This window comes from Dipodomys merriami, unplaced genomic scaffold (genome assembly GCF_024711535.1).
Source record: "Dipodomys merriami isolate MVZ:Mamm:240054 unplaced genomic scaffold, mDipMer1.0.p SCAF_721, whole genome shotgun sequence".
Taxonomy (NCBI): domain Eukaryota; kingdom Metazoa; phylum Chordata; class Mammalia; order Rodentia; family Heteromyidae; genus Dipodomys; species Dipodomys merriami.
This window is the reverse complement of record NW_027206315.1, coordinates 212,841-357,019: the sequence shown is the minus strand read 5'-3', so window position 1 is coordinate 357,019 and position 144,179 is coordinate 212,841. Positions and strand designations below refer to the sequence as shown.

At 37.9% G+C, this 144,179-nt stretch overlaps 1 long non-coding RNA gene across 1 annotated transcript; it reads left to right on the top strand.

Moving 5' to 3' along the window:
• The first annotated feature begins 30,594 nt into the window (after positions 1 to 30,594).
• LOC138818250 (uncharacterized) lies at positions 30,595 to 92,636 on the top strand. The gene is made up of 3 exons (XR_011369022.1): positions 30,595 to 30,834; positions 31,846 to 31,965; positions 92,533 to 92,636. It is a non-coding gene; the product is annotated as an uncharacterized lncRNA (long non-coding RNA).
• The last annotated feature ends 51,543 nt before the right edge of the window (positions 92,637 to 144,179 follow it).

The window sequence follows — 144,179 nt, the reverse complement described above, 5'->3', positions numbered from 1 at the left end:
CTGTGAAGGACTCAGCACATTCCTGTATGTCACAAGTTCAGGCGTCATTAGAATTAGGGTGCTTTGTTCAGTATCATCATTCTTCAGAAACACTTCACAAATCCTACTAGTTCACATTTAGCTAATGTGTGTTTTATGGGGGAAGGTCAGCTGGGGGTCTTGAACTCAAAGCTTGTGGCCCCTGTCCCTGAGCTCTTTGGTTCAATGCTAGAACGCTACCACTTTGATTCACAGATCCAATTTTGGTTTGTTTTTTTGGCGTTGTTCTTTGACAGGCCTTATGGTGATCAGGAAGGCCAAGTTGGGGTGTCCATGGGCAAAGGCTCTTAGCTGGGCCTGGAGCTGACTTCTCACTTCCTTGTGCCCCTGGGATCAGGGCCTCCTGGAGCTCTCTTGGCCTAGGGTGGAACAGATCTACTCTGGAATCATCACTCAGGGTGAGCAAAAGTCAGGTTGGCCCCGGTCACTTCCCCAAATTGAACTCTAGAGGACTATAGTCCCCATGATGGCACAGGGACGCATGTTCCACCTCTGGCCACCAGGAGGCAGGAGTTGTCCACCTTGGGGCTCCCATCATGCTTTGAAGCCACCATGGACAGGAAAGTCCTTGAGACTTCCCTACAAATAACCATCGAAAAGCAAGTGGGGCTGTGGTTCAAGTGGCAGAACACTAGCCTTGAGCAAGAAAACTCAGGGATAGAGCCTTGGCCCTGAGTTCTCTCTCTCTCTCTCTCTCTCTCTCTCTCTCTCTCTCTCTCTCTCTCTCACACACACACACACACACACACACACACACACCCCACATGCATGCAAAATCAAAGAATTCTACACTGCAATCTTTGGGTATTCTTTACCTTTTCCCCACTGAGTCTGGTGGCTGTTGGCCTAGATGTTTGATGCATCCAACACCACCTGGCATCTTTAATTTTGGGGAACAGAATGGCTAGAAAGTCAGCCTTTCCCCATACCAGCTCCTTGATTGGTTCAAGGTCTATCCAGGCCCTTTAGGTCTCATTTTAAAGACTCGCCAAGATGCCTTCAAAAGGTATCAAATGCTGGGCACTGGTGGCTCATGCCTGTCATCCTAGCTACTCTGGAAGCTGAGATCTGGAGGGTCATGGTTCAAAGCCAGCCTGGGAAGGAAAGTGTGTGAGACTCTTATCATTGATGAACCATCAGCAAACAAGAAGTGGCCCTGTGGTAGAGTGCTAGCCATGAAAGAAAGAGCCCCAGGACTGGAAGAACAAATCTTTATTGGGCTTATTTTCCCTTTGAAAACAATTTATTCTTTGTGATAAGCATAACATGGGTCTCTTCCCTGGCCACCAATAGGCCATTAGATGTCCCTTGAATATGGGCCACCTTTGCCCTAACCGACCCGCAGTTTACCCTTCCCATGACCAGCAGATGGAGGCCTGAGAGAAGGCCACCTGGCCACCTACTTATGGTGGCTGCTGAGGCTTTGGAGAGTCATTATGTCACAAAGCCATCATCTGCATCAGTCTAGAGAAGAAAAGGAGCGCTCCTCACCTGAGCCCGTGAGTTGTGGGTGGCTCTGGATGTAGGGCAGCTGTGGCAGGATGTGCTTTGTGGGGGAGGCCTCTATGGGGTTGGGAATATCGATCTCTCCTCTGGCAGTTTCCACACTGCGTTGAAGTGGCAATTCTTCAAAACCTTTCTGCTCCTCCCTCATTGCTCCCTCCCTGGAGCCTGGAGGCATCCAAAGCGGCAGCAGTGACAGGAGGCTCAGCCTGTGCTGGCATCTGGAGCCCGTTGTCCATTTCTTCCCCTGTGAGGAGTGACAGCGGCTCCCGCAGCTCTCTCCTCTTCTCCCTCTTCTCCTAGGACAGCTGGTACACACGCTCAGGTTTCTTCTGACACAGCTCAGCCAGAATGAACATCTGCTCTTTACATGCCATGAGGGAATCCTCAACAGTGCGATGTGTGCCGACAGCTGGGTGCATCTATGTTGAAGATCACCCGCTGTACTATGGAAGTCCATCTCATCAGGCAGTTCATGGACATAGTATATTTTCTTCTCGGACGCCCACATGTCCTGATTCCCATCCCCACACAGGCTGTGGTGCCAGCTCATGGGATGGAGGGCCTTTGACTCAAGCTTTCTCTGGCACTGAGCTGCCAGGTGAACTGGGTGCCCGCATCAGGCCTGCCACTCCTGTTGCAGGAGTTTCCCTCTGTGGATTTCATCCACTAAGAGTGCTCACAAATCCACGTCCTTCTCAGTTTGGGGAATGTCTCCATCCTCTGAAATGGTCATGTGTAGGGGGGAGAGTCGACTCCTCACCTTTTGCTTCTCCGGGGTTTTCGACTTCCCCTTCCCCAGGGAAAGTCAGGAAGGTCAGCTGGGACTGCAGCCGCTCTTCCTGTGGTCTGATTGCTTTCAGGCACTTGAGAGTGTCCTGCCACTTTGGGAGCACCACCTGGTCTCCCCAGTTGGTCGGGCCATGCACTTGCTTCAGCTACTCCAGGAGTTGGGTCTGCCTCTCCTGGTGCTGCTGCAGGGCCTCCTTCTTGGAGCTCAGCCACTAATTGGAGGTGATGTGCTGCTCACAGGTGGCTCTGAGCTCCTGTGGCTGGGCCAGGGACTGCTCCTGCTGGTCTTGAGATGCTTGGCTTTCTTTCTATGTCAGCCACTTCTTTCCATTCCTCTATCTTCGCCTCTGTGTGGACCAGCTGTTCCCGCAGGTGTTTCTTCACCTGCTGCTCTGTGTCTAGGATGCTGGAGAGCTCCTCCTTCTCACCGCTCACCATGTGGAGCGCGTCCCAAAGCAGGGCCAGATGCTCCTCCAGCTGTCCTTCACACACATATGCGCATCATGGGGTCTCAGGGATCTCCTGCCAATCCTTGGCCTTCTCCTCCAGTCTCCAACATTGCTCCTGCTTCTCCGGGTTCTGGAGATGTAGCCTCTTTTTTTCCTGGACCTGGATGTGAAGTTATTCCTTCCGGTTTTTCAACACTATCTGTGTGCAGTACGTCTGGGCCTGGAACTGCCACTTGGCCTGAGATGGGCCATGGTTCCTCCAGCCTGTTCTCTAGGCTGTTCTCTTGCCCCTTGGTCCTTCTCCTCTGTCAGTTGGTTCACCCAACTGACAGCTGCCGGGCCTCCTCCTTTCCTGTGGACCTCTCAATGCTCAGGTCTTCTGTGAAGGTATCTCTCTCTAGATTCGCTGTGTTCACTAGTCAGCTCACATTGTCCAGTAGTCTCTTCAGTAATTCATGCCCCACCAGTGCTTGTTGGAACTTGCAGATTCCTCTCTTCCTGTTGTCCAGAGCACTTCAAGCTTCTCCTATAATTTTGAGTTCACTTGCTCCAGGTCATCGAAGCTTCTGGCCATTTCCTTGAGCAGAAGGGTCACATCATGCAGCTGTTCAAAGAACATTTCAGTCGCATTCAGTGATCAGTGACCACAGAAGCTGACATCTCCAGCTCGGCCATGCACTGCTCTGTGGCCTGCCGGCAACTGGTGAGAGCTTCGTGCTCCCTTTCTGTATCATCGGCCGCCTGCTGCATGCAGGCGGGATTGTAAATTGCTTTCTGCCAAAACCAACCTCTGTATAGGTGCCTTGTGGCTCTCTAGCTCTATTTTAAGTGCTGCATGCACCTGTGCTATCTTCTCCCTCTCTTTCTCCCGTTGATCCTGAAGGTCTGTCTTTTCCTGCTTCAGTGATTGGATCTTGGCATAGAGTGCCTGGTTTCTTCTTTTCTGGGGTCCAGGGTGGGCACCACGTGTCGGTAGCACCTCTGCAGATCCTTGGTGGTATCAGGACCATTGACAATCTAGAACCTCATGGCTGTGACTGTGTCCAAAGGCATTCGAAGCCCATGGAGGGCATCACTTTTGGCCGGACCCTCCATTGAATCACGCTCCCCTGTGGTGTGTCTTGGGGATCCTTCCCTTTTTCATGTTCTTTGTTTTCTTGAATGCTACAGGTCTGTCAGGAGGATTCTTCTACCGGTGTTCTGGCGGCAGTTTCATGCCCGTAGCTTTCTCATGGAGTCTTGTTGTTTCAGACATCTGAGCGCTGAGATGGGAAAGATGGGCTGGCCATGTTCCCAGGCTCTGGGAAATCCTCTCTTCTCCGACTCACTGATTAGAACGTCAATTTCGTACTCTATTCCAAAGTCGCATGGAGTCTCTTGATCACCACTTAGCCACCACTACCTTCCTCAACTGCTGGTAGTGGTGTCAACCAACAGAGGGAATCCTGGTGCTTCCGGGCAGCATGGAATGTGGGTGTGGCCGCCATTCTTGTATCCCATTGGTCAGAAAGAACCGTGAAAGAATGGAGGTGTGACCAGAATACTGTGATGCAGGCAGAATGGGCGGAGTCAAGATGAGAACAGCCACTTTCCCAGGAAACTGTCCAATCCAGTTGGGGACAAGAAGGTGACCTGCTTTAGCTGGATGGCTGCACAGATTGTTCTGTATGTCTGTTTGTTGCCAGTCCCAGACCTTTAACTCAGGATCTGGGCACAGTCCGTGAGTTGCTTTTGCTCAAGGCTAGCCCTCAACCTCTGGAGCCACACGGCTCTACTTCTGGCTTTGTTGGCACTGAAGTTGGACAGAGGTCTCAAGGATTTTCCTGCCTAAGGTGACTTTGACCATGATCCTCCTATCACAGACTTGTAAGTATTAAGGAGGACTGCTGAGAGCCACGGGTGCCTGCCTAATCATTGGTCTTGCTGATGTTTTTGGACAGACCTGTGAGTTCCCTATCCTGGGGATTAAAAGGTGGAAGCTGGAGCCCAGAGTTTGAATCCTGTTCCTGCCACCTCCAAATGGCAGGAGATTCTAAGAAACTCATTCTTATCCATATGAATACCAATGGAATGTGATATATGTCATGATTGAATGGGCACTTCTTGAATGATTCTAGGATAAAATTATACACAATTATATCCTAGGACTCTGATCAATTTTAACTAACATTTCATGAAACTACTGCTTGAGTCACAGTGCTACTTCCGGGTTTCTAGTGGTTTATTGGAGATAAGATTCTCACGGACTTTCCTGCCTGGGCTGGTTTTCAACTGAGATCTTCAGATCTCAGCCTCCTGTGTAGCTTGGATTACAGTTGTGAGCCACAGGTGCCTGGCTTTGCCACTTTTTTTATGTGCATATTTTTCCCACTTGCAAGGCTTGGGGATCTAGGATCCCAGGATTGGCTGTGGCTCCAGTGGCTGCACCCCAGCCTAAGACAATGAAAGCTGAGGCAGAGTTGTCATGACCTGAGTTCAAGAAATTGCTTCGCAAAAAAAAAAAATAAAAAAAAAATTGCTCCCTGGCTTGCAATTCAAGCTGTTTTTTTTTTTTCTACCAGGCTTTGGATTTGAACTCAGGGTCTGGGTAACTCTGTAGCACTGTGGACGAAGGGGAAGCTCACCATGCTTGAAGACAAGAAAGTCCCGCCTGGTCACTAGGCCTGAATTCAAAAGCCCCAGCCCTGGAAACCATACTATTTATATTCATTGTAAAGATAGAATTTGTATTTACCTATAGATGTTCAGTCCATATCCTGTTTGTTGTGGTTATTGATTGTATTTTTGTTTTATTCAATTATTTACCATTTATTGACTGTGATGATATGCATTCCATTTATTATACTGATGACATCCCATCACATAGTATCTAAATTTGTAGACATGATGTCCATCATGTCTGACACCCAGGACTCTCAGAGAAAAGGAAAACAGGTGTCACACTTGGCTTCTTATTCCACAATCCAATTGTTTGCAGTGAACTCAGGGCCTAGCAGACCCAATTCATGAATGAATGTGTCAACACGGCAACCTCTAGCCAAGGAAGCTGCCAGGCAGTTCCCAGACCCTGACATTGAGCCACAGGGGTGGACAAAATAACCATACATGGATAGGCAGGTGGTAGTATACCAATAAATATATATTTGTATAGAATTCCACAGACATCTACTTAGGATTCAATGACATCAACTACATTCCTACCAACTCTTAGGTATTTATTATGCTGCTATTGAAGGAATAGTATTGTTTTCATGCTTAATAAACCATTCATTAAGATCAATCAGCGTCCTAGGATCATTGCATCCCATTTTAGATTAGACCGATGCCCGCAGAAACTTATTCAGTCATGAGTTTCCAAACATTCCATCATTATTCCCGTGCATAGGAACAAGTCTCTTGGGAAGTCTCCCCACTGATAGGTGTCAGGACCAGGATTCAGTATCAGGGCCTTCGATGACATATGGGCCTGTGGCTTCTGCGATAGCCCTCTAGCCTTGGCCAATGCAAAGTGAAGTAAACTTGTATCCATGTCATTCAGATCCAGGTTGGTCACCATGCAAAGGAATAAAATGTAAAAAATCCATACGGTGGCTATTTCTCAGTGAGGGTTTTTTTTTTTCTCCTGCAAGGCTTCAGGGTCTAGGATCACAGGATCGGCTATGTGCCCATGGCAACTCTGCCTCAGCTTCTGCCTCAAATCTCTTGGTTGGAAAAAAATATAATAAAATAAAAAATAATAAACCACCCTAGCTCAGAATTTGCACCATTTTTTCTGCCATAGCTGGGATTCCAACTCAGATCTGGATAACACTATAGCACTGTGGGTGAAGGGGAAGATCACCGTCCTTGAAAACTACAAGGTCAGGTCTGCTCCCAGGGCCTGAATGGAAGCCCCCACACTGGCAAAAATCATATGCCCACCTATTTCAAACACAGGATCTCTATTTAAATACATGTGTGGAATGCATCATGTGTTTAATGTAGTTATTCTTTTTATTGTGTCTTAGTAAGGGATACATTTTGTATTTTATTGATTATGATGACAGATATAACTGTGCTGGCAGGGATGAGAACTAAATCCCATGTCTATAGCATTGCTTGAGCCTTCTCCATCCTAGCTGAGACTCAATTTTCACAGGGCAGTAAAACAAGTGGACATCTTAGATTCTCACATCTGCATTCCTCTTTTGGCAGTGTTGGGGTTGGAACTTAGATCTTAGCAAACCCAACAGGAGAAAGGGTCAAGGTGAGGATACCATGCTGAGAGCTAATAAGGAACTAAGCTGTTCCCAGGACCTGAGATTGAGCCCCGGAAGTGAAAGGGGGAGAGCACAATACTCATCTATTCATAAGCTGAAGGTAGTCTGCATATTTGTATACAGTAGGAGAGATGGCGACCTGTGATGGAATCCAATTTACCCCATGACTACCGATTCTTGGAGCTTTCCCGATGCCTCCATTTCATGACTGTGATGATTATGGTCAAGCTTCATCAACTCGTCATTGAAAATAATCGATACACAATGAGTCTTGCCTATCATTTCCTACGTGCATCTTGCAGGATGTACTCAAAGATGAGATTGATCGAATTCCACGACCCTTCCAAGTGCCGGAAAAGAGTATCTCAGGATTGCCCGCCATTCCCTCATTGGATGGTGTCTGACCTGGATTCGACCTTGAGGTCTCTGATATCCCGAGGCCCTTGGGCTTCAGCGAGAGCCAGCAGACCTTAAGTCAGTCCAGGTCACCTTCACTCTGTAGGCCGCCAAGTTCGGACCCAGCATGGTCACCAGGCAAAGGAAAATGAACATAAAAGCGCTAGGTGGAACTTCCTGCAACTTTTTTTCCCCTTCACGGCTATTTCTTTTTTCCTGCAAGCCCTGGGGTCCTAGGATCCGATGATGGATTGTAGGTCCAGAGGCTACAGCCTAAGATTATCGGAACTAAAGCAGAGTTACCAAGACTTGAGTTCAACCTCTGACTCTGTTGAAAAAAAAATATGAAGGAATTTGCCTAGCTCCGAATACGCCCCATATTACTGCCAGAGCTGGGATTTGAACTCAGGTCTGGGTAACTCTGTTGCACTGTGGGAGAAGGGGAAGATCACCATACTTGAAGACTACATGTTCAGGCCTGCTCCCAGTGCTTGAATTGAAGCCCAACACTGGCAAAAATCATATGCCCACCTATTTTACACATAGGATCTCTATTTACATACATATGTGGAATTCATCACGCTTTCAGTTTAGTTATTTATTTTATTGTGTCTTAGTCAGAGATGCATTTTGTATTTTATTGAATATGATGATAGATATAAATGTGCTGACATGCATGACAACCTATTCCTATGTCTATAGAGTTCCCTATGCCTTGTCCATCTTAGATGAGACCCAGGACTTTCACGGGACTGGAAAGCAGGTGAACTGATGTACTGCTCACATGAGGATTCATGTTTCGACAGTGTTGTGATTTGAATTCAGAACCTAGCAGGGCCAATTGGTTAAAGGGTCAAGGTGAGGACACTGGCCTGTGAGCAACTGAGGAGCTAGACCATTTCCAGGACCTGACATTGAGCACCAGGGAGGGCCAGGATGGGCATAAATTCATAATTTAAACATAGGATCTCTATTGATATACATGTGTGGACAGCATCTTTCATTCAGTACACTTCTCCTTAATTTGTGTCTAATTCATGGAAATATTGTGTATTTTACTGAATATGGTGACAGGTATAACTGTGCTGACATGGATGTCAACCTGTTCCCATGGCTATAGAGTTGCCTATATAGCATGTACCATTCCTAGCTGAGAAGCAGGACTTTCACAGTACAGGAAAAGAGGAGCATCACTTGGCTTCTCACATCAGTATTCATCTTTTAACAGTGCTGGGATTTGAACTCAAGGCCTAGCAAACCCAAGTGATGAATAGTTCGTGGTGAGTACACCAGCCTGTGAGCCAAAAGAGGGTTAGGTCCATCCCGGGACCTAAGATCGAGCCCTGCCCGGGCTGGCTTTGAACCGTGATCCTCAGATCTCAGCCTCCCGAGTAGATAGGATTACAGGTATGAGCCACTGGCCCCCAGCACTAATATGATTTCTGTGTACTCCTTTTTATGCGCCTGACACAAGTCTGTTTCATGTACTCATCACTGGTCACCTAGTCTTAAATACCTTTTTACAAAGTATGTTTTTTCCCCATAGTGTTTTCATATTGGTCCTCTCCATCAACAAATTACTGTTCCTTGTAAGTGTGCAGAGGGAAGAGCTCAGACACAAATTCTAGTATCATTATTTACTCACTACATTTACTTTTGGCTTTACATTTCTCATCTATAAATGGATGTAATCTACCAGAAATATTGAAGAATACTTTGCTTACTCCTAGAGCAATTAAAAAGAAAAGTGCAGAGTCCTTACATTTCCACCTTAGCTTACAAATAAGGATAGAGTCAAATTCAGATTGTTGGTATAAAGTCACAAATTGCTTCATGCAAAAATAAAAATAAAGTTTACCTCCTGGCTCTAAGGGTTGTGTCCTTTTAAGGCAACTACAGATATGTAAGTGGTATTATGTAAATTGGGTCATGTGTCCACATTTGTATTTAAGAACATACTCAACATATCATTGGAAAACATTGGTTATTGAATAGTATCTATATGAGAATGTTACTTGAACTAATGACACTAAGTTGAAAACTAATCTTTTTCCATCAAAATTTTCTTATTGCTTTATGTGCTGCCAAGTGTTCTTCATAAATTTATACATAGATTTTCTTCAGTGAACTGGATAGAAATTAAAACTGATTAAGGATTTCTGCCTACTGAGTGAAGCAGGCTTGAGGCTTGTGTTGTTACCTTCTAGGTATGTATAACTAAGCTACTGGCTATGTCGGTGGTGAAAGGCTTTCTCCTAAGTTCCCAAGACTAGAACAAACAAGATCATTTGATAACAAAGCACAAATCTTATTATATTTTATCTATGTGGGATAATAAACATGTGAAAATAAACGATTTTATTTATAAGAAAACAATACCACCAAGAAAAGTGAGGATACATTAGAGAGACTGCAAGAACATTAGGGATTTACTGTCTCACCTGATTATGTGATTGTTATTTCTTGATATTGAAACTCTCCTTTTGTTATTCTTATTGTATGTAATCCAACACTGTTTATTATTATGTATTCAATGTGGGAAATCTAAATTCAAAGATGTCTAAAAATTTTTCTTTTTCAATCCTAACATTGCCATTATCAAGGTCACTCTGGTCATCATCATCTTCAAAAAATTACTATTAGCATCATAAATGCTAATTATTGAAAGTCTGGTATGTGTCTATGATTTTGTATTATTTGTATTTTGATTAATAATTTTAATATTATGACTGTGCATGCATCCGTGTTAAATTTTTGAATAAATAAACAAAAAAACTAAACCATAACAGGTAGCTTGATTATGTGATTATAACAAACTATTGAACAGATTTTTGAAGCATTGCCCATTTCTAACCAGTATGAATTAACTTCCCCTCTCTCTGTCATTACACACAAATATTAAAGGGTTTGAACAGAATTTTTTCAAGTAATATACTATAAATATTACTACTACATCATGTGTATATCTAAAATTCGTTTGAAAATAATATATTCTACTTTCAATTGAAATATTAGTCATTTTACTCTAGGAAACTTTTGGAAAAATAGACTATATCTTTGAAATGAAAAGCATAAAAGTTTTAGAGGGAATGTATATATTCAGAAATATATATATGTGTGTGTATAAATTTTATATGTAGAAGTCATACATTTTTAGAGGGAATTTGTCGTCATATATATATATATATATGCATAGAATTATGTGCATTATAGTGAAACAAACATCTTAAAACGTAATTAAAATAAAAAAAATCATCAAACCAAGTGCCGGTAACTCACACCTATAATTCTAGATCCTCTGGTGGCTGAGATCTAACAATTGTTTTCACATCTAGCCCAAACAGAAAAGTACATGTTAGAATCTTATTCTCCAATTAACCATTCAAAAACAGAAATTAGCCTTGTGCTTCAAGTTGTGCAGTGCTGGCCTTGAACACAAAAAAAGCTTAGGGACAATGCCCAAGACTTGTAAACAACAACAACAACAACAACAACAACAACAACAACAACAACAACAACCTGTCTCACATTAATTTCACAAAAGCATTTTTTAACTGCTGTGATCATTTCTTAGAAACATGAATATACGCCCTTGGAAATTTTTAAGTAAAAAGTATAGAATATTTATGTCTATGTTAAAAACATGACTATTTAGATTGTGTAAGATATTTAGGTAATGATTAGGAATTAAGTATAATGATAGGTAGGTAATAATTGGGACTGGTCTTTTATTCTATTTTATGATAGTGATAAAATGATACCTGTAATGATTATATAAAATTACTCTTGCTTGGTATTTGAATTATAATAAGTGATAAACATTTTCTGAAGTTTTTTATTGTGAAAATATTGTACCAAGGGGTTACGATTACATGGGCAAGGTAATGAGTATATTTCTTTTCAAGCATTGTTGTCTCCTCCTTTGTTTCCTCTTCCCATCCTTTTCACTCCCCCCCCCACTGATCCCCACGCCCTCCCTCCCCCATTCCCAGGCCAAAGTTGTAACATTCGTTTTTTAGACATAACAAAAAATAACTCCAGTTTTCACTGTGTTTTATGTTGGTATAATTTGTCGAGGGTTAGGGAAAAAACAAATCATTTAAATACGAATACAGGTGGAACCACTGCAACAATGAAATGTACAAGTCGTTATGTTGAAAAATGAACTTTACAACTTTGGTGGGGGGGGAGAGGATTGGGTAAAGGGAGTCTGGGAAGTGATGGGATGCGGAAACAAAGGAGGAGTCAACAATGCTTGATAAGAAATGTACTCATTATCTTGTCTATGTAATTGTAAACCAACTGTACTGCATTTTCACAATAAAAAAATACCTCTCAGTCCTATCTCTCAACATCACAGGATTTAATTCTCCAGTTAAGAGACATAGATTGTCTAGTTGGATTAAAAAGCAAAATCCTTCTATCTGCTGCCTTCATGAGTCACATCTTGCCCATAAAAACAAACACATTTTGAAAGTGAAATACTGGAACAAAATCTACCAAGTAAATGACCCCCATAAACAGGTGGCAGTTGCAATCCTAATATCAGATAAAATAGACTTCAAATTAAAATTCGTGAGAAGAGAAAAAGAATGTCGCTACATACTAATTAAGGGATCATGCCCTCAGGAAAACATTACAATTCTAAATATCTATTTGTCAAACAATGGAGCACGCAAATTTATCCTAGAAACACTACTTTCCCTCAAAGCTCACATAGATCCAAAGACATTAATTGTTGGGGACTCTAACACACCACTATCCCCACTAGATAGATCAACTCGGCAAAAACTCAATAAACTGCAGATCTAAACAACTGCAATCATAAACTAGATTTAACAGACATCTAACGAATATTTCACCCAGCAGTATCAGAATACACCTTTGTCTCAGCAGACTATAGAACATTTTCAAAAACTGACCACATTTTAGGTTACAAAACAAAAGTCCAAATTCAGAAACATTGAAGTTATACCTTGCATTCTCTCAGACCACAGGAAATAAAATTAGAATTCAGCGCCAAAAGCCACCAAAGAAATCCTGTAAGGCATGGATGCTGAACAACACACTGTTGAATCAGGAGTAAGTCATGTAAGAGATTAGAAAGGAAATTAAAGTGTTCATGATATTCAACAAAAATGAGCACACAAATTACCAGTTCATCTGGGACACAGAAAAGTCAGTACTCGTGGCAAGTTGGAGATATATGAAACCAACAATTTAATAAGATATCTGCACCTCCTTGAAAAAGAGCAGGAAGATAAACACCAACCCAGTAGATGGAAAGAAATAATTAAAATTAAATAAGAATTAAATGAATTAGATTCCAAAAAAAACATAGAAAGAATCAACAAAACAAGGAGTTGGTTCTTTGAAAACATTAAAAAAAATTGACAGATCCTTAACAAATCTTATCAGAAAAAGAAATAAATAAACTCAGAGATGAGAATGGAAACATCACCAGAGAAACAACCAAGATTCAGAACTTTATAAGGGAATATTTCTCAAAACTATGCTAATAAGTTTGAGAACTTGGCAAAAATGGACCTTTTCATAGCAAATATTGACATGCAGCTGAAACTAAACCAAGATGAGTTAAACGATTTTAACAGGCCCATATCAAGCATTAAGATAGAAAAGCAATAAGAGAAGTCCTATATAAAAAAGCCCAAGACCAGATAGATTTACATCAAAATTCTACAAGGCCTTCAACACAGAGCTCACACCAATACTACTCCAACTCTTCAATGAAATTGAAAGAGAAAGTTCACTACAGAACTTACTCAATGAGGCCATCAAAACCCTCATCCATAAACCAGGCAGCGACTCATCAAAAAAGAGAAGTTTAAACACATTTCTTTGATGAACATTGATGCAAAACTTCTCAAAAAAAATTTGGTCAATTGACTTCAACAATTCATCCAAAAAATAATACACCATGATCAAACAAGATTCATTTCAGGGATGCAAAGTTGGGTCAATATATGCAAATTAATTAATATAATACATTGCAACAAGAGCAAGGATAAGAACCACATGGTTATCTCCATTGCTTGAGAAAAAACATTTGACAACATACAACAATCCCTTTATGATGAAGGCTCTCGAAAAATTAGGAATCCAGGGAACATTCCCCAATAGAATAAAGGCTGTAAATGACAAACCTACAGCCAGAGTTATACTTAATGGAGAAAAACTAAAGTCATTTCCTCTTAAATCAAGAAGGGGACAACGGATTGCTGGGTCATAGGGAAGCTCTATGTGGAGTCTTTTGAGGAACCTGCATACTACTTTCCAAAGTGGTTGAAAAAATTTACACTCCCACCAACAATGCAGTAAGGTTCCCTTCTTTCCACATCCCCATCCAACATCTGTTGTTATTAGAGTTCTTGATTTTAGCCATTCTAACTGGAGTGAGGTGGTATCTCAATGTCGTTTTGATTTGCATTTTTTTTATGGCTAGGGAGGTTGAGCATTTATTAATGTAACTATTGGCCATCCTTCGTTCCTCTTCAGAGAAGTTTCTCTTTAAGGCTTTAGCCCAATTATTTATTGGGCCGTTATTTCTTTGAAGATTTGTTGTTGGGGGATATAATTTTTTGATTTCCAGGTATATTTTAAATATGAGACCATTGTCCATTGTATGGCTAGTGAAGATCTTCTCCCAATCCGTGGGCTTTCTATGGATCTTGCTAACTATGACCTTTGCCATGCACAAGCTCTGCAATTTCATGCAATCCCATTTGTCCAACCTTTCTTTGATTTGTCGTGTTTCTGGGTCTCCATTAAGAAAATTTTGGCCTGTGCGTCATTTACCCAAATGTTCACAAACAAGAACACACTGAAGCTACCAATAAGACTATGTTTATTGTAGCATTATTTACTATAGCTAAGATAAGGAAACAACCCAGATGCCCCTCAGTAGATGAATTGATCAAGAAAATGTTGTATATATACACAATGGAATTCTATGCCTCCATCAGAAAGAATGACATTGTCCCATTTGTTAGGAAATGGAAAGGCTTGGAAAAAATTATATTAAGTGAAGTAAGCCAGGCCAAAAGAAACATATGTCCCAGTATCTGGTATATGACTGTGTCAAGCGGAAAAGGTCAGATAATTTGATGTTAGGGAAATGAACCCTAAATATTTATTCAAATGTTATTTTTTCCTTCATGCGATTGTTTCTAACACAATTGTAAAATTATTTCTTTGTTGCTTTGTATGTCCCTCCCTCACAGTATAACCCCTGCTTTCACTGTATTTGATGTCGGTATAATTTGTAGAGGGGAAGGGAAAAACACATCGTTTAAATACGGATACAGGTGGACCCATTGCAACAATGAGATGTACAAGTCGTTATGTCGAAAACGAACTTTACAACTTTGGTGAGGGGGGGATTGGGTGGGGGCCTGGGGAGGATGTGAAGGGATGGGAAGGGGAAACAAAGGAGGAGATTACAAAACTTGATAAGGAATGTATTCATTATCGTGCCCACGTAATTGTAACCCCTCTGTAAATATTTTTACAATAAAAAAACAAAAGAAAGGGACAAGGATGTCCACTCTCTCCAGTTTTTTTCAATTTAGTATTAGAATGCCAAGCTACAACAATAAGACATGGTGCAAACATAAAATGTATCCAAATAGGGAAAGATTAAGTAAAACTAGCCCTCTTTGTAGATGGCATGATCGTGTATTTAAAGAATCCCATGGAATCCACTCCCAAATTAGTCATAGTGATTCAAAACATTGGCAAAGTTGCCGGTTATAAAATTAAACCTCAAAGACAACGGCTTTTCTCTAATCCAACAATAACAAAAGTGTGGCTGAAACCAGGAAAAAATTCCATTTATAATAGCCCCCCCCAAAAATAAAACACCTAGGAATTAATCAAAAATGAAGGACCCTTATGATGGAAACATTTTTGTTTTTGTCAGTCATGGGTCTTGAACTCTGGGCCCTGGTGCTGTCCCACAGGTCTTCAGCTCAAGGAGAGCTCTCTATCACTTGAGGCACAGCACCACTTCCGGTTTTCTAGTTGTTTATTGGAGATTAGAGTCTCACAGACTTAACTTCCCTGGCTAGCTTTGAACCATGATCGTCAGATCTCAGCCTCCTGAGTAGCTAGGATTACAGGCATAAGCCACCAGTGCCCGGCTGATGAAAACTTTAAAAACATAAAAAAGAAAATCAAAACAGTACTTAGAAAGTGGAAAAACCTCCCATGCTCCTGGATTGGAAGGATCCACATTGTGAAAATGGCAATACTTGCCAAGGCTATCTGTAGTGACCGTCCACTCGACCAGCGAGGAAAAACGACCACCACACCAGGAGTCTTCTCAGATCACACTTTATTGGAGAGCCTTTTAGTTGTAGGAGAGCTTGGGCGCGAGAGAGCGTGCACCCGAAACACAGCCGCTTATATAGGAGAATCGGAACGCGGGTCTTTCTATTGTTGGTCGCCTGCCTTTCACCATCACCAGGTGTCATGGGATTGGCTGGGGGCTCTACCTGGCTCGTGCACGCGCACAGCCCAGGCCTCCCACCAAGCACCGTCTGGGGTGGAAACCTCAAAGCTGCAAGGGAGTGGGCGGAGTCTCGCCTCGGCTCCCTACAGCTATCTACAAATTCAATGCGATACCTATCAATATTCCAACCTTATTCTTCAAGGAAGTAGAAGAGGCAATCCAAAAATTCATACAGAACAATAAAAGACCCCGAATAGGAAAAATGATCAAAAACAGAAAGAAAAGTGCTGGAGGAATATCCATACCAAATTTCAAACTCTATTACAACACCATTGTAATCAAAACACCTTGATACTGACACAAGAACAGATTGAAAATCCAAAAATGAACCTACAGACCTATAGCCATCTAATCTTCGATAATGGAGCTAAAAATTAGAATGGAAGAAAGTCAGCCTCTTCAGTAAATGGTGCTGGCAAAATTGGTTAATCACTTGTAGAAAACTAAAGCTAGATTCTTATATATCACCCTGCACCAGAATCAACTCCAAATGGATGAAAGCCTCCGGAGTCAAAGCAGACACTCTGAAAACATTACAGGATGGAATAGGAGAAACCCTAGGTCTCCTTGGCGCAGGCCGAAATTTTCTTAATAGAGACCCAGAAATAAAAGAAATCAAAGAAAGGTTGGACAAATGGGAATGCATGAAGTTGCAGAGCTTCTGCATGGCAAAGGACATAGCTAGCAAGAACAATAGAAAGCCCACGGATTGGGAGAAGATCTTCACTAGCCATACAATGGACAAGGGTCTCATATCTAAATTATACCTGGAAATCAAAAAATTAAATCCTCCAACAACAAATCTTCACACAAACAACTGCCCAATAAATAAGTGGGCTAAAGCCTTAAAGAGAAACTTTTCTGAAGAGGAAATAAAGATGGCCAGTAGATACATGAAGGAATGCTCAACCTCCCTAGCTATAAAATAAATGCAAATCAAAACAACATTTAGATTCCACCTCACTCCTCTTAATATGGCTATAATCAAGAACCCTAACCACAGATTCTGGATGGTATGTGGACAGAAGGGAACCCTACTTCATTGTTGTATGGCTTGTAAACTTGTTCAACCATTTTGGAATGTAGTATGGAGATTCCTCAAAAGATTATACATAGAGCTGCCCTATTTCCCCGCAATCCCACTTTTGAGCATTTATCCAAATGATACAAACATGATTATTTTAAAGCTGCCAACACGACTGTGTTTATTGCAGCATTATTTACCATAGATATAGATATAGAACCAACCCAGATGCCCTTCAGTAGATGAATGGATTAAGGAACTGTGGTATATATGCACAATGGAATTCTATGCCTCTATCAGAAAGAATGACATTGCCCCATTTCTTAGGAAATAGAAAGACTTGGAAAAAAATTAATTAAGTGAAGTAAGCCAGGCCCAATGAAACACAGGCCCCATGGTTTCCCTTATTTGCAATTATGTATATATGTGAGAGAAGCAGAAACGGTCAGATAAGTTGATATGAGGTGAAATGAACCCAAACATAAGTATTCAAATTTTTTTCTTTCTTGTGATTGTTTCTAACGTTTATAAGATGATTTCTTTGTTGCTTTGTATGTCCCTCCCACACAGTATAACCCCTGTTTTCAGTGTATTTGATGTTGGTATAATTTGTGGAGGGGAAGGGAAAAAAACAAATAGTTTAAATAGGGATACAGATGGACCCATTGCAACAATGAGCTATACAAGTCGTTATGTTGAAAAATGAACTTTACAACTTTGGCCTTGGTGGGGGAGTTAGGGAGCACATGGTGGGGGGATGAGAATGATGTGAAAGGGAAACAGAGGAGGAGGCAACAATGCTTGATAAGAAATGTACTCATTATTTTGCTGATGTAATTGAAACCCCTCTGTACAGTATTTTCACAATTGAAAAAGAAATATACTATTCAGGAAAAAATATATAGAATTAGGGGCTGGGAAGGTGGCTCAGTTGTAGAGCACTTGTGTTGCATATGCTTGAGGCCCTGGGTCCAATTCCTCGGCACCACATAAGCAAAAAGAAAAAATCAGCAAGTGGCGCTGTGGCTCAAATGGTAGAGCACTAGCCTTGAGCTGAAGAGCTGAAGGACAGCGCCCAGGCCCAGAGTTCAAGCCCCATGAGAGGGCCCCGAAAAATATATATCAGAGAGAATTATAAGATATAAAAATACTTAAGACTCAGGATCATTGTAGCATTAATATTGTAGCATTAACAAATATATGCCCTTTATCTGTTGCATGTATTTTCACTTCTGTTATAGTGTCCTTTGAATTATGAAAATTTATCATTTGATATTATCCGATTGATTCTTGCTTTTCTTTAGCCACGAATGAGCGTCCTGAGCATGTTGGATTACAGGCATAACATATTGGTGCATGTTTGTCTTTCAATATTTTAAGGGTTGTCTTCTTTCCTTTGAATTCAAACATTGTCCTGTCAGTAAATCTGCAAATTCTCCAACTGCTGTTCTCAAAATGATAAGCATCTGTTCGATGGGTAATTGTCCTGTTCATTGTGTTTGACATAGTTCTCATTTTTTCTATTGATTTGCCCTTCCTAATTATTTCATATGATGATTAGAATATTTAATATATAGACTTCGGTTTTGCCTCTATGGAGATTGTCAAAAGAATGTTTTAAAAGATTCTTATAGAGACAGAATTGTGAACTTTATACATAAAAACGAAAAAACTTTTAGTTGGTCATTGTTCCTATGAAGAAATTTTAAAAATAGGATTTAAATTATATAGTAATTATTTTTAAATGCCATATGAACCAAAAATATGATAATCAGCACAATTTTCCCTAGGTGACTGACCCATTTATTCCCCCACCCCACTTTTCCCTGTTCTGGAGCCTAGAAAGGAAAAGGAAAATTTGTGTTGATTATTAAACATTGTGAAATTCTCAAACTAGCTTTTTAGAAGCTGTAGAGGGTTGGGATGTAGAACTGTGTCAGAGACCAAGCCTTTTATATTCAACCCCCTGCGCTGGATCTTCAGCACTGAGAAAAGAGGAGGAGGAAGAAGAAGAGCAGAAGGAGGAGGAGGAAGAGGAGGAGGAGGAGGAGGAGGAGGAGGAGGAGGAGGAGGAGGAGGAGGAGGAGGAGGAGGAGGAGGAGGAGGAGGAGGAGGAAGAGGAGAAGGAGGAGGAGGAGGAGAAGAAGAAGAAGAAGAAGGAGGAGGAGGAGGAGGAGGAGGAGGAGGAGGAGGAGGAGGAGGAGGAGGAGGAGGAGAAGAAGAAGAAGGATGTCTGGGAAGATGGCTCAGTGGTAAAGTGCTTGCCTTGCATGCTCAAGGCCCTGGGTTCGATTCCTCAGCACCACATAAGCAAAAATAAAAAAGCCGGAAGTGGTGCTGTGGCTCAAGTGGTAGAGCACTAGCCTTTAGCTGAAGAGCTGAGGAACAGCACCCAGGCCCAGAGTTCAGGACCATGACCGGACCAAAAAAAAGAAAAAAGAAAAAGAAGAAGAGGAGGAGGAGGAGGAGGAGGAGGAGGAGGAGAAGGAGGAGGAAGAGGTACAGAATCAAATTTATCCACATTTTATTTAATGAATATTTATGGCAAAATAACAGGTTCAAGTTTCATTTTGATCTTTACAGTAGTTCCTATTTAGCCTTTGGATATACATTTCAAGTGGATACCTGAAATCCATGAAGTACTTTATATAGTTAACCCTCAGTATCCAGAATTTCCACATCTAGGTGTTCAATCAACCAGAAATTTAAAATATTCAGGAAAAAAATGATCCCCAAAGATTCAATATAGCAACTATTTACATACTGTTACATAACCTTGATGTAATTTAATGTGTAACTTACTTTGTATGATATACTATGCTATTTTTTATATGGGACTGGAACCTATCCTGATTTTAGTGTACTCAATCAGTTCTGGAAGCAACACTGTAAATACCGAGATGACCATTTTATGCTTTTACCCAACAAATATAATTACAATAAAGCTCCAGGTATAAATTAGGTACAGTAAGACAATTATAACAGTAACTAATAAAAATAGAAAAATTATAACAATATACTGTAAAAAAAAAAAGTAATGTGAAATGTATGTGGAAGTGCGTACCTGTAATTCCAGGAAACAGAAGCCTAGGGAGGAAAATAATCAAAGATATATACAGTGAAACTTTAGCTCCAAAAGAACCCAAAAAAACAAAATAAAGGTATTATGTGAATGTTGTCTCTTTCAAATTATGAGATGATTTTCCATTAATCTTTTCAGAGCACAGTTGAGCACAGGTAACTTTTTGGGTCTTTGTCCATCCCAGGAAACAAGAAAGACAGAGGGGTCTGAGGAAAGGTAAGTGCGGTGCTGGCCCATTCTCCAGCCTCCCTCAGCCCGGGAGACAATCAGATACAGCGAGGAGCCAAGTCAAGTAGGAAGAAAACACATTTATTAACAGAGAGCAGCCCTTTTTAAAGCCAAAAAATCGGGTGGCATGGCAGGCAGGGAAGAGGAACCAATCACTGTCAAGGTCACACCCTATCATGCGCCTAAGCTTTCACGGGCTGGTTAAGCACTGAACATAAGGTAAATTCGGCTCTGCCAACTCAACTCCCTCTCAGCGCCATCTTTGCTGCCCATGTGCTCTGCAGTAACTAACTACAGAAGGGGAAATTACAGTGAAGGGGACTACTGTATAATTGTTTTGTGAAGAGGAAAACTTATCTTATTAAAAGGTTATTCTCTGAGAAGAAAAAACATGCACAATTCTTTTGCCTTTTTCTGAAACTCTAAGACATTTCACCTCTCCCAACTAACCATCTTCCCACCTGGGTGCTGGAAAGGACAAGCACTCCCAAACTAGCTTAGCTCTGCCATCAAGTTTTTCCATAGCAACAATGTTTGATAAGAAATGTATTCATTACCTTTCTCAGGTAATTGTAACCTCTCTGTACGGTATTTTCACAATTAAAAAGAAAAAGCAGAAGTACAAACATGATTTATTCCTGAGCAATCAAGCTTCCTGTAGACTGTTTCACTCTTCCTATTTTGCTCCCAGATGCCCGGGAGACCTTGGTTTGAAGACATATTCTGTATAGTCAGGTGTGTGAGATAAATGACTTCCTTAGAAGAAAATGTGAGTTTGAGGATTGAAATTGAGAAGGGAAATCAAACTCTTCCATCATTTTTACTAATGACCAGAAAACAATGATAATGTGCTTACTTGGTGAGAGTAAGCAACTTTTGCCACCTGTGGTAATGAATTTAATTTTGATGCTGTTGTGAAATGTATCGGACATGTGTCTTGAACCCTAATTCCTTATTTTCTGAAAGCACCACCTATTCAGAAATTCTGATTTGTGCTGTGAATATTTACTTCCTGTAAAATGCAGTTGTTTGGATATTTTGATTTTGTGAAATCTTGGTTAGTTTGATATTGTTGTCTCATTTAAATTATAAGCAAGTAAAAATCAATTGAACCTGATTAAATGAAGTTCTTTCTACCCATTTACTCTGGTACAGATTTCTCTGATTTAGGAAATCTACATTTTAAGTCATTCTGGATGCCTAACTAGGTCTGTGTATGTGGATGAGTCAATAAGAATTGCAGACTTTGCCACATTGATTTTGGAGCAAAACCTTATAGCTGGTAACTGCGCAATGATTCAAAAGACAGCTGAGTCTGAAGCCACGAGCTCTCCTGCCTGTGTTCAGCTCCAAATCTCTTCTAAAACACCACTCACTTCCCATGCAGTGGTTTCTTTTGCTATCCAAAAAGGTTTATAGAGCTTAATCTTATGCTGGCCTCCTAGTATGCCAACATGAGGGGAGTCAGGAAAGCAAGGCTGATGTGGCAGAGGCATTTTTTTGGTCAGTTGTGGGGCCTGAACTCTGGGACTGGGCATTGTCCCTCAGCTCTTCAGCTCAAGTCTAAAACCGCTGATCTAAACAGCTGCATATATCAACTAGATTTAACAGACATCTATTGAATATTTCACCCAGCAGCATTAGAACACACGTTTTTCTCGGCAGCACATAGAACATTTTCCAAAATAGACCACATTTTAGGTCACAAAGCAATCTTGTCCAAATTCAGAAACATTGAAGTTATACCTTACATTTGCTCACACCACAGGGAATAAAATTAGAACTCAACACCAAAAACCACCAAAGAAAGTCCTATAACACATGGAGGCTGAACAACACACTGTTGAATCACCAGTGGGTCAGGGAAGAGATTAGAAAGGAAATTCAAATGCTCATGATATTCAACAAAAATGAGCACACAAATTACCAGCTCTTCTGGGACAGAGCAAAGGCAGTACTTAGAGGCGAGTTTATAGCTTTGAGTTCCTAATTGGAGAGATCTAAAACAAACAATATAATGAGACATCTGAACCTCCCTGAAAAAGAGCAGCAAGATAAACCCTAATCCAGGATATGGAAATAAATAATTAAAATTAAATCAGAATTAAACTAATTAGGATAGAAGAAAACAAAATTGACAGACTCTTAGCAAATCTTGAAAAGAAGAAAATTCACCCAAATAAATAAACTCAGAGATGAGAATGGAAACATCACCAGAGAACCAACCAAGATTCAGAACATTAAAAGGGAATACTTATCAAAACTGTGCTAATAAGATTGAGAACTTGGCAGAAATGGACCTTTTCATAGCAAATATTGACATACCAAAACTAAACCAAGATGAGTTAAAACATTTTAACAGGACCATATCAAACATTGAGATAGAAACAGCAATAAGAGAAGTCCCATCTAAGAAAAGCCCAGGACCAGAAAGATATGCAGCAGAATTCTACAAGGCCTTTAAAGCAGAGCTCACACCAGTAGCTCTTCAATGAAATTGAAAGAGAAAGTTCACTACTGAACTTATTCTATGAAGACATCATAACCCTTATCCCAAAAACAGTCAGGGACTCATCAAAAAAAGAGAACTATAGACCCTTTTCTTTGATGAACATCGATACTAAATTTTGGCCAATCAACTTGAACAATTCATGCAAAAAAACACCACGATCAAACAGGATTCATTTCAGATATGCAAAGCTGGGTCAATATATGCAAATCAATTAATATAATTCATCACATCAACAAGAGCAAGGATAAGAACCACATGGTTATCTCAATAGATGCAGAAAAGGCATTTGGCAAGATTCAACACCCATTGATAATGAAAACTCTGGAAAAAATAGGAATTCCGGGAACATTCCTCAATACAATAAAGGCTGTATATGACAAACCTACAGCCAGCATTATACTTAATGGTCAAAAACTAAAGCCATCTCCTCTTAAATCAGGAACGAGACAAGGATGTCCATTCTCGCCACTCCTCTTTAATCTAGTATTAGAATGCCTATCTACAGCAATAAGACATGATGCAAACATAAAATTGATCCAAATAAGGAAAGATGATGCAAAACTCTCCCTCTTTGCAGATGACATGATCTTGTAGTTAAAGAATCCCAGAGACTCCACTCCCAAATTATTCAAGCTTATTCAAACTTGGACAAAGTAACTGGGTATAAAGTTAACCCTCAAAAATCAATGGCTTTTCTGTATGCCAACAATGAGAAAAGTGTGGCTGAAATCAGGAAAGCAACTCCATTCATAATAGCTCCACATAAAATAAAATACCTAGGAATTAACTTAACCAAAGAAGTCAAGGACCTCTATGATGAAAACTTTAAAAACCTGAAAAAGGAAATGAAAACAGAACACAGAAAGTGGCAAAAACTCCCATGCTCCTGCATTGGAAAGATCAACATCATGAAAATGGCAATACTTCCCAAGGCTATCTACAAATTCAGTGCATTACCTATCAATATCCCAAATTCATTCTTCAAGGAATAGAAGAGACAATCCAAAAATTCATATGGAACAATAATAGACCCAGGATAGCATAAAAGATCATTAACAGAAAGAAAAGTGCTGGAGGAATATCAATACCAAATTTCAAACTCTACTACAACACCATAGTAATCAAAACAACTTGGTAATGGCAGAAGAACAGACCTCAGGACCAATGGAATAGAATTGAACCTACAGATATATAGCCATCTAATCTTCGATAAGGAAGCTAAATAATTAGAATGGAAGAAAGATAGCCTCTTCAGTAAATGGTGCTGACAAAATTGGTTAATCACTTGTAGAAAATTCAAGCTAGATTCTTATAAATCACCCTGCACAAGAATCAACTCCAAATGGATGAAAGCCTCCGGAGTCAAAGCAGACACTCCGAAAACAATAGAGGTCTCTTAGCACAGGCCAAAATTTTCTTTGTAGAGGCCCAGAAACACAACAAATCAAAGAAAATTTGGACAAATGGGATTGCATGAAATTGCACAACTTCTGCAAGGTAAGGAACATAGCTAGCAAGATGGATAGAAAGCCCACTGATTGGGAGACGATATTCAGTAGCCATACAATGGACAAGGGTCTCATATCTAAAATATACCTGGAATTCAAAAAATTAAATCCCCCAACAACAAATCCTCAGAAAAACAACTGCCCAATAAATAAGTTGTAAAGACTTAAAGGGAAACTTCTCTGAAGAGGAACAAAGGCTGGCCGGTAGACATATGAAGAAATGCTCAACCTCTCTAGCTATAAAATAAATGCAAATCAACCTAACATTGAGATACCACCTCAGCCCAGTTAGAATAGCTATAATCAAGAATTCTAATAACAACAGATACTGGAGGAGATGGGGACAGAAGGGAATCTTACTGCATAGTTGGTGGGAGGTTCCTCAAAAAGACTCCAGACAGAGCTCCCCTATCACCCACTTTTGGGCATTTACCCAAATGATCACAAACAAGATCATACGAAATCTACCAGCACAACTATTTTTATTGCAACATTATTTACCATAGATAAGTTATGGAACCAATCCAAATGCCCCTCATTAGATGAATGGATCTAGAAAATGTGGTATATTTACACAATGGAATTCTATGCCTCTATCAGAAAGAATGTAATTGCCCCATTTGTTAGGAAATGGAAAGACTTGGAAAAAATTAAGTGAAGTAAGCCAGGCCCAAAAATATAGGCCTCATGGTTTCCCTTATTTGCAATAACTAGTATATTTTTGACACAAGCAGAAAAGGTAAGATAAGTTCATGTTAGGTGAAATGAACCCCAAGATAAGTATTGAAATGTATTTTTTTCTTTCTTGAAATTGTTTCTAACATATTTATAAGATTATTTCTTTGTTGCTTTGGATGTCCCTCCCCCATGGTATAACCCCTGCTTCCATTTTATTTGATATTGGTATAATTTGTGGAGGGAATGGGCAAAGCCAACCTTTAAATAGGGATACATCGGACCCATTGCAACAATGAGCTATACAATTCATTATGTCCAATAACGAACTTTACAACTTTTGCCAGGGGCGGGGTGTTAGGGGGTTGTAGAGAGGAGATCAGAAAAGATGAGAAGTGGAAACAGGAGGAGGCAACAATGCTTGATAAAAAATGCACTCATTACCTTACCCATGTAATTGTAACCCCTCTGTACGGCATTTTGCGGAAAAAAAAATTTTAAAAACGTTTGGCAGAATAATGTCAAAAAGTTTTTGACAGAATAATCATTAGTGTATCACCTAGAATCTGGATATGGTTAGGAACTCTAGAGGATTTTCTCATACTTTCAGAATTTTCCTAAACATACATAATAAGTCAAATGAGGTGTTTTATACATATAATCCTAGCTACTCTGAAAATGGAAATGTCGATAGTTGCAGTTCAAGGTCAAGCTACAAGAGACCTCCAGCTCAATCAATAAAAGCTGGGTGTGCCAATGTGTGGCTGTCTTCCTACCTATGTTGGACATAAAACTATGAAGTTCACTATCCAGATAGCCTAGGAATAAACAAATACAAGATTCTATCTCAAACACAAACAAAGCAAACATTGCTGGATGTGGTATGGTGCAAGTGGTCAGATGCTTGCCTGGCAAATGCAAGGTTCTGAATTTGAATCCAAATACTTACCTCAAAAAATTAAAAATAAACAATATGAATTAATTCTCTAAATCACTTCTCAGTGCAATTATCTTATGTATTCTTCAAATAATCTTGTAGTGAAGGCAGAGAATTGATTAAACCAGATCAATATGATAGGTGAAATGAACCCAAGAATAAGTATTGAAATGTATTTTTTTCTTGCTTGCAATTGTTTCTAAAATATTTATAAGATTATTTCTTTGTACTGGGAATGCCTAGCTTCTTCATAGTTCACAGGCTGGTGTGCTCATGTGGACCCATTCACCAATTATGCCTGCTATGCCCCGAGTTCAGATTCCAGCCCTGCCAAAAGATTCATCTTGATGTCAGAAGCAAATCGTTGCCCTGTTTTCCTTTCCTGTGCAACTCCTGGGTTTCAGCTATGATGGAAAATGCATGGGCCATCCTGTGGTCATGGGAATAAGTTGCTATACATGTCAGCCGAGTTATACCTGTCTTCATATACTCAAGAAAATACACAATACATCCATGAATAGCATATAAAATAAAGACAATAACTACACTTAACATACCATGCAGTCCACACACGGATGTGAATATATATCTCATGTTTCAATGATGCATTGAGGACTATTTTGGCCTCCCTGGGGCTCAATCTCAGTTCCTGGGAACAGCCCAGCTCCTTACTGGCTCACAGTCTGGTGTGATCACTTGGACCCAATGGGCAGTTGGGCTTCCTAGGCCTCGATTTCAAATCCCAGCACAGCCTAAAATTCCCCCTGATGTGAGAAGCCAGTCATTGCACCTGTTTTCATGTGCTGTGCAAATTCTGGGTCTCAGCTAGGATAGAGACGGTATAGGCAACTCTATATTCATGGGAATAGGTTGTCATCCAGTTCACCACAGTTATATCTGTCAACCTATACTTAAGAAAATACACAATACATCAATGACTAAGACACAAAATAAAGAGAATGACTACACCAAAGGCAAGGTGTCGCCCACTCATGTTTGGAAATATAGATCCTTTGTTTAATTATGAATTTATGACTATATTGGCCCCCACCAGGACTCCATCACAGGTACCAGGAATGGCCTACCTCCTTAGTGGTTCACAAGCTGGTGTGCTCACCATGACCCATTCACCAGTTGGGCCTGCTAGGCCTTGAGTTCAAATTCCAGCACTGCCAAAAGATTCATTCTAATGTGAAATGCCCAGGGTTGCTAATGTTTTCCTGTTCTGTGAATGTCCTGAGTCTCATTGAGGATAGAAAATGCTATATAAGCAACTCAATAGCCATGGGAATAGGTGGTCATCAATGTAAGCACAGTTCTATCTGTGACCATATTCAATAAAATGCACAATACATCCATGAATAAGATAAATAAAAATGAATAAAAAGTGTAACTACACTGAATGCAAGATGCATACCACACCTGTAGGTAAAGAGAGATCTTATGTTTAAAAAAGGTGGGCTTGCTATTTTGTCCAGTGCTGGGGCTTCAAATCAGGCCCTAAACCAGGCCTGACATTCTAGTCTTCAAGGATGGTGAACTTCCCCATCCCTCTCAGTGCAACAGAGCTATCCAAACCTGAATTCAAATCCCAGCGCTCACAAAAGATTCTTCCTGATGTCAGAAGCCAGTTGTTGCACACGTTTTCTCCTCTCCTGTGAAAGTCCTGAGTCTCAACCAAGAAGAGGAATTCATAAGCAACCCTATAACCATAGAAACAGGTTGTCATCCATGTCAGCAAAGTTATACCTGTCACCATATTTAGTAAAATACAGAATACCTCCATGAAATAGAGACAAAATAAGAAGAAGTTCACACAAGATGCTGTACAAACATGTATGTCAATATAGATCGTATGTTTAAATTATGAATTCATGACTATAGTGGACCACCCTGGCAATCAATTTCAGATCCTGGGAATGGCCTAGCTCGTTAGTTGCTCACAGGTTAGTGTGTTCACCTTGACTTATTCGTCAATTGGTCCTACTAGGACCTGAGTTAAGATCCCAGCACTACCAACAAGTGGATCTTGTAGTAAGAAGCCAAGTGTGAAACTTATTTTCCTTTTCTCTGAATATCCTGGGTGATCCTGAGAATCCTGGCATGATGGAGAACATTTCTATAAATCTAGATGCTCTGTGATAGGATGTCATCAATGTAATAAAATTAAGGTGTTTCATCTTAGTACAGTCAATGGTAAATAAATGAATTAAACAAAAAATACAAGAACAACCACACCAAACATGTATGGACTGAACATCTATAGGTAAGTATAAATCCTATCTTTACAATGTATATAAATAGTATGTTTCCAGGGCTAGGGCTTGAATACAGGACTAGTGAACAGGCCTAACTTTCTTTTCTTCAAATACGGTGATCTTTCCCTTCATCCACATTGCTGCAGATTTACCCAGATCCTGAGTTCAAAGCCAAAGCCTGGAAGAATAAACAGCGTGAATTGCAAGCCAGGGAGCTAAATTTTTCTTAAATTTTACTTTCCTCAATATGGCGCTTGAACTCAGGTCGAGGCAACTCTGCCTCAGCTTTGATCACCCTAGGCTGGGTTGCAGCCACTAGATCTACAGCTCCTCCTGGGATCATAGACCCTCAGGCCTTGCAAAGAAAGCAATGCACAGAAAAAATATGGCCATTTTATGTTTTCTTCCTTTGCATGGTGACCCTCATAGGTCTGAATGACACTGTTGCAAAGGGTACTTCATCTTGCATTGCTGAAGGCTGCCAGACTATCAGGGATGCCATAGGCCCACGTGGTAACATAGGCCCTGATTTCGAATCCCTGTCCTGAGACCAACCAATGGCAGGAGCTACTAAGAAAATGGTTCCCATCCATAGGATTAACAATGGAATATTGTCAATGTCACGGTTGAATGAATTGATCATGAATGATGCTCCTATAAAATTAGACAGCATCATTTCAGGAGGTTGATGCATTTTATTTAATATTTATGAAGTATTGAAAGAATATTATTACTTAAAGGAATGCAATAATTAAAGGACACTGATTTCATTAACAGTTTAAGGATGAAAACAATTAATTACATTACCTTAATTACATTAATTACATGGAGGTATAATTAATACCCAGGAATTGGAAGGAATGTAGTCTATATAACTGAATACTGTATAGACTTCTCTGACACTCTATAAAGATTTATATTTATTAGCATACTGCCATCTGCATGTCAATCTTTTCTTATTTTGGTCACCCCTGGGCCTTGATCTGAGGACCTGGAAACAGCCTGTCAGCTCAATTTGCCCCAGGATGGCATGCTAACATTCACCCATTCATGAATTGGGCCTTGAAGGCTTGTAGGTCTTGAGTTCAGATGCCAGCACTCCCCAAAATTAATCATGGAGTAAGAAGATGATGGTGATACATGTTTTCCTTTTCTGTGAAAGTCATGGGTGTCAGGTATGAAGTGGAATACATATGCAGACCTATATCCTGTGTAATCAATGTAATCAATGTTTTATGTTCCATAATAGTCAATAAAATAAATGGTCAATACATGAATAAAACAACAAAATAAAATAACTACACTGAATGCAATATGGAGTCAACATATGTATATAAATAAAAATCATACATGTAAATTGTACATGAATAGGATGTTTTCTAGTGATGGAGATCTATTTTAGGCATAAGGAACAGACCTGAATTTCTTGACTTTAAGTTGGCCAGCTTCCCATTCCCACACAGTGCAACAGAGTTACCAAGACATTGAGTTTCAATCCCAGTGCTGGCAGAAAAATGGTACCTTTGCAGTATGTGAGGCCCAATTCTTAAGCATTTCATAATGTCTCCATTTTATGAATGTGATTGTTTAACTGCTTAATAAAGAATTAACTAAAATCAATCAGTGTCCTATAATATAATTGTTTATAATTATATCCTAGAATCATTCAAGAACTGCCCAACCATGACATACATCACATTCCATTGGTATTAATATGGATAGGAATGAGTTCCTTAGGATCTCCAGCCATTTGGAGGTGGCAGAACCAGGATTCCAACTGTGAGCTCCAGCTCCCACCACTTCAACCTGGAGATAGGGTACTCACCGGGCTGTCCAAGAATATCAGCAAGACCAATGATTAGACAGGCACCAGTGGCTCTCAGCAGTCCTCCTTGATACTTACAAGGCTGTGATGGGAGGATCATGGTCAAAGTCATCCTAGTCAGGAAAGTCCTTGACACCTCTGTCCAACTTCAGTGCCAACAAAGCCAGAAGCCCAGGGCTCCAGTGTGGAGGGCGAGCCTTGAACAAAAGCAGTGCTCAGACTGTGCCCAGATCCTGAGTTCAAGGTCCGGGTCTGGCAACAAACAGACATACAGAACAATCTGTGTAGTCATCCAGCTAAAGCAGGTCACCATCTCATCTCCAACTGAATTGGACATTGTTCAGTGGGAAAAGGGCTGGGGGAGCTGCTATCTTCTTGACTCCGCAAATGCTGCTTGCATCACAGAATTCTGGCCACACCCCCATTCTTTCATGATTATTTCTGACCAATGGGATATAAGAATGGTGACCACGCCCACATTCCATGCTGCCTAGTAGTACCCGGGATTCCCTCTGTTAGTTTACAACACTACCAGCAGTTGAGGAAGGTAGAGGTGGCTGAGTGGTGAGGAAGAGACTCAAACAACTTTGGAATATAGTAGAAAATTGAGATACCTGCCCACACCCTCGCTCCCTCCTCACCTTTCCAAGTTGCAGGATTTCAAACCTCAGGCAATGGTACACTGCCAGCCCGCCTAAAGACCTGACCTGGTCCCTGGCCCTGGTTCTCTGCTCTTGGCCCATGTGTTTGCAATGCCGCTGCCATTGCTGCTTGCCCCACCTGGAGCAGCCTCCAGCAGCTTTTCCCAGCAGCACAGGTGAGTGGCTGCTCCCAAATGACCACTACCTGGGATCAGACACGCCTCTGGGGGCACCATGACCCCTTTCTTGGATCTGAGGAGCCACCTTTCTGTCTTGGGCATTTCTGAAACAGAAACTCAATATATGCTCTAGTTGGATTGGATTGAGGTTCTCCTATCTGGGACAGGTATGCCCCACCAGGCCTGGTCCTCTGTAGTTGTAAACATGTAGCGCCATGCTCAGTCAGCGATTTAGATGGATTATCCCAAACTTTTAGTTCACAGCACCCGATTCTTGACCACAGGTGAAGCTCTGGGTAGGGCCACAACCATCAGACCTCATTCTCCTCACAGGACGGTTTTGAGGAAACAAGGGATTTATAGAGAGGGAATCTCTGGAGCATGGCTTGGCATGGAGTGAGTGGCATACAGAGAAGGTTCTCTGCAATTCTGTGAGCAAATGACAGGAAGATACCCACAAAGGACTCAGGTGGAGCAGTTATTAATCATGCAACAGCTGGGGATTTTGAAACAAACCATGGCTCTCTTTCATCATTACCCTATCCCCATGAGGAAGGGGATCCTTTACTGTGTTGAATTTTGCATCTGGGGAAACCGAGGCACAGAGAAGTCAGGTGACGTCCTTATGACTTCAACTTCACAGGAAGCTCGGCCTGACTTCACTACCATGCTCCCTAAGACAATGGGTGCAATTCAATTCACTTCTTGTGGTAGGAAGTCCACTTCTTGTCACTTGTGGGGTTTGAACCCTAGGCATGGGCACTGTTCCTGAGCTCCTCAGCAAAAGGCTAGTGCTCTATCACTTGAGCCCACAGCACCACTTGTGGTTTTCTGGTGGTTCTTTGGAAATAAAAGTCTCAAAGACCTTCCTGCGGGGGCTGGCTATGAACCATGATCCTCATATGTCAGCCTCCAGTGTAGTTAGGATTAGAGTTCTGAGCCACCGGCACTCAACTTAATTTTAATTCTGACTTCTCTCTCTCTCTTTTACAAAAACTGGTTGAATAGGTGCTGGAGGAGGGGGTCCAGCATCCCCATGTGGTTGGAATCCAAGGTGACCCTCTCATTCTGGAGGTGGGCTGTGGGACAGGAGCTGTCTTGCTCAGCCTGTTGAAACAGCTCCCTGAGGTAAGCCCCACTGTTCCCTGGCTAGACCATGAAATTCATTGTCCATCCAGCCTTACTGGACTTATTGAATTGTATTGCTTTCTACATCATTTTCTAGCACCTGGCCAAACTTATGATACATAGTTACGGAGTGAAAATGTAATGCCTTCTTAAGAAAGTCATTTAGGGCTCTGGGAATGTGGCTTCATGGTACGGTGATTGCCTAGCATGCATGAAGCCCTGGGTTCAATTCCTCGGTAACACAGAAAAAAGAAAAACACTAGAAGGAATGCTGTGCCTCAAGTGGTAGAGTGCTAGCCTTGAGAAAAAAAAGCTCAGGAATAATTCCCTACCCCTGAGTTTAAGCCCCAAGACTGGCAAAAAAAATGGAAAATAAAGAACCCATATTTGAAATACATAATTGCTACTTCCATACTGACACCTAATAATAGCCCGTAATTCATGTATTTTACTTATGTTAGGATACTGTGTTGAAAAAAGTTTTGTTCATTAAGTCACCGCAATTAATGCCAGGAATGTGCTTAGATGTGAGCTGAAGATTAATTCTGCAAATTCAAGGATTCAAGGATTTTGTGTCATCACTGCTCATCACAAAGTGAAAAGTAGTCTAAGTGTGATTTTGAATTCCTTTTGATAAGTTTTGGCATCAAAAAGGCAGAGGCTAATTAATAGTTGTGACAGAAAATAAGGAGTAACTCCAGATGGAAGGAAAAAAATGATAGTAAATAAGGTATACCAGAAACTGGTCTAGAGAACCATTTTTGGTTATTGAAGAAATAGTTGTAAACTAGGCTTTTGCTCATTGCCTTTATCATTCTAAATCTCTTAGGCTACTTCTTAATCTCTGCGTGATAAAAGTTTCTCTTTTTTTTTTTAACTTATGTGCATTTTTTCCTTTTTTCTTTTTAAATTTTTTTTAATTTTTTATTTTTTATTTTTATTTTTTGTGAACACACTGTACAGATGCGTTACAATTACATGGACAAGATAATGAGTACATTTATCAATCATTGCAGCCTCCTCCTTTGTTTACCCTTCATATCCCTTCCCAGCCTCTCCCAACGCCCCAACCCCAAAGGCCACACCCCGCACCAAAGTTGTAAAGTTCGTTTTTGACATGACAATTTGTACTTCTCATAGTTGCATCGGGTCCACCTGTATCCTTAAACGACTTGTTTTTCCACATCTCCTCCACAAATTATACCAACATCAAATATAGTGAAAGCAGGGGTTGTACTCTGGGGGTGGGACATACAAAGCAACAAAAATATAATCTTATAAATGAGTTAGAAACAAAGGCATGAAAGAATAAAACATTTAAAAACATATCAAGGGTTCATTTTCCTAACATCACATTATCTGACCTTTCCTGCTTTACTCAAACATATACTAAATATTGCAAATAAGGGAAACCATGGAACCTATGTTTCTTTGGGCTTGGCTTACTTCACTTAATATAATTTTTTCCAAGCCTTTCCATTTCCTAACAAATGGGGAAATGTCATTCTTTCTGATGGAGGCATAGAATTCCATTGTGTATATATACCACATTTTCATGATCCATTCATCTACTGAGGGGCATCTGGGTTGGTTCCAGATTTTAGCTATGGTAAATAAGGCTGCAATAAACATAGTTGTACAGGTAGCTTTAGTGTGGTCATGTTTGTGAAAATTTGGGTAAATGCTCAAATGTGGGATTGCTGGGTCATGGGGGAGCTCTATGTGAAGTCTTGAGGAACCTCCATACTGCTTTCCAAAGTGGTTGAAAAAGTTTACATTCCCACCAACAATGAAGTAAGGTTCCCTTCTGTCCACATCCCCTCCAGCATCTGTTGTTGATAGAGTTCTTGGTTATAGCCATTCTAACTGGTGTGAGGTGGTATCTCAATGCTGTTTTGATTTGCGTTTCTTTTATGGCTAGGGAGGTTGAACATTTGCTCATGTGTCTATTGGCCATCCTTGTTTCTTCTTCAGAGAAGTTTCTCTTTAAGTCTTTAGGCCACTTATTTATAGGGCAGTTGTTTCTTTGAGGATATGTTGTTGGGGGATTTGATTTTTTTGAGTTCCAAGTATATTTGAGATATGAGACCCTTATCCCTTATATTGCTAGTGAAGATCTTCTCCCAATCCGTGGGCTTTCTACTGATCTTGCTAGCTATGTCCTTTGCCATGCAGAAGCTCTGCAACTTCATGCAATCCCATTTGTCCAACCTTTCTTTAATTTGTTGTGTTTCCGGGTCTCTATTAAGAAAATTTGGACCAGAGCCAAGGAGACCTAGGGTTTCTCCTATTCCATCCTGTAACGTTTTCAGAGTGTCTGCTTTGTCTCCGAGGTCTTTGATCCATTTGGAGTTTATTCCGGTGTAGTGTGTTATATAAGGATCTAGTTATAGTTTTCTATAAGTAGTTAACCAATTTTGCCAGCACCGTTTACTGAAGAGGCTGTCTTTCTTCCATTCTATTATTTTAGCTCCCTTATCAAACATTAATTGGGTATGGGTCTATAGGTTCATTTCTGGGTTTTCAATTCTATTCCATTAGTCCTGAGGCATGTTCTTATGTCAGTACCAAGAAGTTTTGATTACCATAGCTTTATATTAGAGTTCGAAATTTGGTATTGATATTATACCAGCAGTGTTCTTTCCGTTGAGGAGCATTTTTGCTACTTGGGGTCTTTTATTGTTCCATATGAATTTTTGGATTGCCTCTTCTATTTCCTTGAGGAATGAGTTTGGAATTTTGATAGGTATCGCATTGAATTTGTAGATAGCCTTGGGAAGTATTACCATTTTCACAATGTTAATCTTTCCAATCCAGGAGCATGTGAGATTTTGCCATTTTGTAAGTTGTTTTGATTTCCTTTTTCAAGATTTTAAAATTTTCATCATAGAGGTCCTTCACTTCTTTGGTTAAGTTAATTCCTAGGTATTTTATTTTTTGAGGTGGGATTACAAATGGAGTTCCTTTCCTAATTTCATCCACACTTTTCTCATTGTTGGCATACAGAAAAGCCATTGACTTTTGGGGTTAATTTTATACCCTACTACTTAGTCAAAGTTTTGAATCAGCTTGAGTAATTTGGGAGTGGAGTCCATGGGATTCTTTAAATACAAGATCATGTCATCTGCAAAGAGGGAGAGTTTTATTTCTTCTTTCGTTATTTGGATCCCCTTTATGTTTTTTATCTTGTCTTATTGCTGTAGCTAGGCATTTTAATACTAGATTGAAGAGATGTGGAGAGAGTGGACATCCTTGTCTTGTTCCTGAGTTAAGAGGAAATGGCTTTAGTTTTTGACCATTAAGTATAATGCTGGCTGTAGGTTTGTCATATACAGCCTTTATTGTATTGAGGAATGTTCCATGGATTCCTAATTTTTCCAAAACCTTCATCATAAAGGGGTGTTGGATCTTGTCAAATGCTTTTTCTGCATCTACTGAGATAACCATATAGTTCTTATCCTTGCTCCTGTTTATGTTATGAATAATAATACTTGATTTGCGTATATTGAAACAGCTTGCATCCCTGAAATGAATCCTGTTTGATCTTGGTGTATGATTTTTTGGATGAATTGTTATAATCGTTTGGCCAAAATTTTGTTGAGAAATTTTGCATTAATGTTCATCAAAGAAATGGGTCTATAGTTCTCTTTCTTTGATGAGTCCTTGCCTGGTTTTGGTATGAGGGATATGATGGCTTCATTGAACGAGTTCAGTAGTGAACATTCTCTTTCAATTTCATTGAAGAGTTGGAGGAGTATTGGTGTGAGCTCTGCTTTGAAGGCCTTGTAGAATTCTGCTGTAAAACCATCTGGTCCTGGACTTTTCTTAGCTGGGATGTCTCTTATTGTTGTTTCTATTTCAATGCTTCATATGGGCCTGTTAAGCTGATTTAACTCATCTTGGTTTAGTTTTGGCATGCCAATATTTGCTAGGAAAAGGACTATTTCTGTCAAGTTCTCAAACTTATTAGCATAAAGTTTTGAGAAATATTCCCTTATAACGTTCTGAATCTTGGTTGTTTCCGTGGTGATGTTTCCATTCTCATCTCTGAGTTTATTTATTTGGGTGTGTTCTCTTCTTTTTCTGATAAGATTTGCTAAGGGTCTGGCAATTTTGTTGATTTTTTCGAAGATCCAACTCTTTGTTTTGTTGATACTTTGTATAGTTTTTTTTTGGATTCTTATTCATTTAATTCTGATTTAATTTTAATTATTTCTTTCCGTCTACCTGATTGGGGTTTATCTTGCTGCTCTTTTTCAAGGAGGTTCAGACGTCTCATTAATGTGTTGGTTTCAGATCTCTCCAATTAGTTGACTTGGGAACTCAGACCTATAACTTGCCTCTGAGTACTGCCTTTGCTATGTCGCAGAGGAGCTGGTAATTTGTGTGTACATCTTTGTTGAATATCATGAATACTTGAATTTCACATCTAATCACTTCCATGACCCACTGGGTGTCCAACACTGTTGTTCAGCCTCCATGTGTTACCGGAAATTCTTTGGTGGCTGTTAGTGTTGAGTTCTAATTTTATTCCCTTGTGGTCAGAGAGAATGCAAGGTATAACTTAAATGTTTCTGAATTTGGACAAGTTTGCTTTGTGGCCAAAAATGTAGTCTATTTTAGAAAATGTTCCATGTGCTGCTGAGAAAAACGTGTATTCTGATGCTGCTGGGTGAAATATTAGGTAGATGTCTTTTAAATCTAGTTGACCTATGCAGCTGTTTATTTCTGATGTTTCTCTGTTGAGTTTTGCCGAATTGATCTATCTAGTGTGGAGAGTGGTGTGTTAAAATCCCCAACAATTAATGTCTTTGGATCTATATGGGATTTGAGGGAAAGTAGTGTTTCTTGGATATATTTGGGTGCTACATTTTTTGGCGAATAGATATTTAGAATTGTAATATCCTCCTGAAAGAGAGATCCCTTAATTAGTATTTAGCTACCTTCTTTAACTCTTCTCACGAATTTTAATTTGAAATCTATTTTATCTGATATTAGGATTGCAACTCCCGCCTGTTTATGGGGGCCGTTTGCTTGGTAGATTTTGCTCCAGCCTTTAACATTGAAAATGTGTTTGTTTTTATGGGCAAGGTGTGACTCCTGAAGGCAGCAGATAGAAGGATCTTATTTTTTAATCCAACTAGACAGTCTATGTCGCTTAATTTTAAAGTTAAGTCCGTTAATGTTAAGAGTTAGGACTAAGAGGTATTTGGGAGTTCCTGCCATGTTATCCACCTTCTTGGGGTTGCGAAAACTGTGTTCTTCCTATGGTTCTTGGATTCTCACTTTTGGTGCAGTTTTTTGGCCTTTATAGTGGTCTTGTTGGTTTTCTCTGTGAAGGACATCCTTAAGAATCTTTTCTAGGGCTGGTTTGGTGGAGATGTATTGTTTCAATTTTTCTTTGCTATGGAATGTTTTTATTTGGCCTATAGTTATGAAGGAGAGTTTAGCTGGGTACAGTATTCTTGGTGGATACTTGTTTGTTTTTAGGGCTTGGCATACATCATTCCAGGCTCTTCTTGCTTTGATTGTCTCTGCTGAGAAATCTGAGGTGATTCTAAATGATTTCCCTTTATAGGTGATTAACCTTTTCTCCTTGACAGCTTTAAGGATCTTTTCCTTTGTCTGAGTTGATCCTGTGTGGATTATAATGTGACAGTGTGATGTTCTATTCTGATCTGGTCTATTTGGAGTTCTAAAAGGTTCTTGTATCTGAATAAGCCTATCTTTTTGCATGTTTGGGAAGTTCTCTGCTAGGATCCTGTTAAACAAATTTCCTAGACCATTAACTTCTGTTTCTAGGTACTCCTCTACACCCATTATCCTTAGATTAGGTCTTTTGATGGTGTCTTCCAAGTGTTGGATAGATCTATCATATTTTTTGGACTTGTCTTGGATGGTTGTATGTTCTTTCTCTATAATATCTAGGCTATCTTCAATCCCCGAGTTTCGATCTTCTGCATGGTCTAACCTGCTGTTAAGACTTTCTACTTTGTTTTTTATTTCTTTTCCTTCTAATTGGTCAGCTTTGATGTCTTCACATTCTTTGTTGAAGCCTTGTTTTAGATCTTGTATGGACTTCTTTACTTCCTTAATTTGGTGTTCAGTGTTTATTCTCAAATCGCTTAGTTAATTGGTTATGGTTTCCTTGGACTCCCATTCCTTCTGTTGGGTTCCATTCAGCATTCCCTTTGTGGTTTCCCTGACTTCCTTCAGCTCTTTGTTAATGGATCCCATGAATGCCTTTAGTGATCTTTGTGTATTCTCATCCTTCTCTCTCAATTTCTGTATTACTTTTTGCTTAGCTTCTTCCTGTTCATGCCATTCCTGCCTGTCTCTTTGAGTATTCTCAAGAAGCTGCACACGCAAATCCTGTATCAGTTTTTGAGTATCTTCCTCACCCTCATGATATTCCTGTATAGAACTTTTTATTGTCTCCTCTCTTTCCCTCTAATGCTCATACAGAATACTTTGTAAATTTTCAATCTTTTCCTGCATTGACCTTTTGTTTGTGTCCTCTCTCTTTCTATCATGCTCATACAGAGTTCTTTGTATGGTTTCAACCTTTTCATTTATCATGTTTGCCAGCAGTGTTTGTAGACCTATTTGGGAACTCTCCTCTGAATTATTCATTATCTGTTCTGTCCTCTGATTATCATGAATGGGAATGGAGATACCCGGACCTGCCATTTTTCCTGTGGTTTTCCGCCTTACTCTGCCCATTTGGAATGAAAGTAACACCAGTTTTGTCCAAGAACACTAACTTAAGGCAAGCATCAACCAAAGTCTGAGTTTGCATAGTCAATAGTCTGCAGACACAATCTAGTTCAACAGATACCTTTATTCAACCTCAAACAACTATATATTAATGGGCTATGAACCTCAAAGAAGAATTTAGTAAACCAGAAGTTATTAGGGTTAGGGAGAGGTGTGGGTAAAAAAATACTAATGGAGTGATGTGGGAAGATACAGGGAGAGTTAACTAAGTCCTCGTCTCAAAGCAGGAAATAGGTTGGATAGGATGGAAGTAGAGAGAGAAAAAACAAGAAGAAATTGAAAGGGAAAAAAGAGACCAGAAAAAAATAGAAAAATAAAAATTAGTAATATGCAGATTTGAGAACAAACTATTCAAAGAATGGGAATATATTCAGAGAAGGGGAGGGATATAACGGAGATGTGAAAATTTTAAAAATAAAAATACTTAAAATGTTATATAGGTATAAAGAGGTAGTACTGCTATTAAGGAATTTAAGTCTCAGAAGTTTTGAATTGAGTAATAAATTTGGATTAAGTGTGTACACAATGGGGGATAGAGCCTAATAGTTAACTACGGGTTTATCTGAGGATGTGCATAACAACAATTAAGTCCCATAAAGAGGAACAAAAGAGAGGAAAAGATGAGAAGGGTAAGGAAGAAAGAAAAAAAAAGATCAGAAATTCAGTCGAGCTAAGCAAAACACAAAAAGAAAAAAATTTTTAAAAGAAGAAAAAAAAAAGAAAGAAAAATGCACACACACATGTGTCCCTAAAATAAAGATTATAAGGGGGAAAAAAGTTACTAGAAAATATTTGTTTTTCAAAAAAGGTAAAAATTAAAGATTAAAAAAAGTTTTAGAAAAGAAAAAAAACTTTTTAAAGGTATAATAAAAAAGAAGAAGAGGAAAAAAAAGTTCTTTGATTTTTTGGGGAGGGTTGGGAAAAATCCTGTATCCTCCTTGTGTCTGTAATCAGCCTCTGGTTGTAGTCTCTGGTCTGCTTGTGGTCTTGTGGCTTGGTTGGTTTCTTAAGTCAGTTTGTTTGGACAGGCAGAAAAATTTTCTGCTTTACCCAGGATTTTTCGATCCTCCCCAAGTTAGTTCAATAGGAGGGGGGTGTGCTTTGATTATCACAAAAGAGGGAGATGGCTTTTTCCTCAAGTTTGGAGATGCTGTGATGAGGCGATGTTCTGAGTAGAGTTCAGGCCTTTCAGCAAAGAGTAGCTTTTCCCGGGGCCTAGTTTGTGAGAAACTCACAGAGGACAGCCTGGAGCCACTCTCAGGTTTTCTGTTTGCTGATGTCGAGGCTACTAAAGAGAGGGGCAGCCTGTGGCTCTGATTACCCAATGAAGAAAGCCAATCCTAGGGCTGTCGCCCGAACTGGGTGACTTTTCCCTGGGTGGAGCTGAGTCTGGCAGGTCACGCCATTAAGTTCTTGTGACCTGCTAAATGACCCTAGTTTTATTCCAAGGCCTGAGTTGGAGCTAGCAGCTCCGCCAAGCTTTGTCGGTATCCAAGATGCAGATCTCCGGTACTGGGGGGGGGAGGGGTGACCTTCCCTCCTCTGCTCCCTGAGAAGGAGTGAGCAAGTCAGGCTTCTACTCATACTGAGTCTTGGTTCCTGGGTCATCTCTGGTCTGCGAAATGCAGATGTCTGCTCCTTGTCGGTTCTTGCTGATGTTGAGTAGGATCTGCTTGCCCTCCGTGTCTGGCTCTTTTGTCCCCAGACTCTCTCTGTTTCAGGTATGTCGGTACCTCCCCCACTGCCACCACTGCCACAACAGCAGCAGCAGTTGCTGGCAAGAGCGCAGATCTGTCACCTTGCCTGGATTTTCCCTCTCTGGCCTCTCTGTCCTGTGATGGCACACTTGGTGTGATTCCTGGCTTAGGACTGTCGACTGGAACTCTATAACTGCTTTCTATGGAAGAGCTTTTTATTTCCCTCCAGCTTCTCCTCTGCCATCTTCCCAGAATTCCCGAAATATACCTCCTTCTATGCTGTTGTTTCATACCTTATTTCCTTTGTTTTCTAAAAATCTCAGTCTTTCTATATTTCTCTATGAACATTTCCTGATAGTAAATACACCTATACAGATGTCACAGGATGCTAATATAAGGGTCCCGTAACTCATGAGTCATTAATGTAACAAAATGGAAAAGAGGACATATTTACTGCTACCTCAATTTTTCTGAAAAGCTGCAATGTCATCATTTGGTTAAAATTCCATTCTTTGTCTACACAGTGTCATTCAGTCCACCTAAATGCAAATATGAAATGGGTGCTGTTGGTTTACAACTGTAATCCTAGCTACTCAGGAGGTTAAGATGAGAGGATTGTGGTTCAAAGCTAGCCTTGTCAGGAAAGTCCATGAGACCCTAATCTTCAATTAATCACCAAAAACCCGGAAGTGGTGCTGTAACTAAAGTGGTAGTGTGCTCAACTTGAAATGAAAAGCGGGATCCTGTGCCCAGGATCAGAATTCAAACCCCACAACCAACAAAACAGGTGAAATATGACTTTAAGGTTCCCCAGAAGGAACGGCAAGATCAATAATCTTCCCAAGCAAAAAAAATTAATTCCAAAATTATTCAGTGCACCTACTTTTGGTGAGTTATGTTATGGAATCTGTGCTGGACATATTCTCTAAAAACAAATTGTTTAGGGATTCAGGTGGACCCATTGCAACAATGAGATGTACAAGTCGTTATGTCAAAAAACGAACTTTACAACTATGGAGAGGGGGAGTATGGGAAGGAATGGGAAGGGGAAACAACGAAGAGGCAACAATGCTTGATAAGAAATGTACACGTTATCTTGCCCGTGTAATTGTTACTCCTCTCTATGGTATTCCCACAATAAAAAAAGAAAAAATGTCAAATATTAGCTTCACAATAAACATCTAATATTTCTTCTTTGAAGAGAGACGTCTATACAGTTGATGTCACTTGGCTTTCTTACTATCTTAGTTCGAATCCAACCCTGGGAGGAGAGTCTGTCAAACTCTTATCTGTAATTATACAGCAAACAAGCCACAAGTGGAGTTTTGGTTCAAGCAGTAGAGTACTAGCTTTGGGGGCAGATTAGCAGGAAAAAAAACTGTTCAGGGACAGGATCCAGCCTATGAGTTCAAGCCCCATAACCAACACAAACTAAAAAAAACAAGCAAACACAAAAAACCCAGATATTTCATTGGGACCCTCCTTAAAGGAGTACTGATCATACTCACTGGATGCTTTTTTGGAATCCTTATTGCTCTGGAGAATTCAAGACCAAACTAAAGGAATTGAAAACTGACTCCTGAAACAAGAGAATCATCTCAGGAGTGAAAATACCAGCGGTAAGACACTTTAAAACTTCCATGTCATTGTTTCTTGGCAGTTGAACTGTTTTGGGGGGTCCAGTCGTGGGCCTGAACTCTGGGCCTGAGCGCTGTCCCTCAGCTCTTCAACTCAAGGCTAGCGCTCTACAACTTCAGCCACAGCACCACTTCTGGCTTAAGTTTTGCTTATATAGTGCTGATGAATCGAACCTGGGCCTCATGCATGCAAGGCAAGCGCTCTACCACTGAGGCAACTTCCCAGTCCCTGCATTAGAATATGTTTAAAACAATTTTATTTCTTTTTGTTCTATGCTGGCCTTCAAATGGCACATTATATCTTTTTGTAATTCTCTCAATTAGAAGTTTACAGAAAAGTTATATATGAGTAAAAACACACACGAAAAAGTCGGGGACAGAGTTTGCTTCAAGCCTTGGGACTTTCTTGTACAGTAAAAAGGAAAGCACAAGTTAACTTGAACTTTGTCAATCCTCTATATTCCATTCATCTCCTGGGATCAGTTTCCACATCCAGTAGCAGTTATTTCCAGGAACAATCTACGGTGCTGCCTGAGATATAATGAATGTTTTCTTGCTTCACCGAAATAACACAAAGACACCCTGATCTGAGGTTACACGTGTTTCAGAGACAACTTAGTAAAGAGAAAATATGAAATTTATATTGCTCTTAAATACATTTTCCATTAGTATTTTGAGTTCAAACTTTGTAAGTTCTCTATAAATTAAGGCGAATTTTAAACGGGAAGAAGGTTCTCAGATCATTTTTTTGTAAGTGTATGTGCTGCGCATTATTTCCCAACTGTTCATGAGTTAACAGTAAGAAAACAATAGCAATAATAGGAGAAAGAGAAGTTTTGTGTTTAAGTATAAGGGTTCAATACACTATAGAAGATTCTACAAATAAGACCACATTGAAACAAAAAAACCAAGTCCAGTATGTAAATTTGAGAGTGATATAGAGAAAGCACTACTCCTACGTGGAACAGGAAGTATGAGGCCACTCCCTTTCTAAATCACGCTTGCTAATCACGCAACTTTGTAGACAGTAGAATGGAAGCATAATTCTCTTTCCAATGCAATTCAGATATAAGAGCATGGACTTAATTGGAAAAAAATTCCATCCTGAGAGAGCAGGGATTATACTAGCCGTGAACTGGTAGAAAAGATCACATTTATTTTCTTTCTTTTACTTATGTATTTTTTGTTGTTGGTGGTCTTGGCACTTGAACACTGGGCCTGGGAGCTTTCCCTCTGTTATTCAGCTCAAGTCTAATGCTCTATACTTGAGCCACAGTGCCACTTTCAGTTTTCTTGTAGTTAATTGGAAAAAGAGTCTCCGGGACTTTCCTGCCCGGCCTGGCTTTGAACCCTATCCGAATATCTCACCACCACCCAGCTTAGGATCACACTTCTAACAGTGTACACACAGCATATATAATGTGCATGTTCATCTATCTTTATATGAATTCGTAAGTTAAAAATCTAGGCTACAGCTTAGCCTTTACACTCACAAAAATGTTTGTAATTTAAAAGTTGATACTACTGGAGAAATAAAACCTAACAATGTAAAGGTGTATGGGAAGTTCAGTTTGCATCCAGCCAGGGCAGGACAGTCTTTGAGAAGCTATAATTAACCAACAAAAAGCTGGATTGGAAGCATGGCTCAAGTATTGCAATACCACTCATGAGCAAGATTGCTGAATAAGAACTTAACCCTGTTGTATACATGCATACAACCATACACATATATACAGAGACACTTATATGCACACACAAATACACATATGAAGCAACTCTCAGAATATGTGGAAAAGTTGGAAAACAATAGAAAATATGTCCTGAGTAAGACTAGAACCAAGTGATAATTTTTAATGTTAGAAACTCCTCAAGAGAACCTTCTTCAAAAAAGTTTATGAATATTACATAGATAGGGACCAGAGATAGTAAGAGAGTCAAGTAATTATTATTAATGAGAACGGGTCCATGGAGGAATTAATCAGAGACTCCTGCGGGTGCATCTGAAAATGTTCATATCCTGTGTCAAATGTTAGAACATCTTTGAAAAGAGTACATGAACACTTTGAGCAGTATTGTGGATAATATTACTGGAGAAATTCAGAATTGCTAGTCTGTATCTAGATTAAATAAACCAAGAAACTATGGAGGGGCAATGTGATACAAGGCTAGAATTCTAGCACTCAGACTAAGACAGGAGATTAGATAGTGGAATTATACAGTGATACCTTCCCTGGACCAGGTAGTATAATTTTGTCTTAATAAAACAAACCAAACAAGAAAGGAATACAAAGTTGGAAGTTTGGGCTAATTTTGCCATTATGTTTTGAGAAGTCAAGTTTCCTATTGAAATGCAACTCACATGTAATCCTCAGTTGTGTTTGAAATGTTCTCTTCATTACAGAACATTCTTAGATGCAAAATGGCTCATGATTCCCATCCAAAATTTGAAAAACTAAGTAATCATCATTTTGATATATTCCAAGGAAAGGATGAAGGATTACAAAAGCTTAAGCCTGGAAAAACTAAGTAATCATCATTTTGATATATTCCAAGGAAAGGATGAAGGATTACAAAAGCTTAAGCCTGGAAAAACAGCAAAGTTAATCTAATGTAGCACTATGTAGATCTTGCTAAATTAGAGTTTATATTTAAAATAAATATTTTGGTTTTGTTTGTAATTTCATATTCTATAGGATACTACAAAATTCTTTTTAAGTAGAGGTTTAATTGAAAAATTTACAAATGTTTCTTGCATTATATTTGCCTAGAATTTTCTTTCATGAGAGTAATAATTAGAACTCAGTTAATAGATAATACCAACACTTCATGTATAAAATGATAATGTGAATAATGAAGACAGAGTTGGCAACAAATGGATGATATTAATTTATACATTTAGAAAAAGGGCAATTTTTTGAGGCTTTGGTATAACATCGTATGAAGAGAATAATTGTGTGAAATCTTCTTTCTTCTACCTGTATGTAACACAGGAAGCAATTTCCTTAATTACGTGCCTCTGTATACAGTGAGAAAAATGCTAAGTTTGGGATTTGTTTTATTTTCGTTTTTGATTTATTGGTTTGTCCTAGTCTTGAACTTCGAGACTGGACACTGTCTCTGAGCCTGTTTATGCTCAAGGCCCGTGTCCTACCATTTCCAACCTCAGCTCACTTGTGTCTGGCTTTTGCTAAGAAGTTTATTGGAGATAAGAATCTAGAGAACCTTCCTGCCTGGGTGGGTTTTTCTCAACGTCTAGTGCGTTGGGGTCCCTGGGTAAGCGTAACGAAATCACAAGGACACTGTGGATGCAGAGTGCAAACAGCAATTGTCACTGCATGCTGTGCTTTATTGTTAGTGGTATTTAATGACAAGCAAGCATGATCTTTGCCAAGATTTGGTCAGAAGACATTGACACAAAAATTTCAAAAGATACATTTTTACTTGACCTGTGAGACAATGTCTTGGTATATTATTATCTAAACTATTTTAGAGCAAGCTCAAACCAATCAGGAAAATGCTTGACCAGCTGTTCATCTATGATTAAGCAAGAAGAAGGGCTACTTCCTCAGCCTTCAGGAGTCTGTGACATGTCTTTTGAGATAGGGAGAGAGAACATTTTCCCTCTCTAGCCCGGCATACCAAGAGCTTTCCTAATACTCAAATACAGTCTTCAGATAATCCTGAGGCGAAGCCTGCATCATTCTGCCCCCTAAACATAGACCCTGAGTCTTCACAATTTCCTTCTTTTTTCTTTTGTTTTAAAAGTAAAGCTTTCCACAGAGTTATCATAGATGATTGCATTGGTTTCATAAAAATCAAATATAACAGTACAAGTGCAAACAAAATAATAACAATCATAATTCCCATACCACTAGCAGTATGTGAAATGCTTTGTAGTATTTCTTTCGGATCCAACCCTTCCAAATGTTTAATGAATGCATTAGCAATATTAGAAGCATCATCATTTGTAAATTGTTTACCAAAAATCTTATGTACATTAAATTGTAACTGAGCAATCAATTGAGCAGCAGTAGAATTTCCAGAAAAATACTGCTGTATTACATTCTAATCATGTATGGATTTCTTATATTTTACATTAGTAATGCAAAAGGTAGTAAAATTCCAATTACATTTTAACAATAACTGTTTTTCTACAACCAATAACTTGTTTCCTAACCATTCCACTGTCTGTTTAAGAATATTAATGTGTTTGTAATAGAGCATCAATTTCTACCTGTGAGACCCACAATTCATGTGAATCCCGGTGCCATTCTTCCACAAAGTGCTAATTTGTAAGGAAGTGTGTAGGGCAATTCCAGACACCGCAGCAACAGTGGTAATAGCAATTAAGCTTAAGATCACAGCTACAATGGCTCCAATCATACGCTTTGCACGTTTTAGTAGTTTGGTAAAAAAATTCAATAACAACACTATCCACAGAATTTTGGGACTATTCTCTTCCTAATTTATCAGGCCAATATGAGTTCTTTCTTGTAATATCATAGTACGATCACTGTCATTAAAATTAAGAGAGGAATTATGCAAGAACACAGGTGACAATTAAAAAAATAAATAGTAGGAGAAAATGTAAAATTTCCCACTAAAAATGCATAAGGCAGAGGTACACAAGCTGTTGCATCATAAGATTTGTACAAAGTAAAATTATAAGTGGATGCAGAGTTCACCGTCCTTGAAAACGATCCATTTGATAGCATCACAGGTTTCAGCGCCGCTGCGACCTTCCAAAGATGAGTCTGAACAGCAGTGGGTGCAGGCATGAAAACCCATAGAGCATTGGCAATGCTTCCATCTCTGCAGGCCATCAATCGAGCTCCAGTAAGCGATCCATTAATGGCTTCCGGCATCCTAGTAACATTTGATAAATCATATATGGTAATATTCCATTCTGAACATGTGTTAATAAACTGTCCAAAAGGTCCTCAATTAATAAAATTATTGAACATTTTTCCAAATGTTCCTCTACACTCTTGCCACACAAAAGGCTGATATTTTAAATCAATATAAGTAAATCATTGCACATAGGTAAGGATAACTCTCCATCAGTGACATTTTCCCAGCTGCTATTAATGGCCAAGTAGTTAATCGCTGCAGCTGTGTTTTAGAATTGGAAGTGCATTTCCCAGGTAAAACCCAATGTTGCCAATTCATTACTAAACATGGAGGAGGCCCCAGACAAACAGGCAAGGAATGAGTATAGTAAGTAAAATTTTAAAAGCTACCATCATCCTTATTGCAAAATGTGAAATTATTCCAAGGAGGAGATAAAACAGCAGGAACAGTATAGATGGTTATATCCATGTCTACCCAAACAACAGGTTCCAATAAAGGAGGGTTAGGAATAAAGGCCCCAAAACTTACATTAGCATTAGCATGGACAGAGTTTACAGTAAGCAGGGCACACATGGCCAGGAACAAATTCTCAGCTGGGACAGGTTTACCATTGCATTGTAACATCTTTTGTCTTTCTCCAGGCAACTTTTTAACCTGTCCCTAGGTGGGCAGGGGGATTTCTTTTTCCTCAATTGGTGGCTGATTCCTTGAAGGATACAGGGCTGTCCTCACTGGGCCTCATCTGTATCCATCAGGCAGGAAGCTAGTATTGTTTGCCATCCTGTGTAGACACAAAATCTTATCCTCTCCCCTTATGTAATAATGTTCTTAGTTGCCATTCTGCATCCAATGCAATCTTAATCCATACCGAAGAATTTAAATAAGGTTTCTCTGATATATGTTCAAAATGGTGCTCAGCTCTAGTTAAAATATCTCCTTGTGGTAAGTTTGAAAAATTAAGAATATAAAGAGCTAGATGTAAAATTATTTTAAGATTTTGCATGGAAAACCACAAAATTTCCATACCCTCATCCAACCTTTTCCTCCTTTTTAATTTTTTAATTTGTTGTTGTAGTGTGCCATGAACTCGTTCAATAATGGCTTGTCCTTGGGGGTTATATTCTATTCCTGTAATATGTACCACATCATAAAGTTTACAAAATCTTTTAAATCTGATATTTTATAGGCTGGTCCATTGCCAGTCTTTATTTTAGCAGGCACTCCCATAATGGCAAAAGCTTCCAATAAGTGTTCTATTACATGGTTAACAGTTTCTCCCATAAGGGCAGAAGCCCAAACAAATTTGGAATACATATCTATTGTAACATGTAGAAAGGAAAAACGGCCAAAGGCTTATACATGGATTATATCCTTTTGCCAGAGCTCGTTCTGTTGTAATCCACGAGGATTTTCGCCAGCAGGTACAATTCTCAAATGCATTGGTCTGCATATAGGACACCTTTTTATAATTTGTTTAGTTTGAGAATAAGGTATTTTATAATGCATATGTAAATGGCTAGCATTTGTATGTAAATGAGCATGATCCTGTTTAGCAGAAGCAAAACTAACTAATTTATCAAACTGATTATTGCCATATACAAGGTACCCAAGTAACGAAGAGTGAGTTCTAATGTGAGTAACAAAACTTTGGCATTACGTTGTTGCAGTAATGCTTGTAATTTTTTAAATAGTTGGTTTAGCTGGGGTTTGGATGAATATGTAACTGCAGTGACTATATTAGTCACAACTCCTACAGCATAGGCAGAATCAGTAACAATATTAACATCTCCCACAAAATCTTGTAACATCTTATTAATAGCAAAATGTTCATTTTATTGAACTGATGCTTAAGTAGTTGTTTGTACCCAATATTTATTTGTTGTCCAATAGCACTTTTTGTTTTGGAGCCATCTGTAGAAATGGTAAGAGCAGTGGAAATAGGGGCCGTGGTAATTATATTGATAATGACAAGTTGTTGTTTATGCAAGCAATCCCACAATCTAACTTTGGGAAAATGATAGGAAAATTGCCCAGGAAAATTTACTAATGCTATTTGTAGCGTTTCAGACAGGTATAATAAATATTTTACTTGGACATTTGACAAAGGAAAGATAATTTCAAATAAATCATACACCGATAGGGTAAATACCCATTGCCTGGCCTGTTGAATAATTATTGACAACTGTTGTTTATAAGGCATAATATATTTTGTAAATCTATGCCTTGTATAAATCCATTCTAATGGTACCTCATTTTGTCGTATAATTCCTGTTGGGTATTTCCATGTATCTAAAATATATAAATTTATGAGTTGATTTAGCGTTACTCGATGTAAAAACATTTTTTTTATTCTCTGTTCTACAAATTGTACTTCTCTTTCAGCTTCCTTAGTTAAAGTTCTTTTGCTATGTAAATCAGGTTCCCTTGTAATAATGAAAAAAATTATATAATTGATAAGTAGGAATTTCTAAGGATGGTCGCATGGAAATAATATCTCCTAGTAACTATTGAAAATCATTTAACTTATGTAATTGATCACGTCGTAAAGATATTTTTGAGGTGTCACTGTTTGTCTACAAACAACATATCCTGATGGAGGCATAGAATTCCATTGTGTATATATACCATATTTTCTTGATCCATTCATCTACTGAGGGGCATCTGGGTTGGTTCCAGATCTTAGCTATGGTAAATAATGCTGCAATAAACATAGTTGTGCTGGTAGCTTTAGTGTGGTCTTGTTTCTAAACATTTGGGTAAATGGCCAAAAGTGGGAGTGCTGGGTCATAGGGGGGCTCTATGTAAAGTCTTTTGAGGAACCTCCATACTGCTTTCCAAAGTGGTTGAACAAGTTTACACTCCCACCAACAATGAAGTAAGGTTCCCTTCTGTCCACATCCCCTCCAGCATCTGTTTTTGTTAGAGTTCTTGATTTTAGCCATTCTAACTGGGGTGAGGTGCTATCTCAATGTTGTATGGATTTGCATTTCTTTTATGGCTAGGGAGGTTGAGCATTTCTTCATGTGTCTATTGGCCATCCTTCTTTCTTCTTCAGAGAAGTTTTTCTTTAAGTAATTAGCCCACTTATTTATTGGGTAGTTGTTTCTTTGAGGTTTTGTTGTTGGTGGATTTAATTTTTTGAGTTCCAAGTATATTTGAGATATGGGAACCTTGTCCGTTGTATGGCTAATGAAGATCTTCTCCCAATCCGTGGGCTTTCTATTGATCTTGCGAGCTATGTCCTTTGCCATGCAGAAGCTCTGCAACTTCATGCAATCCCATTTGTCCAACCTTTCTTTGATTTGTTGTGTTTCCGGGTCTCTAATAAGAAAATTTCGGCCTGTGCCAAGGAGGCCTAGGGTTTCTCTTATTCCATCCTGTAATGTTTTCAGAGTGTCTGCTTTGACTCCAAGGTCTTTGTTCCATTTGGAGTTGATTCTGGTTCAGGGTGGTATAAAAGGATCTAGCTTTTGTTTTCTACAAGTAGTTAACCAATTTTGCCAGCACCGTTTACTGAAGAGGCTTTCTTTCTTCCCTTCTATTATTTTAGCTACCTTATAAAAGAATAGATGGCTATAGGTCTGCAGGTTCATTTCTGAGTTTTCAATTCTATTCCATTGGGCCTGAGTTCTGTTCTTGTGCCAGTACCAAGCTGTTTCGATTACTATGGCTTTATAGTAGAGTTTGAAATTTGGTATTGATATTCCTCTAGCAGTGTTCTTTCCATTGAGGAGGGTTTTTGCTATTCGGGGTCTTTTATTGTTCCATATGAATTTTTGGATTGCCTGTTCTATTTCCTTGATGAATGAAGTTGGAATTTTGATAGGTATCGCATTGAATTTCCAGATAGCCTTGGGAAGTATTGCCATTTTCACGATGTTAATCTTTCCAATCCTGGAGCATGGAGGATGACATTGCCGCATTTGTTAGGAAATGGAAAGAAGTGGAAAAAATTATATTAATTGAAGTAAGCCAAGCCCAAAGAAACATAGTTCCCATGATTTCCATTATTTGCAATTTCTAGTATATGTATGATTCAAGCAGAAAACCATAAGATATGTATTTAAGTGCTTTTTTTTCTTTCATGCATTTGTTTCTAACGCAATTATAAGATTATTTCTTTGTTGCTTTGTATGTCCCTCCCCCACAGTATAACCCCTGCTTTCACTGTATTTGATGTCGGTATAATTTGTGGAGGGGAAGGGGAAAAACAAGTCATTTAAATAAGGATACAGGTGGACCTGTTGCAACAATGAGAATTACAAGTTGTCATGTCGAAAACAAACTTTACAACTTGTGGGGGGGATTGGGTTTGTGGGAGGGCAGATGGGAAGGAATGAGAAGGGTAAATAAAGGAGGAGGCTACAATGCTTGATAAGAAATGTACTCACTATCTTGCCCATGTAATTGTAACACCTCTGTACCATATTTTCACAATAAAAAAAAAACAAGAAACAAAAAAAAACATATCCTAAACATTTTACCACGATATTTTTTTGTATTTTTCCAGGTGCTATTATTAATCCAAAAATCTTTAAATATGGAGGGTAAACACTGTGACACCATTTCTAATTCTGTCATATTTGGTCCTCCAAATAAAATATCATCCATATAATGAGAAATATAAATGTGAGGCCATTTTTGTCTAACAGGTTTTAAGGCCTTATCAACATATACCTGTCACATAGTTGGAGAATTCATCATTCCTTGGGGCAACACCTTCCATTGGAAGTTCTGATGAGGGGTTTGATGATTTATTTGTGGTAAAGAAAAGGCAAATATTTTATAATCTTTTACATGTACAGGAATGGTAAAAAAGCAGTCTTGTAAATCTATTACTATTATTGGCCAATTTTTAGGAAGGATGACAGGCGACAGTATACCAGGTTGTAAAGCCCCATAGGGTACGTGGATGCCTTACCTCCTTGTAAATCAGTCCGCAATCTTCATTTCCCTGACTTCTTTTTAATAACATATATTGTAGAATTCCCTGGTGACATAGATGGCTCAATATGTCCTTTGGTTAACTGTTCTTCAACTAATTGATGAGCTGCTTCTAATTTTTCTTTAGATAAAGGACATTGTTGAATCCAAAGAAGTTCCTCAGATTTCCATAATATCTTTATGGGCCCCAACTAAAAATGTTAAAATTGAATATGAGCTCCCCATTGTTCCAGTATATCTCTATCAATTATGTTAACTGGAACTTCCATAATATAAGGTTTAAGGGCAGCTGTCTGTCTGTCTTCTGATGTTATAGTAACATACGACACTGAGAGTTAGAAAAGAGCAGCGGGAGAGAGCCTCTGGGCCTGGGCTAGGCCTTATCTAGGGTATGGGCAGAGATAGGTGTTGCCACATCAAATTCAGATGTGACCTCAGCGGATGCAGATGTGACCTCTTCCAGGTGTCCCAGTTGCCTAGGTAATACAGGTACTGGGTGGAGACTTTGCTGTGAGAAGGGTGGAGTCTGCTCGCCATCCTGGAGCAGACCTTATATTCCAGCCTTTTAATAATCATAAAATAGGGTGTGGATTCTCTCTGGCTACTTGCTGCTGACAAGGGGGCTTCGACAATAGGGGTAAAAGGCTGGAATTCGGTCCACTCCCAGAGAAGGCAGTGAGCAGCAGTGGTCTCTTGGTGGCGTGAATCCTTAGATGAAGTCTGGAGAAGTCTCATGAGCATTGAGGGGCTGGAAAAAAAATACTAGTGAGCAAATAAATGGTAAGAGGAAGGACTTGTGGCTTAAAATGTTGTAGAAATGTCCCTAGCTACTTCTGACATCTGCCGACTAGGTAGAGAAGTCAGGTGACAAAGGCAAGAATTATAAATTCCTGTTCAGTTAATAGATAGATAGGTATAGACATTGGATGGGCACGCTTCTTACTTCCCCTGACCTCCAGACTCTGGTTAATTTTGAAAGGGCAGGCACAAAGTAGCTGATGTGTCATCTCCTCTTACTCCTCTCCATGTTCCCTTGTTCCCCAGACTGGCTGTGTCTAGGTGCTCATTTCTGGGATGGCTTGTCCCAGTTGGTATTCAAGGAGGTTTGAACTCAAGGCCTGGGCACTGTCCCTGAGCACTTCTGCTCAAGGCTAGTGCTCTACCACTTTGAGTTACAATAACACTTCCAGTGTTTGGCTGCTTACAGGTAAGAGTCTTGAGCCATGCTTCAGGCCGGGCTCTTTGCAGGTTAGTTGGGAGATGGAGTCTTAGGGATTTTTCAGCCTGGGCTGGCTTTGACCTGCAATCTTTGCCACAAAAGACCTTTATTATTTCAAATTAAAGCAACAGGGAGGAAGTGGCGCTGTAGCTCAAGTGGTAGAGCGCTCGCCTTGAGCTGAAGAGCTGAGGGACAGCTCTTAGGCCCAGAGTTCAAGCCCCATGACCGACAAAAAAAAAAAAAAGACTAGCACCTTACTAAAGCAACAGGGAGATCAAGTAGAATAAGTAGAGCTTACCTGGTTCTTATCAAGAATTGACTGACAAATATTCTGAAATGACAAAACTCATTAGATGTGATGAGAATTTCAGTACAGATATGCCCAGTATTTTAAAACCATGTAGTCAGTAGAATACACAACACAAAACAAAAAAGGCAAAACTCAAAACCTAAAATTTTGGCAACAGTGTTTAGACATCTTTGCTAACAAAGCACATCACATGGTTGGGCCTCAGTTACCAGGGCCTGTGAAAAAAGCAAATTGTTAGCAAGGCAGCTTAGAATAGCCAGATGGAGTAGTAAGTTTGGTGGAAGGTTAAGGGCCAGATGGGGCCAAACCCTTAAGCCACCATGTGGCCAAGATGGCAAACTCAAGATGGCGAATTTCTGAAAAAAAATGCAAAGACACCCTGAACAAATAGACCAAGACTACAATTGGCTAGCCTTTGAGATAGAACCTAGAGGGGGTCCCTGGGACCCAGCCTGCGTCGCACTCTTCAGGGCACAAGCCAAAATGTAGAAAAAAGAAAGGGAGAGATAGGGAAAGTTGGACATGAATGGCAGAGAGAGAGCAAAGAGAGCCTGGAAATAAACAGAATTCTGACCATTTACCATTGCAGTAGAAAAACTGTCTACATCTGAGAATGGCATAAACATGAGGTGCTCTGGCTTTCCAGGGAGCGCAGGAGACATTTCAAAGGGGTTTCACGGCTCAGGCATGATTTGCAGCACCCCATTAAATGAGTAGGAGAGTCAGTCTGGTGAGTGAAGGAGAGCTGACCATGCAGAAGGGGCTTCCCGACTTCCCCCAGAGCCCTCTAGAGAGAGCAACAGAGAACCTTAGAGTAGCTTCACTCAACGGAGTAGAGAAGTGGTGTGGACATGGATGTGAAGGCCAGCAATGGTATCGATGCGCTGTTTCCACAGCAGACAGATGGGTTCGCAAAAGGTCATTAGAACTGTGGGTATTCCTCAGAACAAAAAGGGGAAAACAAACAGAAAACGAAAAAAGAGGGAAAAAATACCAGAGAGAAGTCCCAGCTATCCTGACTTTAAGCCCTTTATCCGAGTCATGCCACCATTCATGTTAGGTTTTTAAAAAGAGGTAGCCGAGTAAGAAAAGCACCATGCACGTGATATTCAGGTAAGGGGTAGGTTTATTCAGTAGACCTGCTGGGACCAGGCAAGGTTGGAAATCCACGCGGCTGGGAAAGGCCTAGGAAAGAGAGATCTGGGAAAGAGAGAGGAAAGAAAGAGAGAGCAGAGAGAGCTAGAAAAGAGCAGCAAGAGAGCAGAGAGCTAGAAAAAAGCTGTGAGAGAACAGAGAACTAGAAATGAGCAGCAAGAGAGCAGAGAGAGCTAGAAAAGTACAGTGAGAGAGCAGAGCTAGAAAAGGACAGTGTGAGAGCAGAGAGCGAGAACAGAGAGCTAGAAAAGAACAGTGAGAACAGGGAGAGAGAGAGCAGAGAGCTAGAAAGGAACTGTGAGAGAGATAGAAAAGAGCAGAGAGCAGAGAGAACTAGAAAAGAGCAGCAAGAGAGTGCCTCTGGGCGTGGGCTATGCCTTATCTAGGGTATGGGCAGAGAAAGGTGTGGCCACATCAAATTCAGATGTGACCTCAGGGGATGCAGATGTGACCACTTCCAGGTGCCCAGTTGCCTAGGTAACGCAGGTGCTGGGTGGAGACTTTGCTGCAAGGAGGGTGGAGTCTGCTCTCAATGCTAGGGCAGACCTTACAAGGACCATACACCATCACTGCCTTCTTAAGTTTACCAATATCATCAACAGCAGCACATTCATATCTGGCTGGTTGAGATATACCATTCATAGGGGGTGGTCGAATTAAAGGATAAGAAAAAAATAGGCATTTCATCATCAAACTCACTGTCTGAGCCCTCTGTTTTGTGAGGGATTGATGCTATAAAAATTCCATCGGCCAGTGAAGGAGCCTAAGGCTGCTTTACTTTCACTTTCTCAGGTTCTCTTTTCACTCTGCTAATTTCCAACTCCATATGTTGTAATTTTGATAACAAAAATTTCATTTGCTCAGATATTTTATTTACACTTTCAATTTGTTCCTTTTCACGCTTTTTTACCTCTTGTTTTTTTCTCTGTTAATTGCAATGCATCCTTATCTATTGTGTCCTTAACCTCAGAGTCCAATTGTAAATATAGAATAGAAGGGGTGGCCTCTTTCTTTAAGTCTGCTATTAATCCTTCCTCATTCAAAGCTTTAAAAGGGTATGTAAAATAGCCCAAATGGATCAAAATCTAATAGGAATCTTTTTTAATTTAATTTTATTTGTGAATATACTGTACAGAGGAGTTACAATTACGTGGGCAGGATAATGTGTACATTTCTTACCAAGCATTGCAGCCTCCTCCTTTGTTTACCCTTCATATCACTTCCCAGCCTCCCCCCACCCCCCAAATCCCAATCCTTCTCTTCCCCCCTTCCCCCCTCCCCCCCCCGCACCGACGTTGTAAAGGTAGTTTTGGACATGACAACTTGTACTTCTCATTGTTGCAACAGGTCCACCTGTATCCTTAAACAACAGGTTTTTCCCCATCTCCTCCACAAGTTATACTGACATCAAATATAGTGAAAGCAGGGGTTATAATGTGGGGAAGGGATATACAAAGGAACAAAGAGATAATCTTATAAATGCGTGAGAAACACATGCATGAAAGAAAAAAACAATAAAATACACATCTAAGGGTTCATGTTCCTGACATCACATTATCTGACCTTTTTCGCTTGACTCATACATATACAAGATATTACAAATAAGGGAAACCATGGGACCTATGTTTCTTTGGGCCTGGCTTACTTCACTTAATATATTTTTTTCCAAGATTTTCCATTTCCTAACAAATGGGGCAATGTCATTCTTTCTGATGGAGGCATAGAAATCCATTGTGTATATATACCACATTTTCTTGATCCATTCATCTACTGAGGGGCATCTGGGTTGGTTCCAGATCTTAGCTATGGTAAATAATGCTGTAATAAACATAGTTGTGCTGGTAGCTTTAGTGTGGTCTTGTTTATAAACATTTATGTAAATGCCCAAAAGTGGGATGTCTGGGTCATAGGGGAGTTCTATATGAAGTCTTTTGAGGAACCTCCATACTGCTTTCTAAAGTGGTTGAACAAGTTTACACTCCCACCAACAATGAACTAAAGGTTCTCTTCTGTCCACATCCCCTCCAGCATCTGTTTTTGTTAGAGTTCTTGATTTTTGCCATTCTAACTGGACTGAGGTGATACCTCAATGTTGTTTTGATTTGCATTTATTTTATGGATAGGAATGTTGAGCATTTCTTCATGTGTCTATTGACAATCCTTCTTTCTTCTTCAGAGAAGTTTCTCTTTAAGCCTTTTGCCCACTTATTTATTGGGCAGTTGTTTCTTTGAGGATTTGTTGGTGGGGGGTTTAATTTTTTGAGTTCCAAGTATATTTTAGATATGAGACCCTTGTCCGTTGCATGGCTAGTAAAGATCTTCTCCCCATCCGTGGGCTTTCTATTGATCTTGCTAGCAATGTCATTTGCCCTGCAGAAGCTCTGCAACTTCATGCAATCCCATTTGTCCAACCTTTCTTTGATTTGTTGGGTTTCCGGGTCTCTATTCAGAAAATTTCGGCCTGAGCCATGGATACGTAGGGTTTCTCCTATTCCATCCTGTAATGTTTTCAGAGTGTCTGCTTTGAGTTCAAGGTCTTTGATCCATTTGGAGTTGATTCTGGTGCAGGGTGATATATAACGATCTAACTTAAGTTTTCTACATGTAGTTAACCAATTTTGCCAGCACCATTTACTGAAGAGGTTGCCTTTCTTCCATTCTATTGTTTTAGCTCCCTTATCGAAGATTAGATGACTATAGGTCTGTAGGTTCATTTCTGAGTTATCAGTTCTATTCAATTGGTCCTGAGGTCTGTTCTCATGCCAATACCAAGCTGTTTTGATTACTATGGCTTTATAGTAGAGTTTGAAGTTTGGTATTGATATTCCTCCAGCAGTGTTCTTTCCATTGTGGAGCGTTTTTGCTATTCGGGGTCTTTTATTGTTCCATATGAATTTTTGGATTGCCTCTTCTATTTCCTTGAAGAATGAGGTTGGAATTTTGATAGGTATTGCGTTGAATTTGCAGATAGCCTTGGGAAGTATTGCCATTTTCACAATGTTAATCTTTCCAATCCAGGTGCATGGGACTTTTTGCCATTTTTTAAGTTCTGTGTTGATTTCCTTTTTCAAGATTTTAAAGTTTTCATCATAGAGGTCCATTACTTCTTTAGTTAAGTTAATTCCTAGATATTTTATTTTTTGTGGGACTATTACAAATGGAGTTGCTGGCTGTAATTTTGTCATATACAGCCTTTATTGTATTGAGGAATGTTCCATGGATTTCTAATTTTTCCAAAACCTTCATCATAAAGGGGTGTTGGATCTTGTCGAATGCTATTTCTGCATCTATTGAGATAACCATGTGGTTCTTATTCTTGCTCCTGTTGGTGTGATGAATAATATTAATTGATTTGCGTATATTGAACCAGCTTTGCATCCCTTAAATGAATCCTGTTTGATCATGGTTTATGATTTTTTGGATGAATTGTTGAAGTCGATTGGCCAAAATTTTGTTGAGAAGTTTTGCATCAATGTTCATCAAAGAAATGGGTCTATAGTTCTCTTTCGTTGATGAGTCCCTGCCTGGTTTTGGGATGAGGGTTATGATGGCTTCATAGAATGTGTTCGGTAGTGAGCTTTCTCTTTCAATTTCATTAAGGAGTTGGAGGAGTATTGGTGTGATCTCTGCTTTGAAGACCTTGTAAAATTCCGCTGTAAAACCATCTGGTCCTGGACTTTTCTTAGCTGGGAGGTCTCTTATTGCTGTTTCTGTTTCAATGCTTGAGATGGGCCTCTTAAGCTGATTTAACTCATCTTTGTTTAGATTTGGCATGTCAATATTTGCTAGGAAAAGGTCCATTTCTGTCAAGTTCTCGAACTAATTAGCATAAAGTTTTGAGAAGTATTCCCTTATAATGTTCTGAATCTTGGTTGTTTCCGTGGTGATGTTTCCATTCTCATCTCTGAGTTTATTTATTTGGGTGCGTTCTCTTCTTTTTCTGGTAAGATTTGCTAAGGGACTGTCAATTTTGTTAAGTTTTTCGAAGAACCAACTCTTTGTTTTGTTGATTCTTTCTATAGATTTTTTGGATTCTAATTCATTTAATTCTGATTTCATTTTGATTATTTCTTTCCGTCTACTGGATTGGGGTTTATCTTGCTGCTCTTTTTCAAGGATTTTTAGATGTGTCATTAAATTGCTAGTTTCAGATCTCTCCAATTTGTTGATATAGGAACTCAGAGCTATAAACTTGCCTCTCAGTACTGCCTTTGCTGTGTCCCAGAGGAGCTGGTAATTTGTGTGCTCATTTTTGTTGAATAGCATGAACATTTGAATTTCCTTTCTAATCTCTTCCATGACCCACTCTTGATTCGGCAGTGTGTTTTTCAGCCTCCATGTGATACCAGACTTTCTTTGGTGGCTTTTGGTGTTGAGTTCTAATTTTATTCCCTTGTGGTTAGAGAATTTGCAAGGTATAACTTCAATGTTTCTGAATTTAGACAAGTTTGCTCTGTGGCCTAAAATGTGGTCTATTTTAGAAAACGTTCCATGTGCTGCTGAGAAAAACCTGTATTCTGATGCTGCTGAGTGAAATGTTCGGTAGATGTCTGTTAAGTCTAGTTGATCTATGCAGCTGTTTAGATCTGCGGTTTCTCTGTTGAGTTTTTGCCGAGTTGATCTATCTAGTGGGGAGAGTGGTGTTTTAAAATCCCCAACAATTAATGTTTTTGGATCTATATGGGTTTTGAGGGAAAGTAGTGTTTCTTTGATAAATTTGGGTGCTCCATTGTTTGGTGAATAGATATTTAGAACTGTATTATCCTCCTGAAGGAGAGATACTTTAATTAGTATGTAGCGAAATTCTTTACCTCTTCTCACGAATTTTAATTTGAAGTCTATTTTATCTGATATTAGGATTGCAATTCCCGCCTGTTTATGGGGGCCGTTTGCTTGGTAGATTTTGTTCCAGCCTTTAACATTGAAAATATGTTTGTTTTTTTGGGCGAGATGTGACTCCTGCAGCAGAAGATAGAAGGGTCTTGTTTTTTAATCCAACTAGAGAGTCTATGTGGCTTAATTGGAGAGTTCAGTCTGTTAACGTTAAGAGATAGGACTGAGAGATATTTGTGAGTTCCTGCCATGTTATCCACCTTCTTGGGGGCTGTGAAAACTGAGTTCTTCCTATGGTTCTTGGATTCTCAGTTTGGGTGCAGTTTCTTGGCCTTTGTTGGGGTCTTGTTGGTTTTCTATGTGTAGGACATCTTTAAGAATCCTTTGTAGGGCTGGATTGGTGGAGATGTACTGTTTCAAGTTTTCTTTGCTATGGAAAGTTTTTATTTGGCCTATAGTTATGAAGGAGAGTTTAGCTGGGTACAGTATTCTTGGTTGATAGTTGTTTGTTTTTATGTCACGGCATACATAATTCCATGCTCTTCTTGCTTTGATTGTCTCTGCTGAGAAATCTGAGGTGATTCTAATTGGTTTCCCTTTATAGGTGATTAACCTTTTCTCCTTGACAGCTTTAAGGATCTTTTCCTTTGTCTGAGTTGATCCCGTGTGGATTAAAATGTGACGGTGGGATATCCTATTCTGGTCTGTTCTATTTGGGATTCTAAAAGCTTCTTGTATCTGAATAGGCCAATCTTTTTGTATGTTTGGGAAGTTCTCTGCTAGGATCCTGTTAAACAAATTTCCTAGACCATAAACTTCTGTTTCTACGTGCTCCTCTACAGCCATTATCCTTAGATTAGGCCTTCTGATGGTGTCTTCCAGGTGTTGGGTAGATCTATCATATTTCCTGGACTTGTCTTGGATGGTTGTATGTTCTTTCTCTATAATATCTAGGCTGTCTTTAATCCCTGAGATTCGATCTTCTGCATGGTCTAACCTGCTGTCAAGACTTTCTACTTTGTTTTTTATCTCTTTTCCTTCTAATTGGTCAGCGTTGATGGCTTCAAGTTCTTTGTTGAAGCTCTGTTTTAGGTCTCGGATGAATTTCTTTACTTCCTTAATTTGGTGTTCAGTGTTTATTCTCAAATCACTTAGTTGATTGGTTATGGTTTCCTTGGACTCCCATTCCTTCTGTTGGGTTCCATTCAGCATTTCCTTTGTGGTCTCCCTGACTTCCTTCAGCCCTTTGTTATTGGGTTCCATCAATGCCTTTATTGATCTTTGTGTTATCTCTACCTGGTCTCTCAATTCCTGAATTACTCTTTGATTAGCTTCCTCTGGTTTGTGGGATTCCTGCAGTTCTCTTTCCTCCCGTTCGTGGGATTCCTGCTGTTCTCTTTGAGTGTTCTCAGCCTGCTCACGCCATTCCTCCCTTTCTCTTTGAGTATTTTCAAGTTGTTCACGCAAATCCTGTATCAGTTTTTGTGTAGCTTCCTCACGCTTATGATATTCCTGTATATACTTTTGGGATGCCTCCTCTCTCTCCCTATCACGCTCATAGTGAGTCCTTTGTAAGTTGTCAAACTTCTCATTTATAATGTTTGCCACCAGTGTTTGTAGAGCTATTTGGGAACTCTCCTCTGGATTGTTTGTTATCTGATCTGACCCCTGATTATCAAGATTGGGAATTGAGATACCCGGATTTGCCATTTTTCTTGTGTTTTTCCGGCTTACTCTGCCCATTTGAGATGAAAATAGCATCAGTTTTGTGTTAGAACACTATCTTAAGGCAAACAACAACCAACGTTTGCATTTATTCAGTCAATAGTCTACAGATACAATCTAGTTCAACAGATACATCTATTCAACATCAAACAACTATATGTTAATGGGCTTCGAACCGCAGAGAAGAATTTGGAAAACCAGAAATTTGTAGGGTTAGTGAGTGTTGTGTGTTAAAAATAGGAATAGATTGGTGTGGGGAGGTACAGGGAGAGTTAACTATGTCCTAATCTCAGTGCAGGAAATAGGTTTGGTAGGATGCAAGTTAAGAGAGAGACAAAGAAGAAAGGGAAATGGAAATGAAAAGAGACCAAAAAAAAATAGAAACATAAAAATTAATATAGTTATAGAGATTGAAAGACCATCTATTTAGAGAGGAATGTGAATATATTGAGAAAACAGGAGGGAGATAGAGGAGATGTGAAAAACTTAAAAAAATGCTTAAAATATTATATGGGTATAAAGAGTTAGTACTGCTATTACGGAATTTAAGTCTCAGAGGTTTTGGATTGAGTAATAAATTTGTGGATTAAGTGTGTACTCAATGGGGGATAGGGTCTACTAGTTAACTATGGGTTTATCTGAGGATGTGCAGGACAAGAGTTAAGTCACATACAGAAGAAAAAAAGAGAGGAAAAGTTGAAAAGGATAAGAAAGGCAGAAAATAAAATATCAGAACTTCAGTAGAGCTAGACAAAAAACAAAAAGATAATTAAGGAAGAAAGAAAAAGAGAAAGAAGACAAGAAAAAAAGGAAAACACACATTCACGTATTCCTAAATTAAAAATTATAAGAGGGAAAAAAAGTAACTGGAAAACAATTATTTTTTCAAAAAAGGCAAAAATTAAATATTAATAAAAGTTTTAGAAAAGGAAAAAAAATTTATATATATATAAGGTACCAAAAAAAGAAAGAAAAAAAAAAGAAAAAAGAAAAGAAGAAGAAAAAAAAGTTCTTCCTCTCCCTTTTGTCTGTAACCAGCCTCTTGTTGGAGTCTCTGGTCAGCTTGAGGTCCTGTGGCTTGATTGGTTTCTTAAGTCAGTTTGTTCCAACAGGCAGAAAAATGCTCTACTTTACCCAGGATTTTGAGATCCCCCTCCCAGGTTAGTTTAATGGGAGGGTGATCTGCTTTGAGAATCACAAAAGGGGGGTGATGAGGCTAGGTTCTGGTAGAGTTGAGGCCTTTCAACAAACAGTAGCTTTTCCCTGGGTCTATTTTGTGAAAAACTCACAGAGCCCAGCCTGGAGCCATTCTCAGGGTTTCTGTTTTTCAATTGATTGTTGAGGATGCTAGAGGGAGGAGCAGCCTCTGGCTCTGATTACCCAGTGAGGAAACCCACTCCAATGGCTGGTGCCTGAGCTGGGTGACTTTTCCCTGGATGGAGCTGAGTCTGGTAGGTCACTTTGCCGTTAAGTTCTTGTGACCTGCTAAATGACTCGTTTTATTCCAAGGCATGAGTTGGAGCTGGCATCTCCTCCGAGCTTTGTCGGTATCCGAGGTGGAGATCACCCGTGTTGGGGGGGGAGGGGTGGCCTTCCCTCCTCTGCTCCCTGAGAAGGAGTTAGGACATCGGGCTTGTACTCACGCCGAGTCTTGGGTCCTGGGTCGTCTCTGGTCTGCAAACTTCAGGATGAAGATGTCCGCTCCTTGTTGGTTCTTGCTCCTGTTGAGTAGAATCCTCTCTCCCTCTGTGTCTGGCTCCTTCGTCCCGGAGACTCTGTGTGAGCGCTCAGGTATGGCCGTGGTGGCGGTTTCCGCTGTGACCCTGCCACCTCCGCGGCAGCTGCTGGCAGGCGCTCAGATGTGTCTCCTTGTCTTGGCTTTCCCTCTCTTGTCTAACTCTCTGTCCTGTGATGGCACACTTGGTGTGATTCTCTGGCTTAGGACTGTTCACTGGAACTCTAAAACTGCTTTCTATGTGAGAGCTTGTTCAGATTCCAGCTTCTCCTCTGCCATCTTCCCGGAACTCTCTAATAGGAATCTTTTCCTCTTCTCGAACATCTCTTTCTACTTTATTCTTTACTCATTTCAAATTATCAACATCTAATGTTCCTTCATCTGGGAACCAAGGATTCCATTCCCTAACTACATTAATACACATTTCTATGTCAGAAGAACAAATATTTAGACCATAAGCAGCAAGTAAATGTTTAAGCATATGTAAGTACGGAGTAGATTTAACTTGTCCCATCACCCTGTAATTAAAAGTACTTACCTGAATATCCCATCCTGAATTCAACAATGAAGGGTCCCTGTTTGGGTGCCAATTGTATCGTCTAGTGCCTTGGGGTCCCTGGGTAAGGGTAACGAAATCACCAGGACACTGGGGATGCAGAGTGCAAACAGCAATTGCCACTGCATGCTATGCTTTATTCTTAGTGGGTGTTTAAAGACAAGCAAGCATGATCTTTGCCAAGATTTGGTCAGAAGACATTGACACAAAAATTTCAACACATACATTTTTACTTGAGCTATGACACAATGCCTTGGTATATTATTATTTTTTGGGGGGGGGTCCGTTTGTGGGGCCTGAACTCTGGGCCAGGGCGCTGTCCCTCAGCTCTTCAGCACAAGGCTAGATCTCTACCACTTGAGCGACATCACCACTTCCGGCTTTTTTCTTTTGGCTTATGTGGTGCTGAGGAATTGAACTCAGGGCCTCATGCATGCAAGGCAAGTGCTCTACCACTGAGCCACCTTCCCAGCCCTGTCTTGATATATTATTATCTAAACTATTTTAGAGCAAACTTAAACCACTTCTCCAATTTCAGGAAAATGCTTGACCAGCTGTTCAACTATGCTTAAGCAACAGAAGAGCTACTTCCTCAGCTCCTAGGAGTCGTGACATTTATTTTGAGATAGAGGGAGAGAACGTTTTCCCTCTCTAGCCTGACATACCAAGAGCTTTCCTAATACTCAAACACAATTTTCAGATAATCCTGAGCCCGGAGTCTGCATCATTCTGCCCCTTCAACATAGACCTTGAGTCTTCACAGGCTTTGAACTGTAACCTTAAAATCTTAGCATCCTGATTATCTATGATAGTTAAAATAGTATAAATATAAATAATTTTTCCAAGAATACCAGTAGGGGAAAAATGATGCAACCCAGTATATAGTGATCTTCTTTCCAGAACACGGAGGGCATCACATTAGCAGAGGTGCAGTGTATTTTCACAATGGAGATAAGCTATTCTTGATGTGAATTAAGGAAATTTTGAGGTGCACCGTACAAGTTGGAAACTGGTAGGCTAGGATGACTTTAGGGCATAAATCTTGTGATTGATGGTAATTAAATAATAGCTTAATCTGACAAACAACTGCTTACTCCCGAAGAATTAATTAAAACATGCTTCATAGTTATATCCTATATCAGAATGTAGCACTTTTTCTGTTCACTTCTCGGTCTGTAACACACCATTGGAAAATTCATCTATTGCCGAATTACATAACATGCAAACAGGTATATTTTGAATCTGTCAGGTATGGAATGTTCAGAATTTGAAAATGAGTAGTTATTAGTCATAGGAATTTTGAAGAACACATACATTCTGTCCTCTTAACAACTTATTTACTTTTAAAAGTTATGGGTTTCCATTGAATTAAACTGTTTTCTGTTTTAGTATAAGAAAGTACTAAATTTATTCTATTTTCGAAATATTGGCAAGTATATTGTGAAAAAATTGTCTAGTTGGATATCATTCAAGTTGATGACCGTCTAATAAAGAAGAGGTAATTAATTCAAATTAGATGCCAAATAATACTGATTTTTGAAAAGGTACTACATAAAGAATAATATTTACTATACCAAAACAGTGAAATTTTATTTCACCAGCTTATTTTTTAAATGTAATTTCAATGTGAAAGTGATGTGCACTGGGGTTACAGCCATTGTAAGGTACTGAATACATAACTTTTCAAACTTGTTATTCCCTCTCTCATTTTTCTCACAGTTTTTCCTTCACCCCAATATGCTTCAAAAGTTGTAATGTACATTTCCAACTTCTTGTCTTGTGAGAATTGCTATTGCATTGGTTTGGTCTTTGTCCTTTGCCTCACCATTATTTTTGTTCGTGTTCCCTTCCCTAATTAAGGTAAATGTATACACAATACACAGGATACCAAAATCAAACACAGCAGGGGATAAACCATACGGGAAAATCTCAAAGAAAATAGAAATCACATAGTACATCAAAAACAACAACCACAAATAAATATTTCTCTTTCCATATCTTGGAGTACATTTTGCTCAGCATCAGCTTATATGGTCATATATACGCATAACAAAGGCACTGGAAAATAGTAGTTTCATGGATACTATATCATGAAACAACATGTTAACTGTTTTTGATGGTAAAGGCGGGATTATGACTGGTGATTTCACGATTCTGATAAAGGAATTTCAAAAGACCTTTAAAATTTATGACAGGTAAATTTTAATTGTTCAAACTTTTTAACAACTTAGCCTATTAAGAAAATTTAATATTGTCTGGGAAAATAGGCTTTCATGGAAAGAAATCCTTGGAGACTTAGCTGAGAGGTAGCAATGTGGGTGAATATGGTTCATTTTCACAGTAAACTAACAAGCCTCACAAACCTTGCTGTAAATCCTGTAGGTTCCCTTGAGAATTGTCCTTATCCAGGAAATATACTCTCACTGTGTGAAACAAGGTAGCAGTGGAATTAAAATTCAAAGTTCTTTAAAAAAAGACATCAAAATTTGTGAATTGACATTTAATTACCAAACAGTAATTCTCTGAAAAAGAAGGAAAGATGTAACTCAAAATCACTTGACTTTATTAAAAGTATGAGAAAAGAGTAGTGAAGAAAGAAACCTTAGAGAACTGTTTTCTCCCCAGTGGTGTAATGGGTTCTTGACCTTGTTTCTTCCCTTCTATCTTCACAAGTTATAAAGTGTATCTCAAGACTGGAGTAACCAGTTCAGACAAAGAATACTCAAAGAATGGGGGCTTGGAAAGTGGCTCAGTGGTAGAGCGCTTGCCTTGCATGCCTGAGGCCCTGGGTTCGATTCCTCAGCACCACATAAGCAAAAAAAAAGCTGGAAGTGGAGCTGTGGCTCAAGTGGTAGAGCGCTAGCCTTGAGCTGAAGAGCTGAGGGACAGTGCCAGGCCCAGAGTTCAGGCCCCACGACTGGCCCCCCCCCCAAGAAAAAGAATACTCACAGAAGAAAATATTTGCAGTAGATGTAGGTAATTTATAACCTTTGACAATCTATTTAAATCTGTTCAAAATTCTCCCCTACCACAACTGCACTCTTTGAATAGTTTGTTTGCTTTTCCCATGACTGTCCTTCATTAACTGCTTAAAATTTTGTGAGCTCATATACATACTCTCTAAAGATTGCTGTTTGGTTGTGATTTTTGTGTGTTTTTGTTATATTTGAACTCTAAGTCAAGTTTTCCTAGCCTTGGTAGAACAATTATGGATCTAATATTCCAGAAATTATTTTTGGCCTACTTATGCTGTACTGAAATCTTCCACTCATCATTAGGAGAGGGGTATTAAAAATAATCTTGTGACATTTGTGATTTTGTTTACTCATATGGGCTGGTCATCTATAAATTAAAAGTTTGAACTACAGTACTTTCTCTCATATTTTGTGATCTCATCTTTCATTTTAATTTGCCTTACATTTCACAATTGCTTACGGCTAATTCCTGCAAGGAATTGAGGTGGGTCTTCAATTACTTTCTCTTAGCATGTTGCATGGGCCAAGGTGAGAAGTCTTGCCCATGTTATCTGATGATGCAGGTAACTGGGATCTGATATCCTCAGACCCATGGGTACTTCAGAAGAATAATAGATTTTAGGAATCATATCAGCAAAATTTGTGTATAATCAGTAAGAATGCTTCAGAAATATGGAAAAAAAAACACTGGGACTAGCGAGTTAACACAATAAACGCATCAGCAGTGTACAATCTCTTCTAGATTAGAGGAAAACAATATTTTTTTTACAATGTGAATTCAGAAGACCAAGAACACTTAGAAGGTATCACAAGTTTATACCGAAGACATTGCAATGATACTTCTTATATTCTAATATATATTCTAAGCCTAATTATTTATGTTCCAATCTATTTATGGGAATAATTTTCAATTTATTTGCCAAATTATCAATTAATTCTAGTAAGATTCACTGTGTGAAATTTAAGATAAGCATATATAAAATATATAAGTATATATAATATAAGAAATTGTTATGCATTATTCTGTTGAGGTTAGGTTATCAAATGCAACTCTGTTTTAAAGTATTATTCCATTATCTCTACCTCAGTTTTTGGTAGAGTTAGACCTAAAACTTTACCATTTGTAAATTTACAACCTGGAGGCAAGAGGAAACACTTTGATTAAAACATTACCAATTTAAGGCCTAATATCGAGGAGAAATTTATGGACTTCTCCAGGAGCTATGGAAATATTTGGTGATAGAAAGTCAGTAGTGTAAGTTCCTGCCTGTTTGGATGGTAGACAGGTCAGGATATTAGGTAACATGAATATGAACACTTTTTTCACCTTCTTGGCTTTAGCTACTTTTGAAATGATAGGTATAATAAATAATTATATTTTGATAAAATACCTTCTATTCTGAACAATTCTGTCTGAAGTTTTCCTCTCTCTATGAACCCTTGTAACTAAGATTAGTTTTGTTCCAGTAAGACAATCTATGCTGTCAGGGTAAGATATTCTGGTTGGTCTGTTCCTACATGGAAGAAGGGTAAAGGGTCAGGAAGACATTTTTCCCTTGAGCTACCAACTCATGGACAATGTCTAAATGTCCATTCTAGGCTTCCTGATGAAGAGGGGTATACTTACCTCATTTCTAGTATACATGAGGGGCCTTTTTGGAAAGTAGTCTCGGCAGTGTAGTAAGCCAATTAATTTTGGCATCCCAAAGAAGAAATTTGTACGGTATTCTTCTCCATTATTTTCTTGCAATTGATACCTTCCTCATGTTTTCATCTTGTTCCGTGTCTTCATCAGAATTGCCTAACCAGAGACTTTGAGTACCAGTGGGAATGAGGTGTCCATGTATTTCCCCAATAGTTCACGTTGGTTGAAATGGTCAGAAAAATCCGGTGAATTTTCTGCATATGTTTTTTCACCATGATTTATTTTCTCTTTTTCCATTTTTACTATTTTAAATTATTCAGACTGGACAGTAGTGAATTGATAGAGAGCAGAGGAAAGATTTTCCTCCGTATAAAAAAGCACAGACTGAAAATGAGGACCAGTGGTGTATTCATGATTCATGTGCAGCTTATTCTAGGAAGGAGAAAATAGGAAACAATGCCTTCTACGTAAATAATTTGGGAAATACCAAGATATAGTGTAAGAGAACTTACTATTCAATATATTAGCTTTAAGAGCTTTCTAATAGATCCATTATTTATTGGTAACCAACATTAGAAAAAAATGTATAATGTAGTAGTAAAATAGAAGTCCTATGTATGACTACCTAAATTCTTGTTTTTTTAAAAAAAAACTTGTTTTCATCTAAAAAAGTAGGCCTGGGCTGGGAAGGTGGCTCAGTGGTAGAGCGCTTGCCTTGCATGCCTGAGGCCCTGGGTTCGATTCCTCAGCACGATATAAGCAAAAAGAAAAAAGCCGGAAGTGGCGCTGTGGCTCAAGTGGTAGAGCGCTAGCCTTGAGCTGAAGAGCTGAGGGACAGTGCCTAGGCCAGAATTCAGGCCCCACAACAGGACCAAAAAAATAAAAAAAGTAGGCCTATCTATTGTCTTCAGGTGATTTTGAATTTTGATGATTGAAGATGTTTAATGAGAATTCAAAATGTATTAGTCGTCCTTTGATATCAATTAAATTTCATTTTTTCTTCTTGGAGAATATAATGATCAAAGCAATAGTTCAGAATCAGCAAGCAATATTTCACCATCATGCTTCCAGTGCAAATGGATCTCCAGTAAGTAATCCTCTATACCATTTTCCACAAAGTTTTGTTAGAGATACAATCTGCCTGCCTTCTCTAGCTGCTTTCCTAGCCTGGACCTTTTCTTTCATTGTGCAGGAAAAGTGTGAGTCAACTGATTTCAGTCAGATCGGTTCCTAGAATCATCAAGGATTTTGATTCTTTTTTAAAAAAAAATTAGTTGTGGGGCCTCAACTCTGGGCTTGGGCACCGTCCTTGAGCTCTTCAAATCAAGGCAAGCGCTCTACCACTTGAGCCACAGAACCACTTCTGTGGTTCTGTTTATGTGGTGCTGATTTGGGAAATGGCAGAGCAGAAAGTGAAATGATGCAACCAAAAATATAAAAGCAAAATAAATTAGGATAATTATGGAACAACCATATTGTCTATGAGACTCATGAAAGAGAGAGAGGAAGAGAGATACAGATGTGCAATGACCTAGCTAGCCAAAAAATCCATGCTTCTGATCCATTTACAAAGCAAACAATTTTATTTTTTATTTGTTAAAAGAGATGGAAATAGAATTTATATATTTACTTGAAATTAGTAAATACATTTTTAGTAGCCTGCATAAAGAGACATAGCTTTGAACAAATTACAAACAAGAATCTTAATCCTTGGGCTGGGAAAGTGGCTCAGTGGTAGAATGCTTTTCTTGCCGCTTACTACAGTGAGGAGACTTCTTTCCAAAAAGGCCACTCCTATGAATACTAGGGATGAGGATGAGTATACCCCTCTTCATCGGGAAGCCTAGAGTGGACACTTAGACAATGTCCATGAGTTGGTAGCTCAAGGCAGATATTCACGCAATTACTGTGAATGTCTGGACACCCTTGCACAGTGCTTATATGTGAAACATATTGCAACAGTACACACACCACACACACACACACACACACACACACACACAAACACACACACAAACACACACACACACACATCATCATCATCATCACCATCAGATTTCTTCTTAAGTATTTTTTGTGTATGGTCTTAAGAAGAAATTTACATTACTAACTTGAATTTCTGACAGAACAATATAATCACTATACATCTTGCTTCTATACTCTCAATATTAAATTGCTAAGTATGTGCAATAGATAAGTATAGGAAAAAGCTGGAGCCACACTGGTGGCTCATGTCTTTATTCCTAGATAATCAGAAAGACCAAATCTGATGATTGTGGTTTGAAACCAGACGAAGAAAAAAATCTATTAGATTCTGGTTTGAAAGTAACCAGCAAAAGCTAGAAATGGAGCTGTGTTACAAGCAATAAAATGCTAACCTTGAGAAAACTAAAACAAAACAATAACAAATTTTGGGACAGATCTAGGCCCTGAGTTCAAGCTCTAGTATTAGTATTTAACTAATGAAGGAATGAATTAGTTAAAGAATTACCTAAAATAAATGTAGTGGTCACATGTGGAGGGGCAGATAAAATGTAACTACCATGGTGACTGAATTATGTATTATTTTGTAATAAGGAAATTATCATTTGTCCTAATCACTAATATTTTATTTGAGCTTTTTTGTACAATAAACCCTGAATTTGGCATGCGTGTGCATGCTTGTGTACGTGTGCACACATGTGTGTTTATGTGTGTGTGTGTGTGTGTATGTGTGTGTGCTGTTGCAATGTTGCTTGCCAATATGAACAGGGTGAGGCTGAAAAGAACTGTGTTGCAATGTTTTTCTTTTTATCAGTGTTATGTCCTGTCATTTCAGTGAAACCACCCTTCTGTACATTTTATTTGTTAATAACATCATCATAATCAAAGCATTTACAACATAAGTTATATAAAAGAGATCATTTTCAGTTCTTAATTTATGTTAGGTAAAAAGATACACATATAATTAGGTAGTAAGTTATTGCTGTAAGATGACTGTCACTACAAAATATGTATTTGACTTCTTAAATTGTTTATATATATATATATATATATATATATATACATAATTTTTTTTTCTTTTTGTCAGTCGTGGGGCTTGAACTCTGGGCCTGGTCTCTGTCCTTCAGCTCTTCAGCTCAAGGCGAGTGCTCTACCACTTGAGCTACAGCGCGACTTCCAGTTTTCTGGTGGTTTATTGGAAATAGGTGTCTCACGGTCTCTCCTGCCCAGGCTGGCTTTGAACCGCGATACTCAGATCTCAGCCTCCTGAGTAGCTAAGATTACAGGCATGAGCCACCAGCACCCGGTTTAAATTGGTTATATTTTTTAAGAAATATTCATGAAGGGGCTGGGAAGATGGCTCAGTGGCAGAGCGCTTGCCTTGCAATGCCTGAGGCCCTGGGTTCGATTCCCCAGCACCACATAAGCAAAAAGAAAAAAGCCGGAAGTGGCGCTGTGGCTCAAGTGATAGAGCGCTAGCCTTGAGCTGAAGAGCTGAGGGACAGCGCCCAGGCCCAGAGTTCAGGCCCCACAACTGGACCCCCCAAAAAAAAAAAAAAAAAAAAAAGAAATATTCATGGAGTGATTTTGACCGACTTGACCAAATAGGTATTACTCTCTGGTTATTTCTGTGAAACTCAAGGTGGATAAACTCTTTCCAGATTTCTTTTGAAAATAACTTTCTTTGTAAGATCGTATCTATTCACACTAAGATAATAAACCCCGTATTGTTAAGGTTTGAATATCGCATCATATTGACTGAAAATCAGTATTGTGGCTATGCTTGTTAGATATATATTTAAAAAAAAAACATGCGTCATCTCCAGATTGTGGATGCATTTGAAGTTGTTTTGTACATACAAAGGTTTCTTCAATAATAGTTCTTTTGTGGGAGTAACTATCACAACTTTAACAAATAAGGCTTTTCGAATATGTTTTCCAATATAAATAACATCTCAGACCGAGTCTTGCAATCTCTGAAAACCATCTAAATATTTTAGTAATATTTTAGTTCATTGATTATACAGCTAAAGACATTTCTGAAATAAATATTGTTAAGATCTGAAAATGTAAGTGGGTATATAGGCTTTTTTATGGATCATTTTATGAAAAGCCAGTTTTTATGAAACTAAAAGAAATAGAATAAAAGAATGTAAGTGAATTGTGTAACTTAATTAGTATAATTTTGTTTTCTATTAGCACAGTCCTTTGAATGTAGATGATGCAGTTAAATTATTTTTGTGTCACTGTGCTTCAGTTATTTTTAGAATCTTTGTAGTTATAAGAGTGAATTTGCAGTAAAAATAAATGTCTTTTAATATGATTAGGATTAATCTTGTGTTTTGTGTTCTAGTCCCATGAAAATGAGTTATTTTCAAGTGTTAATAGTTTATTATTGAATCTTCAGTATCATAGTAAATTTTGAAAAAAATTGGTAGTATTGATGTCTTTATTTTCGGGGGGAAGGGTCCGGTAGTGGGGGCTGAACTCTGGGCGCTGTCACTCAGCTCTTCAGCTCAAGGCTAGCGCTCTACCACTTGAGCCACAGCGTCACTTCCAGCTTTTTTCTTTATGCTTGTGTGTTGCTAAGGAATCGAACCCAGGGCTTCATGCATGCAAGGCAAGCACTCTACCACTAAGCCACCTTCCCAGCCCTTCATGTCTTTTTAAACCAATAGTATTCACAAGTTGGAGAGTCTTTAATTCATACTTAGGTCTTGGTGTCTATGATTTTTTATCCTCTCATTCCTAATATTAGTGATAGGTCAGAGTGCATTTTTGAGTATAGGAAAGGTAAAATATTTATCTGGGGTCAAAGGTGATTTTTATATCAGTCTTGATTTAATAGCATTTTAAAGTAGTACCTTTCTCTCAAAATGTTAGGTGTAAAAAGCAATCAAAATACTTCGAATGGTAAACAACTTAGTTGAGCTTCAATGTGGAAATGAGACCTGCAGTCTGTTTCCATCAGGAATTGGGGAGGTCATTATTTCAGTAAGACAGTGTTAAACAGAGATAGGGTCCCCAGGGTGTTCAGTGTTGAGTGAAGGGATAAAATATGATTTCTACTATTTTGAGCTAGAAATCAAGAATATTATACTTTAGCAGTTGTTTTCACCAGGGAGCTATGCATTGATTATGAACTTTGAGTTTTTATATTATAGTTCCCTATTTTCTAACAAAGATAAAGTGAAATATTGTGAAAGTGAAAACAATAATTCTGGGAAATTTTCCTAGAATTTGTAAACTAAGTGCAAGTATTTTAGTCATAAAATAGAATGAGGTTAATTGATAGAGTGAGAGATGATCCTCAGGGTAACACTTACCATGAGTGCAATGTTGTACTAATAATTCCAACTCTGAAGACTTCAATATCATCATCTGAGAATTAAAAATGTAAGGAGTTCCACTTTATGCAATTATTGTGAGGATTAAATTATATACCATAGGTAAAGTACTTGGAAAAACAATCAATTAGTATTTGGCACATTCTACCTGTTTTTTATCATGTGATGAATTCTAACATTTTTACCGTGATTTTTTTTTTGATGTATAAGTAATATATTTGCTTGTTTAGTTTTTTTTAATATTATTTTATTTTATTTGAGAACATACTGTACAGAGGGGCTACAATTACATGGGCAGGATAATGCATACATTTCTTACCAAGCATTGCACCCTCCTCCTTTGTTTACCCTTCACCTACCTTCCCAGCCTCCCCCCTCCCCCCACCCAATTATACCCCCCTCCCCCCCACCGACATTGTAAAGCTGGTTTTGACATGACATTTTGTACTTCTCATTGTATGTGCAATGTGATGTATTGATATGCATTACATTGATCACTTTTCTGTCACTATGAGGAAAATACCTGCAAAGAAAATGTCTGAGGAGGAAACTATTATATTGACTCATGGTTTAAGAGAACACAGTTAAAGATCAAATGTCTCCATTTTTTAAATCATATTTTTATTATCTTAACTAGGTGTACATGGGAATTTCCTTTCAATAAATGAGTTTTTTAAGTATAATGGATCTTTATATAACTTTTCCCTACCCTTCCAAACCTCACCCCACTTTAATTTTTTCTAGTTTCATATTATTTGCATTGAATATAATGTCTTCACTCTTACTCCATAACTCTCTTTATTTCTTCCCTTTGACTTCCCCTCACATCTTCCAAGTGATAGTTTCCTGGTATTCATTTTGTTGGATTAAAAGTTCAATTTTATAAGAAATGACACCTTTTAAATACTGCTCTGAAAAATGAAAACTTTGGTTAATACTGTTGTTTAACTTGCATAAAATTCTGGCTTCCAAATATGCGACAGAACATGGGTCCTTTGTGTGTATGGCTCTGACTTCATTTACTTAACATATTTTTATATCTATCCCTTTCTTTGCAAATAATGTAACAGTCCTCATAATGGATAGATGTAATCCAATTTTGTATATATGACATACTTTCTACAACCATCCCTCTGTCAAAAGGCATCTTGGCTGTTTCCATAACTTGGCTGTGGTGAATAGTGCAATAATGAACAAGGTTGTGAAAGTGATTTTACTGTAACCTTTTGGAAGAATTCATCACTCTCTTTCTGGGAGCAATCCTCTAGCCAGTTTTCTAGAATAAGCACATTCTTCCTTTCATCTCCATCACAAGATATTGCAAGTCCTCAAATACACACTCTACCATACATGTCTCAATAAGCTAAAACCACACTATGCCCATATTCTTAAAATATATTTTTAATACTTACATAAATTTAGTGAGAACCTTCTATGTGCTTTCCTAATGTGGGAATGAGAGACATGACAACAGAGTAAAAGTATGAAATATACATTTTAATTAGCTATTATTATATTTAAAACTTTTTCAGCTCTAACTCACAGACTCACTCACTATTATTTTAATCTTTATTTGATTACTTCATCTATCCCCTAAATTATAACAGGTGAGTTAAATACAGACAAAAAATTGTGGTTTGATTTTGACACTCATGTGTGAGGATGCACAATATGGGCAAATAGATGGATTGGAATTAATAGCAATTACCCATTTTGTTAAAGTAGAGATGGTTTTTTTCCAAACTGATACATATTTCATTCAACAAAAAGAAACTTGTAAAAATTCCCTTTGTTTTGCTCTTCATTAACTTTTGTTTCCATTTTATTTTATAATGAAGGATGATTTCATATATGTACTGTAGATACAAAAATATGTTAAACTATTTCTACCCCTATGTATTGATATATACATACATACATATATTACACAGGTTACAATGATAATTTATAACTTCTGTAACTATACAATTTACTAAATTATTAAAAACATCGATGGTTCATGCCTTGAATCCTGGTTACTCAGGAGGCCGAGATCTGATGAACATGGTTTAAAGCCATCCTCGGCAGGAAAGTCCATGAGCCTCTTATCTCCAAACAACCAACAGAAAATAAGAATAGGAACTGTGGCTCAAAGTAATAGAGTGGTAGCCTTGAGAGAAAAAGCTCAGGGACATCACCCAGGCTCTTAGTTCAATAACTACAATCTACCCCAAAAAATCTATCTAATTTACATCTGTGTAAGTAGAGTATTTCCATCACCCAAATGCACATCCATGCTCATTTGCAAGGTAAATCTGTTTTGTCTGAAGTACCACTAAACATTATCACTAAAGTAGCATTGGAACGTGGGTTCATTCTATATCTCTAATGGATTTTTCTCCACTAAAATACTCAAGTGTTACAATTATTCCAATTATTTAAAATCATACCTTTTTTCTTTAATACCCCTAATATTACAGTTTGAATTCAGTGTCTTGTGCCCCCTAAATGGGTGTTCTTTCCACTTTGTCATGTGTCCAGCCCTAAATTATCCTGACAATTTTGCAGATAGACACTGGCTTCCTACATGTGTAAGATCTTAGCCTCAGTCCACTTTATGTTATTCTTCCTGGAATTTAGATTAACAAGTGCATGGTATTAGGTAAAGTTTTTTTCTGTCTAGTCTGGGCGTTAGCCACTGTTCTCACATCAGTGCACTCCCATGTAGTCAGGATTTTCATAAGCTTGTCATAGCTGATTTTTAAAAAAATCTTTGCATTTCCTGCAGGTTCTTGAGTACTGAATTAATTGTGTTTTCTTGTCTTGTTTTGTTTCATTTGAATGTATGTGTTGAGTTGTTCCTCACTTTTCCTTGTTTCTTTCCCTGATGTTCTTACCTAAAGTGCTGAGAAACCAATTTTTCTTTCTCAAGATTGTCAGGGTGAACATTATTTATTTTAAAGCAATTTCAGTAACAATTAAACACCTTCATATCTATGAATGGTATACAAATGCTAAGCGCTGAGAAGGGTGTTTGTACTTTCACGGTAGACTTTGTCATACACAGATCATGAAATATATGAAGATAATATAACTACAGATGCATGCCAGGAGGAGAAAAACCTATTATTAATGGTGTGACAGAGGCTTCCCTTCTAGTGAAAGAAATATATTGCTTTATGTAGGATTTCACAAAATCATATTGCTAGGAAGATCCTAAGCAATCCTCTAATACTATAGACTTGAGAGTGATGAATTGACTTCCTTAATAATTTACTTTTGGGTCAAATAAATGCAGGCATCCAAAAAGAGTGTAGATTTTAGAGAAACATGATGAATTTTATGTAAATAGGTCCTTAGCTGATTTTGTTAATTTGTGAGCTAATACAGGGAAATAAAGTACAGCAAGGTAAAAAAATAAAGAACTTCACATTGAAATACTCATTTGTGTGTGTGTGTGTGCGGTGCATGTGCTCATGCATGCAGTCATAATTCTTGAGGCTTGATAGTGCCTGGGAACTATTCCTCAGCTTCTGTGCCCAAGGATAGTGGTCTACAACTTCAGCCACTTCTGTGGGGTTTTTTTGTTTTTGTTTTTGTTTTGTTTTTTTTTTTTGTTTTTTTTTTTTTAGATAATCGCTTGTATTTTCATGATTGGACTGGCTTTGAAATGGTCATGAGATTTCAGACTCCCTATTAGCTAGTTAAGCTTATTCAGCCTCTGAGTACCTAGTTAAAATTCTGGCTGTCCTCTTTGCTTCACTGCTCTTTTATTCATTTCCTGAGGTAATCACAAGCCTAAGTCATATATATGTCTAATTGCTTTAAAAATACTGTTACTGCTTGGCACCAGGGGCTCCTATCTGTACTCTTAACTACTTAGGAGGCTTGAGAACAGAACCCAGGCCAAAAGTTTAGTGGAATTCCTTCTCAATCTATAGCTGGCTGCATTGGATCATTTCCACCATCCTTCACTATCTAGTTACTACGATTGGAAGGACTGTGGATCCAGGCCAGTCAAGGTAGCAGGCTGGACAAGTTGGTGTTCATCTCGGATGCCACTGATGATGAGAAAGCTAAAAGGACAGATCAGGTGCATGTTCTTGTGGAAAGGAAACACCTATCCTAAAATTAACCACTGATACGACGCCGGCCTAGCAGGAAAAATATACCCCAAGTTGAAATACCCACAATTTCCCACAACCAAAATAAGTATATACATGAACATTCAAAAACTTAGTACAATCTGTTCTTTGCTCTAATATCAGCTTCATCTGATTATCGTATGATGTGACAGAACAGTTTCTTCATTAATCTTATGATAATTTAAAAAGACCTAAAAAAATTCTTTCTCACTTATTAAGTGCAAATTAATGGCAAATTTCATCATTTCTTACATATTTGACTACCACTATAAATTCATCTTATGATTATCATTAATAGTAATATATTCTGATTTATTACTTTACTTTGTAACAGTTTTTAAACTTTTTGCTTTTTTGCTGAAGTTGAAATATTTAAATAGTATCATCAAAGTATATTCCTTGGGTATTTAGGGCAGTTTTTTACGAAGTTTTTAACCAATGGATTCTAAGAATTCTTAATTGGTATATCATTTGGTTTATTTTAAATTTCAATTTAATTTTATTTTAATGGTAGTGTACACAGGGGTTACAGTTACATAAATAAGGTAAAGTAATGAGTACATTTCATAGGGAAGGAACATTGTTATCTCTTCCATCGATTTTTTTTGTACACTCAAAAGAAGAACTACTGATGCTTTTGTAGTTGCTATTGATACATGGGTAATTTTGCTTTCTTTGTTAATGCATTTTTATTATAAAATCAATATACAGAGGGTTTATACTTAATTAAGTCAACTAAAGAGTACACTTCATTTTATTTTCTAAATTTCAAATTTTGGGCTTAAATTATTTCTTTTGTTTCTTTAGGGCAATTCATTTTTTTCAGAGTTGTACGATTAGTTAACTTAATATTTAACATATGACTATTTAAAAATTATTTTCTTAATTTTTATATGGCTATTGATTTTAAATAAATTTATTTTCTTATAGTTATAAACATATTTGTCCAGGTAACAAATACTTACTGTATTTTCAAGAAGCACATACTTTATTAAGAAAGTCTTGGTCACTCTTTGGAAATATTTTTACTTGAATTAAAAAAAAAAGTTTGATCTCCGCATTGTGATTTGTGGCATCCATTTTCTAGCTATGGTGGGAAGTGCAAATAGGGTTTGTAATTCGAGAGATACTGAGAAACTCTGTGACCTTATTATAAAACTATTCAGAATGAAATGATTAGAGATATAGCCATCGCTAGTGTTATATAGGGCACCTCGCTATCATATTCTAAATCTTGAGTTAAAATACCAGTAACATCAATCTTTTGTCAAAATAAAAGGACACATGTTTAAAAATGTTTATTATTTAAACTTATTTGCCAAGATTCTCATGTCTTCTAATAATTTTCAATTTACTTAATCTATTAAAATCCAAGTATATTGTGATTGTTTTATTTCTACTAAACTTTTAAATTGTACGAGCAATATTAAGATTTCATATATTATCATACTTTTACTATTTGTGATAATTTCCTCCATTTAGTATGATAATATCAATATTCCAAATGTGTTTATGTGGTGTGTATGTGTGTGTTTAAGTGGTTTGTGTGTTTGTGTGCTTTGTGTGTACTTTGTAAAGTTTGGGAGATCACACCATTGCTTCACACATGCTAGGCCAATGTTTTACCACTGGGCAATACTGCCTTGTTATAATCCAAATAGTGTTTTAAATCATGACTTTGAAACTTTCATTCCTAGTATGTTTTTTCAAAATTATATATGATAAAATGTGATACATATTCTATCCACTCTAGCAATTTTTATTGTTATTTAGAATATTCCCACTGCCTTTCCGCTTCCAAACTCTTGTGTTTGTTATTGATAAAGGTTTTACTTTGCTTCTCTCTTCATTCTTTCTCCCTTTATAGTTTAGCTATTCTTTCTTCTATTTCTTTGGGAATTAATTATCATATTCCTATTAAATTTCCTTACATTGTAACAGGTATATACAATGCTTTATTTCCTATTTTATTTTTTCCCATTTTTACTGACTTTTGGTCCAAACTATTAGATGGATTAAAAAGAAACTTGACTCAGGACACTTTACTTTTCTCCTTCTCTTCTCTGAAGTCTTTCTGTTTTTTGAAACACAATAGCAATGACATATAGCTCCTATGTGGTCCATCATTCTTTCCCCTCTCACTCTCCTCTGTTGTAAAGCTCAAGTTGTTATCATTCAGATTTAGTATGCTACAGCATTATCTAATTCTTAACTCATTCCTAAATTAATTTTATTTGTTTCCAGTATTCTCTAAAGGCATTTCTCTATGTATACTATCTGGGGTCTTGTGTTTTTCCAAGGTACAAAATATGAGTGACTATCAAACATCTAGATATCTCTGTAGAATATTGGTCCACCTGCTCAATAAATTCGTATGTAAATTCAAGGAATACAGGTCAGTCAGAACAATCTTGTAAAATGGTGTAGCTTCAGCCTTCATACTAGCTTTGAATCTTATTACCATGTTTAGTAGTGAAGATAAAATAGTTCTACTATAAGAGCAGATACATAGAAGAATGTAACAGATTTGTCAAAAATCAATTCTTAGTTTTATGAACAATAGATTTTGAAAACTATCCTATGACTTTATGAAATAAAAATAAAATCTTAAATGGGTGTATTGACACTATTGTCTCTTGAGATTTAAAGAATGATCTTAGAATACTACCTCAATCCTTTTTTGTTTTGTTTTGTATTTTTGTCATTCATGGGGCTTGAACTCTGGGCTTAGGCGCTGTCTGTGTGCTCTTCCGCTCAATGTGAGTGCCCTACCGCTTGAGTCACAGCACCAGATCTGGTTTTCTAGAGGTTTATTGGATATAAGATTCTCATGGACGTTTCTGCCTGGGATGGCTTTAAACCGTGATCCTCAATTCTCAGACTCCTCAGTAACTAGGGTTACAGATATGAGCCTCAGACACCCGTCCTACCTCCATCCTTATACAAAAATTTAAAATAAAAATGATTATCAAACTAAATGTGACATGTGAAAACCTATAAAACATAAATGTAAAATTTCATGACATTGCATCACTAAGGGTTTCTAAAAAGTTGACATGGAAAGCATTAGTGGCTAAAGAAAAGCAAGAATAAACTGGATTATATCAAGTGATAGCTTTTCATAATTCAAAGGATACTATAACCGAAGTGAAAACATATCCAACAGATAGAGGGAACATATTTGTTAATGCTACAATGTTAATGTTACAATATTTCTGAATCTTAAGTATTTTTATATCTTCTAATTCTATATAAATTTTTACCTGAATAGGATATTTCTTTGAAGAACATATATAAATTAATAGTCAATAGGAGGAGCATATGAAATAAGTTCTTCTTTAGTTTCTAAGAAAATAGACAAAGAAAACTCACTAGTTTGACCCTAATATAAAAAGATGACAGAAAATATAGTAATGCATTTGTGGAGAAAATGATAAACTCTACATAGGAGAATGATTTGTATAATACTGCGATCATTTTAGCAAGCAAGATTGCAAGTCTTCAAAAGGTCAGAGAGAATTTTATATGATCCAGCCATTAAACTTCTATGTATGTATTAAAGAGAAGTAAAAAACTTGTTTGGACAGGGAATGTAGTTCATTGACAGTGCACTTGAATAATATGTGTGAGACCCTGGAAATAATCCCCAAAACAAATGTGAAAAGACACACTATAGAGGATGTATGCTGGACAAACTCCTATAAGTGAATTTTATATCTTTTTTAATGTCTGTTCTAAAATTTGCAGCATTTCTATTTGAGGAAATGCAAGTTTGTGAAAATTAGGCTTGGAAAACCTATTATTGTACAATTTAATTCCAAAGCACTAAAATGTATACAATAAAAGGAGATTATATATTGATGTGAATTTCATGTCAGCAAAAAAGTAAACTATTGTTAAAAACACTTCACACAAATTGCAGAATACCTAAAAAGATGTGTTCAGTGTTGGCTAAAAATTCCTTGTAAACTACAGCGTTTAAAACAAAGATGTGATTTCTGTGTACTTTGAGTTTTTTTGGTCCGTTGTTTTTTGGAGTTTATACAGAGATAACTCAATCAAAAAGTGTATGTGATAACTGTAATATCTAAGAATTATGCATCACTTATAACTAATTGATAACCTTTTCTGGAAGAAACTTTTAGCAAATCACAGATGACCCAAATCTATGCATCTGCATTCTGTGAAAGTCATATGTTACTTCCTCAATCCAATTGTATTCTCTACTTCGCTAGGAAAATAAAATATTCTTAAGGTAAGAGCCAATAGCAGCGAAAAGAAACAAAATACATAATCATCTTAATATATTTGTGAAAATAACAAATGAAATAAAACAATTCCAATATTAGTACCTATGAAGATGCTCCAGAATACCAATATCCATTGAATTTTTGGAATTTTAATTTCTACCAACATATAAAAACTAGAACAAGAAAACAAATATAGTCTTAGAGCAAACCAGCCTTGGACTAATTTTTTAAATTGTTTTGACATTACAAAATAATTGATCCCCTGGGAAGGTATGTGAAGGGTAAAAAAAGGAGGAAGCTGCAATGCTTGATAAGAAATGTACTCATTTTCTTGTCCATGTAATTGTAACTCCTCTGTGCAGTATGTTCACAATAAAAAATAAAATTTATAAAAAAGTGAGGAAAAGGAAAAAAAGGAAAAAAAGAAAAGAAAAGAAAAAAATCAAAAGAATTGATACAATTAAGATAATGATTTTTCCTATGGAAATCAATTTAAAATGTTTATTACGTATTATAGCTCAAATACCAAACAAGATTATTTTTATACAATCATTACAAATATCATTTTATTGCTATAGTAAAATAGAATAAAAGACCAGTCCTAATATACTATCATTATTCTTAATTCCTAATCATTACCTAAATATCTTAAACTAAATAGTCATGTCTTTAACATAAATGTAAATATTCTATAGTTTTTACTTAACATTTTCCAGAGGCTTGTATTCTTGTTTCTAAGAAATGTTCACAGCAGTTAAAAGGTGCTTTTTTGAAATTAATGTGATATATATTGTTGTTGTTTGCAAGCCCTGGGCATTATCCCTAAGATTTTTTATGCTAAAAGCCAGCATTCTAAAACTTGAGGCACAGAGGTAACTCCTGTTTTTAGTGGTTAAATGGAGATAAGAATCTAACAAATACTTTTTTGCTGGGGGGGGAGGGTCCAGTCATGGGGCCTGAACTCTGGCCTGGGCGCTGTCCCTCAGCTCTTCAGCTCAAGGCTAGAGCTCTACCACTTGATCCACAGCGCCACTTCCAGCTTTTTTCTTTTTGCTTATGTGGTGCTGAGGAATCGAACCCAGGGCCTCATGCATGCAAGGCAAGCGCTCTACCCCTAAGCCACCTTCCCAGCCCCCTAAAAAGTATTTTCCTCTCTGAGCTAGTTTCGAACACAATTCTAAGATCTCATTAACCAGAATAGCTCAAATTATAGGCATGAGTCACTGGCACTTGGTTTGATGTATTTTTTTAATTTTAATTATGTTTTAAGATTTTTGTTTCACTATAATGTACATCATTCTACACATAAATTCAGATATATGTATATATTTCTGATGACAAATAATCTCTAAAATGTATGTCTTTCTTCATATAATATATATATATATATATATATATATATATATATATATTTCTGAAGACAGACTTCCTCTAAAATTTTTATGCTACTATTTTTTGATCTTTTTCATTTCAAAGATATACAGTCTATTGTTCCAAATGTTTCCTAGAATAAAATAACTAATATTTCAATAGAATGTAGAATCTATTACTTTCAAGGGAATTTTAGATATACACATGATATTGCAGTAACATTTACAGTATGTTACTTGAAATAATTCTGTTCACACTCTTAAATATTTGTGTGTAGTGGTGTGGAGAGAGGAAGTTCATTCATAGTGGTAAGAAATTTGCAATACTTCCAAAATCTATTCCATAATTTGTTATAAGCACATAGTCAATCTACCTGTTATGGTTTAGTTTTTTTGTTTCTTTATTTGTGCAAATCTTTAATATGGATGCATGCACAGTGGTAACATTAAAAATATTAATCCAGATTTTGTGCATATTTATATTTCTCTTGGGAAAACTAATGAGCTCCCAGAAAATGTCCATAAGGAGCCTTTCAATTCTAATATCACGGTTTGTCTTAAAATGCTTTAAATTCTACACACTCTAATGTGGACACAGGGTCATATTATGGAACTTTTCTCTTCAGAGTGGGAGCACTACCCTATTGCTTAACATGGACAATATACCTTCATACATATACTGGGCATGTCAAAGAAGAAGTGGTAGTTGAACAATTTTCTTAGCAGTTTTTACAGATGAAATGGAAATAGAGCACCTATGAACTCAAAAGGATTGTGCAAAGAAGACAAGGGCACAATGTAGAATGTGCCATGACATGCTGAAGTATATTTTCAAATAATGTGCTCAGGTGTGAGGGTGTGTTCAAAGTACAGATTCAGACAATGTACTTGGATATCTTGGGGTGGGGGAACTACTTTAACCTCTTCTGGGATAAATGTACAAGAACAAGCCTATAACTCTGACTCTAATCAGCCACATCATCAACTAGGGATATTTTCCAACTGCAAAGTGAGAAAAAAAAAGGCTCATCACAGTTAGTATTCGGGTTGAAGCAATGGCAATCACATAACTTTTCTTATAAGTTTTCAATTGTTTTGGAGCATTAAAGTAGGAAAAAGCCAAATAATTATTTTGCATGTACCTAAATTAAATGGGATGTATTCTACTGGTCTCTCTTTAACTTGAAAGTTATAGATTATGTCTTATTTACTCTATCTTGGGACAGTGATCTGCTGCCAGTTATTTTCTTCTCGTCCCCTTCTTTTGCCCTTCCACTTACATAATTATTAGTTAAAGAGACAAACTTAAGCTTGCATTTATAAATTCTTCAAAATTATCTGAACTACTTTATACTTCTGGCAGCCTCCTATATCTTTCTCAAGGGAAATATTTTTGACACTACCATTTTTATCCTCCATGATATTGGATAGCTTCCTGCCTAATTCAGTGCAAGATATACATGAAACTCATCCAGATTTCTCAAAACTCGTACCACCATAAAATCCTATCTCACATAGAAATCATGCTTTTAGAATGTCTGGGGAAGTGGCATCTCTCATTTTTGAATGACCCTAAGTGATACTTACATGGAGTCATATTTTAAACCAATATGCCACTCAGTAGATGAACGAATTGACAAAATGGGTTTATGTATGCACGGTGGAATTCTATACTTCAAATTCATACGGGGCTGGAAAGTCTAGGAAAAATCCCACTAAAACCTGTTGCAACAATGAGAAGTACAGAATGTCATGTCAAAACCAGCATTACAATGTCGGTGTGTGGGGGGGAGGGGGTATGATTGGGTGGGGGGGGAGGGGGGAGGCTGGGAAGGGAGGTGAAGGGTAAACAAAGGAGGAGGCTGCAATCCTTGGTAAGAAATGTATGCATTATCCTGCCCATGAAATTGTACCCCCTCTGTACAGTATGTTCTCAAATAAAATTAAAAAAAAAAGACATAAAGAAAGAGATTCCGTGGTTTCCTCATTTGTAATAAGTAGGAAATGTCTAGGATATTCCTAGCAGTTGAGCAGAATTGCTCAATAACTATGTATGTATGACCATATAAGATGATGATGAGCAAAATGGACTCCTGGATATGGGAACAGAGTTTTCTGTTGGTGGTTGTTGTTTTTAATGTACTATGTGATTTCTTTTTTCTTTTGTGTTTTCCCTTTGGTTTATCCTTGTTATATTTGATTTCAATATCCCGTGTATTGTATATACATTCATATTAATTTGGCAAGGGAAGAGGAACAACGAAATGGCAAGACAAAGAACAAACGGCAAACCAATGCAATAGCAATACTCACAAAACAACATGTTGGAAATTTACATTACAATTTATGAGGGGTCAATTGGGCTGAAGGAAAACTGTGAGAAAAATGGGGGAGGGGGTAAAAAGTTACACATGTTATGTATTCAGTACCTTATAATTACTACAACCCCTTCTATATATCACCTTGATGATATAATTAAAATAAAAATGATCTGTATAAAATATAATATTACTGTATTGGTATAGTAAATATTATTCTATGTGTATTAACTTTTTAAGAAATGAAGATTTTTGGCTGCTAATTTGAATTAATTACCCCTTCATCAGAGGGTCATCAACTTGAATATCATCAAACTATTCAATATTTTCAGAATATAATTGTCATTATTTTGAAAAAAACATTGTTTTAGTATTGTCTCATACTAAAACAAAAATAGTTCAATTCTGTTGGAACTCCTAACTTTTAAAACGGAATAATTGTTAAGAGGACAGAGTATATATGTTCTTCAACATTCCTATGACAACTAATTACTCATTTTCAAATTCTGAACATGCAACACTAGAGACATTCAAAACAGTACCTGTTTGCATTTTATTTAATTCTGCAATAAGTACTGTTTTCAATGGGGCGTTACATATTTAAATTCAACAGAAAAAATAGCCACAGTCGGGTAGAAGGTAAAACTATGAAGTGTCTATATTAATTCCTCAAGAGTAAACATTTGTTCATCAAAGTAAGCCATCATTTCTATAATCATCAATCCCAAGTTTTTATGCCATAAAGTCATCCTAGCCCCAAAATTTCCAACTTGTAATGTGCACCTTAAGATTCCTTAAATTCACAACATGACAAGCATATAACTATTGTGAAAAAATACTACACTTCTGCTAATGTGATGCCCTTCGTATTGTGGAAAGAACACTACACTAAACTTTGCTGCATCATTTTCCACCCAGTGTTATCCTTGAGATCAGAACACTTGCAAATATTATTTATAGTTATATATTTTATCTACCATAGATATTCAGGAGATCTGAATGTCTGAATATTAAGATCTGAAGACTCTGGTTCAAATCCCACCCAGGAAGGACGGTTCCTTAGATTCTTACCTCCAATAAACTGCTCACGTAAAACCTGACACAAGTGGCACTGAGGTTCAAGTGGTAGAGCAGTAGCCTAGAGCAAAAACAGGCTCAGGGACAGTGCCCAGACCTAGAAGTTAAGATGTCACACAATTACTCTCTTCATACCATGTTACACCAAAGTCTCAAAAAGTTGCTCTTTTGGTAAATTTATAAATTAATAGCATCAATTTGTTGTCAACTTTATCTAGATTATTCACATTATCATGTTACTTATGAACTGTTGAAATTAACTGTTAACTAAGTTCTAATTATACCTTACATGAAAGAATATTTTAGGCAAATAGAATGCCAGAATCATTTGTGAATTTGTAAATTAAATCTTCTACTTAAAAAGAATTTGATAGTAAAGTATAGAATATTAAATTACAAACAAAAATATTTACTTTAAATCTAAATTCTTATTTAGCCAGGTCTACAAAGTCCTACTTTAAATGAACTTTCCTATTTCTCTAGGCTTAAGCTTTTGAAATTCTTCATCATTTCTTTAGAATCTAACAGAATGATGGTTGCTTTTTCAAATTCTTGGTTGGGAATCATGAGCTCTTTTGCATCTAGTAATGTTCTGTAATGAAGACGACATTTAAACACAACTGAGGATTATATATGAGTTGCATTTCAATAGGAAACTTGACTTCTCAAAACATATTGAAAAAATTAGCCCAAACTTCCAAATGTGTATTCCTTTCTGGCTTATTTTTTATTCCTTTCTGGGTTTGTTTTATTGACACAAAATTATACTACCTATTGCACTGAAATTATCACTATGTCATTCCACTCTCTAATCAGCTGAGTTAGTCTGAGTGCTAGAATTCCTGGCTTGTATCACATTGTCCTACCATAGTTTTTTGATTTATTTAATCTAGATACAGACTAGCAATTCTGAACTTCTCCAATAATATTTTTCACTAGAGTGATGGCTCAGGCTGTTTATGTACTATTTTCAAAGATGTTCTAACATTTGACACAGGATATGAACATTTTCAGGTGCACTGAACGGGTCTCTGATTCATTCCTCTCTGGATCCGATCCCTTTATTAATGATGACTTGAATTTCTTACTATCTCTGTTCCCACCTATGTAATATTCTCAAGCTTTTTGGGGAAATTTCACTTGAGGACTTTCTACTATTAAAAATTATCACTTGATTTTATTTTTACTCAAGACGTATTTTCTAACTTTTCTACAGAATCTGAGAGTTGTTCCATATGTGTGTTTGAACATATAAGTGCATCTGTGTGTATGTGTGTATTTGTATGTATATATGTATGCAAAAACCTGAAGCCTTTCTTCAGCAATCTTGCCCATAACTAGTATTCCATCACTTGAGACATTATTCTAATGCATCTTTTGCCTGGTTAATCATAGTATTTTGCCCAAGCTCGATACAATCTGAACTTCCCAGACTGCTTTACATTCTTAAGTTTTATTTCTCCAGGGGTATCAACTTTTGAACTGCAACCATTTTAGTGAGTGTAAAATCTGTTTTCCAGAGTTTTAACTCGAGTTCATATAAAGATAGATGAACATACACATTACATATGCTGAGTATACACTGTTAGAAATGTGATCATAAGCAGGGTTCAAGTGTTTCACACCTGTAATCCTAGCTAATTAGGAGGCTGAGATCTGAGGATTGCAGTTCAAATCCAGCATGAGTAGGAAAGTTTCTGAGGCATTTATCTCTAATTAACCACCAGAAAACTGGAAGTGGTGTGGGGTTCAAAGGTAGAGAAAAAGTTTTGAGCTGAAGAATAGAGGGACAGTGCCCAGGCCCGGAGTTCAGGCCCCACTACCATCAAAAAAAAGAAAGAAAAGAAAAAGTAAAAGAAATGTAATCTTAGCCACTAGTTCATTGCTAGTATAATTCCTACTCTCGACATGGCCTTTTTTCCAGTTAAGTCCATGGTCTTATATCTGAATTGCTTGGAACCAGAATTATTCTTCCATTCTACTTTTTACAAATTTGAATGATTAGCTATCATGATTTAGAGGTAGTAGAAGAAAGAGACTGTTCTCATCCTTCATGTTCCACTTAGTAGTAATGCTTTCTCTATGTCACTCCCATAGATCTACATACTGGCCTTGGCTTTATTATTTGAAAGTTGTCTTTTTTGCAGAGTCTTGTATAGAGTATTGAACCATTATACTTAAATACAGAACTTCTCTTTCTCCTATTCCTATTGTTTCTCCTTCTGTTAACTTATGTACACTTGGATAATAATGCACAACACAAACACTGACAAAAAATGTTTCTGAGTACCTTCTTCCCACTTAAAATAGGTCTGAATTTACAGAGCACTTAGGAAATTTGAACTTAATGTACTCCAGGATATTGTTTTACTTTTTCATGTTTTTTATTGTGAAAATGGTGGACATAAGGGTTAGAGTTACATAAGTAAGTTAATGACTACATTATCTAACGAGCATTGTTACCTCCTATTTTGTCTTTCCCCTGCCATGCCTTTTCTCCCCACAACCCCAACTCTCCCCTCCTATCCCCAAGTTGTAAAGTTCGTTTTGAACATAGTGTTTTGTTCGTCTCATTGTTACAACAGGTCATACTGTATCCTTGTTTCACCATTTTATTTCCCTTCCCCTCCCCACATTAGAAAAATGTATGTGCAAGGTCACTGATATCAAACAGTGGAAATGGGTTATACCATGGAGGAAGAAAATGGAAGAGAAAAAAAAACCACATAATATATATTAGATACATTAAAAACAATAGTAAGAAAGAAAAAAAACAAGTTATGCCCCTATTTTGGGGCTCATTTCACTTAACATAATCTTATATGGCCATTTGTACATGGATAATGTTTTATAAGCCATGTAAATTCCATATTTTCTCGTTACTAAGTTGTCTCTGAAACACGTGTTACCTCATGCCCAAAGATGTCTTTGTGCTATTTCAATGAAGCCAGAAAATATTCACTTTGCCTGGAGCAGCACCGTAGATTGTTACTGAAGTAATTGGAAGGAACTTTTACAGGAAGTAGAAACTGAATCCAGGAGAGAAATTGAACATAGAGAAATGACAAAGTTCAAGTTAATTTGTGCTGTCCTTTTACTGTACAAGAAAATAATCCAAGGCTTGAAGGAAACTCTGTCCCTGACTTTTTCGAGTTTGCTCTTTATTCATAAAACTTTCTGTAGACTTCTAGTTGAGAGTATTACAAAAGGAAACAATATGCCATTTGAAGGCCAGCATAGAAAAAAATGGAAATAACATTGTTGTACAATGTTCTACTGCAAAGAAACAAGGATACTGAGGTTTTAAAATGTCTTATGCATGGATATTTAACTCCTGAGACGATTCTCTTTGTTGTAAAAGTCAGATATCCATTCCTTTCTTCTGGTCCTGAGTTTGCCATATCAAAAAGCAGGATCCAGTGAGTATGATCAGCAAAAGGAGCCTCTTTTCAAACCAGTGCTTTAAGGATGGTTCCAAAGAAATATGTGGGGTTTTTTTGTTTGCTTGTTTGTTTCTGTAGTTTGTGCTGCTTCTGGGGCTTGAACTCAGAGCCTGGACCCTGTCCCCGAACAATTGTCTTTCCTGCCCAACTGCCCCCACAGCTAGTACACTACTGCTTGAGCCAAAAGCCCATTTCCGGATGTTTTGGTGTTTAATTAGAGATAAGAATTTGACAGATTCTCCTGCCTGGATTGGCTTTGAACTGAGATAGTAAGAAAGCTAAGTGACATCAACTATATGGACTTCTCTTTGGAACCAAGAAATATTAGATGAAGATTATTATAAAGGTAATATTTGACCATTTTTAAAAGAAGAGAATACATCCAGCAAAGAAGCCATAACTTAAATAATTCAGCAAAAGTAGGTTCACTGAATCATATTGGAAAATTTTTTCTGCTTGGGAAGATTACTATTCACTTCATAGTTCCTTTTGGGGAAGCTTAAAGTATATTTGACATTTTTTGTTTGTTGTGGGGCTTGAACTCTGATCCTGGCACTCTTCCTCAGCTCTTGAGCTCAAATTGAGTGCTCTACCAGTTTAGATACTGCACCACTTCCTGATTTCTGATGGTTAATTGAAAATAAGTGTCTCATGTACCTTCTTGACCATGCTAACTTTGAACCACAATCCTCTGGTCTCAACCTCTTTGAGTAGCTAGGATGACAGGTGTGAGCCACCAGCACCCGGCTCATATTTGTAGTTATGTGCACTTAATGACACTGTAGACAAATAATGGAAATTTGAATCAAATGATGACATTTCAGCTTTTCAGAAAATTTGAGGTAGCAATAAATATGTCCTCCTTTTCCATGTTGTTACATTAATGAGTCAAGCTATTGGACTCTTACTTTAGCATCCTCTGATGTCTGTGGCGGTGGACTTAGTATAAATAATTATTAGTAGAGAAATATAGAAAGACAGATTTTTAGAAAGCAATGGAAATCAGATAGGAAAGAATAACATAGAATGGCATTCAATTTATCACACAGAGATTAAGAACTAGCCTAAGTGATATAGAATGCTAAAGATAATGAAGAATAAGCTTGGTTTATAACTAGTTCTTCAATAATCAAATATGGTTCCCTAGAAGAATTTCTGGTATAATTTAGTTATTATTATTGTGAGGTCTGCTCCTGGATGGTTCCTCTCAGCAAAGTCTCCACCCAGTACCTGTGTTACCTAGGCAACTAGGACACCTGGAAGAGGTCACATCTGCATCCGCTGAGGTCAATCTGAATTTGATGTGGCCACACTTTTCTGCACCCATACCCTAGATAAGGCCTAGCCCAGGCCCAGACGCCCTCTCTCTGCTCTTTTCTAGCTCTTTCTCAGGTCTTTCCTTCTCTTCTCTTTCCCAGCTCTCTTCTCTTTCCTAGCTCTCCCTTTCCCACCTCTTTCCCAGATGCTCTCTTTTCTAGCTCTTTTCTCTCTTTGCTAGCTCTTTTCTCTTTACCAGCTCTCTCTTTCCCAGCTGTTTCTCCTTCCCAGATCTCCCAGCAATCTTTCTCAGGCCTTTCCCCACCACGTGGAGGACCAAGATGGCCTGGTGCCAGCTGGAACTAAGAATAAACCTACTCCTTACCTGAATACCACGTGCATGGTGCTGTTTTTACTCGGGTATCTCTTTTTTAAAAAAACTAACAATTCTCATTTATTTCTTCCATCTGGATTTATTCCTTCACTTCTATCACAACTATTAATTAGCTGGTGCCTTTTTAGTGCCATACTGAGCAAAAAGATTTCCAATTCTCACTGAGACGACCCTTCTCATTGTGATTAGCAGTGACCACTCAAAAACCTGGAATCTTTGAATTTCCAGGATTAATCTTTAGTTGATATCTAAGCACATTCCTGACATTAATTGCAGTGACTTACTAACAAAATGTTTTTTTTTCTCAACACTGCCTTCTAATATAGGTAAAGTACATGAATTAAGAAATATTCTTAAGTTATTATTGGAAGGAGCAATTTTATATTAAAATATAGGTTCTTTATTTGGCATTTATTAGCTAAAGAATTTTTTGCCAGTCCTGGGGATTGAACTCAGGGCCAGGGAACTCTTCCTGAGATTTTTCTTTTCTTTTCTTTTCTTTTTTGCTTAAGGCTTGCACTCTACCACTTGAGGCACAGCACCACTTCCTTTACTGTTTATGTGGTACTGAGGAATTGAACCCAGGATTCTTGCATTCTAAGCAATCACTGTACCATGAAGCCACATTCCCAGAGCCCTAAATGACTTTCTTAATATGGCATTACTTTTTCATTAGATTACTATGTAGTATAATTTAGGCTAGGTGGTAGAAAAGGAAGTGGAAAACAATACTAAGTCCAGTAAGGCTAACATTCCTATCACATCCCTAAAGAAGTACAGTGTTAAGACCTGCAGGACTCATAGGGATGTTGCATGTTACATTATTATATAAAAAAACATAAAAATTCATCCCTGACATCCACAACATTATACTTACACATTCAAATTCAAGAGCCAAAAATCTAAACCTTTTTATTGATTGATTTTATTTATTGTATTTCCTAGGAAGGAAGAAGGAGAATGTAGAAGGTGATGTTGGAAAAATATGTATATTGGCTCCTAGTCCACAATTTTGCACTTTTAAAAAGTGCTACTGATGAACTCCACATCTACTTTAATATGCTGTCTGCACAAAATGCAGAAAATGAAGACATTTATTCTGGTGGATAGTCACATATATTAACAAAATACAGTTCTGGATAAAAAAGTTACCATTATAAAGTCTTGTCTATAAAATTGTTTCATGTCCTACTAGAACAAAATGTAGTCTTGAAATTAGTCCAGCTTTCTTTGAGATTTTATGCTGTCTCAGTATTAAGATGTTCTCTAATTCCAGTAACATGGAAGCATAAAAGACATGATTTGAAGATCTCAGTAGTTTGAGAAACAAAAGTACATAATAGTTTCCTTCCTGCAGAGACATGTGATGGCAAGTATGACTGATTGTATTATAGATCTCTTCTTTTTCTTCTTTATCTCAAGTACTGCATATCTTGGCATATTAGTCTGTCCTGCATCAGCTTACTGTAGGTGAGATTTACCTCTACTCTGCAATGTCAAGATGGGTCATGTCACTTACTTCGGCTTACAAAAATGAACCAGAAGTGGTCAAAGGCTATTTCTAGGGGAAAATTTCTATCCTATGGTCTGTGTCTAAGAGCTAACTTCTTTACTCTTCCCGATAAAAATAGCATATTTCCAGAGGGAATCTTTTTTCAACTTATATACTGGAAGAATATAGCATGTAAAATTGAAGCAAAACTCAAACACAGCAAGAATTAAGCGAATATTAGTATGTGATATTAGTATGTTAGTTCCTTACCATTCTTGTATGACTATAGCACATCAGAATTTAAGAAATACTAAACAAGTACTAAACAAATAGATAACACTTCCTGTTTGATGCTATTACATTTTTTAAATAAATAAGCATTCTCTATGTGATCACTTGAGGGGTTAACTCTTTCTATAAATGTTTTCAATCACTCTAGAGTACTGTATCTAACATCCACAATCATTATCAAGAACTTGTGATTGAGATGAGAAAGAAATACCTAGATTTCTCGCTTCTCTTTTCCTCTTCTCCTTTTTCTAGTGAGAATTCTCAGCCTTTCTCCAAATTCTCCTATTAATAAAGAAAGAATGACACATTGTGGATATCAAGCAAAAGGCTTCAAAGCCAGAATTTTATTCTTTCAGAAATAGATGAAATAAATCAGAGTGGCTCAAGGAAGAAGAAAAGTATGATTTTTCTCTTTCTGGCTTCAACAATAGAGAGTGAACACGACTCTAAACAGTTTTCCTTGGCTATTTTTTTAAAAATATTGTTTTTTAATAAATAATACTTTTAACAATTAAAAAATTTAAAATATGTAGTAATTTGCTGTTTGCTTTTAGTAGGCATGAAATATGGAGTGATATTCCCATTCATTTATATGTTGTTTAATGATCAAGCCACATCATATCCATTAATTTCTGCTTGTAACATTTCTTTATGGGGAGAATGCTCAAAAACTTATCTTCTGACTGTGATGAAATATCTATTCTTAAGTATAATCACTTTGCTTCTTGTAGTATAAAATTAATATATTTACTTTTAGTCATGGAAGTTTGCTAATTAAAGTTATATAAAACTTGAATTGTAAAGTGAAAGAAATGCCTAGTTCCTTTACTTGTTTAAAGAAAATAATTATGCATTTTTTCAATTATATTTCTTTGGGAATGTGTAGCATTCATTGATTTAACTGTTAAAATTGATAACAGTTACATTATATCAAGTAGATTCAAACTTGTATTTGAAAATTGCACACTTAACACAAATATACTTTACTTTCTTCTGAAACATAATTAAAAGAATAGTATAGCAAAGCTTGGTGTTAGTTGTTCATGTGTAGAATCATAGAAACTCAGGAAGCTAATACCTGAATATTTTAGCTCAATATCAGTACAAACAGACAAAAATATGAAAATTTATCTCCAATTATCCAGCAGGAGGCAGAAGGTGAGGAGTGGTTCAAGGAATAGCGTGTCATTAGCCATGAGCAAAAAATACAAGGGAGACCATTAAACATTGTGTTCAAGCACTAAAAATGGCATATACACAAAAGACAACAAAAAAGTTGTATGAGCATCAATAATGAAGACAAAATAGTAGAAAAGATCATGAGAAATGTTGGGAAAACATCTGGAAGACAGAAATTATTAGACAGAATTTTGATTCATGAGAGGGAAAAGTCACAGTATAATTTGGACAATCTCATTGTAGTCATATGTGTTGAAACATGGCTATTGGGTAACATGTAAAAGAGCAGACTGGATTACCTGACATATCAGACTTCGTCTGTAACTATGCATCATCTCACTCTGCAAAAATCTAAAATCGTGCTTGTTAATTTAAGAAGAACCTCATGTTAGAGACTGTTTGGTCCACACAGAATGGGGTCCTTATTTTGAGGCTTCAGACCAGTGCTTTATTTTTATAACCACTCCTGTTTTACCCCTCTTCCCTGGTTCAGCTATACCTTACTAAGCTGGCACCAAGCCAAAGCTTTGAACTAGACCCCCCCTGCCTTTTTACATTTAGAAGCATTATTTGTTGCTGGGTTATAAGCTGCAAACCCTTGAGTATTAATAAAGTCATTTCCTAAGAGATGACAGTAGCTGTGTAAACAAACCTAAAATGTCAAAGACATATCACAATCTGTAGGTGTAGATTTATTTTTCCCATTGTTCCATGGGACCCATTTTTGTTAACAGATCACATTCTGCTGTCTTTTCATAAGAAATCATAGAGGTGATTTTTTGCCTCTTATTCAATTATATCTAATATTTTAAAATAGATTTGTTGGTCTGATTTTTTTCCAGTAAATCTTATCGCTTACAATAAATGAGAACATGTTGTTTCAGTATCCTATTAATATAACAAAATACATTATAAAATTAACTTAAAAGGAGGAAAGATAAATCTTGACTTCTGATTTTATACATTTCATTGTATGTTTCTTATCCTCATTGCTTTGGATTGCTGGTGGCACTGTACCCCATGTCAGGAATATGTGATGGATTATTTGTATTCATGAAAGCGAGGAAGTAAAGAAGAGGTGGAATAGGAGTGGGGGAAGGGAGAAATAGGAGGAGGGGAAGAGGGAGAAGGAGAAGGAAAAGGAGAAGGAGAAAGAGAATTAAAAGAAGGAAGAGGAAGAAAGGACTTTTATGTTAACATCCTCTTTGATCACAAGTTCTCAGTGACCAAATCTTTATGACTATGCCCACTTGAAAGGGTTCACCTCTTTATGGCAACATAGTGAAAGCTCATTATTAATCCCAGTCTTTTTTGATTTCAGATTTCATTTATTGCGTGGTGGATAGATACATCTATACAATTGTGATAACTTCTATTCCTAAATATTTACATGACTTAATCAGAGAAGCTATTTGGCATAAAGGTGGTTTGGTTATACCATTGCTGGAGAAATGAATGAAATATTTAGAGTACAAATGCTTTTAATTTGGCAGATAAGGAAGCTTCAAGAGATTTCATCTTTGACCTTCAAAAATGACTATTTCATCGAACTCATAATAACTTGAATTTTTCATAATTATATGGCATTTTCATTCAAGTATGTGTCATCTATAGTGAGGTTCTTTCTTTCTAGTTGAAGTAACAATAAATACTATCATGATCATTTATTTTTTAGTTATTCTATAGAGAGTAGCTATTCAAAAGTAAGTTCTATTAAAGGCTGTTGGAATAATTGGATAACTGATGGAATATCGTGCTTTAGTTATCTCATATTGAGATTGATTTACTTCTAAAATCACTACTGACATATAATACATGAAATTCAGTGTTTCTCTGAAATGACTTGTTATTCAAACCTTAGAAATACATGACAAATAACTGAGATTTTTATATACCCCAAAATTTATGAATCTACTTTTTTCTGTCAAATATAGCTTATGTTTAAAGGAAGAGAAAATTATGTGACCAAAGTATATAATATTTAATGAAAAGTAAAATTGCTTAATTCAGCCTGACAGAGCCTGTTGCTTTTAGTTTACATGAGAAATTTGATTAATGATTCTTTTTCGCTTTTGAATAATAGAATATTTCAATTTGTCCAAAGATTCTGTCATCTAAACCTTTGAGTGTATATGTTTTAAATAAAAATGAAAACTAGTTTTCACACTGCATGTTCAAGTTTAATAACTAAATAAATATCTAAACGTTAATTTGTTAAATGGAGCCTCTAAAATCCAAATAATATGAAATTTAATTTATTCTTACACATATTAAATCTGTGCTAAGTGTAGGTGTCTCAAGTTTGTAATCCTCACTACTCAGAAAGCTGCGGTTCAAAGCCCAAACACATCACAACACATACACATATCACACACAAATCATAACACACACACACAAACACACACACACACACACACACACACACACACACACACACACACACACACACACACACACACACACACACACACACAAAGCCAAAAACGGAATTCTGGCTCAAATGATAGAGAAATACCTTTGAGGGAAAAATGAAACTAAGTTTTAGGTCTTGAGTTAAAATCACAAGAACCACACACACATACACAATATTATGTCTAAATTCTTATTTTAGTTTGAAGAAATAATATCATGAAAAGTATGATTTGTTACATATCTTGCAATGGTTGTGAAATTGTTTTTAGTATAATTTGTCAAAATATAACAGGATATTTAAATTCATATTAATGTAGTTATATTTATAATTACTCATAATACCTTGTAGTACAACAGTTGGTATATTTTCTATTGCCATAAGAAAGATTCTCAGTAAAAGAAAGAAAGGAAGATAGAAAGATAGAAAGAAAGAAAGGAAGGAAGGAAGGAAGAAAGATAGAAAGGAAGAAAGGAAGGAAGGAAGGAAAGAAAGAAAAAGAGAGAGTAGGGATGGAAGGAAGGAGGAAGAAAGGAAAGAAGTAAAGAAGGAAGGAAGAAAAAAAGGAAGGAAGGAAGAAATGAAGGAACAAAGGAAGGAAAGGAGGGTGAAAGGAAGAGACAAATCTAATTTCTAAAATCTATTAGTCCAACAGAAACTCGATGTAATTAACCCTTTAGTAAATTCAAGTTTGCAATTTTCACTTCTTTGCATGTTCTCCAAGCATGAATGAAAGTAACGAATAGAGGATCATGAATAACCAGGTATATGTGTTTGCATGTGTAGTAATATGCATGCAAATCTTTCTCTCATTGTCTATACATTGCAAACAATTTACACTTATAAATATTCTAAAAAATATAAACAATCTAAAAATTGATGTAACCAATGAATGTCAATGTATTATATAATGTGAATATTACTATTTTAGTGCTATTAACGTTACATTCTTCATGTTATATTAATTACAAAAATTTATTATGTATTTTATCAGAGAAATTAATATCCTCTGATTTTGGTGTCTGTGAAAGTCCTAATAGCAGAAAGTAATTAAAATCAAATGATATCTGTATTTGCTGGCTCAAACGAATATTTATGAAAGTAATTAAGTCATCAGAGATTCTTCAAATATATCAGAAAGGCCTTAGAAAGACTGTACAATGTTTACATGGTTACCTATGATGTGATTCAAGAGCCATTAACCTATCATACTTCACTTTGCCATCACTATAATTATTCCTATTTTAAGAAGAATCATCCACATAAGTCAAATGATATAAGCTTGTCCTTAAGTTATTATCTTCTATGAAATAATATCCAAATGATATACTACCCTAAGTTAAAGCAAAAGTTGCAAAGTGTATTGGACAATGTAACTCCTTTCAGATACACATGTTGAAAATATATTCCCCTGTCAGGTGACATTAGAATCAACCTTTTAGAGATGACGCTGCAATAATGATCCTGATTAAGTAAGCCCAATATAAATTACTCTGCCTTATGAATGTCCAGCAAATAATTATAATGAACCAGAAAATGGACCCCCATGAGAAAAATAATTGCTTGGAACAACCATTTTTATAATCAATGTTCAAGCTTCTAGAGTATGGCTAATATACTGCTTTTGATTTTATGCCACTTACTTTGAAGTATTCTCTCATAAAAGCCCAATGGCTAACAAAGAGCAAAGTAGTATGGAGTTAAATATCACAAATTTTGATAAAAATATTTATAGTATTTTATTATTTCAATTGTATTCTCCAAGTCTCCAGGTTAGAAATATTTTTAAATTGGAATTGAATTGAGGTTCAACTCTATTCAACTATCATAATTAATTTTCAAAAAGTTTTTATCTTTAAGTAGTTGTACAAAGGAATTGACATTCACTGAAACAGTATATAGGATACAGTGTATCTTGATCAATATCACCCCTTTCAACATTCTCATCCACCCCTCCCAATCAAGCCCAATCCTTAAGTGTCTCAATATTTTGTTATGGAATTACTTGCCATTTAACAAAGCAGTTTATGTGTACAATGCACCTGGAATTGTGTTACCACTTCAACACCTCCACCCCCATTTCACACTACCCCTTCCTTTGTATATTTCAATTCTGGGAATTATACAATGGATTGTTGTCTGTATTCTATCGTTTTCCCCTTCAATTTCCTACCCCTCTCACATTGCCCCCCACTGTCCTCTCTTGCAGTACACATTTACTGTTATTTATTTTGCTGGGCTTTGACAGTCTTTTAAGAGAATTATAGTATGTTCACTCTCCACGGACTATGACATTTCAGAAAATTCATTTGTATCGCCTTGCATCCCGTAAGTGGATTGCTGGATAATAGGTAGCTCTCTATTCAGTTTTGTGAGCAACTTCCATAGTTTTTTCCAAAGTGATTGAACAAGATTACAGTCTCACCAACAATGAAATAGAGTTTCCTTTGGGCCACAGCCATATCAGTATCTGTGATGGTTCGTTTTTTTCATAATGAAATTGTAACAGGGTTGAGATGAGTCTCAGTGTTGTTTGGATTTGCATTTCTTTTATGGAGAGAGATGTGTCTATTTGTTATTCTTACTTCTTCTTAGAAGTTATCTTTAAGTATTTAACCATATTTTAATTGGGTTCTTTTTTATTTGAGGGTTTATTGTTGTTGGGTTTAACTTTTTCATTTCTAAATATGGGTTAGTTATGAAAACCCTTGTCTGATGATTAGCTAGTAAAATTCTTCTTCCATTCTGTTCTCTTTCTATATATCCTGCTAACTTTTCCTTTGCCATGAAATAACTCTTCAGTTTGATGCAATTCTATTGATCCAGATAGAATACTATTACGCCATTTATAAGGAAATGGAAAGACTTAGAACAAACATATTAAGTGAAGAAAGACACACTCAAAGAAATATAGGTTGCCTGATTTCCCTCATTTGTTTTATTATAATGTGCCTCTAATTCTACAAGTAAACACTCTTGGATGGTAAAAGAGAAAACATTACAATTGGACACGATAAATTATTTGGGATTTTAAACATGTATACAGTGAGATCAAAGCAGGATGCCCTTTGAGAGGATCACAAAAGCTCAATAGTTATATGAATATCATCATATAAAATAAAGTTCATCAAAATGATCTCCAATAAATGATAATGAAAGATTTTTTATTTGTTTGCTTTTTCCTTCTTTCTTCTGATGCTGGGTTTTTTTTCTGCACCTTTGGTCTTATATGTAAGTTTTCAAAGGGCAAGGGGGAGCAGAAATGGTGGGACAAAGGGTGAACAAATGCAGCAGTCCTACTCAATAGACACTGCATTAAAAATGAACTATACAACTTATAGGGGAAGGAGGTTGAAAGGGAAAAACTGGGAGAACATTAAGGAAGAGGTGACACTTCAAAAAGAAATGTGCTCATTATCTGACTTAAGTAATTGTAACCCTTCGGTACATCATCTTTAAAAATTAAAAATGGACCTCATAAACAGGCCAGAGTAGCTATACTAATATTAGATAAAATAGGCTTTAAATTAAAAGTGGTATGAAGGTATAAAATAGGCTTTAAATTAAAAGTGGTATGAAGGTAAAAAGAGACAAAGAAAGACATTACATATTGGTAAAGAAAACTATCCATTAGGAGGATATAACAATTCTAACTATCAATGCCCTGAATCCTAGAGCTCCCAAATTTATCAGACAAATACTACTTACCCTAAAAACATGTATACATCCAAACACATTGTTGGTTGCTTGAACACATCATTCTTACCTCTGGACAGGCCAGCCAGGTAAAAACTTAGCAAAAAACCTTCAGTGCTAAATAACTGTATTGACAAACCATACCTAACAGATATCTACAGAATTTTTCATCTAGCAGTGTCACAATATATATTTCTCTCAGCAGCCCACAGAACGTTCTCCAAAATAGATCATATCTCAGATCACAAGGAAAATCTGTGAAAATTAAAAAAAATGAAATTACTCCTTGTAATCTGTCAGCCCATGATTGGACCAAATGAGATCTCGACATCAAAAGGCATCACAGAAAATTCTGAAACACAGAGACTGAATAACACATTGCTAAGTCATCAGTGAGTTACTGATGAGATATGGAGGGAAGTTCCAACGTTTATAGAATTCAATGGAAGTGAAATAGACAAAATGCTACCTCCTCTGGGATACAACAGCACAGGCAATACTCAAGGAAAATTTATATCTTTGAGTGTGTATATCAACAAATTAGAACAATCTTGAATCAGCATTAGGTACTTGAAAAACAGGAACAAGCCAAACCAAATCCAGTAGACAGAAATAATACAAATTAGAATAAAGAAATAAATGAATCAGAGTCTCAAAAACCATACAGACAATCATAATTGACTTATCTTCTAGTAGCTGACAACTTCTCCCAATGAGCTCACAACTTCTCCCAATGAATGTCAGTGTATCTATTTTCAAAGATAGACTCAACCAGCCCAAACCAGTGAACAAAGCAAACTATTAGGATTCTATGAAACAACATTTTGTTTGCCTTTAAATAAATTTAGTCTGTTATTATTAAGGTGATTTATAGAGGGATTACAATTACATGCGTCAGGTACATTTCCTTTCATAAAATGTCTTCAGTTCCCTCACTTGTTCCCAGTCCTACCCTCCTGTCCCTACCCGTTTGTTAAATAGTTCACTTTTATCAATGTTCAATGAACTCCACTGCTACAATTTTTCACTAAAGCTCTGTGCCCACCCCATACCTTCCTGAAGACATACAATGAATATACCAGGCATGGGATAAAGACTATAGAATCATCACAAATTATAAACAACAACAACGAACACAAAACAAAAAAGGAGTTTTTTTGTTTCCATATCACAAACTTTGTTTCAGTATATATATTATATAAATATAATTATTTTTATCATAAAATCAATTCAGGGATTGAAGAGTGATAACGTAATTTTGCTTTCTATTTAATAATACTTTTTATTCTAACATTAAAGATGTAAGTAACACAATTGAAGTCCTATGAAATTTGAAGGTTTTGATTTAAAGTTATATTTTCAAAAATTCTAATAGTTCCATTTCGGCAACCAAAATGAATAACAGGAATGTTTTATAATCAAGAATGTCATTATTTCATGTGCAAAAACTAAAATAAGTGTAATATTAATGTAGTGGAAATAAGAAATCAAATACTTATGCAATGCATCAATTCCATAGATTATGAGATTTATTGATAAAATTAATAAAACTTGTTTTAAGTAGATTACTTAAGACATGAAGCAAGTGATAATTTTCTTTTCTAGGTGAAGTTGATATAGAAATCAAAGCCCAAAGATTCCAGAGTCCTGTGTGCTTGATGCGTGGCAATTTACACATATGCTTGTCTCATCTCAAAGTTATTTTAAAATAACTGTTAACAGGAGTAGAATGAAAAGAATCACTCAAATGTTCACTTTTATTTTGTGACTAAATATGCCTTTTTATATGTATTTTATTTCAAAAATCTGGTAAATTTATTTAAGTCATACCAACAATAATGAGAAATAAACAGCCCCACTCTCCTTAAAAGACAATCAATAAAAAAATGAAACAACAAAGAAAAAAAATGAACCTCATTTTGCACGTGGTCTTTTATATTGTGGTGCTTTGTAATTGTGGATTATATGACTATCTCATGAGTCTGGGCTTGAATCACTAGGGAGGGCTACTGGAAGAAAATTTCATATCTAGAGCAGCTAACACAGCTCTGCAGTTGTTTGTGGGTTTCACTACAGTAGCAGCAGGACATATGATGTACAAAGGAAATGATTCCAGTGTTTTATAGGCCAGAATGTGATGAAAAGCATACTTTTATCTTCTTAGATGAAATCAGAAGACCACACTTTTAAAGATTACTAAATGATCAGCCCTTTAAAAAGCATTGCCATCTTTTAGGGACTCCAGGTAATTCAAGTCCTTCATCTCCCCACAAACATTGCTGCCATTCACAATCATTGCTAAGGTGAATAACCAGTTCTTTTTGACATTTCCAATGGTTTAGGAGCAATATAAACAATAATACAAGTTGTTGAGAAAAGTTAATTTAGAATCAGTAAACAAATCAGATTAAACTCTATAGCATAACCTTTAGGAAAAATGAATTAAGGAATATGGCATGTCCTTTGTAATTTAATATTAGACATTAGGGCAAAATGCCAGAAACAGACTCTGCAAGGAGGAAAGAGAAGTCTTTGATATGATATATTAAAGATTAACTAGGGAGAAGTAATTTTACCTACAATTTCTCTTATATGATAACATACTTTTGTCTACTAATCAGAGAGACTCAAAAAGATTTTTAATTATGATATGAAAAATGCATCGTCATGAATGAATAAAATCACGGAGTAGATGGCTCATTATTCTCATTATTTTGAATGATCTGGTGTTTTTGTTTGTGTGGAAGTATGAATGAATTTTATGTCTGGGGAGGAAAGTTTGATTATTAGATCATTGTGTGATATCCAATGTCAGGAACCTAACATGAGTCAAAGTGGTAAATATGTATGTGAATGTGTGTGTGTGTGTGTGTGTGTGTGTGTGTGTGTGTGTGTGTCGGTCGTGGGGCTTGAACTCTGGGCCTGGGCACTGTCCCTCAGCTCCACAGCTCAAGGCTAGTGCTCTACCACTTGAGCCAAGGTACCACTTCCAGAAGCTATTATTCTTATCAAGAAAGGACTTCACATTGACAGGTATAATTACAAGAAGTAAAACGATAAATATTCACAGTGGCACAAAAATCCCTTAGGTGCCTAGCAAGACAGCACATTTTTCCAGACACGGCATGTTTGTGATGTGAGCGATTTGCAAACAAAGCGACCGTAGAAGATGTTGGACCCTAAACAAAACTGACAATTGCATAAACCCAGTCCTCTATGACAGATGTAGCAAGGCCTATCTTGGAGATTCTTGTTAGAAACTTGATGAAAAATTTATAGTTTAGTTGTTATTACAGAACTCTTTTACACCTGTCCCTCAGCCATTAACTATATTTAACATAGTTTCTTTTGCTCTAACATATTTTTTTCGCTCAGGAAACTCTTTTTTGTTTGTGAAAACTTGGTTGTTCACAACATAGACATGAGTCTTTTAAACCTTTTGAAATTGCTGCTCGCATAGAATTCAATGAGATGAGCTACTCTTTGTCATTTCATAGGAATAAACTTACTTTGATTCAAACCTGGACAGCAGCTAGCTTGTTCTCCCTCCTAGAAATCCATCTGTGTAGACTTCTTTACATGTAAACAGACCCTCATTTACTTGCAAAAGTCTGTCAGTGAGTCAAAACTAATTCACCCAATGAGGTGAATTCCTTTCCCATGCTTCCTTTACATTAAAAATACAAACAATTTTTACATTTTGTTGAACATTAAAAATGTTCAACAATGTGCATACTTTTTAATGTGAAGTGTGATTCCTATTTTCCATAATGTGAATCAAACAGAGAAATCATTTTAAGATGTGAAAGAGCCTTTCAAACAGTCTTTGACCTTGAAAATTTTCCTGGGTATGAATTTTTTGAGAAAAATCTCTTTTCAAAAATAAAGTACTGCGGGGCGCTGGTGGCTCACGCCTGTAATCCTAGCTACTCAGGAGGCTGAGATCTGAGGATCGCGGTTCAAAGCCAGCCCGGGCAAGAGAGACCATGAGACTCCTATCTCCAATAAACCACCAGAAAACCGGAAGTGTCGCTGTAGCTCAAGTGGTAGAGCACTCGCCTTGAGCTGAAGAGCTGAGGGACAGCGCCCAGGCCCAGAGTTCAAGCCCCATGACCGACAAAAAAAAAAAAAAAAGTACTCATTTTTTTATATTGTGCTGGTACTCGGGTTTGAACTCCCGGCCTTGCACTCTACCTGTGGAAGGTCTGCTCCTGGATGGAGAGCAGACTATATCCTCCTTGCAGTGAAGTCTCCACGCAATAACTGTGTTACCTAGGCAACTGGCACACCTTTAAGATGTCACATCTGCATCTGCTGAGGTCACATCTGAATTTGATGTGGCTACACCTATCTTCACCCATCCCCTAAACAAGGCCTAGCCCATGCCCAGACGTGCTCTTTCCCAGGTCTTTCCCAAGTTTTTCCCAGGCCTTTCCCAGCAGCGTGGTGGACCAACATGGCCTTGTGCCAGCGGGATTGATGAATAAACCTACTCCTTACCTTAATACCATATGTGTGGTGTGGTTCTTACTCAGCAACATCTTTTTAAAAACCTAACATAAATGGTGCCATTTGAACAACGGAAAGGTTTAAAGTCAGGATAGGAGGTGGGATTCCTCTCCTTTTTTTTTTCTTTCTTTTGTTTGTTTTTCCTTTTTTTGCTCTGAGGAATACTACAGTTCTGAAGGCCTTTTGGGAACCGGTCTGTCTGCTGTGGACAAAGTGAATCAATTCCTTGCTGGCCTCTGCATCTACCTCCATGCTTGTACATTTTGGTGAGTGAACTACTCTCTAAGGGTTCTCTGTCCCTCAGTCTCTCTCCAAATGTGATTCCACGTCAAAGAACCTGCTAGGCCTTTAATTGAAAGCCCAGTCACGTCTGGAGCTGAGGGCACTTGACTCTGGTTGCTTGGCCACTCCCTCCTAGAGGGCTCAGTGGTAAGTTGTGGGCCCACTTCCATCCAATAAGCCCACCTTCACTCACTGATTATTTTTCTCTCCTACACCCTTAATGGGGAGCTGTGTGTAACTCCAGTGCCTTGAAACCCCTCTGAAATGCCTCCTGTACTCCCTGGATAGCCAGAGCACCTAATTTTTTAGTCTCTTCTCAGATTTAGACAATTTTTGCCTCTGCAATGGTAAACGGTCAGAAGTCTGTTCATTTTCAGGATCTCTTTGCTCTCTGCTAATCATGTCCAACTTCGTGTATCTCTCCCTTTCTTTTCTACAACGTTTTGGATTGTGCCCTGAAAAGTGTAATGAGAGTTGGGTCCCGGGGACCTCCTCTAGCTTCCCTATCAAAGACTAGCCAATCTAGGCTTCATCTATTTGTTCAGGCTTTCTTAGCATTTTTTCAGAAATTCACCATCGTGAGTTTGTCATCTTGGCCATATGGTGGTTTCAGGTTTTGGTCCTATCTGACCCATAACTTTCCACCAAGTTTACTACTCCTCCATCCATCTATTCTATTGTATCTTGTTAACAAGTTGCTCTTTTCTCAGACCCTGGTAACTGAGGCCCAACTATCTGATGTGATTTGTTAGCAAAGATGTCTAAATATTAATGTAAAAAAATTTAGATTTTGAGTTTTGCCTTTTTGGTTTTGTGTTATGTATTCTAGTACCGACTACGTGACTCTAAAATATTGCGCATATCTGTGCTAAGATTCTCACATCTAACGAGTTTTGTCATTGCAGGATATTACTTGGTCAATTCTTGGTAAGGACCAGATAAACTCTACTTATTCTTTTTGATCTCCATGTTATTTAATTGGAAATAATAAAGAATTTTCGTGAAAAAATTGCAATTCAAAGCCAACAGGGGCTAAAAAAATCCCTAAGACTCCATCTCCCAGTTGCAAAGAGCCAGACTGGAAGTATGGCTGAAAATTCTTAACTCTAACCAGCCAAACACTGGAAGCGGTACTATAACTCAAAATGGTAGAGCACTAGCCTTGAGTAGAAGTGTTCAGGCACAGTGCCCAGGCCTTGAGTTCAAATCTCCATGAATTCTCACTGAGACAAGTCATCCCAGAAACGAGTACCTAGACTCAGCCAGACTGGGGAACAAGGGACCATGGAGAGGAGTAAGAGGAGATGATGTCATATCAGCCATTTAGTGCCTGCCCTTTCAAAATTAACCAGAGCCAGGAGGAATATAAGTAAGAAGCCTACCATCTAATGTTCATACCTGTCTACCTTTTAACTGGATGGGAATTCACATTCTTGCCTTTGTTACCTGAATTCTCCTCTACCTAATCACCAGACAGGGACATTTCTACCAACATTTTTCACCCCCAAGTCCTTCCACTTGCCATTTATTTTCTCTCTAATAATTTTTTCCAGGCCCTCAATGCCTCATGAGACTTTCTCTAGACTTCATCCAAGAGACTTGCCTCCACCAGACTTTATCAAAGGACTCACACTCACCAAGGGACAGCTGCAGCTCACTGCCTTCTCTAGGATAGGACCAAATTCAAGCCTTTTACCCCTAATTTCGACACACCTTGTCAGCAGGAATTAGCCAGAGAGGATCCACACCTTATTTCATGATTATTAAAAGGCTGGAATATAATGTCTGCTTCTGGATAGCGAGCAGATTCCACCCTCCTCCAAGCAAAGTTTCCTCCCAGTACCTGCGTTACCTAGGCAACTGGCACTCCTGGAAAATATCACTTCTGTATCTGAAAGTGATGTGGCCACACCTTTCTCCACACATACCCTAGATAAGGCCTAGCCCAGCCCTAGATGCTCTCTTTCTCAGGTCTTTTCCAGGTTTTTCCCAGGACTTTCCCAGCCGCATGGAGGGCCAACATGGCCTGGTGCCAGAGAGAATGATGAATAAACTTACCCCTTTCCTGAATACCTCGTGTTTGTGTGGTTCTTACTCGACCACTCTTTAAAAACCTAACAATCTGGGCTTTAATTCTCAATGTTACTCTATACTTCCTGAAACACACTTTCACTTCTTCCTTTTACCACAAGTGGATAAAAGAATCTCTTAGGTTTATCTACTTGGAATAGCTTTGAATTACAATTGTCAAATTTGAACCCACCTTGTATGGAGCTGTAAGCCACTGGTGCTCTGCTAGAACTCACTTCTTAATAATAAATATTCACAAAAAGAGGAGAAAACATATTTGTTCAATAACGTATGTATTGCCAGATAAACCAAATCACTTGCTACTGGAAGAGAAAAAGAGAGAAGTTAGAAATGAATATGGAGGAGAGAGACATAAAGAAAGAAGAAGGGAAGCGAGGGTAAGTGATAGGAGGGGAGGGGAAGGAAGGATGGAAGAGGAGGGGGAGCTGAGTATAGTTGTCTATTCCTCACCAAGGTATTGTTGAACAATCAGTGCCTTTGCATTTATGTAACCAAAGCTTTCTATTTTTGGTAGTAGTAAGCTGAGATATAAAATACAAATTTACGTGTAAAACCTGTTAGTGTGCTTATTCTTGCAGGAAGGAATCCACAGTTAGGTTACTGTTAGAGACAAGGCAAGAGTAAGCAGTTTAAGTGATTCTGAGAAACAATAATTGATATGCCAGGAATGCTCCCTTGCCCAAGTATTACTCTTGTTCCCTGCTCCAGTATTCCTTTCTAAAAGGATAGCAGAAACAGGGAGGCTGGGAAGGGATGGGAAGGGGAAACAAAGAAGGAGGCTACAATGCTTGATAAGAAATGTACTCATTATCTTGCCCATGTAACTGTAACCCCTCTGTAGAGTATTTTCACAATAAAAATAAATAAAAATTAGCAGAAACAGAAGAGGAAGGAGATATCTGAGCAATGATCATCTTTCTGTTTACCCTCATCTGTTTACTCTCATCCCCTCAAACAATAAAGCCAAAGGAGACTTAACCTGAACTAGTAGGGGAAAATGGGGGGGGATTTCATTCTAACTTAATGTGAAAGTTCTAAAATAATTGGGACAGCATTTCAAATATTGAAATAAAGCTTTTTTAATTATTAATAAAAAGTAATTCAAAATTTATTGAAAATTTAGAAGACTACAACACTCACTACATAGTGGATTGTGCATAATTAAAACTGACTCCTGTTTCTATCATCAGAAATTGAAAATCGTCCTTAAACTTCCAATACTAGGTAAATTGTCCTGAATATTCACTTAAAATGTGCGAATATAATGCAGAAAACATAACTTTAAATTTATACTGTTGAAGTGATGAGTGATGGACATTCATGATGGAAAGCATAATATTGAGAGCATGGAAATTATTTTCCTTCCATCTTCAGTGTGTAGAAAGTGAGAAAGCTCTGTTTGATGGCCCTGAAAGTCCAATTCTAAATTTAGGACAGAAGGTGAATAATAAAGGAGACCTATCTCAGGCATTCACAGATTGAAAATGTGGAGAAATAGCCTCATTTATGTAGGTCAAATATGGAAGTGAGGATGTGGCAATCCCAAAGCCAAATGCCAAAGGAAGAGATATTTTACAAAATACCATGAAGATGAAATAAGCCTTAAATAAGGAGCTGGGCTTAAAGGGAGTAGGACAGAAGAATGGAGGGGGAAATGTTGGACTAATACAATCAGATCACTCAACTCGGAGAATATAATTAGGAAACTTGAAGGGATAGGTGGGGTTGGGGAAAGGGAAGGAAGAAAAGTGGAAAGATTTACAATGATCCAGATGTGTTGTACAATGAAATGTACATACACTCTATTCCACACTGACATGATGGAGTGAAACCTCTTTGCACAACTAGCTAAAGATTAAAAAAAAATTGGTTTTAATATTAAGAGACCAGAAGCATAAACCTTTAGAGATAAATAACAGGATAGCATTGACATATTGTTGAGGCTTATGCTCTTTTCAATATACAAAATTTAATAAGTGTCAAGTCTGCTGTAAATGTAAATTTTACTTTGCCAATTCTTTTTGCAAATTGCTTAAACTAGAGAAACAAATTCCAATATCGCTTCTCTTCAAATAAAAAAATCTTATAGACCTTTAGTTGTTTCTAAATATCTTAAGGTAATGCATTTTAACTAATTTCATTCCAAATTTAAATTTAAATTTTAAAGCACTAAAGTCATTTAAAATCCTCTCACGTGGGCACATGTATAGATAGATAACTAATATGGGCAGAATCAGAATTATTCAGATGGTTGTAAATGGATGCTTACCTAGTTTTCTCCCTGCGGGATCATAGAATACTGACTATCCTAATTGGAAAAATTTAGCTTTCCCAGGTTTTCTGCATATAAACACTCCATCAAAATTTTCTCTTTTTCTAATTTTAATTTTATTTTTTGTGAACCTACTGTACAGAGGGCTTACAATCACATGGGCAAGACAAAGAATACATTTCTTATCAATCATTGAAGGCTCCTCCTTTGTTTACCCTTCACATCGCTTCCCAGCATCCCCCCGCCCCCCCACCACCACCCCCCCGCACCAAAGTTGTAAAGTTCGTTTTTGACATGACAACTTGTACTTCTCATAGTTGCATCCGGTCCACCTGTATCCTTAAACAAATTTTTTTTTAATTTAAATTTTTATTTTTTGTGAACATACTGTACAGAGGGGTTACAATTACATGGGCAAGATAATGAGTACATTTCTTATCAAGAATTGCAGCCTCCTCCTTTGTTTATACTTCACATCCCTTCCCAGCCTCATTTCGCCCCACACACAAACCCAACCCCTCCAAAGTTGTAAAGTTCGTTTTTGACATGACGACTTGTACTTCTCATAGTTGCATCAGGTCCACCTGTATCCTTAAACGACTTGTTTATCCCCATCTCCTCCACAAATTATACAGACATCAAATATAGTGAAAGCAGGGGTTGTACTCTTGGGGAAGGACATGCAAAGCAACAAAGAAATAACCTTATATATATATATATATATATATATATATATATATATATATATATATATATATATGTTAGAAACAGTCACACGAAAGAAAAAAATCATTTGAATACATATTTTAGGGTTCATTTCCCTAACATCACCTGATCTGACCTTTTCTGCTTGACTCAGACATATACTAGATATTGCAAATAAGGAAAACCGTGGGACCTATGTTTCTTTGGGCCTGGCTTACTTCACTTAATATAATTTTTTCCAAGTCTTTCCATTTCCTTACAAATGGGGCAATGCCATTCTTTCTGATGGAGGCATAGAATTTCATTGTGTATATATACCACATTTTCTTGATCCATTCATCTACTGAGGAGCATCAGGATTGGTTCCATATCTAAGCTATGGTAAATAATGCTGCAAAAAACATAGTTGTGCTATTAGCTTTAGTGTGGTCTTGTTTGTAAATATTTGGGTAAATGCCCAAATGTGGGATTGCTGGGTCATAGGGGAGCTCTATGTGAAGTCTTTTAAGGAACCTCCATACCGCTTTCCAAAGTGTTTGAACAAGTTTACACTCCCACCAACAATGAAGAAAGATTCCCTTCTGTCCACATCCCCTCCAGCATCTGTTGTTGTTACAGTTCTTGATTATAGACATTCTAGCTGGGGTGAGGTGGTATCTCAGTATTGTTTTGATTTGAATTTATTTTATGGCTATGAATGTTGAGCATTCTTCATGTGTCTGTTGGCCATTCTTCTTTCTTCTTCAGAGAATTTTCTCTTCAAGTCTTTAGCCCACTTATTTATTGGGCAGTTGTTTCTTTGAGGATTTGTTGTTGGGGGATTTTATTTTTTGAGCTCTAAGTATATTTTAGATATGAGACCCCTGTCCATTGTATGGCTACTGAAGATCTTTTCCCAATCTGTGGGCTTTCTATTGATCTTGCTAGCTATGTCCTTTGCCATGCAGAAGCTCTGCAACTTCATGCAATCCCATTTGTCCAACCTTTCTTTGATTTGTTGTGTTTCCGGGTCTCTACTCAGAAAATTTCGGCTTGAACCAAGGAGGCATAGGGTTTCTCCTATTCCATCCTGTAATGTTTTCAGAGTGTCAGCTTTGACTTCGAGGTTATTGATCCATTTGGAGTTGATTCTGTTGCAGGGTGATATATAAGGATCTAGTTTTAGTTTTCTGCAAGTAATTAACCAATTTTGCCAGCACTATTTACTGAAGAGGCTGTCTTTCTTCCATTCTATTATTTCACCTCCCTTATCGAATATTAGTTAGGTATAGGTCTGTAGGTTCATTTCTGGGTTTTCAATAATATTGCATTGGTCCTGAGGTTTGTTCTTATGCCAGTACGAAGCCGTTTAATGACTCTGGCTTTATAGTAGATTTTGAAATTTGGTATTGATATTCCACCAGCAGTGTTTTTTTCCATTGAGGAGGGTTTTTGCTATTCGGGGTTTTTATTGTTCCATATGAATTTTTGGATTGACTCTTCTATTTCCTTCAAGAATGAAGTTGGAATTTTGATAGGTATCGCATTGAATTTGTAGATAGCCATGGAAAGTATTGCCATTTTCAGGATGTTAATCTTCCCAATCCAGGAGCATGGAAGATTTTGCCATTTTCTAAGTTCTGTTTGGATTTCCTATTTCAAGATTATGAAGTTTTCATCACAGAGGTCCTTCACTTCTTTGGTTAAGTTGATTCATAGGTATTTTATTTTTTGTGGTGCTATTTCAAATGGAGTTACTTTCCTAATTTCAGCCACACTTTTCTCATTGTTGGCATAAAGAAATGCCATTGATTTAGGGGGGTTAATTTTATACCCTGCTATTTTGCCAAAGTTTTGAATCAGCTAGAGTAATTTGGGAGTGGAGACTATGGGATTCTTTAAATACAAGATCATGTCATCTGCAAAGAGGGAGAGTTTTATTTCTTCTTTCCCTATTTGGATCCCCTTTATGTTTGCATCTTGTCTTATTGTTGTAGCTCGGCATTCTAATACTAGATTGAAGAGAAGTGGAGAGAGTGCACATCCTTGTCTTGTTCCTGAGTTAAGAGGAAATGGCTTTAGTTTTTGACCATTAAGTATAATGTTGGCTGTAGGTTTGTCATATACAGCCTTTATTGTATTGAGGAATGTTCCATGGATTCCTAATTTTTCCAGAACCCTCATCATAAAGGGGTGTTGGATCTTGTCGAATGCTTTTTCTGTATCTATTGAGATAACCATATGGTTCTTATCCTTGCTCAGGTTGATGTGATGAATAATATTAATTGATTTGTGTATATTGTACCAGGTTTACGTCCCTGAAATGAATCCTGTTTGATCGTGGTGTATGATTTTTTGGATGAATTGTTGAAGTCGATTGGCCAAAATTTTGTTGAGAAGTTTTGCATCAATGTTCATCAAATAATGGGTCAATAGTTCTTTCTTTGATGAGTCCCTGCCTGGTTTTGGGATGAGAGTTATGATGGCTTCACAGAATGTCTTCCATAGTGAACTTTCTCTTTCAATTTCATTGAAAAGTTGGAGGAGTATTGGTGTGAGCTCTGCATTAAAGGCCTTGTAAAATTCCGCTGTAAAACCATCCGGTCCTTGACTTTTCTTAGCTGGGAGAGCTCTTATTGCTCTTTCTATTTCAATGCTTGATATGGGCCTGTTAAGCTGGTTAAACTCAACTTGATTTATTTTTGGAATGTCAATATTTGCTAGGAAAAGGTCCATTTCTGTCAAGTTCTCAAACTTATTATCATAAAGTTTTGAGAAATATTCCCTCACAATGTTCTGAATCTTGGTTGTTTCTGTGGTGATGTTTCCATTCTCATCTCTGAGTTTATTTATTTGGGTGCGTTCTCTTCTTTATCTGGTAAGATTTGCTAAGTGTCTGTCAATTTTGTTAAGTTTTTCGAAGAACCAACTCTTTGTTTTGTTGATTCTTTCTATAGCTTTTTGGATTCTAATTCATTTAATTCTGATTTAATTTTAATTATTTTTTTCTGTCTACTGGATTGGGGTTTATCTTGCTGCTCTTTTTCAAGGAGGTTCAGATATCTTATTAAATTGTTGGTTTCAGATCTATCCAATTTGTTTATTTAGGAGCCCAGCGCTATAAACTTGCCTCTGAGTACTGCCTTTGCTGTGTCCCAGAGGAGCTGGTAATTTGTGTGCTCATTTTTGTTGAATAGCATGAAGATTTGAATTTCCTTTCTAATCTTTTCCATGACCCACTCGTGATTCAGCCGTGTGTTGTTCAGCCTATATGTGTTACTGGACTATCTTTTTGTATGTTTTGGGAGTTCTCTGCTAGGATCCGGTTTAACAAATTTCCTAGACCATTGTCTTCTTTTTCTAGGTCCTCCTCTACACCCATTATCCTTTGATTACGTTTTCTAATGGTGGCTTGCAAGTGTTGGATAGATCTATTATATTTCTGGGACTTGTCTTGGATGGTTGTATGTTCTTTCTGTATAATATCTAGGCTATCTTTAATCCCCGAGATTTGATCTTCTGCATGGTATAACCTGCTGTCAAGACTTTCAACTTTGTTTTTTTATTTATTTTCCTTTTAATTGGTCACCTTTGATGGCTTCAAATTCTTTGTTGAAGCTTTGTTTTAGATATTGTATGGACTTCTTTACTTCCTTAATTTGGTGTTCAGTGTTTATTCTCAATTCATTTAGTTGATTGGTTATGGTTCCCTTGGACTCCCATTCCTTCTGTTGGTTTCCATTCAGGATTCCCTTTGTGGTTTCCCTGACTTCCTTCAGCTCTTTGTTAATGGATTCCATGAATGCCTTTAGTGATCTTTGTGTATTCTCATCTTGCTCTCTCAATTCCTGTATTACTCTTGCTTAGCTTCCTCCCGTTCATGCCATGCTTATAGTTCTCTTTGAGTGTTCCCATGCTCTTTAGGCCATTCCTGCCTTTCTCTTTGATTATTCTCAAGATGTTCACGCAAATCCTGTATCAGTTTTTGAGTAGCTTCCTCACGCTCATGATTTTCCTGTATAAACCTTTGGATTGCCTCCTCTCTCTCCCTATCCCCCTCATACAGTATCCTTTGTATGTTTTCTATCTTTTCATTTATCATGTTTGCCAGCAGTGTTTGTAGAGGTGTTTGGGAACTCTCCTCTGGATTATTCGTTATCTGTTCTGTCCCCTGATTATCAAGATTGGTAATTGAGATACCTGGCTTACTCTGCCCATTTGAGATGAAAATAGCACCAGTTTTGTGCTAGAACACTATCTTAAGGCAACCATCAACCAAAGTGTGAATTTGTACAGTCAATAGTCTACAGGTACAATGTAGTTCAACAGATACATCTATTCAACATCAAACAACTATATGTTAATGGGCTTCAAACCACAGAGAAGAATTTGGAAAACCTGAAATTATTAGGGTTAGGGAGAGATGTGAGTAAAAAATAGGAATAGATTAGTGTGAGGAGGCACAGGGAGTATTAACTATGTCCTAATCTCAAAGCAGGAAATAGGTTGGGTAGGATGCAAGTAGAGAGAGAGAAAAAAAGAAGAATGGGAAAGGGAAACGAAAAGAGACAAGGAAAAATAGACGAGTAAAAATTAATGATATTAAGGAGAAACAAAAACAATCTATTTAGAGAGGAACGTGAATATACTGAGAGATGGGGAGGGACGTAGAGAAGATGTGAAAAACTTAAAAAATGCTTAAAATGTTATATAGGTATAAAGAGGTAGTACTGCTATTAAGGAATTTAAGTCTCAGATTGAATTGAGTAATAAATTTGTGGATTAAGTATGTACACAACGGGGGATAGGTTCTACTAGTTAGCTACGGGTTTGTCTGAGGATGTGCAGGACAAGAGTTAAGTCATATACAGAAGAACAAAAGAGAGGAAAAGGTGAAAAGGATAAGAAAGGGAGAATAAAAGATCAGAAGTTCAGTAGAGCTAAACAAAAACAAAAAGATAATTAAAAAAGAAAAAAGAGAAAGAAGACAAGAAAAGAAAGAAAAATGCACATTCATGTATCCCTAAAATAAAAATTATAAGAGGAAAAAAAAGTTACTGGACAGCAATTTTTTTTCAAAAAAGGCAAAAATTAAAGATTAATAAAAGTTTTAGAAAAGAAAAAAAATTCTTTTATATATAAAGTAACAAAAAAAGAAGAAGAAGAAAAAAAAAAGTTCTTTGATTTTTTTTGGGAGGTGTTGGAAAAATCCTGTATCTCCCTTGTGTCTGTAACCAGCCTCTTGTTGGAGTCTCTGGTCTGCTTGAGGTCCTGTGGCTTGATTGGTTTCTTAAGTCAGTTTGTTCCAACAGGCAGAAAAATGCTCTGCTTTACCCAGGATTTTGAGATCCCCCTCCCAGGTTAGTTTAATGGGAGGGTGATCTGCTTTGAGAATCACAAAAGAGGGGGATGCAGTGATGAGGCTAGGTTCTGAGTAGAATTGAGGCCTTTCAACAAACAGTAGCTTTTCCCTGGGGCTATTTTGTGAAAACCTCACAGAGCCAAGCCTGGACCAATTCTCAGGATTTAGGTTTACTGATTTTCAATTGATTGTCGAGGCAGCTAGAAGGAGGGGCAGCATCTGGCTCTGATTACCCAGTGAGGAAAGCCACTCCTATGGCTAGAGCTCGAGCTGGGTGACTTTTCTCTGGATGGAGCTGAGTCTGGCAGGTCATGCCGCTGTTAAGTTCTTGTGACCTGCTAAATGCCTCGTTTAATTCCAAAGCCTGAGTTGGAGCTAGCAGCTCCTCCGAGCTTTGTCGGTATCCAAGATGGAGATCTCCGGTGCTGGGGGGGTGAGGGGTGGCCTTCCCTCCTCTGCTCCCTGAGAAGGAGTGAGGACGTTGGGCTTCTACTCACGTCAAGTCTTGGTTCCTGGGTCGTTTCTGGTCTGCAAACTGCAGGATGAAGATGTCCGCTACTTTTCAGTTCTTCCTGGTGTTGAGTAGAATCCGCTCACCAGTTACATCTGGCTCCTTTGTCCCGGACTCTCTGTGGCTCAGTTATGGTGCCCTGCAATTGCCGCCACGACTGCTGCCGCTGCCATGGCAGCTGCTGTGAAGTGCTCAGATGTGTCTCCTTGCCTTGACTTCCCCTCTCCTGCCTAACCCTCTGTCCTGTGACGGCACACTTGGTGTGATTCTCTTGCTTAGGACTGTTCACTGGAACTCTAAAACTGCTTTCTATGCAAGAGCTTGTTTAGATTCCAGCTTCTCCTCCACCATCTTCTCGGGAACCGCTCTTTTTTAGGAAATGTGTTTAACAGGATCCTAGCAAAGAACTTCCCAAACATGCAAAAAGAAAGGACTATTCAGATACAATAAGCTTTAGGAACTCCAACTAGACCAGACCAGAACAGGACATCCCACAGTCATATTATAATCCACACAGGATCAATTCAGACCAAGAAAAAGATCCTTAAAGCTGTCAAGGAGAAAAGATCAATCACCTATAAAGGGAAACCAATTAGAATCACCTCAGATTTCTCAGTAGAGATAACCAAAGCAAGAAGAGCCCAGGATAAGGTATGCCATGCCCTAAAGGCAAACAATTATAATCCAAGAATATTATACGCAGCTAAACTTTCTTTCATTACTGAAGGTCAAATATAAACCTACCATAGCAAAGAAAAATTGAAACAATATATCTCTGCCAAATCAGGCCTAGAAAAGATTCTTAAAGATATCCTACACATAGAAAACCAACAAGACCACAATAAAGCCAAGAAACTGCTCCCAAACTGAGAATCCAAGAACCATAGGAAGAACCCAGTTGGTACAGCTCCCATGAAGGTGGATAAAATGGCAGGAACTCCCAAATACCTCTCAGTCCTATCTCTCAACATTAACGGAATGAACTCTCCAATTAAGCAACATAGAGTGCCTAGTTGGATGAAAAAGCAAGATCCTTCTATCTGCTGCCTTCATGAGTCACATCTTGCCCATAAAAACAAACACATTTTGAATGTGAAAAGCTGGAACAAAATCTACCAAGCAAACAGCCCCCATAAACAGGCAGGTGTTGCAAGCCTCATATCAGATAAAATAGACTTCAAATTAAAATCAATGAGAAGAGATAAGGAAGCTCACTACATACTAATGAAGGGATCCCTCCTTCAGGAGGATATTACAATTCTAAAGATCTATTTTCCAAACAACGGAGCACCCAAATTTATCCAAGAAAAACTACTTTCCCTCAAATGCCACATAGATACAATGACATTGATTGTTGGGAACTTGACACACCACTCTCCCCACTAGATAGATGAACTCGGCAAAAATTCAACAGAGAAACCGCAGATCTAAACAACTGCATAGATCAACAAGATTTCACAGACATCTACCGAATATTTCACTCAGCAGCATCAGAATACACGTTCTTCTCATCAGCACATGGAACATTTTCCAAAAAAGACCACATTTTAGGTCACAAAGCAAACGTCCAAATTCAGAAACATTGAAGTTATACCTTGCATTCTCTCAGACCACAAGGGAATGAAATTAGAACACAAAACCAAAAGCCACCAAAGAAAGTCCTGTAACTCATGGAGGCTGAACAACACACTGCCGACTCTCGAGTGGGTGTTGGAAGGAATTAGAAAGGAAATTCAAATGTTCATGTTATTCAACAAAAAAGAACACACGTATTACCAGGTCCTCTGGGACACAGCAAAGGCAGTACTCAGAGGCAAGTTTATTGCTCTGAGATGCTATATCAACAAATTGGAGAGATCTGAAACCAACAATTTAACGAGACATCTGAGCCTCCTTGAAAAAGAGCAGCAAGATAAACCCCAATACAGTAGATGGAAAGAAATGACAAAATTAAATCAGAATTAGAATCCAAAAAAAAACATGGAAAGATTCAACAAAACAAAGAGTGGGTTATTCGAAAAAATGAAAAAAAATTGATAGCCCCTTAGCAAATCTTATCAGAAAAAAGAAGAGAATACATACAAATAAATAAACTCAGAGATGAGAATTGTAACATCACCACAGGAACAACCAAGATTCACAACTTAATAAGGGAATAATCCTCAAAACGTTTTGCTAGTAAGTTTGAGAACTTGGCAGAGACAGAACTTTTCCTACCAAATATTGACATGTTGTAACTAAACCAAGATGAGTTAAACCATCTGAACAGGCCCATTTCAAACATTGAAATAGAAAGAGCAATAAGAGACCTCCCATCTAAGAAAAGTCAATGACCAGATGGTTTTACAGTGGAATTCTACAAGTCCTTCAAAGCAGAGCTAACACCAATTATCCTTTAGCTCTTCAATGAAATTTGAAAAGAAAGTTCACTACCGAGCTCATTCTATAAAGCCATCATAACCCTCATCCCAAAACCAGGTAGGGACTCATCAAAGAAAGAGTACTATAGACCCATTTGTTTGGTGAACATTGTTGCAAAACTTTTCAACAAAATTTTGGCTAAACGATTTCAACAATTTATCCAAAAAATCATGCACCATGATCAAACAGGATTCATTTCAGGAATGCAAAGCTGGCCCAATATATAAAAATCAATTAATATAATTCATAACATCAACTGAAGCACGGATAAGAACCGCATGGTTATCTCAATAGATGTGGAAAAAGCATTTGACAAGATCCAAAACCCCTTTATAATGAAGGTTCTGAAAAAATTAGGAATCCATGGAACATTCCTCAATAGAATAAAGGCTGTATATGACAAACCTACAGCCAGCACTATACTTAATGGTCAAAAACTGAAGCCATTCCCTCTTAACTCAGGAATGAGACAAGGATGTTCACTCTCTCCACTTCTCTTCAATCTAGTATTAGAATGCCTAGCTACAGCCATAAGATATAAACATAAATGGGATCTAAATAGGGAATGAAAAAGTAAAACTCTCCCTCTTTGCAGATAATATGTTATTGTACTTAAAGAATCTCACAGAGTCCACTCCCAAATTTCTCAAGTTGATTCAAAACTTTGGCAAAGTAGCAGGGTATAAAATTAACCCTCAAAAATCAATGGCTTTTCTGTTTACCAACAATGAGAAAAGTGTGGCTGAAATTAGGAAAGCAACTCCATTCATAATAGGCCTCCAAAAAATAACTAGGAATTAAATTAACCAAAAAGTGAAGGACCTCTATGATGAAAAATTTAAAAACGTGAAAAACGAAATCAAAACAGAACTTAGAAAGTGGCAAAAACTCCCATGGTCTTGCATTGGAAAGATCAACATCGTGAAAATAGCAATACTTCCCAAGACTATCTACAAATTCAATGCGATATTTATCAATATTCCAAACTCATTCTTCACGAAAATAGAAGCGGCAATTGAAAATTTCATATGAAACAATAAAAGATGCCAAATAGCGAAAATGATCCCTAACAGAAAGCGCAGGGCTAGAGGAATGTCAATACCAAATTTCAAACTCTACTACAAAGCCATAATAATCAAAACAGCTTGGAACTGGCACAAGAACAGACCTCAGGACCAATGGAATAGAATTGAAAACCCAGAAATAAACTTACAGACCTATAGCCATCTAATTTTCGATAAGGGAGCTAAAATATAGAATGGACGAAAGACAACCTTTTATGTAAATGGTGCTGGCAAAATTGGTTAACTACTTGAAGAGAACTAAGGGTAGATCATTAGATATCACTCTGCACCAGAATCAACTCCAAATGGATGAAAGACCTTGGAGTCAAAGCAGACATTCTGAAAACATTACAGAATGGAATAGGAGAAACCCTAAGACTCCTTGGCAGAGGCCTAAATTTTCTTAATAGAGACCCAGAAACAAAACAAATCAAAGAAAGGTTGCATAAATGGGATTGCATGAAATTGTAGGGCTTGTGCATGGCAAAGGACATAGCTAGCAACATCAATCGAAAGCCCACTGATTGGGAGAAGATCTTCACTAGCCATACAGCAGACAAGGGTCTCATATCTAAAATATACCTGCAACTCAAAAAAATTAAATCCCCCAAAAACAAATCTTCAAAGAAACAACAGCCCAATAAGTCAGTGGGCTAAAGAAAAGGAGAAACTTCTCTGAAGAGGAAAGAAGCATGGCCAATAGACACATGAAGAAATGCTCAACCTCCCTAGCCATAACAAAAATGCAAATCAAAACAACATTCAGATACCACCTCATCCCAATTAGAATGGCGATAATCAAGAACTCTAATAGCAACAGATGCTGGAGGGGATGTGGACAGAAGGGAAGCTTACTGCATTGTTGGTGTGAGTGTAATTTTGTTCAACCACTTTAAAAAGCAGTATGGATATTCCTCCAAAAGCACCATATTGAGCTCCCCTATGACCCAGCAATCCTACTTTTGTGCATTTACTCAAATGACCCCAAACAAGACCACACTAAAACTACCAGCACAACTATGTTTATTGAAGCATTATTTACCTTAGCAAAGATATGGAACCAACCCAGATGCCCCTCAAGTGATGAATGGATCAAGAAAATATGGTATATATACACAATGGAATTCTATGCCTCCATCAGAAGGAATGACATTGCCCCATTTGTTAAGAATTGGAAAGACTTGGAAAAAAATTTTAAGTGAAGTAAGCCAGGCCCAAAGAAACATAGGTCCCATGGTTTCCCTTATTAGCAATAACTAGTATATGTCTGAGTCAAGCAGAAAATGTCAGATCAGGTGATGTTAAGGAAATGAACCCTAAGATATGTATTCAAAAATTTTTTTGTTTCATGCAATTGTTCCTAAAGTATATATAAGATTTTTTTGTTGCTTTCTGTGTTCCTCCTCCACGGTATAACCCCTGCTTTCATTGTATTTGATGTTGGTATAATTTGTGGATGGGAAGGAAGAAACAAATCATTTAAATAGGAATACAGGTGGACCCACTGAAACAATGGGTGGTACAAGTTATTATTTTGAAAAACTAACTTTAAACTTTTATGAGGGGAGAAGAAGGGGAAGAAGATTGGCTGGGCGGCGCGGGGAGAATGGGAAGGGATGGGAATGGTAAACAAAGGAGGAGGCTACAATGCTTGATAAGGAATGTACTTATCTTTCACTTGTAATTGTAACCCCTCTGTACAGTATTTTCAAATTAAAAAAGAGAAATGATTAAAATTGGAAAAAAGTTCGGAATAGACCTCTTTTCCTAATAGCCATGAAAGTAGCCAGTGGGTTTACAAAGTCGTGTTTAATACAACTTCTATGTTGGCTTAATGCTTTTGGAACAGAAGTCATTAGAGAAATGCAATTCAAAGTTACTATGATACTACTTCATAACTATTATAACACTTATCCAAAAATCAAGCGAACCTGGTGTGGTGGTAAAGGCTTGTAATTCCAAGCATTTAGCAGGTTGGAGTAATAGGATTTTATTCTAAGGCCAGTCTGGGTTACTGCACATAGTACAAACCTGCCCTTAAAAAAAAGGTAATAATGTTGGTGAGAATGTGGATAAAAGAAATTTTCTAGGGCTGGGAAGGTGGCTCAGTGGTATAGCGCTTGCCTTGCATGCCTGAGGCCCTGGGTTTGATTCCTAAGCACCACATAAGCAAAAAGAAGAAATTTTCTACACTCTTAGTCAAAATACAGGTTAATATTCTCGTTGTAGAAAGTAGTATGCAGTTTTCTAGAGAAATGTAAAGTTGAAATATCATCTGACCCACCGATCATGTATTTATTTCTCTTTGGGTAACTGATAAATATATCTATAGTTCATTGCTATTCACATTATTCACAATAACGGCCAAGATATATAAATCGAAGTTAAGGGTAGAACTACAGACTAATAAAGCACTGTGTTGCATGCACAATATATTTTTGTTTCATCTTTAATATAGCAAGAGATCTCCCAGTAGCCACAATTTACAATAACCTGAAAGATGTATTCTAAATGAAGAAAAATGTCTTCTGATCTTTGTAAAACCACACACGCACAAACACACACACAAACACACACACATACACACACACACACAAACACACACATACACACACACCAACATCAACGATTTAGAGAAAAATGATTTTTTTTATTCCCAAGAATTTTTTTATTGTGAAAATACTGTACAGAGGGGTTACAATTACATGGACAACATAATGAGTACATTTCTTGTAGTGCCCACGTTGCTGGACCCCCACCAAGAAGACTAACAAGAGTCAGATGTTCTGAAATGCAAAAGCATGGTTTCATTTAGACGGGTTAAAGCTCGGGCCTCGTCCTACACTCCCACACAGTGGAGCCTAGGAGGAGAGCCCTGAGCTAAATAAAGATTTGCAGGGCTTATAAAGGCAAACAACCAGGTGTTTGGATTACCACCACGTGTTGCTCTGCTAGCTGAGATAAACAAGCAACAAATGATCACTGCCTCAAAAATGGAGTTACTTTAACCCTTCCTCCCCCCTTGACTTATGGTCCTGAGACACAATATTGTGGCTCCAGCCCAAAACTTCACTCCAACAGCTCTCGATCTTGACTAGTCCCTCTATGACCATAGCCATGTTTTCTTTTGCTATTCCTGAATAGTCAATGTGAAAACAACAGTCTTCTCCTAGGACAGCACAAAGTTCCCCTTGTTGTACTGAGCGACTCCCAGGAGTTATGCAAATGATAATTGAAACAATAACAATAACACTCAGTCCATTTTTCTTTTCTTGAGTTATATATGGAGTGGTTGGGTAGGATGCTTAGAGACTTCCCATGTTTCCCCATGGTCATCCTGGGCAATGGGGTCAGCCGGTCTTTCATGGGTGCAGTGGATCTGAGCAGCAATGCTGTCCACCTTAAGGGCAGTGTGTGTAGCCAGAGGTACCATGTAAGGTCCCTTCTACTGTGGTTCCAAAAATCTCAAGTTGTACCTTCGAACAAACACACAGTCCCCTGGTTTAAACAAATGGGGGGTAGGAATAGAAGCAGAATCATATAATGATCTAAGCTGGGTCCACCCACTTTTGTGGACAAGCTATAGATAGTCAAGTTTACATAGAAATTCAGTGTCACTCAAATCAGCAAGTAATCCAGTCTGAAAGCTATGGATAATAGGTGGAGGATGTCCATACATTATTTCTAAAGGAGTACAGCCAAGGTGATAGGGTGAATTTCTTATTCTAAAGAGGTCAAAAAGAAGGAGTGGTACCCACTCTGTGCAAGTCTCCAAAGCCAATTTAGGTAAGGTCTCTTTTAGAGTCTGATTCATTCTTTCTACCTGCCCTGAACTCTGGAGTCTATAAGCAAGGTGCAATTTCCAATCCGTCCCCAGTGCCACAGCTATCCCCTGACTTACTTTTGAGACCAAGGCCGGTCCATTTTCCGAACTGATGGTGGATGGGAAGCCATAGATGGGTAGGATTTCTTCCAGGATCTTCTTAGCCGCGAAGTTCACGATCTCATGCTTTTTTGGGTAGGCTTCAACCCATCCTGAAAAGGTGTCTACAAAAACTAGCAAATATTTATTTCCAACTTTTCCACTTTAAATTTCTGTGAAGTCTAATTCCCAATACACATCTGGCCTATCTCCACAGAGGCTAGCTCCTTTTGTAACCAGTTGATTGGGGGCATTGGTGAGCTGACAGGCTTTACAATTTTTAACAATGTCCTCAATGAGTTGATTTCCTTGCTTAATTTTTATTTCTGAGTGTTGGAGCAAGTCCTGCATTCTTCGGGTTCCCATGTGAGAGGCCTGATGGATTCTCTTAAGAATCCCCTTGTCCAATCTTTGTGACAAGATAAGTTTCCCCTCACCAGTTTTACACCCGTCTTTATTTTCTTCTCTGCCTGGGGGTTTATAGGCCATGGGAATTTTCTTTATCCACTCCAAGTCTTCTTGGGAGTACTGAGGCTCAAGAGGCAAAGCTAGAGGCCTGGCGTCTACTAGAGTAAGTACTCCCCCTCTGGGATGGAGGGCCGCCTCCTTAGCTGCCTGATCGTACAAGTTATTTCCTTTGGTTGTTGATTCAGTTCCCTTTTGATGGCCAAGGCAGTGCATAATGGCAATATTTGCTGGTTCCCATAAGGCCTGGACAAATCTTAAAATTTCTTGTTTGTTTTTAATAGCCTTTCCCTCAGCTGTCAGCAGCCCCCTCTCTTGGTAACTGGCTCCCTTGACAAGCATGGTAGCAAAAGCATACCGATTGTCCATGTAAATGTTTAATCCCTTCCCTTTTCCCATCCATAGGGCTTTTGTTAGTGCCACTAGTTCTGCTCTTTGTGCAGATGTTCCCTGGGGGAGTGCTTCAGCCTACACTATCTCAGTGTCCATGGTGACTGCTGAGCCCACGTACCTTTTTCCATCTCGAATGAAACTGCTGCCATCTGTGAACCAGGTATGCACGGAATGTGATAGTGACAAGTCAAACAAGTCTGGCCTCTTTTCCTTGGCCTAGTCCCTCTTTTCATGCTCAATTTCACATTCTTTGCCCTTCCTTTCCTTTCTTTGCTCCTCTGTCTCTCTCTTACTGTAAACCTTTTCCACCATGGCTATTAGATCCATAATGGACTTTTCACCAAGTCTTTCTAGAGCCTGCAACTTTTGCTTTCTGTCTGAGGCAGACTGATTTATATAGGAAAACATAATCATGTGAGCTGACTCCAGGGTCTCAAGATCATACAGGGTATATTGACTAAAAGCTTCCATGAGCTGTTCAAGTTACCTTGCCGGACTTTCACTTCCTCCCTATCTAACATCATAGACTCTGGCCATATTAGTAGGTCGGTGAGCCACCACCTTGAGACCTACAAACAGAGCCTGGTGATAGATGAGGAGTCGCTCCCTACCTTCAACCATATTGTAGTCCCATGTTGGTCAGATCTCAGGAAAATAGGAAGCAATCATGGCAGGATCTGTGATGGGCACTCCTGTGTGGCCAGGGATTTGTTTCTGGGCCGCCTCTCAGATACAGTCTCTCTCTTCGGTGGTAAAAAGGACCTGTAAAAGCTGACTTCAATCATCTCAAGTGGGTGATGAGTAAAGAGAATGGTTTCAAGCAAACGAATTAAATCCTGGGGTTTCTCAGAAAAGGTGGCATTTTGGGTGCACCAATTGTATAGATCACTTGTAGAAAATGGCCAATATGAGAATTACTGTTGACCATTTGCATCCACAGGACCTAATGTGCTTAAGGAAAAAACAGCTGCATTAGAAGGGGGAGAGGGGCTGATCCCATGGCTTCCTCTAGTGACTGGCCCCTCAGAAATTTTAAGGGCAGGTGCCGAGGGTTCAGCTGCTGGTTCTATAGCTACCTCCTCCTCTTGATCATTCTCAGGCTCTGCCAAAGTAACCTGGGAAGCTGAGTATGGGATAGGAAATATTTTTTCCACGTTATCTCCCTGAAAAACCAGGGGGTACAATATCTTTTCCCCTTTCTTAGTTTTTTTCTTTTTTTAAGTCTAGGGGGTTAGATGGAGTGTTGCCCATGATTTCCAGTCCCATTAGTCGTACAGTCCAAAAAACAATACACAGTACAAACAAAACATTCACAGCCCTGACAGTTAAAAAAAAGGTTACGAAGTGGAGATCTCCTGAATTGGTCCGCTGACCCCTGTAATAGGGAAGCAGAAGGAGCAGACCCACAGTGAGTGAGTTGGGCCTCAGTTATGAGGCCCTCTTGGTCAGTTCTGGCCCAACACCAAACCAACCTACGCACCACAATTTTCATGGCAGGGATCCAAGGACCATCCCCCTCACAAGAGGATCTGGGATGTTTCCCAGATCCTCCAGGGTTGTCATGCAAGCGCGTCCGCTATGACAACCCTTTACACAATACGAATTGGAGCTGCCGTCCTCACAAACAAAAATGAAAGTAAAACAGATAAAGAGAGGAACGACAGGACAAGACAAATTTGACAGCACTGTTTTACTTTCGGGGTCTGAGGTCTCGTGGGTCTCTTGAGGTATCCAGGACCAGCCCTCACTAACATGTAGTGACCATTTTGCAGGATCCCCACAAAGAAGACCAACTAGAGTCAGACGTTCCAAAATGCAAAAGCAAGGTTTTATTTAGACAGGCTGCAGCTTGGGCCTCATCCTACACTCCCACACAGTGGAGCCTAGGAGGAGAGCCCTGAGCTAAAGATTTGCAGGGCTTATAAAGGCAAACAACCAGGTGTTTGGATTACCACCACATGTTGCTCTGCTAGCTGAGATAAACAAGAAACAAATGGCCACTGCCTCAAAAATGTAGTTACTTTAACCCTTCATTCTTATCAAGCATTGTAGCCTCCATCTTTATTTCCCATTCCCATTCCTTCCCATCCTCCCCCACACCAAATCCTCCTCTTCCCCCAAAGTTGTAAAGTTCATTTTCAACATAACGTGTTTTACATCTCATTGTTGCAATGGGTCCACTTGTAACCCTATTTAAATGATTTGTTTTTTTCCCTTACCATCCACAAATTATACCAACATCAAATACCATGAAAGCGGGGGTTATACCATGGGGAAGGGACATACAAAGCAACAAAAAAAATCTTATGAATACTTTAAATACAATTGCATGAAAGAAAAAACATTTGAATACATATCTTAGGGTTCATTTCCCTAACATCAACTTATCTGAACTTTTCTGCTTGACTCAGACATATACTAGGTATTGCAAATAAAGGAAACCATGGGACCTATGTTTTTTGGGCCTGGCTTACTTCACTTAATATAATTTTTCCCAAGTCTTTCCACTTCCTAACAAATGGGGCAATGTCATTCTTTCTGATGGAGGCATAGAATTCTATTGTGTATATATACCACATTTACTTGATCCATTCATCACTTGCGGGGCATCTTAGCCATGGTAAATAATGCTGCAATAAACATAGTCGTCCTGGTAGCTTTAGTGTGGTCTTGTTTGTTGCTGGGTGATAGGGGAGCTCTTTGTTGAGTCTTTTGAGGAACCTCCATACTGCTTTCCAAAGTGGTTGAACAAGTTTACACTCCCAATGCAGTAAGGTGCCCTTCTGTCCACATCCCTTCCAGCATCTGTTGTTATTAGAGTTCTTCATTATAGCCATTCTAACTGGGATGAGGTGGTATGCGATTGTTGTTTTGATTTGCATTTCTTTTATGGCTAGGGAGGTTGAGCATTTCTTTCTATGTCTACTGGCCCTGCTTCTTTCCTCTCCAGAGAAGTTTCTCTTCAAGTCTTTAGCCCACTTACTTATTGAGCAGTTGTTTCTTTGAAGATTTGTTTTTGAGGGATTTAATTTTTTGAGTTCCAGGTATATTTTAGATATGAGACACTTCTCCGTTGTATGTCTAGTCATCAATAAAGGAGCTAAACAACATAGAATGGAAGAAAGACAGCCTCTGCAGAAAATGGTGCTGGCAAAATTGGTTAACTACTTGTAGAAAATTAAAGCTAGATCCTTAGATATCACTCTTCACCAGAATCAACTCCAAATACTTCAAAGACCTCTGAGTCAAAGCAGACAATCTAAAAACATTACAAGATGGAATAGGAGAAACCCTGGGTCTCCCTGGAATAGACCAGATTTTATTAATAGAGACCCAGAAACACAACAAATCGAAGAAATGTTGGACAAATGGGATTGCATGAAATTGCAGAGCTTCTGCATGCCAAAGGACATAGCTAGCAAGATCAATAGAAAGCCCTCAGATTGGGAGAACATCTTCACTAGAGAGAATCTTTTTAAAAAGTAAAGCGAAGTGGAATTCCTGGGGCATTTAGGTCACAATGTAGAAGGCAGTAGATATACTTGATGATCAAGTATAAAGTTGTAATGTACAACATGAGGATACAGGGGGCAACACTGGCCTTACAAAGGAATGAAGATAAGTAAATAGGATTTCTTCTTCCTAATGGGGATTGCTCTTTTAGTTGTTCTTCCTTCAGTAATGGATAAGCTGAACATAATTCTTTAAGTATATCTGACTTTTGCCCCATTTGTCCGGAAATGGACAGACTTGGAAAAAATTATATTAAGTGAAGTAAGCCAGGCCAAAGAAACATACGTCCCATGGCTTCCCTTATGTACAATAACTAGCATATGTCTGAGACAAGAAATAACGGTCAGATAAGTTGATGTTAGGTGAAATGAACCTCAAGATAAGGACTCATTTTTTTCTTTCTTGCTATCATTTCTAAGATATTTATAGGTTATTTCTTTGTTGCTTTGTGTGTCCCTCCCCCACGGTATAACCCCTGTTTTCACTGAAAAGTGTAATAGAGTTCCCATTTGGCTACATCCACCTCAGCATTTTCTATAGTGAATTTTCTTGATAATGGCCCTCCTACCTGGGACGAGGTAGAATCTGTCTTGTTATTGTAGATTTCTAGGCACCTTCTAGCTACCATAAATGAATGAATCCATGAAACCTATATTGCTCTGAGTGTGCATTCCTATCTCTTAGTATAATTTCCCCCAGCCTTTCATTTTCCTTAAGACTAGTGAAATGTCATCCCTTCTGATGGGTGAATAGAATTCCATTGTGTATGTGTGTCTGTGTGTCTGTGTGTCTGTGTAAAATGACTATAGGCCCATGAGTTCATTTCTAAGCCTTCTGTTTCATCTGTAATTTCATATTAAATTTGGATTGCTTTCCCTACTGCATTGAAGAACATTGTTGGGATTTTGCTGGGTATTGCATTGTCAATTGTTTGGGGGTAATATTGCAGTTTTCACAATGTTAATTCTTCCAACCAGGAGCATTGAAAGACTTTCCATTTCCTTGAATCTCCTTCAATTACCCATTTTAGAGTTTTAACGTTTTTACAGTAGAGGTCCTTCACATTTTTAGCTAAATTAATTAATTCCTAGTTTCGTTGTTGTTTTGTTCTGTTTAGTTTTGATTTGATTTTGAGCTAATATATATCAGGTTGTTTTTTGGATTCCAGCATGGATCTTCCCAGTGTTGATAACAAAGAACAACTACTGATTCTTGTGTATTTTATACCCTGCTACGTTGCTGAAGGTTAGCATCACCTTTACTAACTTGAGGGAGGAAGCTCTAGGGTCCTTTAAATACAGGATCATTTCATCTGTAAAAAGAGATAATTTTCCTTCTTCCCTATTTGGATCACCATTATGTTTTTATCTTGCCTATTGCTCTTGCTAGGAACTCCACTACTATATTGAACATTAGTAGAGAGAGTGGACATCCTTTTATCATTCCTGATTTTAATGTCTTCATGCTTCCACCATTAGTTACATGTTTATTATCTCTTTGTCATATACATACTCTGTATTATATTGAGGAATGTTCCATGCATTCCTAGCTTCTCAGACCTTTAATCATAAAGGGGTACTGGTGTTTGTTAAAAGCTGTTTTTACATCTATGTATATATGATAATGTGGTTCTTGTCCCTGCTTCTGCTGATGGTTTATGTTATGTTTATTGACAAGTATATTGGATCCAATTGGATCCTAGAATGAATACTGTTTGATTATAGTATACGATTTTTTTCTTAGTTGCTAAAATTGGTTGGGGAGAATTTTATTGAGAAGTTCTGTATCAATGCATACCAAGAGTTGAGTTCATAGTTCTCTTTCTTTGATGAGTCCCTATCTAATTTGGGCAAGAGTCTAATTCTAGCTTCATAGAATGTGTTTGATAATTTCATTTCCCTTTCTATTCCATTGAGGAGTTAGATCTGAGTATTGCAAGCTCTTTGCAGGCCTTAATTTCACGGTAAATCCATTGAGTCCTAGATTTTTCTGGTATGGGAAATTGTTTATTGATATTTCATTTTCATTACTTCTTATGTATTACTTCCTGGTTCAGTTTGAGTTAGGAAAGCATAAATTTGTCTAGAATTCTCCAGGTGACTGGCATACGGTTTCCAAAGTACTTTCTTATCGCATTCTCAATTTTGCTTATTTATGTTGTGATGTCTAATTTTTTCCCTATTTCTCTATTTGGGTGAGTTCTCTTATTGTATTTTCAGGGGTTTTTTTATTATGAAGGTGTTACACGGGGGGGGGGTTCATTAAAATAAGCAATGAGTACATTACCCCCAACCTTGATATCCCATCCCCACAAAGTTATAAAGTTCATTTCTAACATAGCACCTAGTGTATATCACTGTTGCTTTGGTTAATCTTTGTCCCACCATTTCTGTGATTTCCCTTCTTTCCCCAAATCAGATTAAGTTAGGTATAAGACAAAGTTTATGGAAATCAAAAACAGTGACTACAGGGAATAAACCAAAGTGGAAAAGGTAAATAGAAATAACAAAAACAGTTCACTATACAATTATCTTGTATCCATTTCTTGGAGCTCATTTCAATAAGTATCATTTTCTCTGGTGATATGCATATAGCTATTGAGCTATTGTGCTCTTTTCTAAGAATATCCTAGGTATATTCTAGTTTTTCCAAATGAGTGAAAACATGTAGCCTATGACTTTTTGTGTCTGGCTTTTTTGACTTACTATGTTTTCCAAGTCTTTCCTTTTACTTACAAATGGGGCAATGTCATTCTTTCTAACGGAACCATAGAATTTTGTTGTGAATGTATATGACATTTTTTTGACCGATTCATCTACTGAGGGGCATCTGTTTTGGTTTCCTATCTTAGCTATGGTAAATAATGCTACATTGGACATAGTTTTGATAGTAGCGTTAGTGTGGCTTTCTTTGTGGTCATTTGGGTAAATGATCAGGAGTGGGATTGCTGGGTCATAGGGGAGCTCTTCTGAGAAAACTGTACACTTCTTTATGGAATATTTGAGCAAGTTTACATTTCCACCAATAATGTAGTAATGTTCCTTTTTGTCCATATCCCCACCAGCCCAGCATCTGTTATTATTAATTTTCTTCATAATGGTCATTCTAACTGGGGTGAGGTGGAATCTCAATGTTGCTTTGATTTGCATTTCTATTACCAGAAATGTTGCATATTTCTTCATGTGTCTATTGGCCATTCATATTTCTTCTTCAGAGAGGTCTCTCTTTCAATCTTTAGCCCACTTATTAAGAATGTTGTTGGTTTTTGATTATTTGTTTTTTTGGGGGGTTAACTGTTGGGCTCTAAATATATTTGAGATATGAGGCCATTGTCTGTTGCAGAGCAAGTAACGATCTTCTCCCAATCTGTGGGCTTTCTATTTATCTATTTATATAAATTCTCTTCTTAGTCGGATTTGATAAGGGTAGGTCAATTCTGTTAATTTATTGAAAGAACCAACTCAGTTTTGTTGATCTTTTTATGTTTTATTTTGTCTTTATTTAGGTATTTCTGATTTAATTTTTTTAGTAGGTCGTAGGGCTTGACCTCTGGTCTTGGGCACTGTCCCTGTGCTCTTCACCTCAAGGCGAGAGCGTTACAGTTTGAGCCACAGTGCCACTTCCGGGTTTCTATTGGTTTATTGGAGATAAGAGTCTCACGGACTTTCCTGCCAGGACTGGATTTGACCCTGGATCCTCAGATCTCAGCCTCCTGAGTAGCTAGGATTACAGGCGTGAGCCACCACCTGTGTGCGTCTCTGATTTACTTCTTTTTTTTGTTTCTGTCTACTGTTTTGGGTTTGGGCTTGTTCCTGTTTTCAAGAAGTTTGAGGTATATAATTAAAATACAGACTTGAGATTTCCCCAATTGCTTGATGTAGGCACTTAGAGGTATACATTTTCCTCTGTGTACTGCATTACTGTGTCCCAGAGGAATTGGTATTTTGTGTATTCAATTTGTTAAATTTCAGAAACTTTCAGATTTTCATTATAATGCATTCAGTGCCCCAATGGTCATTCAGTAATGTGTTGTTCAGTCTTCATGTGTTTGAGATTTTTTTTTTTGCTTTAGCTGTTTAATTCTAAGTTTATTCTGTTGTGGTCTGACATGATTTGGCAAGTCAATTTATTTTTCTTTCATTTTGGATAGAATTTCTATGTAACATAGGATATGTTCTATTTTCAAGACTCTTCCAAGAGCTGCTGAGAAGAATGTTTCTATTGATGCTGAATGTATATTCTGTAGATGTCTGTTAGGGCTAGGCGGTCAATTTAGTTATTTAAGCCTGCAGTTTCTTGGTTGAGTTTTTCCTGGATAACCTATCCAAGGATAACAATGATGTGTTGAGATGTGTTTTTAGGTTAAGTAGCATTTGGTTGATGAAGTAGGGGTGCTCCAGGATTCAGGGCATTGATGTTTAGACTTTTTATATCCTCCTAATGGAGAGTTGCTTTTATCAATATATAATGTCTCTTCCTCCTATTTTTTACTTGAATTCTAGTTTATCTTATGTTAGTAATTCTACTGTAGCCTGTTTATGGTGTCCATTTGCTTGAAAATTTTACTTTCAGCCTTTCAGTTTGAGTATGTGTTTGTTTTTGTAAATAAAATGTGTCTCTTGTAGATTCTAGATGGATGCATCTTGTTTTTTTGATATTAGTATCTAATCTATGTCTTCTATTTGGATATTTAAGTCCAATGATATTGAGAGTTAAGACTTTGAAATATTTGATAAGTCCTGCTGTGTTATGCACCTGTTGTTAGGAGCTGTGCCTCATCTACTCTTAATATACTTACCTTGTTCTCTGGTAGGGAGCATTCTATGTAACCAGTTCCTGTTCTTCTTGATCTTCCCTATGTAGGATGTATTTGATTAACTTCTATACTGCTGATTTGGTGGAGATACATTGTTTCAAGTTTTCTTTGTCATGAAATATTTTTATATATCCTTTAAATATAAAGGATAGTTTGGCTTGGGACCGTATTCACGGTTGGTAGTTGTTTCCCTTTAATGTTTGTCATACATCATGCCAGGCTCTCCTTTTTACCATATCAGCTAAGAAATCTGTATTTATTCTGACTCTATATCTTTTATAAATAATCCGTCTTTTGCCAGGTGTGGATTTGATCTTCTGTTGTGATTTCTATTTCTGGATTTAGGTATTTGTCTAGACCATTAAGTATAGGAGAAGAGATCAGTTGTGGTGAGATGTTGTCATGTTAATACTCGTGTTTACAATGACAGTTCGGACTGCCCAGTGGTAAGGTGAATTGAGTCTGTGTTTAGATGTGACTGTCTCTGTTCATGATTTAATTCCCATGTGGCCCTTTGTTTCCACACTGTAGTTGTGCTTTTGAATATGTTGGCCAACACAGTCACAGCAGTCACCTGCCTGGCTGGGTAACTTTTCATAGATTTCTGTTTTCTTGTGAAGACAGTATAAAATCTCCCTCTGAATTTTATATCTATATATAATTATAGCTAACTTGGTGTGAACCTCTAAAATTGGAGTATACTCTAGGACTCTCAATATCTGTTTCATTAGAGAGAGCTAGGGTAATTTTCTGTTGTTATTCTGCTATTGTTTTTCCTCTTCCTCAGGTTTATTTATTTATATTGTGGATTTTTTCACATAATTTATGATTTGTGATGGTTGTATCAGATTATTTTTGTTTTTATATTTGTGTTACTTTGAAATAGTGATTCCAGGCTTGTATGAAGAGACAGTAATAATATGAAATGTGAAGAGCCTAAGGCTTAAAGAGGTACAATGAAGGCCTAAGTAACTCCATTACAGGCTAACAACCATCTTATTAAAATAACCATGGGGGAAGTGGCGCTGTAGCTCAAGTGGTAGAGCGCTCGCCGTGAGCTGAAGAGCTGAGGGACAGCGCCCAGGCCCAGAGTTCAAGCCCCACGACCGACAAAGAAAAAAAAATAACCATGGGTTTGACCAAGAAATGACACAAAAATAAAAACAATTCCTGGACAATTGAGACATAAGTGATCATTGGGAAAGCCAAAGGAATTTTCTTCAGATGCATTGACCAAACACTGGGTGGCCATGCAGGACATGGTGACCCAGTGGTCAGACAATTCCCATCTATATCACATCCACAATAATATTAGCCAATCACATATGTATAGCGTAGTTTGCTTAAAATGTTAACCAATCCTTTAATTTCTCATGTAAAACTTCCTTAAAGTTGTTTGTTCAATACTATAAAAAATAACTGTGCTTATTCTATGCTCAGGGCTTCTTAGCATCACCGGTTAAAGAGTGCGTGGAGGATCAACCTCGAGCTTGCAAATAAACGACTCCTTTGTTATTTGCATTGGTCATTGTCTCTGGAGGTCTTCAGGGGGTCTCGAGTCCAGGTACAACAAAGAGGGGCTCATCTGGGATCTCCCTCATAAGCTCACCCAGACACCTGATCAGGGAGTAGCAAAGAACAGCCGGTAAGTTTTGTAACTGTGATATTTGTGTAGTTTTCAGGTTGGGTCTTGGAGTTGGCAAGAAAACCTTGCAGACGTGCTATAAGCCAGCCAACGGGACCAGTGGGAGATGTCCCCCAGATGCCCGGGGAAGGTAAACTATTCACTAGTGCGGACATTTGTGACCATCTGTAGTCCTGAACTGTCTGCTTGATAGTTTACAGGGTAGACTGTCCACTAGTGTGGACATTTGGAATGTTTCCTGTCTTTAGTCCGGCACTTTCTGTCTGACAGTCTACCACCCAGTCTATCACCCGCAGGCTGTTAATGTGTCTTCTCTTAAAATCTGTGTGTCTGTCTGTATTGTGGCTTTCGTGGAACATTTCCTTTTTCATATTCATCCTGACACAGATGCCTGGAAACCCTGTTTGCCTCCATGAAAAATTGTTATTGTTTGTTCAGTTTCTTGTCCAACAATAATTACTTTCTCTTTCAGACTCTCTTGTCTTCTGCCTCGAAGGGTGAAATTTGGCTTAGAAAGTTGGCCCATTTGAAGCAAAGCTAGAGTCTAGTAGTCTTTTACCCGATGACATTGCTGAAACATCACCAAGTGTCTCCGTCTACCTCTTTGGGATCTTAAACAGGCCAGCGAATCCACACTTTTCTCCTTGGGACACTCTGAGTTGTGATTTTATCCTAAATCCCTGAAAACACCAGTTGTTTAATTTTGTGATATTTGTAATTGCCTTCCTCCTTTTTTCTTGTCTTGTGTGTGGACTGATATACGCTGAAATGAGTCAGAACCAAAGAACACCTCTTACCTTTCTGACAGATACTTTTAAAACTGTTAAGGAAAGAGCTAACAATTTAGGTGTTGAAGTTAAAAAAGAAAAATTACTTTGTGCAAGTCAGAGTGGCCTACTTTTGAGGTTGGATGCCCGCCCCCTAAGAACTTTTAATCTAAACATCATTTGGGAGGTTAAATGTAGGGCTTTTCTCCCAGGAAGTGCAGGGCACCCCGATCAGATTCCCTATATTTTAGTATGGCAGAATTTGGTGCAGGAACCTCCAAAGTGTCTGTTGCTCTTTCCACCCCTTTCTGTCGATAAAAACAAGATTTTAGCATTAGAAAAGGTTGTGTCAACTACTCCCTCAGCCTCCTTATATACCATTTTACAGGAAGGGAGTGAAGATCTTCTCTCATTAGACTCTGATCTCCTCCCATACACTTCACTGCTGCCTCCTCCAGCCCTCATGGAGGAAGGGGAGGCAGCAAGAGATGAGGAGCAAGGAGCCAGGAGCAACTTGGAAAGGCCAGCAGGAAGAACTCGTGATAGCATTCAGAGAGCTGCCAGCCTGAGACTCCCTGACACCACCATGATGCTGCTGTACAGAGAAATTGGGCCACCAGAAAAAACGAGAGACCCCCGACTTCAGTGTTGGCCCTTTCCACGAGTGACTTATATTATTGGAAAACACAAAATGCAAATTTTTCATATAACCCCAAGGATTTGATTTATCTCCTAGATAGTGTAATGTTCATGTGCCAGCTAACCAGGGATGATTGCCAGCAGTTACTTCGGATCTTGTTCCACACGGAAGAAAGAGAACGGATTCAAACTGAGGCTAGGAAACTGGTTCTGGGGAATGACGGGTAGCCTACTGCTAACCCTGATTTCACCAATGCATTTTTTCCATTAACCCGGCCTCCAAATGATGGTTGGGACTACAACACGGCAGAACGTAGGGGGAGATTAAGGGTCTATCACCAGACTCTCATGGCGGATCTCAGGGAAGTAGCCTGCAAACATACCAATTTGGCTAAAGTATACATGGGCTTACAGGGAAGGAAACCCTATGATGCCTAAATAGTTGAGGTCTACACAGACATTAGTGCACTTACTGCCAAGAAATATTGCATTAGGTCAAAGAATGTGCTAAGAAAGGGAAACTGAACAAAGCAGTGGCAGCCCCATAGAACCTCGACACTAATGACTAACAATACTGCTAATAATAAATAGGGATGTCAGGGTTCAGTTCCCCTCCCTGAACCCAGGGTAGCACTGAGAGTGGATGGGACTCCGGTAAAATTTCTAGTGGATACCGGGATCCAATACTCTGCTTTAATAAAGCCCCAAGGAAAAGTCTCAAATAAAATCTCTTGGGTGTTGGGCTAGGATGTAGCTCAGTGGCAAAGCGCTTGCCTAGCAAGTACAATGTCCTGGGTTCGATCCCCAGGACCAAAAAGAAAAGACAAAAAATACAGTTAAAAAACCCAAATAACAACAAAAAACCTCTTGGGTGCAAGAAGTAATGGGAATTAAACAATACTCATGGACCACCGAAAGAACAGTGGACCTGGGGATGGGATGAGTGTCCCACTCATTCTTCGTTATTCCAGAAAGCCCTTATCCCTTATTGGGAAGAGACATGTTAACCAAGGTCAGGGCACAGAGTCACTTATATACAAAAGGTCCCCAGGTGGAGGATGCTCAAGGAAGCTCAATACAAGTATTGACTCAGGGCCTGGAAGATGAGGACCGGTTGCTCCAACCACCCTAGACTCCTGACCAAGAAATCACCTATTGGCAAGAAAGGTATCCAGAAGCTTGGGCAGAGACTGGCGGGGTGGGACTAGAGAAACATAGACCAGCTCTCTTCATCAAAGTAAAATCAGGGGTGGACCCAGTTAGAGTTTGACAGAACGCTATGTCCATGGAGGCACAGGGGGAATTACACCCCACATTAGGCGTCTGCTAGACCTGGGTGTATTGCGACCCTGCCAGTCAGAGTGGAACACTCCCCTGCTACCAGTCTGCAAGCCCAAATCTAATGAATATAAGCCAGTACAGGACTTCAGGGAAGTCCATAAAAGTGTAATGGACAGTCACCCTACCATACCGAACACCTACACTCTCCTGAGCACCCTGCATCAATATAGGCAGTGGTACATTGTATTAGATTTGAAAGATGCCTGTTTCAGCCTACCCTTGGTGCCCAAAAATCAAGTTCCCTTTGCCTTTGAGTGGACAGATGTCAAAGGAGGTGTAAATGGATCTGGACAAGACTCATTCAAGGATTCAAAAACTCACCAACACTCTTTGATGAAGCTCTGCATGAGGACTTGGGTGAGTTTAGGGGAAGCCACCCTGGTCTGACTTTGTTGCAATATGTGGGTGACTTATTAACTGCTGGTGAAACTGAAAGAGAATGCATCCACGGAACAGAAGATTTACCCAAGATATTGGGAAACCTTGGTTAATGAGTATGGATCAAGAAAGCGTAAACCTGCAAATCAGAGGTAATGTACCTGGGCTATTTATTGAAATGGGGACAGCGATGTCTCACCAAAGACAGAAAAGAAACTGTCCTTCAAAATTCCAACACCAGGGTCACAGCACCAAGTAAGGGTGTTTTTGGGTTCTGCCACCTTTTGCCATCTGTGAATCCAAGGGTTTGCAGCGCTGGCTAAACCTCTTTACGAGGAGAAGCAACTGTTCAATGGACAGAGGAAGCTGAATGAGCCTTTGAACAGATAAAAAATGCCTTATTATAAGACCCAGTGTTGGGACTCTCTGATGCCAGTAAACCCTTTTACATATATGTGGATGAACATAATGGAATAGCAAAAGGAGTCCTAACCCAATATTTGGGCCCGTGAAGAAAACCAGTAACCTACTTGTTAAAGAAATTAATCTCAGTAACAGTAGGATGGACACCGTGTCTGAGAATGATAGAGGCTACTGCTCTGATGGTAAAATACACAGATAAATTAACCATGGGACAAGAACTGTATGTGACCACCCCCAAGACTATTGAGGGTGTGTTAAAGCAACCACCAGATCAGTGACTCAGCAATACCCAACTAACCCATTACCAAGGAATGCTACTCAACCCTCTCAGAATCAATTTCCAGGCTCCCTCGTCTCTCCACCCGGAAATGCTACTACCAGATCAGGATCTAAACATGCCACTACATAACTGCTCAGAGATCCTGGCACAAGTCCATAACATCCAAGAGGACTTAAGGGTCCAGCCATTGCTGGACGCTGAACTCGTGTGGTTTACAGATGAAAGCAGCTTTATTCATCAGGGAGAGTTATGCAGGAGTGGCAGTAGGGACTGAGACTGATGTGGTCTGGGCTGAACCTCTACCAGTAGCCATATCAACCCAGTGATCCAAGTGAATTGCCCTGACCCAAGCTCTAACACTGGGAAAGGACAAAAGGCTAACTTTGTACACTGACAGTCCATATGCATTTGCAACGGCTCATGTACACAGAGCTATTTACAAAGAAAGATGATTACTGACAACTGAATGAAAAAACATCAAAAATAAAGATGGAATCTTGGCTTTAATTACTGCTCTTTGGCTGCCTACGTTAGCCATTGTTCATTGCCCTAGACATCAAAAACCTAAAGATGCTGTGAGTAAAGGCAGTACTCTGGCCTACAGAATAGCCCAGGAAGTGGCATTACAAAGCCACTCTATAATGATGATTAAAACCCAGACCCTCGTACAAGAACTCTTCAGGATACTCCAATATACACCACAGAGGACTTGAAATGGATTGATCAACTGCCGATGGCACAATGCCTAAATGGTTGGTGGAGAGATTTTAGGAGCAACATTATCTTACCAGAGCAGTTAGGGAGTAAAGTACTGCTTAAGTTGCATTGAAGCACCCACATGAGTGCAAGGAAGATGCAAGATCTGGTGAGAAATACTGGACTTTGGATCAAAAATAACCATGCTAAAATAGAACAGATTGTCAGGGACTGTAAGGCATGTCAACTGATAAATTCAAGGAAGAACCAAACAGAAACAGGCAGTCAAATCAGAGGAGATATACCAGGAACTTACTGGGAGGTGTACTTCTAACTTGGCAAGGATGGATATAAATATCTGTTAGTTTTCATAGATGGGTAGAATACTTTACTACAAAGCACGAAACTGCACAGGTAGTGGCTAAGAAGTTACTAGAAGTGATCTTTCCCAAGTTTGGCTTCCTTATTATGATAGGATCAGATAATGAACCAGCTTTCATGTCCAAGGTAAGTCAGGGAATTGCAAGTGCTCTTGGGACAGATTGGAAATTGCATTGCGCTTATAGACCCCAAAGTTCAGGAAAGATGGAAATGTTGCATACAACTCTAAAAGAATCCCTGACCAAATTGACCATGGAGACTGGCGGTGACTGAGTAACTCTCCTTCCCTTTGCCTTATACAGGGTATGCAACTCCCCTTTTAAAATTGGTCTTTCCCCTTATGAAATTGTATTTGGAGTTCCCCTTTCACAATTCCTAACTTGTCACACAGTTGCTTAGAAAAGATGATGATTCTGAACTTTTGTTCTCCCTTGATGTCTGGCCCAGACTGAGGGTGCTATACAAGTTGGGCCCTCCACCAATCCCATATCACTTCTGCCCAGGTGACTGGGTCCTCGTGAAAAGACACTGAGAAGAAAACCTGGAGCCGAGGTAGAAAGGACCTTATGTGTTCATCTTCACGACACCGACAGCAGCCCTCAAAGTCGACAGCATTGCTACCTGGATCCACCATTCACATGCAAAGCCTGAAAATCCCATAGCGGATCTCGTTGAGGACCCAGATTGGCAAGTCTCACGCTCCAAAGACAATCCTTTAAAGCTCAAATTCAGTTGTAAAAAGACTTAGTCACGAATTGGTATAACTTACTTGGAAATTGTATTAGCATCGTAGTAAGTGCAGGCAATCCCCCCACCCATAAATTGGACTTCGATTGTAAGTAATCAGGTAATGGGTAAATGTGTCCCTTTGGCCATGAAAGAGGGATCATCCCTATGGTTCCCAGACAAGCTCACATTTAACTTGTGTCAGTTTGCTGATGGAGTATGGGAAGGACCGAGGCTTATGAAATGTAGATGGAGACACTGGTATATATTCCCAGGGAAAAAAAAGGACTAGTAAATTTGGAGGACTAGAGGACTTTTACTGTAAGAGATGGGACTGCAAAACAAGTACCTCAGGAAAATGGAAAGGAATGGGAGGAGACCTTGTTACATTTACCAAACCCGAATGTGCAGAAATCCAGTTTAATGGACTGCCTGTACAAAACAAATTAGGGTCTTCCAGGATTCTGATGCCAGATTGGAATTTCGGTTCACAGACAAGGGCAAACAAGCCCTAGGATGGGAATTAGGAAAGAATTGGGGACAAAGATTGTACAGGGGAGAGACACATGATGGCATTCTCATAAACCTACAAGCATTTGCCACAGCCAGTTATTCCCCTTCAGCGATGGGACCAACACAGTTTTAAAACCAGTCTCTGCTGTAAAACCCAAAGTAGACAACAAGAAAGAGCCCTGGGTTGTAGTGACCCCATATCCTCCGAAAAAGGGAGACCTCCTTAGGGAAAACATCTCCTTGCCAGAGGATTCCCTATGGCAGCTGTTGGTTCAAACTTACAATGTAATCAATCAGATCCGTCCTGATATTACAAGTTCTTCTTGGATGTGTTATGATATGAGACTTCCATTTTATGAGGGTATTGCATTGGTACAGAATGTAACAAATGCTAAAAACAACTAAATCATGTACGTGGGAACAAAAGGAAGCAAAACTTACTCTACAGGCAGTTATAGGACAAGGGTTATTTGTGGGACAAGTACCAACTAACTTTACTTACTTATGTAATCAGACCCAAGAATGGATTCCAGAGGAAGGATATCTATTACCTCCGCAAGATTCTTGGTGGGCATGTTCAACTGACCTAACTTCCTGTGTCCACTTAGAAGTATTTTAGGACTAACAGTGTTTGTGTCATGGTACAACATATCCCTCTACTGCTCTACCATTCCCATGTAGACATGATGATAAAGATGTCTGCAGCAAGCTATTGGCCCAGAAAACCTAAAAAGAGAAATAATAACAGCAGTAACAACGGGGCCCTAGTAGGCTTAGCTGGACTAGGTACTGGGGTGGCATCCCTAATTACTCAGAGAACATCTTACACTAGCCTTCGTGCTGTTATAGATGAGGATAACAAAAACCTGGAAAGCTCTATAGGCTACCTTCAAAAATCACAGGACTCCTTAGCCGAGGTAGTGTTGCAAAAGAGATAGGGACTGAACTTAATTTTCTTACAAAAAGGAGGTCTATGTCCTACCCTCGGGGAAGAATGCTGCTTCTACACTAATCATTCCGGAGTTGTAAAACAATCTTTAGCTAAAGTAAGAGAGGCACTAGCAAAACGAAAAAGAGAAAGAGAATAACAAGAAGAATGGTTTGAATCATGGTTAATTATTCCCCTTGGATAACCACCTTAATATCCACTCTGTTGGGCCCCATCATCATTCTGGTACTTGTGTTCACAGTAGGGTCTTGCATTGTAAATCGACTAGTGACGTTTGTTAAGGAACGTGTAACACCATGCAGATGATGGTATTGAGAACACAATATCAACTGATTTCTGACAAAAGACATAGTGCAGGTCCGTAAGGACGATGATTGGCCCTTAAGGTGCCTATTAGAAAGGGGGAAATGAAGAGCCTAAAGCTTAAAGAGACACAAAGAAGGCCTAAGTAACTCCAGTACAAGCTAGCAACCATTTTGTGAGGTATGAATTATTAAAATGACCATGGGTTTGACCAAGAAATGACACAAAAAGAAAAACAATTCTAGGACAATTGAGATATAAATAATCCTTGGGAAAGCCACAGAAATTTTCTCCAGATGCATTGACCAATCACTGGGTGGCCATGCAGGACATGGTGACCCAGTGGCCAGAGAATTCCCGTCAATAACATGTCAATAATGATATTAATCAATCACATATGTATAGCTTAGTTTGCTTCAAATGTTAACCAATCATGTAATTTCTCATGTAAAACTTCCTTAAAGTTGTTTATTCAATAGTATAAAAACTGTGCTGATTTTATGCTTGGGGCCTCTTAGTGTCACCGGTTACTGAGTGTGTGGAGGACCAACATCGAATTTGCAAATAAACGACTTCTTTGTTATTTGCATTGGTCGTGATCTCTGGTGGTCTTCAGGGGGTCTCGAGTGCAGTTACAACAAATGTATATTAGTACATTGAATGAAAGAGAGCAGACATTTTAACCTATTTGCTACAAGTAAATTAATATTAAACAAAGCTAATTAAAATAATTACTTACTGTTCAGAGGATGAATATAGTACTCTTGGATATCTTGGAGGAAAAGACTTTAGACTCATTGCAACTGATGTCTTACATTGAAATTACTGGCTAAACTTTCGTCTTCAGAAAGGCAAAAGCTCCATGTCTTTCATATTAATATTATAAAATCATAATATCTGCATGTTGAATTGTTTTCCTCTGCTATTTTCAATACCATTCTTCATCCATTAGGTATCCAGGGCTTTGAATGATCAATTCCTTAAAATACCTATATTGCTTATATTGTGATAGAAATCTCCATAATATTTATATGAATTTATCTGAGTCATATCTTGAGCTGTATTCATATAAAATTTATGCAGTCTCAAGCAAGAAACCTGACTATTTTACTCTTTTCTATGTTTTAATTAATAAATCTAATCTCTTTAGAAATATTCTCATCTTTTATATTGCTCCAGCAAACATGTATTTCTAGTACTTTTATTGAAATAAATATAACATATGGAACATGAGAACAAAACACCCCTTATGACTTTAATGTCAATCCTTGAGGATTTGCATTAAAAGCGCAATTCACATGTCTATACATGAATAATCTTATGGTTAAGTCAATTAGACACAAGCACTATTATACCACATAAAGTCTCAATTTACATAAAGGCACCAAAATATTGGTGTTCATGAATATCACTCATTTTTAAAAAATGACTAGTCACAACAAAGTGTGTATTATATTTCAAATTTAAAAAATGGAAATGATGTGAATATCGTGTTTCCAGGAATAGATTTATTCAGCAAACAGGGAAATAAAAAATAAGGGTTTGTCATATAGAATGAAAGATGTAAAAGCAGACTGTCTTTCCTTCAGATGATAAGTACATGCATATCGTGCGATTTATTCAGATACTATAAAAATTCATGAAAGGGGGTGTGGTTGGGGGTGAGTGGGGAAAGGATTGGGTGGGGGCTTGGGGAGGAGGTTGGGAAGGGATGTGAAGGGTAAACAAAGGAGGAGGCTGCAACGCTTGATAAGAAATGTACGCATTATCCTGCCCATGTAATTGTAACCCCTCTGTACAGTATGTTCACAAAAAAATTAAATTAAATTTAAAAAATGCATGAAAGGATTTGTGATCAGAAGTGATAGGTAAGCAAAGTAAGTGGAAAACTGAATATGTAAATTGTGCTTTAAATATAGGATGACAATTTTCCAATAACTGAGCCAATAGATGATGATATTGTATCTGTAACACACATCCAGTATTCTACATTTTATTCTTCTACTTTCATGATGTCAATTGCTACTAAAGTGTCAAGGTGGGCGCTTTCTTGGTTCCTAGATCCAATAAATTTTAGTATTTTGGAACAGTAGTATAAATTCATGGAGTTTTACTTGAATATCAAGTTTGAGGATACTGTGTTTAGGGTATTGTTAATTGGCCTGGAGCAGCCAGGAA